The sequence below is a fragment of the Somniosus microcephalus genome, chromosome 27 (genome assembly GCF_052327205.1).
Source record: "Somniosus microcephalus isolate GS21.2 chromosome 27, FLI_Smic_1.0, whole genome shotgun sequence".
Taxonomy (NCBI): domain Eukaryota; kingdom Metazoa; phylum Chordata; class Chondrichthyes; order Squaliformes; family Somniosidae; genus Somniosus; species Somniosus microcephalus.
This window is the reverse complement of record NC_141013.1, coordinates 10,168,013-10,310,495: the sequence shown is the minus strand read 5'-3', so window position 1 is coordinate 10,310,495 and position 142,483 is coordinate 10,168,013. Positions and strand designations below refer to the sequence as shown.

Here is a 142,483-nt window from a genome sequence, read left to right as displayed (position 1 = left end):
GAACGGTCCAGTATTACAGGCACACGAAGCTATTGGGAGACTCGACAAAGCATCATTTTCATGAAGGCGCCGCTCCTTTTGTACTTTAGTGTCTGTTGTAGTTCAGCTTATTCCCTTTACTCAAGTTGAATTTGTTTTTTTTTTGCCCTGTTCAGGCCTGCGATTGATGAAACCTCCCTTTCTTCTTGGCGGGTTTTGTCTCAGTCAACCGATTCTCTAAACCACATAAAACAAGTGACGGAGTCGATGGAGTCGCTGACTGATGAAGGTAAGAGTAGTGTTTAGTGAGAGGAGGTCCACGTGGGCCTTGTACTGTTCCTTTTATTTTAAAACTTTTTAATTAAGCGCCCTCAGAACAGTCGAAATGAAGTTGAAACTGCGCTGATGAAAACCGTAAGGAGACAAAACGGAATCCCCTTTTGACAAAACACAAAGTGTTGGCAATCTTCTTCTTCTTAGGCAGTCCCTCGGAACCGAGGATGACTTGCTTCCACATTAAAAATGAGTTCACAGGTGACTGATGAGTCCAATGCGGGGCCTACAGTCTCTGTCACAGGTGTGGCAGATGGTGGTTGAAGGGGCGGGTGGGTGGGGTGCTTGGGTTGACTTGCGCTGCCTGCACTTGGCTTCCGCTTGCTCCCGGCGAAGAGACTCTAGGTGTTCGGCGCCTTCCCGGATGCTTCTCCTCCACTTTGTGCAGTCTTGGGCCAGGGATTCCCAGGTGTCGGTGGGGATGTTACACTTTTTCAAGGAGGCTTTGAGGGTGTCCTTGAAGCGTTTCCTCTGCCCACCTGGGGCTCTCTTGCCGTGCCGGAGCTCCGAGTAGAGCGCTTGTTTTGGGAGTCTCGTATCGGGCATGCGGACAATGACCCGTCCATCGGAGCTGATCGAGCATGGTCAAAGCTTCGATGCTGGGGATGTTGGCCTGAGCAAGAACACTGACGTGGTGCGCCTATCCTACCAATGGATTTGCAGGATCTTGCGGAGGCAGCATTGGTGGTACGTGTCCAGTGCTTTGAGGTGCCTGCTGTGCATGGTCCATGTCTCTGAAACATACAGCAGGGCGGGTATCACTGCTGCCCTGTAGACCATAAGCTTAGTGCCAGGTTTGAGGTCCTGGTAAGACTCGCAAGACAACGGCATCCCTCCAAAGGGAAGATGATTACTGAATCCCACTGCGTGTGAAGCCCTTGAAACTGTGCTGTGCAAATGATAGCTTGATGCCTTCAAATAATATTCCTTTGACTGCTATTTTAATGGAGACCGTTAGCCCATTTCATACTCGGTCCATATACTAATGCTCACAGAGCATCATTTCAAAGGCTGAGGACAGGGGTACCCGGAGCTGGGCCGACGATATCTGGCTGCACACAACACAAAATCTAACCATTCTGGTCAGAACCCACCCCTGAATATCTTAGTACTGAGTTATGCATAATTAGCAAAGATCATATTCTACTCCAAACCCATTTGGGTAATGGTCTCCCAAGATCCGAGTTGAAAGAAGCTCAGTCACTGCTACAGAATGTAACTTAGCAAATTTAACACCTGCACCATGCATAAAGTTAAGAGTGTAAGGCTCCATTGAATGAACTACCAGTACTGCCCATATTTAAAATGCATCTACTTTATTCTTTTTTTAAATTATTTGTTCATGGGATTGGGCGTCGCTGGCAAAGCCAGCATTTATTGTCCATCCCTAATTGCCCCTGAGAAGGTGGTGGTGAGCCGCCGCCTTGAACCGCTGCAGTCCGTGTGGTGAGGGTACTCCCACAATGCTGTTCAGGAGAGAGTTCCAGGATTTTGACCCAGTGACGATGAAGGAACGGCGATATATTTCCAAGTCAGGATGGTGTGTGACTTGGAGGGGAACTTGCAGGTGATGGTGTTCCCACACGCCTGCTGCCCTTGTCCTGCTAGATGGAAGAGGTCGCGGGTCTGGTCCTGTACAGTAGGATAATGTAACAGCAGATCAATGGTTTGAAAGTTAATTTACACTGGTCATTAAATAACATTTAATCTAAGGTACTTTTAAAGAGCAAGAATTGTGCCCCATTGATTTTGAGAGTTCAGATGTCTTCAGCTTGTGTCATAGGGCCATTGTAATTACCCCTTTGCTATTTGATATTTCATTGGTCATCAGAGTGAAATGTTGAACCTCTGAAACATTACTGCCAGTCGTGTGTGTGAATGTGGTGACGATGTAGTTACAGTACGTGCTGGATATTGGTGTTTATTGTCAGACTCTGCATTTGTACTCCACATTCCCACAGGTACAGATGTCATGGATGGACAGCTGATGGGAGAGTTCGAGTCGGATGCTAAAGAGCTGGAAGCGGACTCCTGGAGTCTGGTGGTGGACAACAGTTTTGTGTGCCAGCAGAAGAAAGAAGTAATTAAACGGCAGGATGTTATCTATGGTAAAAGTTGGCATTTATTCCTATTTTAAATGGGGCCACTTTGATGCATAAGAATTTGTAGGAGCAGATGCATGGCAGATGCAGTATAACGTGGATAAATGCAAGGTTATCCACTTTGGTGGCAAAAACAGGAAGGCAGATTATTATCTGAATGGCAATAGATTGGGAGAAGGGGAAGTGCAACGAGACCTGGGTGTCCTTGTGCACCAGTCGCTGAAGGTAAGCATGCAGGTGCAGCAGGTGGTTAAGAAGGCAAATGGTATGTTGGCCTTCATAGCGAGAGGATTCGAGTACAGGAGCAAGGATGTCTTGCTGCAGTTGTACAGGGCCTTGGTGAGACCACATCTTGAGTATTGTGTGCAGTTTTGGTCGCCTTATCTGAGGAAGGATGTTCTTGCCATGGAAGGAGTTCAGCGAAGATTCACCAGGCTGATACCTGGGATGGCAGGAATGACGTATGAGGAGAGATTGGGTCGATTGGGCTTATACTCGCTGGAGTTTAGAAGAATGAGAGGGGATCTCATTTGAAACTTATAAAATTCTGACAGGACTGGACAGACTTGATGCAGGAAGGATGTTCCCAATGGTCGGGGAGTCCAGAACCAGGGGTCACAGTCTAAGGATAAGGGGTAAGCCATTTAGGACAGAATGAGGAGGAATTTCTTCACCCAGAGAGTGGTGAACCTGTGGAATTCTGTACCACAGAAGGCAGTTGAGGCCAATTCATTAAATATATTCAAGAAGGAGTTGGATATATTTCTTAAGGCTAAAGGGATCAAGGGATATGGGGAGAAGGCAGGGACAGGGTACTGAATTTGGATGATCAGCCATGATCGCATTGAATGGCGGAGCAGGCTCGAGGGGCCGAATGGCCTACTCCTGCTCCTATCTTCTATGTTTCTAGTAAGAGGCCATTAGGCCCAATTAGTCCCGTCCCTTTTTGTAGATGAGCCCCACCTACCCACATTCTCACCATATCCCTCAATCCGTTCTCCAGAATGCATCTGATTGCCTCTTGAATCCATTTATACTGTGTGCTTCAATGTCCTTTCTACATCTCGATAACCTCTCGGATGGAAAAGTTCCCTCCTTGCGCTCATCATTTGATGAGTTGCTTTCACTTTTTATCGATGAACCTTCAGTGAAGGGCACCACTCAGGTTAAAAAGAGTGAGCGGGAAGACGAGCTAAATTGAGAGGTGGCGGTTAGGTGGGAACCAAGTTTGGGGAAAACAGAGGGAGGAATTGCTGTGTTGTCGGGTCGAGGAGGAGGGCAGTGAGTTTAAAAATAAGTCTTGGCACAGTGAGAATGGAGGGTGGAGAAAGTGTGTGTATTCGGAGCTTAGGGGGAACAAGAGGAAATTCCAGAGAAATAGAGATAGGGCGGTGGATACAGATTCAATAGTAGTCTTCAAAAGGGAGTTGGATAAATACTTGAAGGAGAAAAAAATTGCAGGGATGTGAGGAAAGAGCGGGGGAAGTGGGACTAATTGGATTGCTCTTCGAAAGAGCCGGCGCAGACTCGATGGGCCAAATGGCCTCCTTCTGTGCTGTACTATTCTATGAGAGATTAGCAGCTGGAGTAAGGGGGGAAATGGAAAATGTATGCAAAAACTCTTGATAAAATGCAAACGCCATTGTAATAATAATAATAATCAACTTTATTGTCATTGTTAGTGCACAAGTGCAGTACAACGAAATGTAGGCTTGCGGCTCCCGAGAGTGTACATTTAGATTAAGACATTCAACATTCATTTGGCTTGTAATACATAAACATAAACATAACCATAAACATAATAAAGTGCATTGGCAGATGTGCAGGCTTTAGAGTTTATTTGTAGAGTTCAGTAGGATGACAGCTATGGGAAAGAAGCTGTTCCTAAATCTGGTCGTACGGGTGCAAATGCATCTGTAGCGTCTCCCAGATGGCAGGAGGGCGAACAGACTGTGGCTGGGGTGGGTAGGGTCTTGATGATGGTCAGTGACCTCCGTAAACAGCGTTTCTGGTATATGTGCTCTATGGTCGGTAGCCGGGTGCCGGTAATGCGTTGGGCAGTTTTGACTACTCGCTGCAGGGCTTTCTAGTCATAGGAGCTACAGCTGCCATACCACACTGTGATACAGTTCGTCAGGATGCTCTCTATTGTATACGTAAGGAACAGTGTGAACACACTGGTATTCGTGCGGAACCCTCTACTCTTGGCACCTGACTGATTGTGGATTTGTTTCTGCAGAGTTGATGCAGACGGAAATGCATCATCTTCGGACCCTGAAGATCATGTCCGATGTCTACAGCAAAGGGATGACTGAGGAGCTGCAGTTCGAAACCTCAATGGTGGATCGCATCTTTCCCTGCCTGGAGGATCTGATCGACATTCACACACAGTTCTTCAGTCGGATTCTAGAGAGGAGAAAAGAATCGCTGGTAGCAAACAGTGACCGGAACTTCTTCATTAAAAAGATCAGTGATATCTTGGTGAATCAGGTAAGAAGGAATCACTGAGCTTACCATGTCATTAATTTAAAATAAACGCATGCTGGAGCTGAGGTGTCCAAATTGCAACTCGTGGGCCGCATGCAGCCCTCGGGCAACCTAGCCCTAGAAGCCCAGACATCTCCGTCCTATTTGTGCTAGTGTGTCAGCTGTGGCTCAGTGGGTAGCACCCTCGCCTCTGAGTCAGAAGGTTGTGGGTTCAAATCCCACTCCAGAGACTCGAGCACAAAAATCTAGGCTGACACTCCAGTGCAGTAGTGAGGGAGCGCTGCACTGTCAGAGGTGTCGTCTATCAGATTAGACATTAAAACTGAGGCCCCGTCTGCCCCCTCGGGTGGACGTAAAAGATCCCATGGCACTACTTCGAAGAAGAGCAGGGGAGTTATCCCTGGTGTCCTGGCCAATATTTATACCTCAGCCAACATCATTAAAACCAACAGTGATTTGGGATGTCCAGTGGTCATGACAGTCTTGTGTTCGTTCTTTTTTTTTATCCTGTTTGTATTTTTTGAGCCTGCAGATTTAGACAGGGCTGTTCTTAGTGCTGTTGTTGTCTCATTGCTGAATAAATCCTCAATCAGGACACCAAGATAGGTTACTGTCAAGACACCGGCCAGTCAATGGGAACAGGGATTTAAACTTTATACATGGCCCATCAGTATGCAGCCCACCAAGAGAAAAGCTCGGGCACCCAGGCCTAGCGATTGAAAAATGTGCTGTATCCCCCAAGTATGTTTACGGGTTCAGGCTGTTTAAGCAAACCATTTCTCCCAAGGAGTCTTTGAAGCTTTCAAGATGATGATTGATAGATTTTTATTAGGTAAGGGCATTGAGGGATATGGGTCAAAGGCGGGTAAATGGGGTTGAGGTACAGGTCAGAGATGCTCTAATTGAATGGCGGAACAGGCTCGAGGGGCTGAATGGCCTCCTCCTGTTCCGATGAGTTAAATCTTTTTCTAAAGCAATCACTTTTTTATATATTTGTTTCACCCCCCACCCCCGGCCACCCTTACAATTTTCTCCTCTCCTGAAAGTGCTGCTTGGTGGCAGGGTGCAGCCCGGTGATCACCGGTTGCCTTCCACTGGTCAGCCAAGTTGCCAATCTTTGGGTGAATCCAGATGATGGGTATCGGCAGGCTATTTAATGTGAAAGGTCACATCCGAGCCTGATCCTGACCTCACCCGACAGTAGGTGTGACTGGATAGTGATCATAGGCTCGTACAGCACAGAAGGAGGCCATTCGGCCCATCGTGCCTGTGTCTATGATTTGGGGAGAAAAGAAAAAGAAAGAACTTGTATTTCTATAGTGCCTTTCACAACCTCCGGATGTCCCAAAGCGCTCCACAGCCAATGAAGTACTTTCGAAGCGTAGTCACTAGGAAACACAGCAGCTAATTTATGAGTGGGGGTGGAAGGAAGGAAGTCATTAGTCATGGTGTGGGGCAGGCTTGATGGTCCAGCTGGTCTTTTCCTGCCTGTAAATTTCGTATATTCATGGATAATCTGTTTTAGTGATGCTGGTTGAGGGACACCGGAGAGAACTCCCCTGCTCTTCGAAATAGTGTCCTGGGATCTTTTGCAAAAGGCTCTGAGGCCAACAAAAGCATTTCCTTCATTGACCTTGGCATCTGCTTAAGTCTTTACCTGCAATGATTACTGTCTCATTGTCCTTCTGAACCAGTAAACGTAATGTTTTGTTTGGCAGTTCTCTGGACCGAGCGCCGAGCGCATGAAGAAGATCTATGGGAAATTCTGCGGCCAGCACAATGACGCGGTGAATTTTTGCAAGGAGCTGTTGGCGCGAGAGAAGAAGTTCCAGGCCTTTGTCCGGGTATGTGTTAGTTCCACTCAGCCAGACAGCTGCCTGCTGCCTGTAAAGCAGAAGAGTTTGAAATCTGCCAACTCTGAATACGTGCCCTAAAATGTTTTATCTTTTTCCAGAAAAAAATGACTAGTTCCATAGTTCGACGATTAGGAATCCAAGAATGTATATTACTGGTTACTCAAAGGATTACCAAGTATCCTGTGATTGTCCAGAGAATAATACAGCATACCAAAGGTAAACATCTGGCCTGTGGGATGGTCCTATTTCTGTCCTAACATGGGTACTGATTCAAGTGTGTTACGGTATCTGTATTTCCCAGTAGTAGGAACACTACTGACATAGGAGTAGGTGTAGGTCATTCAGCCTGTCACGCCTGCTCCGCTATCGGTCATTCTGGATTCGGGAAGGGAAAATCAGCCATTGTTCCTTCTCTTGATCACTATCCAGCAACCCCAGCTCGACAGCCTGCCAACGCTCAGCGGCTAGACGCACCCATGAAGAATGGCCCTTGGTTAAGGTACCAGAGGATGTCATGCAATTATTGAACTGCAACCCAACATACATCACTGCAGGCGGTAATTGAAAAATGAAGTCCACAATTTGTGATCGTGCTCTCATTAGGGTTGGACAATAAATAAAACTCATTATTTCAGTATCTCCTTAAAGTTGATTATTTTTAATTAATCCCATTCAGTTGGATAGGATGCCTTGTGCTAACTGTTCTACAGGAAGATGGAGCACCTGAAGGGTTGGGAATTATCAATTGAACGAGGTACCAATTTTAAAGCCCACCTCGCCTATATTCCCAGCTAAAGTTAGGATGCGTAAAGCCAGCTCCAAGGAAAAAATGGGTAAGATCGATACAGATGGGGAGGTCACTTGGTCCATTTTAACTCATCCACCCTACAGTCCTCCCAACACAGCATCTGGAATCATTCTACAGGAAACTTTCGATTAACCGGCCCCTAAATAACCGGAAATGTCGGTTAACCGGCAAAATTCAGGAGTAGGTTCGGGTAACTTTTATTACTTGCCTTCCTCCATCTGTTGCTGTGCAAGGGTGTGGCTGCAGCTGTTGCTAAGCTACAGAGACGCTTGCAACTTGTGCCGATTGTTCTGAAACAGGGTTTGTTGCTTTATACGGAGCTCTCAGCTCCGTATCTTTCACTATAGCGTTCGGTTATCCGGAATTTTTGATGAACCGGCACCACGTCGGTCCCGTCCGTGCCGGATAAAAGAAAGTTTCTTGTAGAATTTTCCATCCACTACCCTGTGGAAGTCGATTCTAGGTGTTGAACACTCTGTGAAGGAGAGTTTCCCTACATCTGCCCTGTACTTGATTTTCACAGATCAAAGAAGGGGTCCCGGGTGAAATTGCTTGTGTGTTTCTGATTAAGAATTCTAGTTCGGCCCAGGAATAGTCAGTCTGACCCCGTGTGATTGTTCTTTTACCCTTGTCTTTGCAGAAAATGATGATGATCACGCTGACCTCACAAAAGCACTGGCAATGATTAAAGAGGTGATTGCAGCAGTGGATAACAAAGTGAGTGAATGTGAAAAGAAAGCCAGACTCCTGGAGATCCACAGCAGAACGGAGACCAAAGCCATCATGAGACTGAAGAGTGGCCAGATGTTTGCAAAGGAGGACTTGACACGGAGAAAACTGGTGCACGACGGGCCTGTTACATTAAAGACCGCAGCAGGAAGACTAAAAGGTAGAGCAGTTGCACCATCCGAGTTATGAAGTGAGAGCGACCCCCAAGGGATGCTGGTTGGGTTAAGGTGGAGGCCCATTGTCTGTGGCAGTGTCTTGCTTGAGGGCCACACTCAGTAATGCTGCACCTAAGATTTCCCCTCCATAGTCCACCTAAGGGAGTGAGGCCTAGAAATTGGGTTGGGGCGCCAAAGTGGCGCAAAAGTCGCCTGAGCGCAGGATTTAGCGCAGCGTTCGAGGCTTTAGCGATCGTCAGATATTCAGTTTCATTGCCCCTCAAGGGATACGGGGCGAGGCTCGAGGCGCTCCGCGTCCCTCTTAGGGCGCTGAAACTGAATATCGCAGCGCAACGTGCCGCAGCGCCACACGCTGCGGCATGGCACGCTGCGGTACTGCAGGCCTTCCTCCCACTGTTAAGGGGGAGGTGCCTGCAACAGCGCGATCCCCGCTCGCGAGTGCCGGCAAATGAGCCCGGCACCAAGGAGAAGTGCCGGGCTCTCGGGAAACAGCCGGCAATGCCGCGGGGGGGGGGGGGGGTGGCAGGGGGGTTAGGAGGCCGGGGATGGAGGTGCTGGCAGGCAGCCGCCGAAAAAGGCGGCCGCCCCGCACCTCCACCTTAACTTGCGCCGCTGCCGGCACAGTAAGGCCCCGTGAACCGGGCGCGGGTAGCGAACGGCGCAACTGCGGCGTTCGCTACCAAATATCGCGAACGGGGCGCGAATGGGGCACTGCGCACACCGATGACGTCATCGGTGGCGGCGCAGCGCAAATGCCTAACGCCACCATTAGCGCCCCTGCTGAATATCGCGGGAGGCGCAGCCAGTGGCGCTACAGCCACTGACTGCCTCTTTAGGCGCGAACAGGTGGCGCTACTCACCCAATTTCTCCCCCTGAGTGAGGAGTGTGTTGCTCCTTGATCCTACCAACTGCTAAGAGAATACATCAGCATTACAAGCTGATGGGCTCCACAATTCTTACTCTCTCCCTTTGTAGCAATTTCCAGGCAGGAGTAGACCATTGGTCTGCCAACCCTACTGATCCAACTTTGATGTTTGGCTAAATCTAATGACCCTGAATCCTTTCTGCTGACAGGAACTCACCTAGTCCCTTTTCTGAAGCTCATCATAGTTTCTCGTTGCCCCACCCTTGCTCTTGGTCTGTCCCACCTGCGTACCACCCACCGTCTTAATGGAGAAAGAAGGCTGCCTGAATTCTCCAGTTACCGGTGCTAAGCAGCACAGTTTTGACTGATTGATTAAACTCCAGCCGTATCCTTGCGCATACTCCGGGTCCCCTTAAACCATAGTGCTTGCCAATCGCTGCCTAAAGTCCTTGCGGTTCGGTAAGTGAAGTGTGTGGCTACAGGGAGATGGTGTTCACTCCATGTCGAGCAAACGGAAACCTTGCATATGTGGGTTTCTTAGCAGTTTGATTTGGAGATGGGGGAATGGGTTTCTGTGTTTGCCAGTCCAGGAGAAAAATAATGTGCATGATGGAGCACGCTGCCCTTGTGATTCCCCTTCCCTTCGCCCCCCCCCCCCCCCCCCCTAAATTTGGTGATAAACCTGCTTTTATTCTATGTAAAAGATGAACGTTTGTCAAAGGAAGACTACCCTCTGAAGCTCACCATCCCACTCCGAGAGCTGGTGTGACATTTAAAGGCTCATTTGTGGTGGTTTATGACTGTTTGTGCTTCAACTGCCTGTGTCTTGAGATGTTATCTCTTGCTGTGTAGAAGTCCAGGCCGTGTTGCTGTCTGATTTGCTCGTCTTTCTTCAGGAGAAGGATCAGAAGTATACTTTTGCTACACTGGTGAGTTGGAATTCCCTTGAGGCTTAATCATTTTTAAATATTGCTCTGATCAGTTGCTGGCACACTTGCTCGTGGAATGTTCTGTACAACACAACAACGTTAGCTGATGATTGAGTCTCGACCACCATATTGTTTCCAATTCAGGTCAAATAAGGAAAAGGCTGTAATAATCGTCAGATGTGGGCTGCTCTAAATTTTAGCAAATTAATTGGGAATTTCATGCTGGCTATTTGAGATGGCTATGCGTTTGAATTCCGCACCCGGGCTGGGCTGGGCTGGGCTGACGCAGTCCTGAGGGCGGCTGCTGCATTATTGGCGGATGCTGCCCTTCATGGGAACGGGAGGAGGCCATTCAGCCCCTCGAGCCTGTTCCGCCATTCAATGAGGCCACGGCTGATTTCAGCTGAAGCATTTAAACCGAGGCCCCCGTCTGTCTCTGTCTGGGTGGAAGTCAGAAGCTGCAGCAGGAAGTCGGTATGGTTGGTATTGTGAAAAGATGAGATCACATTGGACTTCCTCACCCGAGTTAACTCAAAATAAGTGAAGTAGAAGAGAAGCCTGGGAGAGGAATACAACCCCACCTATAGTGTGAAAAGGACACATCTCCTGTTTCATTACACGATATCTCCATTCTGTTCAATTAGTTCCCTCCTTTGGAGACCTGCCATTTTGGGTGTTTGTTCGCAATTGAGTAACCTTGCTACATAAGAAATAGGAGCAGGAGTCGGCCATTTGGCCCCTCGAGCCTGCTCCGCCATTTAATGAGATCATGGCTGATCTGATCTTGGGCTCAGCTCCATTTCCCTGCCTGCTCCCCATAACCCTTCACTCCCTTATTGTTCAAAAATCTGTCTACCTCCACCTTAAATATATTCACTGACCCAGCCCCCACAGCTCCCTGGGGCAGAGAATTCCACAGATTCACCACTCTCTGAGAGAAGAAATTCTTCCTCATCTCAGTTTTAAATGGGCGACCCTTTATTCTGAAACTATGCCCCAAGTTCTAGATTCCCCCACGAGGGGAAACATCCTCTCTGCATCTACCTTGTGGAGCCCCCTCAGTATCTTATATGTTTCAATAAGATCACCTCGCATTCTTCTAAACTCCAATGAGTATAGGCCCAACCTGCTCAACCTTTCTTCATAAGACAACCCCTTCATCTCCGGAATCAACCTCGTGAACCTTCTCTGAACTGCCTCCAATGCAAGTATATCCCTCCTTAAATAAGGAGACCAAATCTGTACGCAGTACTCCAGGTGTGGTCTCACCAACGCCCTGGTACCCTTGTATTGGAGTTGGTTGTTTGTAGAGGTCTAGGGAAAGAAAGACTTACATTTCTGCAGCTCCTTATCACTCCCAAGCACTCTGCAGGAAGTTAATTAAGTGCAGTCACTGCTGTTAAGTGGGGAAACACGGTAGGTCATTTCTGCACAGCACAGTCCCACAAACCGTAACAAGAACTGTTTTTTTTTTGTTTTCTGTTGTAAGAGGAGAGAAAAATTAAGCTTGGTGAAACCCGGCCTAGTAACCCTTGATTTCGAGCAAACTCGGATTTGGTCATATTTTGCACTCTGGAATTTGCAATAATCCGATAATCAGACTGTGCCTGGAGACTGCGTTCCTGTTCCGGATTCGTAACGAGAACTGTGGAATCGCAGGAAATGGGCGAAATTTCTAAAGTATTTCGTGTTTTTTTTTGGAGTGGGAAATTCCCCGATCTTGGTCTCGAGCTAAGAAGCAGCAAGCGTCACAAACTAGTTCACAGTTATATTTGCGTACAAGCATTTGGACGAGCCAAGATAAGATCATTATCACCGTTGGTCAACGCACCGCTCAGTATCGCTCTCCACAGTCACTTAGCTTGCTGACATTCACCATCTAGACTCTCGCCTGAAGCGAGGTACTGGAGCAAGGAGGGGGGCAGGGTGGGGGGGGGGTGGCGGGGCGAAAAAGCAGAAGCCTGGGCAATACCCAGTATCCTGGAAGCAAAGGCATTTACCCTGACATGAATCGGTCATTCATGAAAGAAAGACTTATGAAATAACACTGAGCAGTCTGCGGGTGGCACTGTCCAGGGAGAGTATAAATACTCGGGCACGGGCCCAGCTTGCGCAGGACATTCTTAACAGGAACTAGTGAAGGACACAACTAGACCTCCATGTTGTAAAACAGTTGATTAAAGCTTTGTTTAACACTTAGACCAAGTGCCTAGTAGTTTTCTTACGTCATACCCCACAACCCTTTGGGTACAAGCAGTGACTCAAACTCTTACGCATGTGAGAGATTGAGCCTGTTTAGGTTAAGTTGCTGCAGCCAGACCTCCTGTTTAACAGCAGTTTCTATTTGTAGTTGAGAATGACACCGCTGCCTTAGAGTGACTACATAACCAGACCATTGGAAAATGCTGATCATGGGGGCTTTTTTTATCTGTAAACAGTGTGACTTCTTTAACACGTATTCAGCCACACTAGTTTTAGACTTTGAGTCATCAACAGAATAGGTCTTTGCACTTTAATAGGGTATTTCAGTTCTGAAGACCATTCGGATTAGGGCATAGGAGTTGGAACGCAATGATACTGAGCATCTCCGAGGAATGAAGCTGAAAGGAGGATTCAGTCCCACACTGCCCACTCTTTGACCCAACTGCATCGAATACCCTGTTGTGCACGGTTCATTTTGAGAAGGTGGTGGGTAAGCACCTCCACTAATTTGCTCGGAAACCACCCCTTGGCAGTGGTGGCAAGGCAGCCTGGTGTGAGCGTATCTGGTGGGTAGTCCTTCGACTACATGATAAACCCTGGTTCCTGCTGTCACGACCGATGCTGTTTCCTCAGCAACTATATTTATTGCAGCTGTTGATGGTGCTGCATTTCTCACTTGTCCACACTGTAACGTAGCCTGATTGAGCTGCCGCAAGAGCGCTCCCTCCCAAGTGTTTGTGCCAAAGCCATGCACCGTTGTGCTTCAGTAGGTCCTTAAAATGTTTCTCTTGCACACCATGGGAACACTGCAACATTTGAACTCGCTGTACAGAATGTGTTTCAGAAGTTTTGTCATTCATCCAAGCACCACGTCCCACCCAGCACAGCTGGTCCTTCATTGGCATTGTCACAAGGCAGCTTGATTTTCCAGCGCCTCTCAATCAGTATCGGGTTCCTGCCATTTAATGTGCATCCTAGCCGGGGGGGGGGGGGCCTTTGCCATTACTGGGCACAAACCTACAGCAAACCAATCCATGGCACGATGTATTTTCATGTGGGTATTTCCTCCTTTATGTTTTTGTCATGTTTTACTCCTCCTTTCCCCTAACCTGCCAACTGGAGTTAAGATTCCCAGTGTACAACCAACCACAAGACCATTGCCGATGTTTTCAGAAGTTGGTCACCAGAGAGCACCTCTATCTGACTCTCTCTTTCTCTGTTTCTCAATCTCTCTCGGCCACGCGCTCTCCCCTCTTCCTCCCTCTCCTCCACCCCCCAACTGCTGATCACCACTATCATGCTCAATGCAGCTCATATCAGGAACCCAGCAGAATGTCACTCAATCCAGTGCCCATCCTCACTCCATGACGATAAGTATTAATAACTAATACTCAGCATCATCACATTCCAACTCCCACCCCCATAGCGGTGTTTAATGGGGAGCCCTTGCCTCTACTGGCCCACAGATCCATGGTGCAGGGGACAGGATGAAGGTGAAGGCATCCCGAGTGAGTCATCATAGATATAAGATAGTCCCCAATAAATCCAATAGGGAATTCAGGAGAAACTTCTTTACCCAGATAGTGATAAGATGTGGAGCTCGCTACCACATGGAGTAGTTGAGGTGAATAGCATAGATGCGTTTCAGGGGAAGCTGGATAAACACATGAGGATGAAAGGAATAGAAGGTTATGCTGGTGGGGTGAGATGAAGAGGGGTGGGAGGAGGCTCGTGTGGAGCATAAACTCCAGGAGAGATCAGTTGATCCGAAAGGTCTGTTTCTGTGCTGTAGACTCAGTGTTGTTCTCGGTTACTGCCCCATTGGGTGGGGTGGGGGGAGGTTTTCCTCCTTTTACTTTTTTTTCTCCACCTGTTGACACCTGCCGTTTTTTCAAATGCTTGCTCTAGGACCAGAAGTCTACTGTGGTGCCGCTACAGAAGCTCCTTGTGCGTGAGGTAGCGCACGAGGAAAAGGGGTTGTTTCTCATCAGCGCAGCGGCCCAGCAACCAGAGATGTACGAGCTTCACGCCAGCTCCAAAGAGGAGAGGACTAACTGGATGCAGATCATTCAGCAGACTGCAATCACAATGTAAGTGCCCTTGTGTAAGTGTGTGAGTGGGACCCAACAGTGAGTGAACTAAATACCTGACAGCCCCCTTGCCATAGTACCTTCGCCCCAGATCAATATGTCAAACCCTTTTATTATTTTGCCAGCTGTTCAGGAAAAAAAAGAATCCTAGAGACCTCTCCTGATGCTGTGATGGGGTTCGTAGGTTTTATGTGCAAGACCCACAGTAAAGGAGAAAAATATTGTGCCAAAGTTGAGAAGGAAGCTCTTGGAATTGTGCTTGGGAGCTCAAATTTCATCCGCACCTTTTTTATGATCAACAATTGACCCTGATCACCGACTATTGCTCTCTCATTGGTCGTTGGCCTGAGGAAGGGCACCCGCAGTGCAATGTTGGGAGTTAATTTCTGGACCAACACTTGCCAAAATTGGGGAAGCAGAGAAAAAGATTGTATACGTGTAGTGTTCATTGTTGGCTTCAAAGGACTGATTTTCCAAATGCACAGCTTTGCCCACCGGAAGCACCCATCAGGAGCTCACAAAGGTGCTGCTCTCGGTTTTCTGTCTGTTATGGATGGGGGGAGCGTGCTAACGATTTCCCAGTCCGTGCACCCGGTGGGCAAGGCTCCTTGCCAGGAGCATACACTCGGTAAAGAGGCCCTACAATGTCAACGAGATAGCTGCCAATATAACCCCCGTCACCAAACAGGATTCTGCCCAGCACCCCTCGTTTCCAATGTTACTCGGCAGGCATTTACCTTTTACTTGTAAGAAATTTCCAATGGTGCCCAACCTTTAAAGACTTCCTATCTGAGATGGAAGGACCTATCGCCAAGGAAGCTTGTTCTAGACTGGGACTATACGCCAATTCTGCTCTGTTCAATCTGATCAGTGACTGTTCATTTCATCTACAGGAAAATGATGAGAACCCATTTGGTCTTTTAAGGAGTGCCCACTCTCATTACCCGCCCAACCCCTAGTTTAAGGGACATTAGCTGACTTCCTCCATCTCCCCTGAATAAAATCTGGCAGTGCTGTGAACATCTGTATCCCCCTTAATCCTCTGTTCTGGTTCCTCCCGCAGGGGACAGGATGAAGATGAAGGGATCCCGAGCGAGTCTGAGGAAGACCGGCGGCAGTTGGAGAGCAGAGCCAAGGAGTTGAAAGGTACAGCTGTTTCATTTATTGCCTCTTTAGAGACACAGATGGATAGAATTGCAGGTTTCAGACCAGATCAGTGAATAGGGGTGGGATCGTGGCTCAAGGTCTGGTGTTTGGAAATTAATTGAAGAGCTTAAATGACATTTGCACATCATGAGACACAAAAATAATTAGGGGGTGGGGAGAGTATGAACTTTTATTAAAAAGATTATTGATGTATGTTCTGCCTTTTAGAGGTTGTTGGACAGGTCATGAAGAACTGGTCAGTGATGTATGAGCATGTGATGTATTATATTACTGGAGGGAGGGAGGTTCCATTTTTTCATGAGAATTTTTTTCTCCACCCCTTCTTCATTTTTGACGCAGCATCTTTTACACTGAGGTGAGGGTCCGGGGCAGCAGGTCATGCTCCGATACCGCGCCCATGATTCGCGTGTGAACTCTGACGGTGCATTCCAACAGATTGTCCTATTGGGAGAAAGGGCCTCATCGATAACAACAACTTGTCTTTATATAGCACCCTTAACGTAGTAAAACATCGCAAGACACTTCACAGGAGCAATTAGCAAACAAAATTTGACCTAAAAATCCGTGCCAGAAAGGTTATTGGTGTATGTTCTGCCTTTAAGAATTTGCTAGACGGGTCATCCAAAACTCAACAGTCAGTGACCCTCTGAGTATGTGATGTTTTCTATTACTGGAGAGGGGGGAAGTGGGGGGACGTTGAATATCTCTTGCCAATCTTTTTCGTCACCTCTTCATTTATAAAGCAGCAACTTGCACACTGAGATTTTGATCAAAGTCAGAGCCAGACCTGACGCTGTCCATACCAGACAGAAACACGTCCACTCTCCAACAGGGGTCACTGTTTAGCGATCCAGAGCAGGAACTCGGACTGATTTTGCTCTACTTGTCCCTGGGGTGCTCCGGGGTCCCTGGCCAGTTGTTGCACATCTGCCATCAACTCGTGCTGAATTGTTCCAGGGAGTGAGCGTGACGCTTACAGGCCGTACAAGTTTTACATCTGTTTAAATATGACAAAACAAAAAATGAAAAGCTTGCTGAGGAAATTTGCTTATTTTTCATTAACATCATTATTTTAACGGAGTCATGGATTATTTAATAGAAGTTCTGTTTATGTTGCTACCTTGTGTTAAATACAATGACTCCGATTATTCACTGTAAACTGGTGTTTAATCCTGCACAGTGGGGGGATTCATCTTAATCGGCAACTGGTAACTGGCCAAGGAACCGCACTCTTCGCTTTCAGCAGTGGCAGTTTAGTGTTTGCTTTATCCCGTGAAATATTTTTCATAAATGATTTGGGTTTTTTTCCCCCTTCCCCGCCTCTCCTTGACGTCAGGGGTAAGGTTCCACGGAGGTCAGCATTTCCCCGGGTACTTGGCACAAGTGACCCTTCACCTATGAACCTGGACACTGTCCGTCGCCTGAGGGGGTCGGGAGAGGAATTTTCCAGTGGATTTCTTTCCCTTACTGGCCCTGGGTTTTTCTCTGGGGTTATTTTTTTTTGCCTCTCCCAGGAGATTATGTGGCCTCTATTTGCGCTGGGGCATCAGAGCCAAGTCCAATCCTATCCTCACCCAGAGTACACACAGGGACACTTTCCTGCAAGAGGTACTAGATAGAGAAAGAAAAGAAAGACTTGCATTTATATAGCACCTTTCACGACCACCGGATGTCTCAAAGCGCTTTACAGCCAATGAAGTACTTTTTTTGAAGTGTAGTCACTGCTGTAATGTAGGAAACGCAGCAGCCAGTTTGCACACAGCAAGCTCCCACAAACAGCAATGTGATAATGACCAGATCATCTGTTTTTGTTATGTTGGTTGAGGGATAAATATTGGCCAGAACACCGGGGACAGCTCCCCTGCTCTTCTTCAGAATAGTGGCCACGGGATCTTTTATGTCCACCTGGGAGCAGACAGGGCCTCGGTTTAACATCTCACCCGAAAGACGGCACCTCCGACAGTGCAGCGCCCCCCTCAGCACTGCACTGGGAGTGTCAGCCTAGCTTTATGTGCTCAAGTCCCTGGAGTGGGACTTGACACCCACAACCTTCTGACACAGAGGCGAGATCAGCAGTGAGAGCCCTAGCTGAATTCACCGTGCCCTCTTCCTTAGCCCCAGGGTGCTGAAGCTAATTGTAGCATCCCAATGGAATCCACTAAATCAGCACCAGGTTAAGATTGAACCTGGGCCTTCAGCTGTATTGCTGCGTACCGCACTGGGGCAGTGGACTTTGTTATTGCCCATCTCTTGTATAGTTTCCATTCTTCTGCCAAGTTGCTGATTTTCTCCTTCTGACTTTTTTAAAATACACATGGCGGCTCTTGTGTGTGCTGTAGTCACCAGCTCTGGTTTAAGACGCATTCGGCGGTGCTGAACTGTACCGTGTTATTTTAACAGCGACTTCCATGTTTTATTAATAGCAAATAAATACTTACTTGGGCGGTGTACAAGACCCGCGCACACTGTGCGAGAGTTTAATGGGTGTTTCATTTCATTCTTTGAAACACAGAGAAGCTGCAGGAAAGAGACCAACAAATCCTCTCCCTCCTGGAAGAGAAGCTGAGGCTATACAAGGAAATGGTGGAGGCCAGTGGCCACGAAGAAGCATCTCAGAGCCTGATTACTCGGCCCTTGTTCAGAGCCAATTCAGAGGATGCACCGAAGGGAGAGTCACTGCTCAAGGACGCAGTGAAAGAAGGTCAGTTCAAGAAAAAAAAAAAAAACCGGGGTCAATCTGTGGTATAACCTGGAGCTGTAAAGGCATTTCTTTTTCAGTAAAAAGATGATTCAAATTCTGGAACCGATTAACAGTGAGCGTGCTAGAGCAGAAAACCAAGAGAAGGTTTTTAAAAAGAACTTGGACGAATTCCTATTTGGAAAGTGGGTAGAGGGCTATTAGTCTGAGAATCACAGAGGAAGCTGATGGGCGGTTTGTATGGGTAGGATAAATAGAGCAATGGTCTTCTGTTCAAAACATTGCCATGTAGTTAACCCCTACTAGCCAGTCTAAAAGCAGCATTGGCACCTTGTGAGTTGGAAATGGCAGAGCACCATATAAATTTGAAATAGTCTCAATAAATCATTATTAACCCAGTCCTAGAAGCTGGCAACTCTCAGTCCCACGAGAAAAGTCTTATTTTCCTTTTGATTTTTGCACATCTGACTCATGCCAAGTCGTTCTGTTTATTGACCGACATCGAAGTGGTGTTAAACCCACAAGCAATTACAAGTTATTACTTTAAATGGCAATGTGCGGCTTGTCGAGGAACCTCACGTCCAAGTGAGAGTATTCAACTGAAAATTCCCTTTGCGCTGGGATTTTTTATTTTTTCATGTGGAGGTCGTTGGCAAGGCCAGCATTTATTGCCCATCCCTAGTTGCCCTCGAGAAAGTGGTGGTGAGCCGCCGCTTTTAACCGCTGCAGTCCGTGTGGTGAAGGTTCTCCCGCAGTGCTGTTAGGGAGGAAGTTCTAGGCTACATGAGAGAGGAACCTAGGTCAAGGGTCAAGCCCATAGTGCAAAGTTGAAGTGATGTGAGTTTGGGGGTTTTATGATGCACAGTGTTGCTGCATCACATTGCCAGGGAATGGCTTTGTTCACAGTGTAAACTCAGTGATGTTCACTCCCCCAATGGCTCAGTGGGTAAATACACTACCCCGTGTGGTACTGAGGCATGCAGATCACTGAGGTCCCAGGTTCAATCCTTGGTCTGTGCTCATTGGCTGATATAAGCTGGGGTCGAGGCTGAGCAGTCCTTTGGATCTCAGTGCCCCTGGACTTGTGGTGGGGGGGTAGCAGGGGTTGGGAAGGGACAGGGAGAGTGAAGCCAGCCTGTATTTCTTCTCCTGATTGCTATCTGGTAATGTGGAAAATACATGTGTCCATGGTTGAATAGCCTGCTAATACTTGGGGAAGATGCCTGTAGAATAGCATAGCAAGAATGGCCATTCCTTCATCGTCGCTGGGTTGCAATCCTGGAACTCCCTCCCTGTCGGCACTGTGGGAGTACCTTCACCACACGGACTGCAGTGGTTCGAGAAGGCGGCTCACCACCACCTTCTCAAGGGCAACTAGGGTGGCCAATAAATGCCGGCCTTGCCAGCGAAGCCCACATCCCATGAATGAATTAAACAAAAGCCTGTGTCTTCAGTAGAGGAAGGAAGGGCAACAGAAGGGAAAGGAAAACTGATTTCTTGTGCACTTTTTAGACATGCGCCAGCCTGTCTAGGGAGATAGGAGATCGACATCTCTCAGTTTCTGTCTTGCAGCTTTTTGATACTGTTATCAGACCAGAAACAGGGGCCGCTCTGTATACGTAAACTGCTGGCCGTATCCTGGAAATAGCAATCAGGAGATTTGCTTCAGTTAAAAGAAATCAAATCACAAAGCACAATCTGAGGGCATGGAAACAAGCCGAGAAGGTGCAGACAGTTCAGAACAGTTCCTGTCCAAACATTTTATTCATCCGTGTCTGCACAATTGATGCCCGTTTCTCTGTTTCATTGTAAATTGTTTGTGCTCATCAGAGTGAGGGAAAAGAATACTTTGTAGTTTCAGGCCCCCAGTGTCGGGACTGAACACGCCGAGATAGGAATAGGAGTAGGCCATTCAGCCCCTCGAGCCTATTCCGCCAAACACACAGTAATTACGGTTGAGGAAGGCCATCCAATCCATCTTGCTTCATCCATCCAGAAAAATCCTAACTTCACTCCACCCCCCCCCCCCCCCCCATTGCAGCATCCAATTGTTTTTTTTAATTATTCCAGAGTTTTCACCCCCGCCGCTCTATCCAGGAGTCCGTTCCAAGCATTGCTCACTCTTCATGTGAAGAACTTCCTTATATCAGTTCTACATTTGCCCTTTTTTTTTATTTGAACCGGTGTCCCCTTGTCCTACTCTTGTACCTTCGTTTGATGTTCTGCATTTACCTGTTCCATACTGTTTACTAGCTTGTATGCCTCTATAAGATGACCTCCCTCACCTCCTTTCAAGCCTAAGTTTCTCTGCTGTTTCCTCATAACTCAAATCTTTAGACACTAGGGGCTGGATTTTACTCACCGAGACAAGTTGGGGGCGGGACTGCTGCCTTCCGGGTTCTAGTCCCGCCCCCAGCAACGTCTGATGAACAGACACTATTTTGCCCTGATTGGCCTTGTTAAGCCTGCCCTGTGGGCTTTCTGGCCAATTAAAGGAAAGCCGGTGTCAGGTGACGTCAGTTGATGACGCTTCATCTGCCGGTTTTCTTATATGCACCACACTTGTTTGACCGATGATTTGACAGTGTTTGACAGCATTGAGGTGCTGTCAAACACTGACAATCACTGTCCAAAGGTGAGCCCTTGCACCAAGGCTCTCCAATTACTCTCACCTTAGGCTAAAACAGATGGCAGCTGCAGCTGAGATTGCAGAAGCCATCTGTCACTTCTCCCGATGAGATGAGGCTGCACAAACACTTCACAGCTTGTCACCTGCAGAAACATCTAACCACATTAAAAATTACTTTCACAACATTTGCTTACCTCTGATACTAACCAGTGTCCCATTGCATCCTTCACACCACTTCTGCAGCCATCATCCAAACACCAACATAACAACAGGCTCATAGCACAACTCACTTACCCTAGCGGGGTTCCCTGACATCGGGCAGCCCACAGCAACAATCAAAAAATTGGAAAAAACTTCTTAACTACTTGTTAACAGCAGTTAAGTGGCTATAATCCTCTTCTCGCCGCTAGGAGTCGGGTCCCTGCACAAATTGGGCACCCGACTCCAGAGAAGATTGGTTGGAGGCGGGTTTGGGACCCGCTCACATTTTGGGGGATTTTCCCATCAGTCCCACCTTCTCGGGGCTGGTAAAATCCAACCTTAGGATTCCGATCTAGCACAGGTTAGATGTCGAGTAAAGCAGCCTCTGTGCTGTCCCATCAAGTATTGCCAGGTCAGATCCAGTAGGGGTTAGATGCAAAGTAAAGCTCCCTCAACGCTGCCCTAGCAAAATTTGTCTCAACCTCACAAGAGCGCCCCCTTGCTGCAGCAGTGTAAAGTATTTGCATTTGCCGCACCGTGATCCTGTCGTCCCTTTCGGTGAAATTGCGAATTAAGTGGCAACCAAATGGGGGCAGTTTTCTGCTGTGGGCCCGTGTCTGCTGGGTGCTGTGTTGAGTCTGTCCAAACTCACCTTCTGCAGGGGCCCTTCACCAATCCGATTTGAACCCTGGTCGCAAGGTGAAAGGTCGTGTCTAGGCCGCGGCACTGGGAGGTGTTTGGGTCTCTGATTAGCACATCTGTGCGGTGACTACAGCCAGATGGGGGAGGGACTGCCTAAGAAGAAGGGGATGGGGAAACTGCTCTTTAGTGGGTCTGCGTTCTACCACCATATGGCACAGTAGGCTCACATACACGTGCTCCTGTGGCCACCCTATCACCTATTCCCATTTCTCATAGGGACCCCTCCACACACATCCTTCAGACGAGCCAGTGAATTGTGCTCTCACTGTTGCAGGAATCACTCAGATGCAACTTTCCCTGCTCTTTTTTTGTTCCCTTCCCCCGCGCCCCCCCCCCCCCCCACCCTCTCACCACGTGGAAATACCATAGCCCCCTCCCCTCCCCTCCCCCACCAGTCAGCACCTCCCTATTTCAGCACCAAAGCTTGGAAATGAAGTGAGTATTGATGAGTGTTTGTCCGCACTCCATACAGCTCTTCACTTTAGTGCTCATTACCGATGATGGGCATTTGGAGATATGACAAAGATCGAATAATACTGCATTATATTCGGGGGGGTTTTTCTATTGACTTGTATCCAAAGCTGAAGTCAAGTCTTTGTTGTATGGACTAGACAGTGTTAATAGACATGGTCAGTGTAATGGCAGGTGCAGGGGTGTGCAATATTTTTATACGGTGTCCATTAAAACGCCCAGCAGCACGGTTAGAGATTCTGCCCTTCCAAACGTGGGTTGTGTCTGGAGCTAGGCTGAGGTACTGGTGTTTGCAGGTCTCTCATTGATGGCACTACAAGTGGGAGCAATTTGAGGGCATGGATTGAGTGCGTTCTGTTACACAAGAAGTGCGGCGCACAACATTGAAGTGTGTTGGGTTAAATAGCAAAACACTGCGGATGTTGGAAATCCGAAATAACAACAGAAAATGCTGGAAAAACTCAGCAGGTCAGGCAACATCCGTGGACAGAAATTTGAGTTGACGTTTCGGGTCGAACCCTTCTTTTGTCCGATCGCAGCCCTGCCTCCGATCTATCTTTTCTTTCCAGTTTTGAAGAAGGGTTCGACCCGAAATGTCAACTCAAATTTCTGTCCACGGATGTTGCCTGACCTGCTGAGTTTTTCCAGCATTTTCTGCTGTTATTTGTGTTGGGTTAAATGTGGGTTTTCGTGGTCCACAAGATCCAGTAGATACGCCTGGCGACCGCACTGACTCGTTTTCGTGTACCTGTTTTCTGGGTTTGTTTTGAAACTCCTTCCGACTGTTTACTGAACTCTTTCTTTTATCCAGTCGAGAACCTGCAGAACTTGCTGTCTCTGAGCTTCGGAGGCGCTATCGGACAGCAGGGAGCCGGCATCGCAGAGCAGGAGGGGGTCATGGGGCACATCTCCTTACCCAGGAGGGCCGAGACGTTTGGAGGCTTTGACAGCCATCAGATGAGTGCCACGAAAAGTAAGTCCGTGTTGATAGAGGGTCTGTGCCTTTTTAAAAACAAGTCGTGCATCTTCCAACAAAAGTAGATCGCGCTAAAAATGGAAATCTTGCCTTCAGACCCACGCAGTGGGCTGGTCTCGGCCCAGGCAGCAGTTGGCAATGCTGCAGTGGTCCCTTGGTTAGGGATGAGAGGGGGGAAAAAACAGCTGGAGGTCCTGGTCATTATCCAGTGGCCTCTGCGAGAATACACCCGTGTTTGAATAATGGGTGAGAACGGGATCAGGCTTGGCTGTGCTGCCCTTCATAGTCGAATAGCCCGCCACTTCTCACTGCCTAGGCTCTCGCATAAAGAATGACCACTGCAGCGGGGGTGGCGTGAGGAAAGAGTATCAGAGGGGGATGCAGAACTTGTACCATGGCACAAATCAGCTTCTACACTCTGGAAAATCGATGGGAGCAAAATAGTCATAATGTGCCCTGGGGTTCACTGAACACAAAACTCCAGGCGTGGGGTGCTCCTCTCCTGGAGTTGGGTGTTCAGTGTTCCTGTCCAGGCATGAGGAGTTTGGATGTTCCTCCCTGGCTGTTGTATCACACCACTTGTTATATTCATGTTTTGGTCCTACATTTTATTAGAATGAAATACATAGAACATACATAAGACATAGGAGCAGGAGTCGGTCATTTGGCCCCTCGAGCCTGCTCCGCCATTCAATAAGATCATGGCTGATCTGATCTTGGCCTCAACTCCACTTCCCTGCCCGCTCCCCATAACCCTCGACTCCCTTATCGTTCAAAAATCTGTCTATCTCCACCTTAAATATATTCAATGACCCAGCCTCCACAGCTCTCTGGGGAAGAGAATTACAAAGATTCACAACCCTCTGAGAGAAGAAATTCCTCCTCATTTCCGTTTTAAATGGGTGCCCCCTTATTCTGAAATTATACCCCCTGGTTCTAGATTCCCCCACAAGGGGAAACATCCTCTCTGCATCTACCCTGTGAATCCCCTTCAGAATTTTATGTTTCAATAAGATCCCGTCTCATTCTTCTAAACTCCAATGAGTATAGGAAATTCGAGAAAGCCAGATACACATCCTACATGAATCCTCATTCTCATCTTCAAATCCCTCCATAGCCTTGCTCCGCCTACCTCTATAATCACAAGCCCGACACCCCACTTGCACCTGCCACTCTCCTGCCGACAGTGCACCCCATTCTCCCCACTCCACCACTGGTGGCAGAAACTTCCTGCACTCTGGAATTCTCTTCCCAAGCTCCTTCCTTTTGCTACCTCTCTTCCCCACAAGCCTTCTCCAACCTTGCCCCTTGACTGTGCCTTTCATCACTTGCTTAAAGGGAAGCTAGATAAACACGAGGGAGAAAGGAATAGACGGATGTGCTGATAGGGTGAGATGAAGAGGGGTGGGAGGAGGCTCGTGTGGAGCATGAACACCGGCATGGACTAGTTGGGCCGAATGGCCTGTTTCTGTGCTGTACATTCTATGTAATTCCTTTCCTCTTGCTCAACATCCACTGCTCCCTCTAAAGCACCTTGAGACGTTTCATTACGTGAATTTTTTTTATGGGATGTGGGTGTCGCTGGCAAGGCCAGCATTTATTGCCCATCCCTAATTGCCCTGGAGAAGGTGGTGGTGAGCCGCCTTGAACCGCTGCAGTCCGTGTGGTGAAGGTACTCCCACAGTGCTGTTAGGGAGGGAGTTCCAGGATTTTGACCCAGTGACAATGAAGGAACGGCCGATATATTTCTAAGTCAGGATGGTGTGTGACTTGGAGGGGAACTTGCAGGCGGTGGTGGTCCCACGCGCCTGCTGCCCTTGTCCTTCTAGGTGGAAGAGGTCGCGGGTTTGGGAGGTGCTGCCGAAGAAGCCTTGGTGAGTTGCTGCAGTGCATCTTGTAGATGGTCCACACTGCAGCCACGGTGCACCGGTGGTGGAGGGAGTGAATGTTTAAGGTGGTGGATGGGGTGCCAATCAAGCGGGCTGCTTTGCCCTGTGAACAAGTTCTCTGGTAAGCTAAACTGCAGCATCTTCACTCCTAGATGGGGAGAAAGATGAAGTGGAAGATGGGCAAGACCTTCGCAGAACCGAGTCAGACAGCGTTTTGAAGAAGGTAAATGATCCTCGCTGAAACGTCTTGCATGCACTTTGGCAATTTATCAGGGAGTTTTCCTGGCCTTCAGGCCAGCATTCCTTCCTCAACCAACACCACCTGACCATCGGGATACTAACCCTGGAGGTTTCAGGACATGACCTCTTGCCTCCAGCCGCCCCACCCAGTCAAAACCCCTTTCTTCGCCATGTCTAATATTTATATAACTAATAAATAAAAATGTTCTTAGAAAATGAAAAAGAACACACTGGTTTTTTTTCTCCTGGGTTGTTCATGGCAGTGTCCCTGGAGATTAATCTTCAATTCCTGGAGACTCCAGGGCAACCCTGCCTGGACAAGCCGCACTGTTGGTGGGATCGGTGTGCCCTCCTGTGTAATTCTAACTCGTGTGGTTAGTGTGTGCCCTCTGGTGGCTAGGTTCTGTAACTGTACCTTGCCATGCAATGGGGTGCAGCAGGGAGGAGTCGTTGAATTGCAAACCACAACCCTTTCTACCTTTTTTATTTAAAATGATTAACGATACAAACGATGAAAGAATAACGACTGGAACGGTTTCTTAATCGGAAATTCCGCGACGTTTCCTGAACACTTCCGTGTAGATGTTTCTCTGGGTGACCTCCTCAGCCCAGCGGCACTGTGGCTAATAGGAGTGATCCTCAAACCTGGGGCTTTCCTGGTCTGTCTCTGGGCTGAGTACCAAAGACCCAGAGGTGCATTGACACACTGAATCATTGGGGTTGGGAACGCAGGTTGTGGCGTTGAGTTCAGATCACTCTTTTATTTTGAAGTTTACCAAAGATAACCTGGCGGTTGGTCTCCAATCAGTACTTTTTCCTTTTTACTTTTAATAGGGACTGACTAGCAACTTGTTGCTGCCGACCAGAAAGAATGAGGTAAGGCTGATTTTTAAATACAAATCGGCAGGTATATTTGGACAAGCACTGAAAATGATACACTGCGCAGCCCTCAGTTAAACACGTTTAACAGTGTCGCAATATCCAAGGCAGGAAGCCAAGTAATAACTCACCGTTTCCGTAACTCAAAAAAATAAATGACCATTTAAATTTTTTTCTTGATTTCTACCCCCCCCCCCCCCCCCCCCCAAAAACCTCGGAAGCGGGTTCCACAGGCACCGACTACCCTTCAGTAACTCGCCCAAGTGGCCAGTCTCCATATGTCAACCTGGACTGTGGTTGTCATCCAGTCCCAACCCTGTCTTCACCCCCATTCACTAGATGACTAGAGATCACAAAGTGGGAACACTGTTGAGATTTTTTTTTTTCATAAACTGTGTTGATTTATGGTGCTGGCAGTGTTGGCTGCTTTTTACATTGGTGTGAGTGAGATGCTCGTTTCCCACAGAGCACAGGTCTTGGGAGCCAATGTAAACCTCCGGCCAGACCCCAGGAAGACCTGCTTTTTGCCAGGAGCTCCTGGAGGCGACCTTGGCAAATCCAGGAGGGTTAAGTCGGGGCGCCACCAGCTGTACAAGACCCAGTCTGCGGCAACTACCAGTGTAAATACCCCAATGACACCTGTGTAAAATGCAATTAATGAGTTGTGGGTTTGAGGACTTTTTTTTTTGAAGTTTTTGAGGATTTTTAATAACTTATATTAATCTGAGAAAGGGATTGGGGCAGTTTTTATTTTGGTTTGCGTGGAGGAGATAATTCAGTGTGTGGTAATTAATCTGTCACCTGACCCCAACTAGCATAAAAGGCCGTTTGGGTACCTAAAGGTGACTAACAGGCAAGGTTTATTTTTGTTTAACCGCAATGCCTAACTTTTAGAAACTAGGACGTGACTTTAAAGCAAGACTTTTTAGATGCATAAGTGTGATGGGAAGAGGGGGAGTCATATTCCTCGGTAGCATAGTGGTAATGTCACTGGGCTAGTAATCCAGAGGCCTGGACTAATGATCCAGAGATGTGAGTTTAAATCCCTCCACGGCAGTTGGGGAATTTAAATTCAGTTAATTAAATAATTCTGGAATAGCATCAGTATAACCCAAAATAACAACAGAAAATGCTGGAAAAACTCAGCAGGCCAGGCAACATCCGTGGAGAGAGAAATAGAGTCAACGTTTCAGATCAAAACCCTTTGTTAGCCTCAGTCCTGACGAAGGGTTTCGACCTGAAACGTTAACTCTGTTTCTCTCTCCACGGATGTTGCCTGGCCTGCTGAGTTTTTCCAGCATTTTCTGTTGTTATTTCGGATTTCCAGCATCCGCAGTATTTTGCTATTGTCTCAGTATAACCCACTCTGGTTCACTAATGTCCTTTAGGGAAGGAAATCTGCCATAAGGAAATCTGCCGTCCTTACCCGGTCTGGCCTATATGTGACTCCAGACCCACAGCAATGTGGTTGACTCTTAACTAGGCGATAAATGCTGGCCTTGACAGTGACGCCCACATCCAGTGAATGATTGAATAAAAAATTCCGTACTATATTTCGCTCCCAGTGATGTTTGCTTCTCTCTGGGTTTAGTGTTAACACAAGAGGTAGGAGCGTTGGCTTCACAGATTCTTACTGCCGTTCCGCCTTACACGACTTGTTTATGTTGCAGCACGTGCTCCACAGGGTGCTGAGTCTACAGCAGTTGCTGCTTGGGTTACAGGTACGTCCGTAGCACTTAGCCCATCAGTAGTGGTTACTAAAGCTGCCAGAACTGACCGAGAACCCTGGGCAGGGCCCACTCTACCTTGGGATGCACATTTACCCCTTCATTGCTTTTCTTTCTGTGAATGAAAGTCCCAAAACTTGACCACTGAAGCACCCAGATCAATTTTCTCCCATCCTTTCCAGATGGGATGCAGTTGTACTGGTGCCAGTCACCCTTGGTACGATGCCATTATGGCCAATCCTCATGTGTGAACTGAGACAGCCATTGTTGCCAGGACGGTTCCAGTCTTCATCCAGTGGTCCACCTATGCACACTATTGATCAGGTGCAGTGCCCCTCCCTAGCCCCGGGGCACTGAGGGCAACTGTAGTGCCCCATCTGCAGACTGGAATTGAACCGGGGACCTTGTTGAAAAGAATGAGGAGTGAGTTAATCATAGAAACATAGAAAAATAGGAGCAGGAGTAGGCCATTCGGCCCTTCGAGCCTGATCCACCATTCAATATGATCGTGGCTGATCCTCTATCTCAATACCATATTCCCACTCTCTCCCCATACCCCTTGATCATTCCCCAGCAGTCAATTGAAGAGTTTCTTCAGAGGCAGCAAGTGGTAATCGGAGGAAGATGAGGTCGCGCTTTACTCAGTCAAGAAATCTGTTTTGTGTTCCAACAGCGCCCTCGACTGTTCAGCAGCAATAAGCTCAATTCTTGTAGTTAATCTATCTTGGGGTTGGGGGTCGTACTTTATAATACACCTGCCAGAAAGGCAAAATCTATTCAAGATCAATTTTTTTTTGAGAAACCCAGAAGAGGAACCAAGATCACCAAGGTTTAGAAGAGTAGGTGAGAATTTGAGCTAAATCAAGAAGTAGCCACTAGAACAGTTTATCAGCTTCTTGTATGAGTTGCTGATAAACTGAATCTGCCAGGCTGTACCTCATCACTGTTGTATTGTTTTACAACACAACTAGCAAGAAAGACTGAATGGGCTCATGGGCTGAGGGGGTGACCTGACAGAGGTCCTTAAGATTATGAAGGGGGTTTGATGAGGTAGACATAGAGAAGATGTTTCCACTTGTGGGGGAGACCAGAACTAGGGGCCGTAAATATAAGAGAGTCACTAATAAATCCAGTAGGGAATTCAGGAGAAACATCCTTACCCAGAGAGTGGTGAGAATGTGGAACTCGCTACCACAGGGAGTGGTTGAGGCGAATAGTATAGATACATTTACGGGGAAGCTGGATAAACACATGAGGGAGAAAGGAACAGAAGGATATGTTGATAGGGTGACATGAAGTAGGGTGGGAGGAGGCTCGTGTTGAGCATAAACACCAGTATAGACCAGTTGGGCCGAATGGCCTGTTTCTGTGCTGTAACTTCTATGTAAGTAGCAATTAGGTGACCCCAAGCTTGAGTATAAAAACCTGCAGATCTTGGGAGAAAGGAGGTAAGATGCTGCTCAGAGTTGAGGCCCTGTGACCTCCACCACTCCATCCTGTTCCACACTAAACCCTACTCACCCATCTCCCCCATCCTTGCTGATCTACATTAGCTCCCCATACCCCCCAAGAGTTTGAAGTTCTCATCTAAAAATCCTGCATAGCCTTCCTCTCGCCCAACCTTGCCCTGCCATGTCCTCCAGTCCTCTGATTCTGGCCGGCTGTACATCTCCATCCCCACTGCTCTGCTTTCAGTCGCTGAACCTTCAGCCACTTCAACCCTACTGTTCAGAGCTCTCTCCCCAACCCTTCCACCTTCTCACCCAAACATTCAATCATCTATCCTAACCCTTGCATCCAATCCTTTTCTCCTCTCTGAATTGTATTGGGATATGTTTCTACGTTAAAGGTGCAATATAAATGCAGGTTGTTGGGAAAGAATGAGTTAGAGTCAGAGAAGATGAGTATTAATTGCAACATGATATTAATTTTTTTTGAAGAATATTCTTCTCATTATAAATTAACATTTTAAGAGAAAGTCAGGAACATAGGAACAGGCGGAGGCCATTCAGCCCCTCAAGCCTGTTCTGCCAGTCAGTTAATTGTGGCTGATCTGTATCTTAACTCCATCTACTCACCTTGGTTCCATAACCCTTTATACTCTTTCCTAACAAAAATCTATCAATCTCAGTTTTGAACTTTCTAATTAAGCCCCAGCCTTCACAGCTTTTTGGGGGAGAGGATTCCAGATTTCCACTACCCTTTGTGTGAAGAACTGCTTTCTGACATCACTCCTAAATGGCCCAGCTCTAATTTTAAGATTATGCCCCCCCCCCCCCCACTTGTTCTGGACTCACCCACCAGAGGAAATAGTTTCTATCTACCCTATCAACTCCTTTTAATAATCATAAACATCTTAATTAGGTCACCCCTTAATCTTCTATACTCAGGGGAATTCATGCCAACAGTGCATAACAGGATAATGTGGAATAAGACTATTTAATGGATGAATTTGAACAGACCATCATCGTACAACACAAGTGTCCACGGATCAAGCTTAGTCCCAACTCTGCCATATTTGCTACAAAATTCACCAAAAATGGGTGAACATTGTTGTATTTTTCTCTTGTCAATTCCCCCTTCCCCCTTCCTGAAGATACTTACTGCCTGCTGTGATACAGTTCTATGTCCCGAAACCCCTTCAAACTATTTCTGATGCTTGTTGCACTTAATAATCGCTTTCCTTGTGTCCCCGGCAGGCTGTTGTGGTGCAGCAAGATTCATTCATTGAGGACCAGAAGCAAGCGTTGAGCGAGCGGAGCGAGCGATTGACACGGTCGTCCTTGCGGCCCAACTCCCTGATTGAGCAGGAGAAGCAGCGGAGTTTGGAGAAGCACCGGCAAGAACTGGCCAACCTGAAGCGGCAGCAGGCGCAGCACCTGGAGGAGAAGAAGAAATGGGAGAAGGAATGGGAGGGCAAGGAGAAGGACCTGAGCGAGCAGGAGGCCAGGGTGGCCCAGCACGAGGACGAGACGGCGAGGTTGCGGAAGGAGGTGGAGAAGCAGAGAGAGGAGCTTCAGTTGAGGAAAGAGGAGTACCAGCAGGACCTGGAGAGGCTGAGGGCCGCGCAGAAGCAGTTGGAGAAGGAGAAGGAGCAGCTAAAGAGGAAGGAAGAGCAGCTAACTCACCAAAGACAGGACAGTCTCTCGCACTCGGACTCCCTCAGTTCACAGGTACAGGCTTCCTCGTGCGGTAAATAGCACAGTACCAGAAATATTTTGTCTTCCTTTTTGTTAGTCGGCTGTTTAAGACCTGTAGAAATCCATCACCATCTTAAAAGACTCCAAACCAACCTCCTGAAATCCACACCACTGGATGCAACGCACACAATCTCCCCCTATGGGGGGACACACCCGACTTAGCTGAGTCCATTGAATTTGGGCAAGGGTTGGCAAAAAGCCATGGTTTAAGTAACCCCCAAGTGTAGGAGATTGTACCTGCTGGAGTTTAACAAGCTAAAACCACACAGCACGGGGTAAGCTTTCCAGCAAAGACCACCCTACATGTTTTTGCCTTCAGTTGCAGGACTGTGCTCCTTGTTGGCATTCTCACCCTGAGACCTTACCCCGTCGTGGGGCCAGTTTCCATACGTATACTGATGACATCCAGCTCACACTCTCCAACACCACCGTCAATTCCAAAACCACCTCTCTGTTTTCAGATTGTTATCTGACCTCAAGTCCTGGATAAATTTCTACAATCGAATATTGGAAAACCTGAAGCCAGTTTATTCAGATCCCACCAAGAACTCTGCATACTTAGGGCCAGATTTTCAGTGGGCCGTGAGGCGGGCTTTTAGGCGTGCGGGGGGCAAAAATCCCGAATTCGGGGGTCCCGACACCATCCCGCCCAAAACCCGCCTCCACATAAGTTTCAGAGGAGGCGGGTACCCGTCCCACACTGGGACCCACCGACCCGAGGCGGGAAGGGATTGGTGCCAATTAACTGCCTGTTAACAGGCAGTTTTTAGCCTAATCCTATTTTGAGGGGTGTCGTGTGGGATTCCCGACGGCTCCAAACCACGCCAGGTTAGAGCAGGCGGGCCGGCGGGTTGAAGGACTTGGAGGGGTCGAGATGTCGGTGTTCAGGTGAGTGATGGGTGCATGAGTGCAAAGGTAAGTGTGTTTGGTGTGTCTAAAGTGTGTAAAGAAGTTTAAATTACCTGTACTTACCTTTACAGCCTTTCTTCCTCTAGGCTTCGGGAGTCCATCATTCAGCCGGCACTGAAAGCAAAATGGCTGCAAACTGTCAAAAAGTGACAGCCTTCAGCTTTCATTGCCGGTGAGATTTCTAACTGAGTCTGCGTAGAAGGACTCAGGTTAGAAGTCAGATTGTCAGTGTTTGACAGCTTCAAACAGCTGTGAAACACTGATATTACATCTGTCAAAACGTCTTGACAGATGAAATTTCAGTCTGTGACGTCACCTGTTGCCGGGTGGCCCTTAATTGGCCTGCTGAGCCCGCTGGGCGGGCTTAACAAGGTCAATCAAGTTAAAATCGCGTGGATTGGCCGAACGTCGATGGAGGCGGGACTAAAACCCGAAAGTTGTAGTCCCACCTCCTTCCCGACTGCCGAATGAAAATCCAGCCCTTAGTATTTACAGCACAGAAACAGGCCATATTGCTCAACAGGCCTGTGCCGGTGTTTATGCTCCACATGAGCCTCCTCCCACTCTTCTTCATCTAACTCCATCAACATATCCTTCCATTCCTTTCTTCCTCGTGTTTATCCAGATTCCCCTTAAATGCATCTCTGCTATTCGCCTCAACTACTCCTTGTGGTAGCGAGTTCCACATTCGCACCACTTGGTTCCAACTACCTTTATGGTTGCCCCCAACTCCATCCCACCCTGTCCCAGTGCTTGCTTAGGTTGAACCAGGTGGCACATGATCTCTGTCCCCTATTTGACCCTGAGCTCAGCTTCACATCAAACCCATTACAGGAAACTTTGTGTTATCCGGAGGCTAAATGTCCAGCAAGCTCGAGCCACCGGCAAAAATCAGGAGCCGTTTCGTTAGGTTTTTTTTCTTTTCATTGCTTTTTTCTCAACAGTCAGGCTCTGCAAGGTCTCGCTGAAGCTGTTGCTAAGCTACAGAGACGCTACAGAGACGCTTGCAAGGTACGGCCGACTGTTTAGAAGCTAAGCAACAGGGTTTGTTGCCAGATACGGAGCTCAAAATCTCCGTATGTTTCAACATTAGCGCTGGTTTGTCCGGCAGTTTTGATGGGACAGCAACAGCTCGGTCCCGTCGGTGCCGGATATCACAAAGTTTCCTGAACTAAGACCGCTTACTTCCACATCTTGTAACAGTGTCCATTTTGACCCTTATTCACTCCCATTAAAACTATTATCTAGGCTTTCATTAACTCCAAACTGGATTTCTCCAATACAAAAAGAAAATACTGCAGATGCTGGAAATCTGAAATAAAAACAGAAAATGCTGGAGATAGTCAGCAGGTCAGGCAGGATGTGTGAAGAGAGAAACAGAGTTAACGTATCAGGTCTCCACCCTGCCCAAACTCCCAACTGGTCTAAAACCCCACTTCCTGTCCCACACAATGTCCTGCTCACTGACTGCACCAGCTATCTAACCACCAAGGCACCGGTTCACACAACCTCCCATGGTCTGACTCCTTGATACTTCTTCCAGCCCTACATCCCGGCCCATGCCAATGGTTCTCTGACTCTGGTCTTCTGCGATTTAGGGCTCAGTACAGCAGTGGTTCACACACTAACACATCCATTGCATGGTTGTCACTGGGGTTATTTAGAGCGTTGGTGCCTATATGCTGTAGGAAAGCTCGCACTTTAGCCAGTCCACTTTAATGCTGTGCCACACATTTGTGTGAAAATCTAAATTAATCTTTTCAAACAAATTACTCCCACTGTTGCCACCAATACTTCACCTTGTTGTTACACAGCCCGAAACAGCACGCCAGACGCAATCCCGGTTTGGAAGGGCAGAATCTACAACTGTCCTGCTGGGTGTTTTACCACAGATCATTTAGACACAAGTGTGAAAACTTTACACACCTACCATTATACTTTAGTGAAATCCTAGTAACACTGAAGTCTTTCAGGGGCAAACCTGAAACATGAAACCTTGAAAGAAAATATTTTCATCCTTCGCTGTGTATGCTGTCCAAAGTGATGTTGCAGTCCATTAAAACAGGCCATTTCTTCCAGTGTTTACATTAATGTTGCCTTTAAGCAGTCGGAAAGAAAGACTTGCATTTATACAGCGCCTTTCACGACCACCGGACGTCTCAAAGCGCTTTACAGCCAATATTTTTGAAGTTAGTCACTGTTGTAATGTGGGAAAAGCGGCAGCCAATTTGCGCACAGCAAGCTCCCTCAAAACAGCCATGTGATGATGACCAGATAAACTGTTTTTGTTATGTTGATCAAGGGATAAATATTTAATCACACCTGCCTTCCACCCTGTCACAGACCGTCCATTTTGTTGTTTCCTCCGCTCCCCCCCCCCCCCCCCCCCCCGCTTTCCCGGCCTCTGCACATGCTTAAAATCTGTTATATTTTTCCAGCTCTGACGCAAGGTCACAGACCCAAATCGTTAACTCTCTTTCTCTCTCCACGGATGCTGCCTGACCTGCTGAGTGTTTCCAGCATTTTATGTTATTTTTAGCTCACTTGATGGCTCAGTGTGGATCAAGGCACTTGGCTGGTGTAGCTAAGCCATACAGGCCAGAAAGTCCCAGGTTCAATTCCCGATCCATGCTGAGGCAGCTCGTTTCAGGTGGGACAGGGGGCTGTAGTTGGAGTCGGCATTTCTGAAGTAGGGAGGTGGAAATTTAGCTAATGTTCCTGAGTCACCCAGTATCCAGTGAGGTGTTCAAGATGATTAAAGGAGTTGATAGGATAGATAGAGAGAAACTATTTCCTCTGGTCAGGGGAGTCCAGAACAAGGGGACATATCTTTATAATTAGAGCCAGGCTGTTCAGGGGTGATCTCCGGAAGCACTTCACACAAAATGTAGTGGAAATCTGGAACTCTTTCCCCCCCCCCCCCCCCCCCCAAAAAGCTTTTGAGGCTGGGAATCAATTGAAAATGTCAAAACTGAGTTAGATCGATTTTTGTTAGGTGTGGGTATTAATGGGTTACGGAACCTAAGGAACCAAATGGAGTTAAGATACAGATCGGCCATGATCTAATTGAATGGTGGAACAGGCTCGAGGGGCTGAATGGCCTCCCCCTGTTCCTTTATTCCCACTGCAAGGCTAGTGTCTGAGGATGTTGGTTGAGAACAAAACCGGACAATTCCACAGCCAGCAGTCACTTGCCGTGTAAACTCGTATATGAAGAAAAGACACTTGGGTGAGGAGGGCACCCCGCGGAGGGGCCAGCGCCCAGTGACCCCCCCCCCCCGCGGAGGGGCCCGCGCCTTCAGGGCAGGAAGAGCATAAACTGAGGCAGGGTAAGAGAGATTTGTGTTCAATTCAAGCTTTGTATTTTCCAACTTTTCCTTTCCACGTTCACAGGCCTCTGATCGAGAGATTACGACAACAACGGGCGCTTCGACCGAGGGATCCCCGAGCTCAACAAAACACCTCAGTTGTAATTCATTAAACCAGGAACGTTTGGACACGCACCTTACAAAGCGGGAAATGGAGAATTCCCCCAGCCCCCCTTGGACAGACTCCACACAAAGCAAAGCCAAGAACCTCACGAGTCAACCGCGGAGCACCACAAACCAGACAAACAACCCCATCCCACCGCGGTTACTCAAGCTCGCAAAACCAAAGGAGAAGAAGTCCAAACACCGCAAGGGCAAAGGTCACCGGTCTGGAAACCTGCCGCCCGAGTGCAATCCAGGTGTGTAATGGCCGACATTTCGGAGTTAAAAGAGCGTTGAAATAACTCCTGTTGAGTTGGCTGTTGAACGGCATTTTTGACGGGTTGTAATGTTCTGGCCATTTTTGTTTCAAGCCCTGTTCATTACTGAGATAGCCGGTCTCCGCTAGAGCGGTGGTCGGAACTTAGGCCTCACGTCTCTGGCCTTGGGGGGGTGGGTGGGGGAGGTTGCCAACAACGTTCCCGCTAAGCCACACAGCTGTCTGGAGGTCCTGCGCAGGCCCATCACCGGCTTTTTAATGGGACATTTCACCCGTGCGCGAAATTTTGAACGGTCCGTTTAAAAGGACCGCGCACCCAAAAAAAAAAAAAATTCAGAATCACAGAATCTACAGTGCAGATAGAGGCCATTTCGGCCCATCGAGCCTGCACCGACACACATCCCACCCTACCCCCGTAACCCCACGTATTTAATCCCCTAACACTAAGGGTCAATTTATCATAGCCAAATCAACCTAACCCGCACATCTTTGGACTGGGGAAACATTAGTTGCCAACCTTCAAGGATTACCCTGGCGTCTCCAGGAATGGAACATTAATCTCCAGGACTGCGAGCAACACCCGGGAGAAAAGTCAGTGGCTTTCAGAAAAACTGTGCATTTTTCATTTTCGTTTTATTAGTTAATAAAAATATTGGAGAATGAATGATTTTTTTTTTTTAAAAGCTATTTAACTGGGGGTTGGGGGGGAAGGCATTGCAAGTCTATCTTTCTAAAGTTTCTAAAAGTAAAGTGTAAATTTCTTTTTTGTTCTGTTTTTTCCTCAGATGTCCTACCCGCAGCAGGCGGCTCAGCGCTCAATCAGACAACACCAGATACAAAGCACCCTGCAACTGAACTACTGGGCAATGAAGAGGTTTTCTACTGCTGAGCTTTCCTGCATTAGAGACTCATGTGGAGATGGGGGGAGAGAGCGGACTTGGGGACTCCCTTGAAACCCTCCTGTAGATTGTGTGTGGGGCCAGATTTGTCTCACCCGCACTGCCTTCTCCCACTGCTCTGTGGTGATGGTATTGATGAAAATGCATGCCGAAATAATAAATATATATATTTAGTTGGTATATTGATCTCTCGCTCTCTCTCTCTGCATAATGAAAGAATTGATTGATTAAATGCTAGCCAAAAGGACAAGAAAAAAAATCCGGTTGAATTGAAGTCTATCTTTGCCAGGAATTTCTTAACCAAAACCGTAGGCAAAGCTGTAATATTCCATCTGCTATTGGAAACTGATGCAGATTGAATCAGCGTGGAGAAACAAATTGTTCAGTATTTCTTGCTGTCTTCTAAGGCACGGTGTTGTCACTAGGTTTGTTGTATGCATTGGCGGCGATATACTTCAGGAGATATCGCACTCGAGTCGAGCGTACTCTTGTGCAACGCTCCCAGTTCAGCCCCTCAAATTTGCCCCAGAGCTGCCAGCACCAGTGACAGCTGTGTACCTCGAACCTAAGATGCTCTCTCCCGACACAACCTGTTTGGAACGGCAGCACCTGGAATTGTAGCATTGGGGGCTTTTTCACACTTCCAAGACAGTGTGAGCATTTGACCGATGCACTTTTCTGAAAAGCTAGTGACAACACTTTTCCCCCCCCACCCCTCGCTCCTTGCATTCTCTCCGGCCTTGGCTATTGACTTTGGGCGGGGAGGGAGGGAGGGGAGTCCTGGCATTTTCAAATCTACCCGACCAAAAATGATCCAGCCATTCTTCCAGTGACCGGACAAACCACAGACTCAAATAGCAAAGGGGGATGCTAGTAATGCAGGGCTAGAGAGATTGATTTACCAGCTAGGTTGGTCACTTAGAATTTCTGGTGTCAGTGTGTGGGATGAACTCTCCCCTCCGCACCAGCAGACTAAAATGTAAATAGAATTGCAGTGAGTGCAATGGTTTTTAAAACATGTGCATTTCTCCCATTTGGGGAGAGAAAAGTCTGAGGTTTTTTCTTCTTCCTTCAAACATGTTAATATTTAAATCTTGAGGGGAAGAAATGATGTCAAATGATGTAAAATTAAATTCTGAATGTATAATGTTTTTAAAAAGCAGAAACCGTGTATAGCTGCAAGGGTGGAATCCGTGCACAATGGCTTATACTTGATTATTTTTTTCCTTTGCTTTGATTTCCATTCTACTAGAATGTTAATTGGGATATTTTAATTATCTTTGTTTAGATCATCTCATAATTTTTTTTAATGGATAGTATCTTCTTTTGGCTGGCCTGCTTATGATTTGATGGGGGGCAACAGGATAGTGCAGTGTATAAAGCACTGGCCTTTCACCTCTGGAACCTGGGTTCAAAGCCAGCTTAGACTGGAGGGATCAAAGTCTCTTTGGCCTGCATTAGGGGGGTCCTATGTGGATTGAGTTCAGGCAGTCTCAATCCAGTCCACAGCACAAAAACTGCCTATAATCTGGCACTAAATAGGGAATCTCGCTCACAGAGGCCATGGGTAGCTGGGGTGGGGAAACGGAGCAATGTCACGCTGGGGCTGCAGGGGAAGCTTAGAACGTAAAGCAAAAGAAGCCTTGCTCTTGGCTTAGCCGTGACCTGCGAGTCCTTGATGCTAGCACCGGGTGCCCGCAGTAGGAAAGTGTTCCATTCCCCGTACCAACGGCCCTCACCTTGATCCGCATAAAAGACACAAATTCACATGTTACCACTGAACACCGACCACTTTCCAAACACACCTCGTTAAGGGACAGTTTCTTAAACACTCTGGTTTGTTGGTGTTAATGCTTTGGGGGGAGTGCCTGTTTGGGGGCACAGTAGGAAGGGAGAGTTTGCACTGTTCAACTGTAGAGGGACCATGACTGCCCAATTTACCTTTTACCCCTGATGCCTCTGTCTCACTACGAGGTACTATTTCAATGATTAAGGGAAGCGCCCAGCTTAAAACAGAGACAGTGAGGTGAAGCATAGCCACATGGAGGAGACCGACTGACCGGTCAGTTCCTGTTGTGCCCCAGATAACTTTTGACTTCTGGATTGTTTAAGAATTGGTGGTCCCTTTTGGGTTAGGACCAGGAGTTGGCCCCTCAAGCCAGTTCCACCATTCAATTAGATCATGGCCGATCTGTAGCTTAACTCCATCTTACCTGCCTTGGTTCCACAACCCTTAATACCCTTACCCAACAAAAATTAAAGGGTTACGGTTAATCCCATGGCCCACTCCAGACCACACAAGGCCAGCTTGAAGGGGTATCATCTCCTTAGCATGGTTTGAAGCCACGAAGCACTTTAAAGGAACAAATTTTCTTTTAACCTGTACACTGTTACAAGCTTTCTTCTTGCTTTAATCAGGGGACAATCACAATTCCGTGATGTGTGCTGTTCGTCATGGATTCCAAACGCAAATGTCGGGGAATTACTTCAAATGGGAGTTTTACTGTAAGATGCCGTCTCAGTTTTGTTCTGGACTTCCTCCTGCCCAAGGGGAAGGGGATGCATTTTACCAAACACAGAATCCGTATACAAGAGAGAATACAACCACTGTGCGTGAGTTGCAAGCTTCTACCAGATCCTGTGGTCTAGTTTCAATTTAATAATCTTAAGAGCTGCTGCTATTGATTTTATATAAGTATTATTTTTTTAATATAGGGGGTTTTTCCCCCCCCCCCCTAAGTTTTTGGTGCCTGCTTTGATTTCATTTACTTGCAGCGATTGCAATAGCCATGGTCATTGGCCTTTGTTTTGGGAGGGCGATGGGTACGGTTCGGATTGGAGTGTGGTGGAGTCTGCCCGTATGTTACCGGGGGCAGCACGGGTCCCATGTGTGAGCCCCCCTCCCCAAACTACTCCAGAAATGTCAATAAGGGATGTGACGAGGTTTCTCAGGAAACCCCTTCATGGCAAATCCCTGTAGGCTCCACCCCCCCCAAAAAAAGTGGTATTTCTTAATTACATTTTGACTCCTCTTCTCTCCTGAAGGGAATGACTTGTGCTGAGGCACTGGTTCCACGGGCACTAGGTGTCTCCTCACCCAAGTGGTCGTTTCGTTCTTGTCCGAGCCTCGGTTGGTGAGGGTGTATTCAGCCATGAAAGGGCATCACATCCAAGCCCGATGTCTGATGTCTGTGTACACACTCTCACACTGAACCGTGATGAGCAGCAGGAGCCCTCTTCCCTCCCCACCCCCTCCTTCACCAGCCCCGGGCTGCTGCGACACTACCTGTGTCCCAGCTCTGATCATTCAATGCAGACAGAATCATTTGTTTCTTTTTTTTTAAACAAGAGTGATTTAACTACGATTATTTAATAAATTGCAGCACACTAGGATGAGACATTCAAGTGACACAACGCTGCATAATCCTGGTGCCTGTCCTGCTTAATTATCCAGACCATAAATCTTTGTACAAATATCTTGCCCCAGTGAAGGGTTGTTGGGGGGAGAGGAGAGGAATGCCAGAACTGCAGGAGATGTCGTGATGTCGAGGTATTGCTGTTTATCCAGCGGAGTGGTGCTAGATGTAGCAAAGTGACTTCACGTGCTTCTGGAATAGAGGCACCTTCGGCGAGACCAGGGTTAACAATCGGGAGGTGCTGCTCGCACAATATGAGAAGTAGTAAAACCACTCGGGCCCGCGGTGAATCTCCTGGCGGTGATGAGCCTGCACCCAGGAGCCGGTCCTGGTCAATCCCACCGGGTTATTGTTTAAACGCATTGGAGGGTGCTGCAAGGGCAAGAGCAGTCACCTGTTGCAGGGTCTCGGTTACTGTGTCAAAAGCAAAATACTGTGGATGCTGGAAATCTGAACTAAAAACAGATAAAATGCTGGAAATACTCAGCAGGTCAGGCAGCGTCTGTGGAGAGAGAAACAGAGTTAACTGACCCTTCATCAGAACTGTTTTTATTTTGGTTACTGTGTGTTGGGTGGGGTGGGGATAGTGTTGACCATTGTACCAGATACTTGCTAATATTTAAAACTAGAACTGCAAATGCGTGACCGGTCCGTGAGTATCTGTAAAGAGAAAATACAGATTAACATTTCGACTGTGGCTCTGAATTGCCAGTTCCGCTGACGAGTCTTCGTGTTTCAGATACTGAAGGCCGTGCCTCCTCCAGCACACTCAGATTTTCAGCATTCCCGGTCTTTCATTTTTTAAACCTATGCTTGAAGTGCCCAATAAAGGGGGTAGGTAGCTCACCCTCTGCAGGATTGGCAGATTTAGTTAAAGGGTAATATTTTTATTTGTAAACAGGTACCGAGGGATGCAGTTACGTCTGTCTGTCTTTAAGACGGGGCCTTTTCAAATTTCCCCCTCTCCACTTGTACAGCAAACCACAAAAGGGGGTTTCTTTGCCTCTGTATGCTGTCATTTTATGGAGCAGTGTTCTGTAGGAGTGAGCACTCCTGCTTATTTTGGAACTCCGCACTGTCAGAGGCAGGAGCCCAGCTATTGACTACTCTGACTTTGAAAATCTTAGCATCATTATTGTACACTGGTTAACCCATTCACATTAAATTCCTGCCTGTGTTAATTTAACACGGTTAATCCACTTAGGAGTTTGTGACTGTTACAATAGCACAGACAGGAATTTAACAGTGACACATTAACCCGTGCATTAGAGATAGCACACAGGATATTAAGCCCCAAAGTGCTTATTTTAAAAAATCTGTTTTAAGACTGATTTTTTTCATGTACAGGATAACAGGAGTGATTTTTATTCTAATTTTGCAAAGCTTAAATTTTTTCCCCCAGTACTTCTGCCTTTCAGTGGAGTCCCAACAAAAGGGATTTTACTTGGTATCTTGCCGAGTGAATTTTTAATGAGTGTTTAATGCCTCTCTCTCTCTCTCTCTCGGTGTGCTGTGAGTTTGATAAATGCTTCCCCTCCCCCTCCTCCTCGCCACCTCGTGTATAATCTTTGGCCATCAGCCAATTCCTAAAGGGCAACTCGACATTGAGACGATGTCGTGTCTCTTGAAAAGGGGCCAAACCATTCCACGTGGAAGCTGTCTGCCGGTCGGGTTCGAACCCTCCCAAGTCCTTTCCTGAAGCAGTCTGCGCCGACCTGCCCAACAGAGCTGGCAATGCAGATCGTTCACCAGTAATCGGTCTCCGCACTTTCAACATTCCCCTCCTCCCTCCCCTGTCCGGGTTCTCGACACCGTTTAAACCGCTTGATTCAGACGCGCCTGCCTTGTACTGAAAACATTTATGCACTAACTGAAATTGTGGATGTGCTCAGGATATCTCTCAAGCATTTTATATACCTCTCTGCTTTCAAAAAAAAAATTCCTGAGGATAAACGAAAAATCTACTTGTACCTTGGTACACCTTGTATTTTTCTCGATTCTGTGTAAAAATAATTATAAGGGTAAAAACCTAATTATTTTATCTCTGATGTAATTAATGTAAAAAAAAAAGTGGAAACTGTAAACAAATAGTTACATTTCTGTAATGTTTCCTGTGATCGCTGGTAGCCTTTTTTTGTGTAATTAAACTTTTATTTATCACCTGTTTTCCTGTTAGATTATAAACCAATGTACATTTCATTTTCCCCACAATAAACATTTACACAATAGATTTACCTGAAGGAGTTTGTGCTTTCCTCCTCCGACTTAAATAGAAGCATAGAGTACAAAAGCAAGGAAGTTATGATGAACCTTTATAAAACACTGGTCCAGCCTCAACTGGAGTATTGTGTCCAATTCTGGGCACCGCACTTTAGGAAGGATGTGAAGGCCTTAGAGAGGGTGCAGAAAAGATTTACAAGAATGGTTCCAGGGATGAGGGTCTTCAGTTACGTGGATAGACTGGAGAAGCTGGGGTTGTTTTCCTTAGATCAGAGAAGGTTGAGTGGAGATTTGATCGAGGTGTTCAAAATCATGAGGGGTCTGGACAGAGTAGATAGAGAGAAACTGTTCCCATTGGCGGAAGGGTTGAGAACCAGAGGACACAGATTTAAAGTGATTGGCAAAAGAACCAAAGGCGACATGAGGAAAAACTTTTTTACGCAGCGAGTGGTTAGGATCTGGGATGCACTGACTGAAAGGGTGGTGGAGGCAAATTCAATCGCGGCTTTCAAAAGGGAGTTGGATAAGTACCTAAAGGAGAAAAATTTGCAGGGCTACGGGGAAAGGGCGGGGGAGTGGGACTAGCTGAAGTGCTCTTGCAGAGAGCCGGCACGGGCCGAATGGCCTCCTTCTGTGCTGTAACCATTCTGTGACTTATTCCTCTTCACCCTCTCCCTGAGCTGCAAGGACCAACATTTGCCTCCAGATGTCAGCGATGAGCTGCATGTATCTGCTGGGGAGGGACAGATTCTGCTGCTGTTAGTCTTCACACTGCTTCCCTCCCATGTTGGGCCAGCGAGAGGCATTGATTTCTTGCGCTCATTTATCAATGCCTCCATGGTCTCGCCCTACCTCCTCCTTCTTTCGTATGGTAGTAGCAAAACAAATCAAATGTCAATATCCCAAGTCAGATATCCAGGCCAAAGCTTCCGGTGTAACAGTGTGGATATCTTGTCGGCTGCCTGCGAGTTTCCTCTGAGGGCAGTGCTCAATGATGTGCTTCAGGGTGTGCTTAGGAGCTCCACAGTCGCTTGATGGGGATGCTTTAACCTTCCATCTATGGAGAAGGGTGGCAGCATCGACCATGACCGGTTCTGAGGCGGTTGATGGTCGTCCACTGTTTGCGAGGAAGGTTTGATCCTGCAGGTTGTACTGTGGGGTCCTCAATCCATTCCAAGCATTTCGTCATCAAGGCTGAGGAGAGATCGCTGAAGGGCTTCGGTGACGGTCCAAAATGGCCTCCTAGATTCTACCTGACCACTGGACTCACCTTAGCCCTGTTTCCCAGTTCGCACCCACTTTTTCTGATCTGTGTGTCCTGTTCTCTTCCCCCCCACCCCACTCTGGCTCTAGCATTGCTGACTAAGCCTTCAGCCGACAGGGTTGTGCACTTCGGAATTAAGTTCCTAAATCATTCTGCCTTACTATCTCTCTCTTCCTCTTCAAAAGCCCTCTCAAAAGGAAGCCACATGTTAACGGCATCTCTTCAATTTAATTATTTGGATGTGAAATACTTTGAGATGTTTGAGAGATAAAGAAAGACCTTGCATTTCACTCAAGAAATTCACTACCTTTCTGACAGGTTGCTCGTCTGCTTTTCCCCAATCGATATGAAAGTTAAAATCCCCCATTAAAACCACTGCCTCGGCTACACGCCACCCTAGCTGAGATCCGTGAACTCAGCAGAGAGCGGGGATCGAACTTTCTGAGCTGTATGGCTCAGTACCACACTGGGTGTGCTCTCACTCATTAAGTAATTGTAGGAGAGTGTGTCTTTACTGAGGGTTTGGCTGCAAATCTCTAGATGTAGACAGGTAAAGCTATATTTAGCAGTACGTGTCATTCATTTGAGACATTAGTGTCGTACCACAGACACAGGGTTATCATAATGCTGGGCCAGCTCCAGTTAAAACAAGGCCCTGGGCTTTTCAACTATGCAGTCATTTCTTAAATTTTTTTTATCTCTTTCTTTCCCAGCCTTAAGATATATTACATCATCGAGCAGCCCTTTTAACACCGAGAAAAAGCACCTGGAGCTGTTGGCAACAGCAGGGTTCTTAACAGTACAGCTCAGGTAGTTACTAAGACAAGACGACTAGCAAATGTTTCCTTTTCTTTCATCTTTTCGATCGTGCTTATCAAGGTGAGGGGTGGTAGCGGCTCAGAAATGGAATGTTTTCCATTTCGGGCTCCCATTTTCAGCATCGAGCCCTCCCAGGTCGGGTACAGCACAGGTTATGTGCAGAGTAAAGCTTCCCCTGCTCTGTCCCGATAGCGAGGACTCTGCTCCGAACTTGAAAAGTGTGCCTTCTGCTGCAATTTCTCACAACAGTGGCCTTTCTAAATAAGACTGCCATTCTAGTGACCAATTAGGGGGAGCTTCCTGTTGAATGCCCAAAAATAACTTTGAAAAACTTAATGTAGCCTTTTAATACCAGCCATTCGGAGATTGACAATTTGCTGGCAGTTTTGTGCTGAGGGACCCATGCCCACTAGGACCTGGATTGAGATTGCCCAAACTCGCTTTGTGCAGAATCCCTTCAAGCAGCCATTACCCAACACCTGACTACCACTCAAGTCCGTTCAACTTCTCCTTAGTTCTCATGCGCTTATATCAACACTATATTGTTCAATCACTCTATACTGGTAGCCTATGTCGATCGATATTTTCTAAAATCTCTCTTCGTCCTGGTAGGCCTTGTAGGAAAAAGAAAAAAGACTAGCATTTATCTAGCACCTTTCATGACCACCGGACGTCCCAAAGTGCTTCACAGCCAATGAAGTGTAGTCACTGTTGCAATGTAGGCAACGTGGCAGCCAATTTGTGCACAGCAAGCTCCCACAAACAGCAATGTGATAATGACCAGATCATCTGTTTTTGTTATGTTGATTGAGGGATAAATATTGGCCAGGACACCGGGGAGAACTCCCCTGCTCTTCTTTGAAATAATGCAATGGGATTTTTTACATCCACCTGAGAGAGCAGACGGGGCCTCGGTTTAATGTCTCATCTGAAAGACTGCACCTCTGACAGTGCAGCACTCCCTCAGCACTGCAGCCTAACTTTATGTACTCAAGTCCCTGGAGTGGGACTTGAACCCACAACCTTCTGACTCAAGTGAGTGTGCTACCCACTGAGCCACAGCTGACACTGCCAAGATTGAAGTCAAAGGTCTTGCAAACCACAGGTACTGCCATCCCATCACTGGTGTATCAAAGTGCTTTGACTTGCACTGTTTATTTCTAGTCTTTCTCATTCCTTTTTAAGTGCACTTTATTGGCACAAATTCTGTTGGCAACGGTCCCACACTGAACAGTGCTAGCTTTTCATTTTTGTTTCTGAAGATCGATGGTCTGCCAAGATTAGTAGCCTTTCAAATATCTTGCAAAAGGATGTGGCCAAGGTGCTATTAGCCTCTTCAAAGCTTACTGTTCAGGGAAAAGTGACACAGCAAAGCTTTAGTTATCACTTTGATCAAATGGTGACTTAATGGAGATCGGCTACAGAGATCAGAGCTCAAGGTAGCAGAGCCAGGGTAATTTTAAATCCGGGTTTAGAGGATTCAATATCAGAGCTCGAGGGCCCTTAGATCAAAGTTGGAGGAATTAAATCACAGCTAGTGTGGCGAGATCTAGACCTCATCCAACAGCAAGACAATATCAGAGCCCAAAGGCGGTGATTTTCTCAATGGGAAGCTTTTGGAGGCGGGGCTCCCACTTGTCGGGTTTTCAGTCCCGCCTCCATCAGCTTGTGGCCAACCAGCGGGATTTCCCCCTGATTGACCTTGTTAAGCCCACCCGGCGAGCTTAGCAGGCCAATTAGGGCAAAGCCGGTTGCAGAGCATCTGTCAAGAATTTTTGAAAGAAGAAATGTCATCGTTTGACAGCTCTGTGAAGCTGTCGAACACCAACACTCTGTGTAGTTTGATGAGTCCTTGTGTTGAGGACTCATCAAACCTTTCTACTTTGCAGAAATCAGATGACTGTAGGATCGGAGGATGCAGCAGCCAGTCAGTGATCTCTACAATGGAAATGTCGGGGACTTCGGCTCCATAGTGGCTGAAGGCTGCAGGAAGAAACAAAGATAAGTGAACATTTTCTAATACTTTACACTCACCTCACATACTTACCACTCAACACTTGCACCCACCACTCAACACTTGCACCCATCACTCACCTCTACAGCGTACTTTCAGACCCCTCCGACCTCCACAGACCCACTGCTCGCCTCCTACACCCTGGCGGGGTTCCCCCAGGTTGGGAAACCCGCACTTCAGGGCACAAAATGGGGATAATCCTATTTTCTGCATGTTAACTACCTGTTAACAGGCCTTAATCCCTTCCCGCCTCCAAGGAGACGGGACCCGGCGCGGGACGGCTACCCACTTCCTGGAAAGAGGGCACGGAGGCGGGTTGGGGGCAGGTTGGGCACCTGCCCCCAAATTCTGCTATTTTCCCGGCAGACCCGCCTCCTCGGGGCTGAGAAAATCGCCCCCAAAGAATCAAAGATCATTAATAGAGGGACATGAGATTAAAGCAGGGAACATAAGATTAAGTCAGAGAGATTTGAGATAAGCAGGTCCCAAGACCAAGGTGAAAGGACTTAAGAACAATGCCAGCAAACCCACAAACAAGGCAAATACATAAGTTTGTTTGTGGCCGTGCCTTCTGTTGCCTAGGCCCTAAGCTCTGGAATTCCCTGCCTAAACCTCTCTACCTCTCTTTCCTCCTTTAAGATGCTCCTTAAAACCTACCTCTTTGACCAAGCTTTTGGTCACCTGCCCTAATTTCTCCTTCTGTGGATCGGTGTCAAATTTTTTTGTCTTAAAATACTCCTGTGCAGCACCTTGGGACATTTTACTATGTTAAAGGCGCTATATAAATACAAGTTGTTGTTTAATTTATTTTACGTGTAGCAGAGGGAAACTTTACAGAATCTTTGCTGAGGACATTAACTGGATCAGTGTCCGTTCATGGATTGTGAGCAATCTTTGGGAGAAAGCAGCTTAAAGGGTCAAAGGACTTTATTCATTCTACACATTCTTATGTTTCGTCAGCAAAGCAATTAGATTTTATTGCGTAAAATCAACAACAAAATGTCTGCCCGGTGGCACCGAGCACCAATCTCTGGTGTCTCAGATTGGTATTGCACGGATTTTGTTCCTCTGGTCTCCTGAAGGCACCGACTCCTGTTGGCATATACTTCTACGGGCACTCGGTTTCCCCCAGTACCGCAATCAAGCGGCCATTCTCCATGTTTCTACGGGTCATTGGGTTGGAGAGCGTGCTCTTAATCCTCATTCAGCAGCGACACAGGACTCGCTAGGTATAAATCAAAGAGTAAGGTTGGCAATTCTGGTCGGACGTATTCATGGAGGTTCGTCAGCTGGCCTCCAACCGCCCAGCCCGGTCAAACAGCCTTTTCCCCCCCCCCCCCCCATTTCCAATATTTTAATAGAGAATGAACAAAAGTGTTCAAAGAAAATGGGGAGAAAAAAAATGTTTTTCAATGCCCCAATGATTTTTCTCCTGGATTGCTCACAGCAGTGTCCAGGAAATTAATCTTTCATTCCTCAGGTCAATCCTGGAGGAGTAGGCAATCCTAAATGGGAATGGAGGCTAACAGGTGGTTAAAAAGGCATATGGGATACTTGCCTTCATTAGCCAAGACATAGAATATAAGAGCAGGGAGGTTATGATGGAGCTGTACAAAACGCTAGTTAGGCCACAGCTGGAATACTGTGTGCAGTTCTGGTCGCCACACTATAGGAAGGATGTGATTGCATTGGAGAGGGTGCAGAGGAGATTCACCAGGATGTTACCTGGGCTGGAGCGCTTCAGCTATGAGGAGAGACTGGACAGGCTGGGGTTGTTTTCCTTAGAGCAGAGAAGGCTGAGGAGGGGACCTGATTGAGGTGTACAAAATTATGAGGGGCATAGATAGGGTAGATAGAAAGGAACTTTTCCCCTTAGTAGAGGGGTCAATAACCAGGGGGCATAGTTTCAAGGTAAGCGACAGGAGGTTTAGAGGGGATTTGAGGAAAAACTTTTTCACCCAGAGGGTGGTTGGAATCTGGAACTCACTGCCTGAAAGGGTGGTAGAGGCAGGAACCCTCACAACATTCAAGAAGCATTTAGATGAGCAATTGAAATGTCATAGCATAGAAGGCTACGGACCAAGTGCTGGAAAATGGGATTAGAATAGACGGGGCTTGATGGCCGGCGCGGACACGATGGGCCGAAGGGCCTCTTTCTGTGTTGTATAACTATGACTGAATTTTATTCCCTGTCTCGTCTAGGGGTGATGAGGTCAATTGCCATCCCAGAGAAGATCAGCTCAGCCGCCACAGACCGAGTTTGATCTTGGGATGTTTGAGTCTGTAGGCCCAGTACCACACCAGGCAGTGATTTTTGAATTAACATTGGGGGTTAATTCAGGGATTGGCAGAAACAGTCTCTTCACACGAGTTTCCTAATTACAAATAAGGCATCAGAGGGAGACACCAGGTTACATCCAGGCATTTCAACACAAGGAGCGAGAAACAGTCAGACAGACAGTCACTCACTCGTGCATAGGTGGCCGGTTAAGGGAAGGCACCCAAAGAGATTGGCCTCTGATCCTCTTTCTACAGGTGCGTTGAGACCAGAAGCATGAGGAGGGAAAAAAATGTTTGCGGGAACAAAGTAGGTGAGTAATTAAAATATAAATTATCCTAAGCTAATAGCGTTACTTGGGTCAGGACAGACTTAAGGAAAAGATGACGCCACAACACACCCAGCGACGATGAAGGAACGGCGAAATATGTCCAAGTCGGGGATGGTTACATGACTTGGAGGGAAACCTGATGGTGTTCCCACGCACCTGATGCCCTTGTTCTTCTCGATTAATGGAGGTCGCGGGTTTGGGTGGTGGTGTCGAAGAAGCCTTGGCGACTTGCTGCAGTGGATCCTGTCGATAGTGCACCGGTAGTGGAGGGAGTGGATGTTTAAGCTGGTGGAGGGGGTTCAGATATTCGGCACGGTCTAAAGCAAATATCCATGTCACATTTAAAAAATATATATCTAGAAACAAAGGCAGTCATTCGTAAACTCTCAAGGAACAGAAATATTAGTACAAAAGTCTGTAGGCCCATAATTGACCTTTCCACAAGCAAAGTCAAGGTGCTGATGTCCAGCCTGAATAAGAATTAACCTGGTCTAGCGTTTACTTATCAATTAGATTTTGAGGGCTAAGGGACAGTCACCTACTCTTTAGGATTGTGTTTTACATGGTATAATGTTCCTGTCCTGTCCTCTGACATACTGGGAGCAGTGCTGTAGGAGATTCCTGGTCTATATAATAGAAGTTTTGCATCTACTACACCTCATACTTTAAAGGTGTCCACGGTGTAACACTTGCATATTGATTTATCATTGGCCCGCAGGCATCTGTAAGGAATACCTATTATATTCACGTGATCACATGCTGAGTTGTCATTGGCCTGCAGGCATCTGTAAGGACTGCTATTGTTTAGAAGACATAGGGGTCCGGACTCCATCTTGTCCACACGGTGCTGTATTGATTGAGAAAGCTTACAGACCTGATGCTTCATTAAAAGAGTTTAAACTGTAATGCTCCGTTGTCCTGCAATTTATTATTTTTGTACAAAGTGTGCAAAACAAGACACACGGCACCAACAAATCTGTTGTGAGTTGCCAATGGGCTCCGCAATCTCGCAAGAAATTCTTTCCCAGTCCCAGGCCTGCTTGCTACATCTGATCTCTCTCCATTTTTGTGTAAAAAAAAAAATATTGAACCTACACCATGTCTCGCAACTCACTGTGAGCAACACAATGGAAGGTCCACCAGTAGATAAAAATGTATTGTGTGTTACATGCTATAATGATAGTCAATTTCAATTTCAATTTTATTGGTCACATAACTAAATACAAGAAGTGTAATCTAGTCAGTGAAATGCTTTTTCCTTGACGAGCCGAGAGTACCAAGCAGCAAGAACACTGAGCTGCCTGGTACGCACGGAGCTCGCAAGGACGGCAGCCATCTTCATCGGCGCCATCACAAAAAAACACATACCGACATATACACGCATACATACTTTAAATATAAATAAAGCAGACATAAAATAAATAAAAGACATAAAAAGACAGCACACAAAATGAACAAGCAATAATGTAAAAAAAAGTAATTTGTACAGTAATTACATTGATATTTCTACCCAGGCTTCTAGAATAATCTCTGGTTACAGGGTGGCCGCACTGGGAAAGCATCGTGAGGAACTCGCAACTTATAATTAAATAAATTTAATTAATCAAATCTGTCCTTTGATCAAAATTTTTTACACAATTAAAAATAACTTGCATTTATAAAGCACCTTTAATAGTAAAACGTCCCAAGATGCTTCACAGGAGCGATTATCAAACAAAATTTGGCACCGAGCCATTTAAGGAGATATTGGGACAGGTGACCTTGGTCAAAGAGGTAGAGTTTAAGGAAAGAAGGACTTGCAGTTTTCCCAGTGTACTGGCTCACATTTCTTTCTCAAACAACATCACCAAAAGCAACCTAGCCAGTCATGAATTTGCTGTTGGTGGGATCTTGCTGTGTTTGTTTACATAACAACAGTCACACCGCAGTTCAAAGTAATTCACCGCATTTGAAGCACTTTGAGATATTTCTGGGAATTAGCTACATAAATACTAATTCATCTTTTCAATCAGTGCCTGAGGCAAAGGAGGCTCCTCCCATCTGGTTTATTGAACGTGTGATGTGAGTTCTGACAGATGGGCTTGCCTTCATCGCTGGCCAATCAAAGTGCAATGGTGGAATTGTTGTCCCAGTGGTAATATATATATTCAGTGTGCAGCACCCAGCACACGCATCAACAGACTGTTGCACTGAACAAACAGCATAATCCAGACTTAATTTCTGCTCTGCAACACTGAGATTAAATCAGAGTTGAGCTTCTAAGCCCTTACATTAATTAGTGTCGATGGAGCATAGCCATGCAACATGGAGCGGTTCCTGCTCCTGACCTCATCGGAGTAGCACCGTAAGTATCGCAGGGGAAAGGCTCATCAGATCACGGGGTTGTCAGCCAGTGTGAGGGGGTGGGGGGGAGGCAACTTTATCCTTTCATCCTCTTTTTGAAGTCATCGATTCCCATGGGCACCAGGCCCAGTACCTCAGCCAAGTGCCAATTCTTCATGTGAGAGTGTCTGCAGGCTATTTGCCAGTAGGTGGCATCACACCTCTCCCCGATCCTGTACTCACCACATATACGCGCACACTTTCCAATTGTGGCTGGCGGTGAGAGTGGAGATATAGTCGTTCGCAAAGACTGATGATGCAGCAGCTTGTGGAGTTTAGGCTTCATTCACCATACGGTAGGCTTAACAGCGCTCTCATTTGTTTTCTTGGTAAGATATGATACCTTCCATGCCGATTAAATAAAACTCATTTATTATGGTAAAAAGATCAAAGGCGAGTGTAGATGATTTTCTCTGGTCTCCGTGTAGGGTAACCGCGTGAACAAACGCGGAAAGATTTCCTCTGCTCCTTCTTTTGGTGAAACCATAACTGTGTTCAAAAATATTGCGCAGACGAATCTTCCTGCATTGGTTTAAGATACCGTTACACAGCGACCAGAGGAACCCATTCACACTGAGAGACAAATTTAAAAATTAGGAAGTTAGGAGAAAGAAGTGAAGTCCGAGGGAAGCATTTTGTCCAAAGGATAATATAGTGGTATCAGTTACCAAGGAAGGACATTGAAGTGGGCGGTATAGAGTCAAGAGACAATCAGACACATTTCTGGGGAAGGGTTTGAGGGAATTGGTGAGAAGGTCAGGAGGTGGAGTTGATCGAAGAATGGAGAAGGGCTTACTGGGCCTAAAGGCCCTTTCACATGCCTTGTCCCGTTCTTACAAAAAGATGGTCAGAATGCAGGTGGCATCCTTGCTGGGGTACAGTCCCAGCGGCTCTGGGTTCCCTTCAGTAACTCAGTCCAAGTGGCCATTGTGAGCCTGGACAGTGAGTGTTGGATGGCTATTTGTTCATGGAGAAGATCACAGTATAAGAACATAAGAAATAGGAGCAGGAGTAGGCCAATCGGCCCCTCGAGCCTGCTCCGCCATTCAATAAGATCATGGCTGATCTGATCCTAACCGCCAATCTACTATCACAGAACCATCTCCTGAATCTAACAGAATTAGACACACGAAATAGGAGCAGGATCAGGCTACACGGCCCCTGGGCCCGCTCCGCTACCCACAGGGCCATGACCGATCCGAACCTAGACTCATGTCCAAATTCCTGCCCGCTCCCCGTAACCCTTAATTCCCTTCTAGGAAACTGTCTATTTCTGTTTTAAATTTATGTAATGATGTAGCTTCTACAGCTTTTTGGGGCAGCATATTCCATGGACCTACCACCCTCTGAGTGAAGTAGTTCCTCCTCATCTCAGTTTTGAAAGAGCAGCCCCTTATTCTAAGACTATGCCCCCTAGTTCTAGTTTCACCCATCATCGGGAACATTCTCCCCGCATCCACCCGATCCAACCCCTTCACAATCTTATATGTTTCAATAAGATCGCCTCTACTCATTGGAGTTCAGAAGAATGAGAGTCCCAATCTATTCAACCTCTCCTCATATGTCCATCCCCTCATCCCCGGGATTAACCGAGTGAACCTTCTTTGTACTGACTCGAGAGCAAGTATGTCTTTTCTTAAGTATGGACACCAAAACTGTATGCAGTATTCTAGGTGCGGCCTCACCAATACCTTGTACAACTGAAGCAATACCTCCCTATTTTTATATTCTATCCCCCTAGCAATGAAAGCCAACATTCCATTGGCCTTCTTATGTTCCGGCACCAATAATGGATCTGGCCGGATGTGGGCTTTTGACCTGTGATGTCAGACGCATATTTCTTACGGGAAGTCTGTGATTGCACTAGAGAGGGTACAGAGGAGATTTACGAGGATGCTGCCAGGACCAGCGTCCCTTATCGGTGCACCTCTCTACCGGTCCCATGCAGCCAAGGACCGGCTTTTTCAATGTAAAGCTTTGCGCATGCACGAAACTGTGAATGGGCCTCGTAGCCTCTTTGGGGCCGTGCACCTAAAAAAAGAGGGAACATTGGCCTGGGCTGGGGAATTTTAGCTATGAGGAAAGACTGGATAGGCTGGGGTTGTTTTCTTTGGAACAGAGGAGGCTGAGGGGAGATTTAATTGAGGTGTATAAAATTATGAGGGGCCTAGATAGAGTGGATAGGAAGGACCTATTTCCCTCAGCAGAAGGGTCAATAACCAGGGGGCACAGATTTAAAGTAATTGGTAGAAGGATTAGAGGGGAGTTGAGGAGAACTTTTTTCACCCAGAGGGTGGTGGGGGTCTGGAACTCACTGCCTGAAAGGGTGGTAGAGGCAGAAACACTCATCACATTTAAAAAGTACTTGGATGTGCTCTTGAACTGCAGTAAGCTACAGGGCTATAGATCAAGAGCTGGAAAGTGGGATTAGGCCGGATAGCTCTGTCGGTCAGCGTGGACAAGATGGGCCAAATGGCCGCCTCCTGTGCCGTAAATTTCTATGATTCTATTCTCAACTTTAGCCACCAGAATACCACACGGACTGCAGCGGTTCAAGAAGGCGGCTCACCACCACCTGACTTGGAAGTATATCGCCGATCACCACCACCTTCTCGAGGGCAACTAGGGATGGGCAATAAATGCTGGCCTTGCCAGCGACACCCATATTCCAAGATGAACAGTTAACATTTCGGGTCGATGACCTTCATCATCGGCCTGAAACGTTAGCTCCGTCTCTCTCGCCACAGATGCTGCCTGACCTGCTGAGTGCTTCCAGCACTTTCTCTTTTTATTTCAGATTTCCAGCATCTGCAGTATTTTGCTTTAGTTTAGATAGAAGACGTTGATTAAAACTGAACTTTGTGCAGTTTACTCCATCTGGTAGTGCACTAGTTGATACGTTTGAATAAAATTCCTCTGTGGGTTATTTTAACTCTTGTCAATAAACCATTAAGATGTTAACGGCTGTGTTAAATAAAGTGACGTTAGAAAACTACTAAGCACTTGGTCTAAACGTTAAACAAAGCTTTAATCAACTGTTTTTCAACATGGAGTCTAGTTGTGTCCTTCACTAGTTCCTGTTAAGAATGTCCTGCGCAAGCTGGGCCCGTGCCCGAGTATTTATACTCTCCCTGGACAGCGCCACCCATAGGTCGCTCAGTATTATTTCATAAGTTTTTCTTTCATGAATGACTGATTCATGTCATAAAGCACATAAGAATTTTACGTGACCAAGTTAACTAATGCACTACAAGAGGAAATTAAACCCCATCCATTCCTGCTGTCATGCTTTAGAAATTTCTGGATAGCCTCAAAACTGGAAAGTGACGACTATACTTCAGAACCACAATAAGTTATTAGAATCGAGTAATTAAAACAGCAGGGCCCTAATGGGAGTTAAAGGCTTCAGGAACAGAAGTGGAGGCGATCGTGTGTGTAAGCCATCCTGTGCTAGCGTTCCTGCCTCTGGGTCAGAGGGTGCTGTGTCCGAGCCCAGCACCAGGATTTGAGCCTTTGCACCTGGAAGTTCATGAAAACCTGCGGCGGAAACAACGGTGTAACTTTGCCGCAAAGCTGATTTTCGGCGCAAAAGCTCGCGAGAATTCAGGCAGAAGAGACGTGCGTCCGTTCCTAAACTACGCCCGAATTCCCACAACCTTTTGCACTGATTCAGCAAAACCTCCGCCGCTCATTAAAGTAGCCCCACCCACCCCCCGTACAAAAATCCGGGGAACATGCGTTTCCTGCATTTACGCCCATTCTGTACAGTGTGGAATTCTCTACCCCAGAGAGCTGTGGATGCGGAGTCGTTGAGTACATTCAAGGCTGAGATCGATAGATTTTTGGACTCTAAGGAAATAAAGGGTTCTGACGAAGGGTTATCGACCTGAAACGTTAACTCTGTTTCTCTCTCCACAGATGCTGCCTGACCTGCTGAGCATTGCCAGCATTTTCTGTTTTTATTAACGGGATATGGAGATGGGGCGGGGAAGTGGAGTTGAGGTCGAAGATCAGCCATGATCTTATTGAATGGCGGAGCAGGCTCGAGGGGCCGTAAGGCCGACTCCTGCTCCTATTTCTTATGTTCTTAGGAGCAGCGGGGCCCAAAGTTATATTTCTGGCATTTGTTTTAAGCAACTGTTTTTATTTCTCCCGAACTGAGACCTGCACTGTATTTTCTTGATCATTAAATGCATTTTTATGGCGTCAGAATGAATTACATTAAAAATTTTAAAGCTTCTACAATAGCATTATCTTAAACGCACTGTGCCTAATGTACATAAAGAGTGGTTTGGTATCTTCAAACTTTTAATTTCCATACATAAAGGAAGGAATATGGCGTAAGTTCCTTTGCTTTCCTTGTATATGTCAGCAACTACACTGGGAGTGCATGAATCCACTGAACCCCTCTCCTACACACAGAAGTGTACTTTTAAATATTTGAGAGTCACTGCAATTTACTTTGTCGTATAGCAAACAACAGTAATTAGACGGTATTTCAACACAGTTGAAAGCAGTCTACAATTAGAACCTTGGTGATATTTGAATACAAAGGGCACCTCGCCCTATGACTCACAAGATGGGAGAAAGCCGTTATAGGTCTTAAAGGGAGTTGCTTGCTTTAGCGAATATCTCACAGTACAAAAGGTTAAATTAAGAAGTCAAGGTCCAGGCAAATTATAACAGCAATGGTTACAGAGATCAGCGAGTCGCACCATTCGGGTAGGGTGTGCACCAAGATATACTTTTAACTGCACAGATGAATGGGATACCTCCGGTGCTGGAATTCTGCGGGAACAAACCACGCTCGGGTTACTGAAGGCAGCGAGTAACTGGGCCATGTGGACCAGAAAGGTCTTGGGTTCCATGCCCCGATCTGTGCTGAGTTAGCTGGTCTCAGCCAGCATCTCCGCCTCATGCCCTTGGATTAGGGAGTGGAAAGTCAGCCGGGGGTCTCCAGCCCCTAACCCCAGTAAAAAAAAAGGAAAGACTTGCATTTATATAGCGCCTTTCACGACCTCAGGACGTCCCGAAACGCTTTACAGCCAATTAACTACTTTTGGAGTGTAGTCGCTGTTGTAATGTGGGAAACGCAGCAGCCAATTTGCGCACAGCAAGCTCCCACAAACAGCAATGTGATAATGACCAGATAATCTGTCTTAGTGATGTTGATTGAGGGATAAATATTGGCCCAGGACACCAGGGAGAACTCCCCTGCTCTTCTTCGAAATAGTGCCGTGGGATCTTTTACGTCCACCTGAGAGAGCAGACGGGGCCTTGGTTTAACGTTTCATCCGAAAGACGGCATCTCTGACAGTGCAGCACTCCCCCAGTACTGCACTGGAGTGTCAGCCTAGATTTTTGTGCTCAAGTCCCTGGAGTGGGACTTGAACCCACAACCTTTTGACTCAGAGGCGAGGGTGCTACCCACTGAGCCATGGCTGACACTGTACTTCTGGAACAGGCACACGTGTGTGGATGTGAAGTGAGAACAGGACAATACAATGTTTTCATTTTTGTTCATTAAGGGTATCGAGGGATATGGAGCCAAGGTGGGAAAATGGAGTTGCGATGCAGATCGGCCATGATCTAATTGAATGGCGGAGCAGGCACGAGGGGCTGAAGGGCCTACTCCTGCTCCTAGGATTGTGATCAGCTGTGATGCCAAGCTCGCCCAGTTGACTAGAGCGATGCTTCCTGTCTCGCTTCACCCGTGAAGAACAGCCAGTTGGATGAGTTGTATGAACGTTCTCAATGCCCATGGAACCCTTGCCCAGTGAAAGATGGCATCTTCAGGGAGGAGAGCAGGAGAGAAACATAGAAGATAGGAGCAGGAGTAGGCCATTCGGCCCTTCGAGCCTGCTCCGCCATTCAATGAGATCATGGCTGATCATCCAAATTCAGTACCCTGTCCCTGCCTTCTCCCCATATCCCTTGATCCCTTTAGCCTTAAGAAATATATCCAACTCTTTCTTGAATATATTTAATGAACTGGCCTCCACCGCCCTCTGTGGCAGAAAATTCCACAGGTTCACCACTCTCTGGGTGAAGAAATTCCTCCTCATTTCAGTCCTAAATGGCTTACCCCTTATCCTTAGACTATGACCCCTGGTTCTGGACTCCCCGGCCATCAGAAACATCCTTCCTGCATCTAGTCTGTCCAGGCCTGACAGAATTTTATAGGTTTTGATGAGATCCCCTCTCAATCTTCTAAACTCCAGTGAGTATAAGCCCAATCGACACAATCTCTCCTCATATGTCATTCCTGCCATCCCAGGTATCAGCCTGGTGAATCTTCGCTGCACTCCTTCCATGGCAAGAACGTCCTTCCTCAGGTAAGGTGACCAAAACTGCACACAATACTCAAGGTGCGGTCTCACCAAGGCCCTGTACAACTGTAGCAAGACATCCTTGTTCCTGTACTCGAATCATCTCGCTATGAAGGCCAACATACCATTTGCCTTCTTAACCGCCTGCTGCACCTGCATGCTTACCTTCAGCGACTGGTGCAGAAAGAAGAGCGGAAAATGCAAAGGTGAAATCTCACAATTAAATATTAACTTATCCCGTTCTCTCGGATAGCTCATGAGCTGCTGTGCTGTTTCCTACCACTTTTTTTTCTGGTTTAATTCCTCTGCTTTCCCAGTTGAGCTTAGGTAACAGCACGAACCAAAGATCGAAACTAGTCGCTGGTCTCTATGACTCAGTTACACACTGGGCTGTGCATTTACCAGATCATTGGGGTTGACTCATAAAACTCCGTCAAGTCAAACAGTGACAGTGGAAACTCTGGCTGATTTCTTTCCTTTCCTCTCTAGCACAGAGACGCTGAGACTGAGACTGATTCAAGTGCCCGAACTGCTGTCCCAAATGAGATCAACTCACGCAGACTGGAGATCAAACTTGAGACCTTTGTTGTCTGTATGGCTAATATAAACTCTTAACAATTCATTTCAGCTGACTTTTCGGGCAGCAAAACATATTACCACATCAGCTTGTTATAATCTGTCCTTAAATGCTCTACTGGCCAGCTTCCCACCTTACTGGGCTGGAACACAAAAATACTGTGGCAACAAGAGCAGGTCAGGGGCTGGGTATTCTGTGGCAAGTGTCTCACCTCCTGACTCCCCAAAGTCTTTCCACCATCTACAAGGCACAAGTAAGGAGTGTGATGGAATACTCTTCACTTGCCTGGATGAGTGCAGCTCCAACAACACTCAAGAAGCTCGACACCATCCAAGATAAAGCAGCCCACTTGATTGGCACCCCATCCACCACCTTAAACATTCACTCCCTCCACCACCGGCGCACTGTGGCTGCAGTGTGTACCATCTACAAGATGCACTGCAACAGCTCACCAAGGCTTCTTCGGCAGCACCTCCCAAACCCGCGACCTCTACCACCTAGAAGGACAAGGGCAGCAGACGCATGGGAACACCACCACCTGCAAGTTCCCCTCCAAGTTATACACCATCCTGACTTAGAAATATATCGCTGTTCCTTCATCATCGCTGGGTCAAAATCCTAAAACTCCCTTCCTAACAGCACTGTGGGAGCACCTTCACCACATGGACTGCAGCGGTTCAAGAAGGCAGTTCACCACCACCTTCTCGAGGGCCATTAGTGATGGGGAATAAATGCTGACCTTGCCAGCGACGCCCACATCCCAGGAACAAATTTTAAAAAACCTCAGTAAACTTGAGTGTAGTGATCAATAGCATATCATTCTATAGTAGACACTAGGTGGAGCCGTAGAGCTGTATATAGCTGTATGTATATAAGACTACACTACCCAGCTGTATAGATATTAAGACTACATTACCCATGAGGCACTAGGCTACCCACAAGGCAACAGTCAAGATGGCAGCCTGCACACAGGAGCACACATGCAGCATCTCTACAGATACTGTACCTAGAGAACGTGTACTGAATAAATGACTAGCTAGAAGCTAGCTGTGTTCATAATAAGAATGTCTAGTTATTAATGAACATAAGAACCATCCTGACTTGGAAATATATCACTGTTCCTTCATCATCGCTGGGTCAAAATCCTAAAACTCCCTTCCTAACAGCACTGTGGGAGCACCTTCACCACACGGACTGCAGTGGTTCAAGAAGGCGGCTCACCATCACCTTCTCCAGGGCAATTAGGGATGGGCAATAAATGCTGGCCTTGCCAGCGACACCCACATCCCAGGAACAAATTTTAAAAAACCTCAGTAAACTTGAGCTCATCCAAAACTCAGCTGCTTGTAGCCTAAGACACACCAAGTCCCGTTCACCCATCACCCCTGTGCTCGCTGCCCCGTGTCCTAACTCGCACCAAGTCCCGTTCACCCATCACCCCCTGTGCTCACTGCCCCGTGTCCTAACTCGCACCAAGTCCCATTCACCCATCACCCCTGTGCTCACTGCCCCGTGTCCTAACTCGCACCAGGTCCCATTCACCCATCACCCCTGTGCTCACTGCCCCGTGTCCTAACTCACACCCAGTCCCATTCACCCATCACCCCCTGTGCTCACTGCCCCGTGTCCTAACTCGCACCAAGTCCCATTCACCCATCACCCCCTGTGCTCACTGCCCCGTGTCCTAACTCGCACCAAGTCCCATTCACCCATCACCCCCTGTGCTCACTGCCCCGTGTCCTAAGACACACCAAGTCCCGTTCACCCATCACCCCTGTGCTCGCTGCCCCGTGTCCTAACTCGCACCAAGTCCCGTTCACCCATCACCCCCTGTGCTCACTGCCCCGTGTCCTAACTCGCACCAAGTCCCATTCACCCATCACCCCTGTGCTCACTGCCCCGTGTCCTAACTCGCACCAAGTCCCATTCACCCATCACCCCCTGTGCTCACTGCCCCGTGTCCTAACTCGCACCAAGTCCCATTCACCCATCACCCCCTGTGCTCACTGCCCCGTGTCCTAAGACACACCAAGTCCCATTCACCCATCACCCCTGTGCTCACTGCCCTGTGTCCTAACTCGCACCAAGTCCCATTCACCCATCACCCCCTGTGCTCACTGCCCCGTGTCCTAAGACACACCAAGTCCCATTCACCCATCACCCCTGTGCTCACTGCCCTGTGTCCTAACTCGCACCAAGTCCCATTCACCCATCACCCCCTGTGCTCACTGCCCCGTGTCCTAAGACACACCAAGTCCCATTCACCCATCACCCCTGTGCTCGCTGCCCCGTGTCCTAACTCACACCCAGTCCCATTCACCCATCACCCCTGTGCTCGCTGACCTACATTGGCTCCCGGTCTGTCAATGCCTCGATTAAAAAATTCTCATCCTTGTTTTCAAATCCCTCCATGGCCTCGACCCTCCCTATCTCTGTGACCTCCTCCAGCCCTACATCCTCCAAGGTATCTGCGCTCCTCCAATTCTGGCCTCTTGCGTATCCCTGATTTTCTTTGCCCCACCATTGACGGCTGTGCCTTCAGCTGCCTGACATGTGCTCCCATCACACTGAATTCTGTGTCGGGAGCGCCAATTCATAACTGTCTGATAAAGTATGCTGCTGCACCTTATTTAGTTAATGTTAAGGATATAGAGGCATTGAAGAAGGTGCAAAAAAGATTCACAAGGATGATACCAGAACTGAGTGGATATACTTAGTAGGAATAGCTGAACAGGGTGGGGCTCCTTTCTCAAGAAAAGAGAAGGCTGAGTGGTGGCCTGTTAGAGGGCTTTAAGATAATGAAAAGTTTTGGTAGGAGAGATGTAGAGAAAATGTTTCCACTTATGGAGGAGTCCAAAACTAGAGGTCATAAATATAAGACAGTCACTAATAAATCCAATAAGGAATTCAAGAAAAACTTCTTTACTCAAATTGATGAGAATGTGGAACTCGCTACCACATAAGAACATAAGATGTAGGAGCAGGAGTAGGCCATTTGGCCCCTCGAGCCTGCTCTGCCACTCAATAAGATCATGGCTGATCTGATCTTGGCCTCAACTCCGCTTCCCTGCCCGCTCCCCACAAGGACTAGTTGAGGTGAATAGCATAGATACATTTAAGAGGAAGCTAGATAAACACATGAGGGAGAAAGGAATAGAAGAATATGCTGATAGGGTTCGATGAAGTAGGGTGGGAGGAGGCCCATGTGGAGCATAAACGGCAGCATTGACCAATTGGGCTGAATGGCCTGTTTCTGTGCTGTACACTTGATGTGACTCATATACTCCTGTTCCTATGTTTCTGAGCAGATTTGAGCAGTAAGATTTCACTTTCTTGACTCCTTATCTAGAGATAAAGAATTTTCATCATCAACAACAACTTGCTTTTATACGGCGCCTTTAACGTAGTAAAGTGTCCCAAGGCGCTTCACAGGAGCGATTATCAAACAAAATTTGACACCGAGCCACATAAAGAGATATTTGGACAGGTGACCAAAAGCTTGGCCAAAGAGGCAGGTTTTAAGGAGCATCTTAAAGGAGGAGAGAGAGGCGGAGAGGTTCAGGGAGTGAATTCCAGAGACTAGGACCGAGGCAGCTGAAGGCACGGCTGCCAGTGACGGAGCGATGAAAATCAGGGCTGCACAAGAGGCCAAAATTGGAAGAGCACAGAGATCTCAGAGGGTTGTAAGGCTGGAGAAGACCATCTCATAAACTAAAAAATGTCACCCTCTGTCCAGTGTTATTTTAGCACAACTTGCCAGCCCTGCCCTCAAGGTACTGTAGAGCTCTTTCTGACCTCCGGCCGCTTGGTGGCGCTGTGGCGGGCCCCGCGGCTGCAGATCGTGCGCGGCTCCCTCTTGCCGCTTTTTAAACGCCGCCACTTCTGACGTAGGTCCCTTTATGACGACAGCCAATCCAACGCAAGTGTGATCAAAGTGGCCAATCAGAGGGGCGAGGCGTGTCAGCCAATGGGAGGGGGCGGGCGAATGGGCCAATCGGCACGGCGGGCAAGAAGGAGCGCCACGTGTTGCCGGGCAGCAGGAGCCGGACCTGGGGCGGCCTTAAAGCCCACAGAGCCTTCACCAACCGGCCCGGGGACACGCACTGTCCGGGTCAGTGCTGAGGGAGCGCTGCACTGAGGGAGGGGTCAGTGCTGAGGGAGCGCCGCAGTGAGGGAGGGGCAGTACTGAGGGAGCGCAGCACTGAGGGAGGGGCAGTACTGAGGGAGCGCCGTACTGTCGGAGGGGCAGTACTGAGGGAGCGCCGCACTGTCGGAGGGTCAGTGCTGAGGGAGCGCCGCACTGTCGGAGGGGCAGTACTGAGGGAGCGGCGCACTGTCGGAGGGGCGGTACTGAGGGAGCGACGCACTGTCGGAGGGACGGTACTGAGGGAGCAAGGCACTGTCGGAGGGGCAGTACTGAGGGTGGCTCAGTGGGTAGCACTCTCGTCTGAGTCAGAAGGTTGTAGGTTCAAGTCCCACTCCAGAGACTTCAGTACATAAATCTAGGCTGACACTCCCAGTGCAGTGTTGAGGGAGTGCTGCAATGTCGGAGCTGCTGTCTTTTGAATGAGACATTAAACAGAGGCCCCGTCGGCTCTCTTAGGTGGATGTAAAATATCCCATGGCACTATTTCGAGTCCTCCTGGGGGCCAATATATATCCCTCAACCAACATCACTGAAACAGATTATTTGGTCATTATCCTATTGCTGTTTGTGGGAGCTTGCTGTGCGCAAATTGGCTGCCATGTTTCCCACATTACAACAGTGACTACACTTCAAAAAGTACTTCATTGGCTGTAAAGCGCTTTGGGACGTGTGGTGGTCGTGAAAGGCGTTATAGAAATGTAAGTCTTTCTTTACTGAGGAGCGCTGCACTGTTTGAGGGGCAGTGCTGAGGGAGCGCCGCACTGAGGGAGGGGTCAGTGCTGAGGGAGGGGCAGTACTGAGGAGCGCTGCACTGTTTGAGGGGCAGTGCTGAGGGAGCGCAGCACTGAGGGAGGGGTCAGTGCTGAGGGAGCGCCGCACTGAGGGAGGGGTCAGTGCTGAGGGAGGGGCAGTGCTGAGGGAGCGCAGCACTGAGGGAGGGGTCAGTGCTGAGGGAGCGCAGCACTGAGGGAGGGGTCAGTGCTGAGGGAGCGCCGCACTGAGGGAGGGGTCAGTGCTGAGGAGCGCTGCACTGTTTGAGGTGCTGTCTTTCAGATGTGAAAGATCCCGTGGCACTATTCGAAGCAGGGCTGTTCTCCCTGGTCTCCTGGCCAACATTTAACCTTCAACTGACGTCTGATTATTTTGCCGTTATCTCATTGTTGTTTGTGGAAACTTGTGTGGAAATTGGCTGCCGTGTTTCCGACATTACAACTTCAAAAGTAAGTTTGGGACGTCCCGAGATTGTATATACATGCCAGCCAATTATTTATTTTTGAGGTTTAATCGTGTTATGCGGGCAAATGGGCAGCCAGTCTGCAGATAAAATCCCACAAACACCAGTGAGATAAATGAAAAGTTTTTGGTGGTCTTGGTTGAGGGGTAATTGTTGGCCAGGACATTTCTCTGCTCTTCAAATAGTGTCACTGGATCTTTTCATCTGCCTGAACAGGCAGGTGGAGCCTTGGTTTAACATAACATTTGAAAGACGGCATCTCCAACGATGTATAGCTCCCCCAGTACTGCACTGGTGTGTCAGCGTGGGACTATGCACTCAAATCCTGAAGTGGGGCTTGAACTTGCAACCTTCTGACTCTGGTGAGGGTGCTGCCAACTGAGCCAAGGCTGACATTCTTGTTGCACCCTGGACAGGCATCATAGTTGAGCGTGATTCTGGGAAATATTCCATTTACAAGTGTTGAGCATCTTTAATGTGTACCGGGCATTTTCCATCCCAAATCGAGGAGAGCTGAGGAATTGAGGGTCCCAATTGTGGATAGAACTATCGGTCCCTTTTTTTCTTTCTATGTCCCCACCTCCCCATGAGTGGCACACCAAGTCAGGATTTCACTGGGTGATGAACTACAGGCTCAATGCCACGCGTCAACATTCTGTGGTGCGATGTGTTAAATTATTGCTCCTGGATTAAAAGGACCTTCTGGTTTTTTTCCCAGGTTCTGAGACTGCGATTAAAGGATGCCAAGTGTGGCCGACACGGGAGCAGACCTTGCTTCCCCTGCCTCCGAAGGCTCGGCCTCCACGCGACTGTTCCATGGGTTCTCCAGCTCGGCCCAGTTCCTCTGCTGCACGCCCGGCGTGACCCTGAGCCCTGACTGCCGGGCCGCGAAGCGCAAGAAGAAGCCGAGCCGGCGGCACGAGCGCTTTCTGGAGAGGAAGGCGTTTCTGCAGAGAGAAGGGATCCTGAAGCAGAGGCGGCTCCAAGCGAAGGAGGGGCCTCCAGACCAAGCACTGTGCCCAAATGCCAGTGAACCAACCCGTACGGTTCAGTCTGGAGACGCCCAGAGGCCGAGTAGCTCTGATGTGAATGGGAATCGCTCCATCTTGCGTGATACCTCGCACCCTCAGCCCGCAGCTGAAAGCGGCCACCTTACTTCACTTGCAAAGTCCACAGACTCGAGCAAGAGGGACCCCCCGGCCCAAAGGGCAAACCCGCTGACTCGCGAGGACCCCGTTGGAGTGTTGCGCGTCGCGGCCCTTCGCCGAGCCAGCCCTCCGCACTCCTGCTGTCGTGCCGCCAAGTGCGTGGCGATCGACTGTGAGATGGTGGGCACAGGCCCCTGTGGGCGGCTGGGCGAGATGGCCAGGTGCAGCATAGTCAGCTATCAGGGCGACGTCATCTATGACAAGTATGTAAAGCCACGACTTCCCATCACCGACTACCGGACCCGGTGGAGCGGCATCCGAAAGCAGCACATGACGAGCGCAATCGAGTTTAATGTTGCACAGAGGGAGGTGAGTGACCCGAGTGTGTAATAATCCATAATAATGTGTTCAACGTCTTGTGCACAGCTCGCACTTCCTGCAAGTGCAGTTAGTAGCACACTTGCCTCTAAGGCAGAAGGTCGTGGGTTCAAGTCCCCACTCCAGAGTCCTGAGCACAAAATCTAGGCTGACACTCCCAGTGCAGTGCTGAGGGAGTGCGGCACTGTCGGAGGTGCCGTCTTTCAGGTGAGACATTAAACTGAGGCCCCGTCTGCTCTCTCAGGTGGATTTAAAAGATCCCACGGTACTATTTCGAAAAAGAGCAGGGGGAGTTCTCCCCGGTGTCCTGGCCAATATTTATCCCACAATCAACACCACTAAACAGATTATCTGGCCATTATCACGTCGCTGTTTGAGGGAGCTTGCTGTGCGCAAATTGGCTGCCGTGTTTCCTACATTACAACAGTGACTACACGTGAAGTACTATTTTGGTTGTAAACCGTTTTGAGACATCCTGAGGTCGTCAAATGTGCTATATAACCGCAAGTCTTAAGTGTCACATTTACTTCTTTTAATACTTCCCCGTCATGCGTTGTAGACTGCTATTATAAAACAGCGAATACTCCAGTTCTCGATGAGCAATGCCACAGGAGGTTTGCCAGTACCATTCTGACCGACAAGTCAAAATAGAGTCAATAAAGATTGGGATGGCGAGAGTATCTGGAGCGATCTGCTGGTTTTTTGAACCCAGATCGACAGTTGGAATAAAGGAGCCAAACACAAGTGTGTCAGTATCTTGAAAAGCAGTTAATGGTGCTAGTGGGATTTTTTTAAATAAATAACACGTACCGTTCCACATCAATTATCTGCCTTTACAGCCACAATTGCTTTTTTTTTAAACTGAAAATCCACTTGAAGGACTGGCCCAGAGCACCAAGGTTGCAAAAGCTTAGCAGAGATGATGTGACCAATGGAGAGGCAGCTGACACTCGGGTTTAAAATGTAGGAGGATGCGAGGGCCTGGCAAAGTGCGAGTTCGATGAGGAGATGGTGCGATTGAGTCACATTCTTGCCACTGAGTGATGCAGGAGGAGGAAGATTATATAGGATGGAGCACTTCAGGCTTGGGAGACACAAGAGGAAAGTTCAGAGTAAAAGTGATCAAAATGGAGTCTAGAACGATTGGGATGGAGTGAATATCTGGAGAAGATCTGGTTTTTTGAACCCAGATCCCTAGAAGATGAGTGCACATTTTCCCCACTGAGTTCCTAATTAAGTTTGAGCTAACAAACACTGTCCTTTTTGAGGTTTAATCTTGTCTGAGGATGTCATTCACCTTGTTTGTGGAATAAATGCTGGAAATACTCTGGAGGACAGGCAGAGCGAAACTGAGTTCATGTTTCAGGCCGGTGACCGTTCCTCAGAAATGTGGAGTTTTACCGAGGAGGAGCAGCTGCGGTTTCCTATCTTAAATAAACCAATAGAGGCGATGCTGGGGTCGCCTCCAGTGTCACTCGCCGGCAACTGCGCAAGTTCCCTCAAACTGAGGAGGCGCCACTAATAGAATTAAACCTCAAATCTAGTTAAGCTAAAATAAATCGTAATATTATCGGTATCGGAGACACTCTTAACACGGTACACAAGTTTACAGGAGGAGTTTGACAATTGAGGTATTTATTAGCGACCTCTCACGTGGGTAGGCTGGGGAGTGGAGCAGTCAGGCAGGTATTGGAGTACAGCTCCAGTGAAGGGTGAGGACATGATTGGGGCAGGGCCTGTGAGTGGAGGGGTTTGTCTGGGTTTGAAGGCTGTGGTTCAGGTCAGGACAGAGGCTGGGAGCAGAGGGGGGGGGGTGGGGGTGCTCTTGTCACCATGTTTTGTATTGAAGAAACAAATCCCAGCCTCGCCCAGTGGTCAGTAGTGCTGTCACTGAAATATAACCTTTTTTGTTGCAGGATGTGACTATTAGCAGTCTAGAACAAACCACCATACGGACCCATCAGCTTGGAAATAATATTTTTTAAATTCATTCTCTGGGATATGGGATGTCGCTCACAAGGCCGGCATTTATTGCCCATCCCTAATTGCCCTTGAGAAGGAGGTGGTGGTGAGCCGCCGCCTTGAACCGCAGCAGTCCGTGTGGTGAAGGCGCTCCCACAGCGCTATTAGGGAGGGAGTTCAGGGATTTTGACCCAGCAACGATGCAGGAATGGCGATATATTTCCAAGTGTGGATAGTTGCGTGACGTGGGGGTGGGGGGAAATAAATCCGACAGATTCATCATTTACATTTTTAACTTGTGCTTCAATTCAGATCTTGAAGATCCTGAAGGGTAAAATTGTGGTGGGCCACGCGCTGCACAACGACTTTAAAGCGCTGAAGTATTTTCATCCGAGATCTCTGACAAGAGACACGAGCAAGATCCCGATGTTGAAGCGGAAGGCCGGGTTTCCTGAAAGAGAGTCCGTGTCCCTGAAGAACCTGGCGAAGTTGCTTCTGCGCAAAAATATCCAGGTGAGCACGTGAACCGACTTAATTACAAGGGGACTTGAGTATAAGAGTAAAGACGTCTTGCTGCAATTATATTCTTAGGCAGTCCCTCGGAACCGAGGATGACTTTCTTCCACACTAGAAATGAGTTCTCAGGTGACTGATGAGTCCAATGCGGGACCTTACAGTCTCTGTCACAGGTGGGGCAGACGGTGGTTGAAGGGGCGGGTGGGTGGGGTGCTTGGGTTGACGTGCGCTCCTTGCGCTGTTTGCGTTTGGCTTCCGGCGAAGAGACTCGAGGTGTTCGGCGCCTTCCCGGATGCTTCTCCTCCACTTTGTGCGGTCTTGGGCCCAGGGATTCCCAGGTGTCGGTGGGGATGTTGCACTTTTTCAAGGAGGCTTTGAGGGTGTCCTTGCAATTATATCGGGCCCTGGTGAGACCACACCTGGAGTATTGTGTACAGTTTTGGTCTCCTTACGTAAGGAAGGATATAATTGCCATAGAGGGAGTGCAACGAAGGTTCACCAGACTGGTTTCTGGGATGGGATTGTCCTGTGAGGAGAGATTGAGTAGACTAGGCCTGTATTCTCTAGAGTTTAGAAGAATGAGAGGTGAGCTCATTGAAACATACAAAATTCTTACAGGGCTTGACCGTTGCAGCGAGGATGTTTCCCCTGGCTGGGGAGTCTAGGACCAGGGGTCACCAGTCTCAGGATAAGGGGTTGACCATTTAGGACGGAGTTGAGGAGAAATCTCTTCACTCGGAGGGTGGTGAACCTGTGGAATTCTCTACCACAGAAGGCTGTGGAGGCCAAGTCACTGAATATATTTAAGAAGGAGCTAGATAGATTTCTGGACGCAAAAGGCATCAAGGGGTATGGGGAGAGAGCGGGAATATGGTATTGAGATAGAGGATCGGCCATGATCATATTGAATGGTGGAGCAGGCTCGAAGGGCCACATGGCCGACTCCTGCTCCTATTTCTTATGTTCTTAAATCTTTTGCTCAGGGAGTTGAGTTGCAGTCTGTTGAGACTGAGGGTGCTTTCCCCCCACTGGCCTGCTGGGGGCAGCAGAGCTGGTGCACTCAACCCATCCGGGCTGGCCATAAGTTTCAGTTTCCTACTTGGCCGCCTTCCACAGCCAGCTGAGAAAGTCCCTCGATTAGAATCCTCTGCAGTGTCCACGTGCCTGCAGTATAAAGGAGGCACGTCACCCGAGCTGCACAAAAAACAAAGAAATAATTTGCATTAATACCGTGCTTTTAATCTCCTGAGTATGCTCACTTCACAGCATGTGGGCTACTGTTAAAAGTGCAGTCAACATCCTGGGGGGGTCACCATTGACCAGAAACTTACCTGGACCAGCCACATAAATACTGTGGCTACAAGAGAACAACAAGAGGCTGGGTATTCTGCGGCGAGTGTCTCACCTGCTGACTCCCCAAAACATAAGAATTAGGAGCAGGAGTAGGCCATTCGGCCCCTCGAGCCTGCTCCGCCATTCAATAAGATCATGGCTGATCTTCTACCTCAACTCCACTTTCCTGCACTATCCCCATATCCCTTGATTCCCTTAATATCCAAAAATCTAGCGATCTCTGTCTTGAATATACTCAACGACTGAGCCTCCACAGCCCTCTGGGGTAGAGAATTCCAAAGATTCACAACCCTCTGAGTTGCAGAGTACACTACATCCCTGGTCTCACCAAGGAGAATGCTGAACTCTACTGGGAGTATGTCTCAATGTTTGAATCTGACCCCTTCTCAGAGGAAACAATATCTACCGGTGAGAGGGTGATGTTTAGTATCTCTCAAGAACGTCAAAACACCTGGAACACCTTGATAGAGACAACAGATCTTACAAAAACCAGCAAGAAGGCATGGTCTCTCATACGCAAACTTGGAGGTGATCCCAAGAAAGCTGCCCAACATCCAAATGTGTCTGCTAACCAAGTTGCACACCAGTTGCTCCTAAATGGAAAAATCAACAAGAAACAACCAAGAGCACAACTAGATAGGAAGAAGTACAGCGACGATCCTGGCTTCGCTAGATCATTCACCATGGAAGAGCTGGAAACTGGTATATCTAGTCTAAAATACAGGCAAGCAATTGGTCTTGACAACATAGCAACGGAGCAGATAAAGCATTTTGGACAGAAAGCAAAGAAATGGCTCCTACAATTGGTCAACCACTGTCTGGCAACACACAAGCTACCTAATATCTGGCAGAAGACACATGTAATAGCACTATTAAAGCCTGGAAAAGATCCCTCAGATCCTAAGAGTTTTCAGCCAATTTCACTGCTTTGCCACACCTATAAGCTGTTTGAACGCCTGATATTCAATAGGATAGCACCAACTGTAGATGAGAAGATCATTCCAGAGCAAGCCGGTTTCCGCCCCGGCAAATCAACAAGAAGCCAACTGCTCAACCTCACACAACACATTGAAGATGGTTTTGAGCAAGGGATGGTACCAGGTGCTGTTTTTGTAGACCTGTCAGCAGCAGACGATACAGTGAACCACAGACGTCTCCTCTGCAAGATTCTAGAGATGACAAAAGAGATTCACTTAACAGAGCTGTTAGAAAGCATGCTTCAGAATCGCCGGTTCTATGTTGAACTAGGTGGGAAGCGCAGCAGGTGGTGTATTCAGAAGAATGGTCTTCCTCAGGGAAGTGTGCTTGCACCGCTGCTGTACAACATCTACACGAATGACCAACCTATAGACGGTGTCACACGCCGTTTTATATATGCTGATGACTTATGTGTCACTGCCCAAAGCACTGATTTTAACACCGTGGAGAAAACGCTTTCTGAGGCCTTGGAGGGACTAAAATCCTACTATGAAGAAAACCACCTTCGCGCAAACCCATCAAAAACGCAAGTTTGTGCATTCCACCTCAGAAACCGTGAAGCCAAACGCCAGTTGAAAGTAACCTGGTGTGGAGCAACACTGACGCATTGCGAGCACCCTATCTACTTAGGAGTCACCCTTGACCGATGCCTCACCTTCAAGAACCACATCGAGAAGACAAAGGCAAAAGTGAGCGTACGAAACAACATCCTGAATAAGCTCACTAACACAAGATGGGGAACCAGCCCGAAAACATTGCGAACCAGTGCACTTGCTCTTTGCTATTCCACTGCCGAATACGCCTGCCCTGCATGGGAAAGGTCTACTCATGCCAAGAAGATGGATGCCGTTCTGAATGCAAGCTGCTGATTTATCACAGGTTGCTTAAAACCAACAAACACCAACAGCCTATATATCCTGGCGGGTATCGCGCCCCCGATATAAGAACGGTAGCCAGCACGAAAGAGCGACTCTGTCAAACATCAGATGAGAGACACCCTCTGCATTGTCATACGCCTACACCCAGCCGCCTAAAGTCAAGAAAGAGCTTCATGAACAGTGTTGTTCCATTACAATCAACCTCATCTGAAGCCCGCATCGCCTTGTGGAAAGACAGGCTCACCAGTCTTGAACAACCCCCAGAGATGGAAATTTTACTTGATGAAAGCCTTCCCCAGGAGCTAATTGCAACTGGGCAACCTGGAAGTGCCTTAACAGACATGGGACCGGTGTAGGTTGCTCAAAGGTGTCACTAAGCAAATGGGGATATTCAACCAGCCCGACAACTTGTGAATGTGGAACTGAGGCACAGACTATGCAACATCTCCTGCAATGCCCATCGTTAGAGGAACCCTGCACTGTTGCAGATCTTGCCGAATTCAACAACAAGGCGCAAAAATGTGTCCAGTTCTGACTGGGCTATGTACAGACTGTCCGTGGACACGATAAGAAGACGACCACCCTCTGAGTGAAGAAATTTCTCCTCATCTCCGTCCTAAATGGCCAACCCCTTATTCTGAGACTGTGACCCCTGGTTCTAGACTCCCCAGCCAGGGGAAACATCCTCCCTGCATCTACCCAGTCGAGCCCTGTAAGAATTTTGTATGTTTCAATGAGATCACCTCTCGTTCTCACCTCCAGAGAATATAGGCCCAGTCTACTCAATCTCTCCTCATAGGACAATCCCCCCCCATCCCAGGAATCAGTCTGGTGAACCTTTGTTGCACTCCCTCTATGGTAAGTATATCCTTCCTTCGGTAAGAAGACCAAAACAGTACCCAATACTCCAGGTGTGGTCTCACCAGGGCCCTATATAATTGCAGTAAGACGTCTTTACTCTTATACTCAAATCCTCTTGTAATAAAGGCCAACATACCACTTGCTTTCCTAATTGCTTGCTGTACCTGCATGTTAATTTTCAGTGATTTGTGTAGAAGGACACCCAGGTACCTCTGAACACTGTTTCCCAATCTCTCACCATTTAAAAAAAATACTCTGCTTTTCTATTTTTCCTACCAAAGTGGATAACTTCACATTTCTCCACATTATATTCCATTTGCCATGTTCTTGCCCACTCACTTAGCCTGTCTATATCCCCCTGAAGCCTCCTTGCATCCTCCTCACAACTTACATTCCCACCCAGCTTTGTATCATCAGCAAACTTGGATATATTACATTTGGTCCCCTCATCCAAATCATTGATGTAGATTGTGAATAGCTGAGGCCCAATCACTGATCCTTGCGGTACCCCACTAGTTACAGCCTGCCAACCTGAAAATGACCCGTTTATTCCTACTGTGTTTTCTGCCCGTTAACCAATCCTCAATCCATGCTAGTATATTACCCTCAATCCCATGAGCTCTAATTTTGTTTAACAACCTCTTGTGCGGCACCTTGTCGAATGCCTTCTGAAAATCCAAATAAACCACATCCACCGGTCCCTCCTTATCTATTCTGCTAGTTACAACCTCAAAAAATGCCTACAGATTCATCAAACACGATTTCCCTTTCATAAATCCATGTTGACTCTGCCCAATCCTATTATTTTCTAAGTGCCCTGTTACCACATCCTTAATAATAGATTCTAGCATCTTCCCTACTACTGATGTCAGGCTAACTGGTCTGTAGTTCCCTGTTTTCTCTCTCCTTCCTTTCTTAAATAGTGGGGTTACATTTGCTGCCTTCCAATACACTGGAACTGTTCTAGAATCTATGGAATTTTGGAAGATAACAACCAATGCATCCACGATCTCTACAGCCATCTCTTTCAAAACCCTAGGATGTAGACCATCAGGTCCAGGGGATTTATCAACTTTCAGTCCCATTAATTTCTCCAGTATTATTTTTTTTTTTTTTACTAATACTAATTTCTTTCAGTTCCCCATTCTTGCTAGACCCTTGGTTCTCCACTATTTCCGGGAGGTTTTTGCGTCATCTTCCATGAAGACAGACACAAAGTATTTGTTTAATTTCTCCTGTCTCAGCCTTTCTACCATCTACAAAGCACAAGTAAGGGGTGTGATGGAATACTCTCCACTTGCCTGGGTGAGTGCAGCTCCAACAACACTCAAGAAGCTTGACACCATCCAAGACAAAGCAGCCCGCTTGATTGGCACCCCATCCACCACCTTAAACATTCACTCCCTCCACCACCGGCGCACCGTGGCTGCAGTGTGTACCATCTACAAGATGCACTGCAGCAACTCGCCAAGGCTTCTTCAGCAGCACCTCCCAAACCCGCGACCTCTTCCACCTAGAAGGACAAGGGCAGCAGACATATGGGAACACCACCACCTCCAGGTTCCCCTCCGAGTCACACACCATCCTGATTTGGAAGTATATCGCCGTTCCTTCATCGTCGCTGGGTCAAAATCCTGGAACTCCCTCCCTAACAGCACTCTGGGAGCGCCTTCACCACACAGACTGCAGCGGTTCAAGGCGGCGGCTCACCACCACCACCTCGAGGGCAATTAGAGATGGGCAATAAATGCTGGCCTTGCCAGTGACGCCCAGATCCCATAAAAACAAATTTTTAAAAAGCCTGTAAGGGACCCACATTTACTTTAGCTAATCTTTTTCTTTTTACATACCTAATAGAAGCTTTTACAATCTGTTTTATGTCTCCCGCTAGTTTACTCTCATTCTATTTTAACTTTCTTTATCAATTTCTTGGCCCTCCTTTGCTGAATTCTAAAATTGTCCCAATCCTCGGGCTTACTGCTCTTTTTGGCAACATTGAGCCTCTTCCTTTGATCTAATATCTTTAACTTCTCTCGTTAGCCACAATTGGACCACTTTTCCTGTGGGGTTTTTGTGCCTTAAAGGAATGTATATTTGTTGCAAATGATGTATTAATTTTTTTAATGCTAGCCATTGCTTGTCTACCATCATACCTTTTAATGTAGTTTCCCAATCTACCTTAGCCAACTCGCCCCCTCATACCTACCTAGTTTACTTTGTTTAGATTTAAGACCCTGGTTTCAGATTTAACTAAATCACTTTTGAACTTAATATAAAATTTTATGGTCACTCTTCCCTAAAGGCCCCTTTACTGCAAGGTTATTTAAATTAATTTTCATTGCACAATACTAGATCTAAAATAGTCTGTTCCCTCGTCGGTTCCTCAACATACTGACCTAGAAAATGATCTTGCATACATTCCATGAATTCATCCTCAACACTATTACTGCAAATTTGGTTTGCCCAGTCTCTATGTAGATTAAAGTCCTCCATGATCACTGTATTACCCTTGTTACATACACCTCTAATTTCCTGATTTATACTCTGCCCTACATTACAACTACTCTTTGGGGGCCTATAAACAACTCCCACCAATGCTTTCTGCCCCTTGGTGTTTCTTAGCTCCACCCAAACTGATTCTACTTCTTGATTTTCGAAGCCAAGATCCTTTCTCTCTCCTGTCTTTATCCCATCCTTTATTATCAGGGCTACCCTTCATCTTTTCCATTTTGCCTGTCTCTTCTAAAACTTAAGTATCCTGGAATGTTTAGTTCCCAAACTTGGTCACTCTGCAACCACGTCTCCATAATGGCTATTAGATCAAACCTATTCATTTCTATCTGTGCTATTAATTCATCGATTTTGTTGCAAATGCTTCGCGCATTCAGATATAGTGACTTTTTTTTTCCCCTGATGTCACCTTAGTCACTGATGCCCTATGTTACTTTGTTTCTCTCTCTCCCTTCCTGACCCACTCAGCTTATTTTTACCAAAAACTCTGCTCTGCTCTAGAGCCTTGACATTTCTCTTGCTGCTTTTTAAATTTACTCTTTCCTGAATCCTCCCCCCATTAGTTTAAAGCCCTGTCTACTGTCCTAGTTATTCGATTCGCCAGGACACTGGTTCCAGCCGCATTAAGTGGAGCCCGTCCCAACGGAACAGCTCCCTCTTTCCCCAGTACTGGTGCCAGTGCCCCACGAAGCAAAACCCCTGCCTCCCACACCACTCTTTGAGCCATGCATTTAACCTTCTAATCTGCTTATCCCTATGCCAATTGGCGTGTGGCTCAGGTAACAATCCAGAGAAAACTTTTCCACCATCTACAAGGCACAAGTCAGGAGTGTGATGGAATACTCTCCACTTGCCTGGATGAGTGCAGCTCCAACAACACTCAAGAAGCTCGACACCATCCAGGACAAAGCAGCCAGCTTGATTGGCACCCCATCCACCACCTTAAACTTTCACTCCCTCCACCACCGGCGCACCGTGGCTGCAGTGTGTACCATCTACAAGATGCATTGCAGCAACTCGCCAAGGTTTCTTCGGCAGCACCTCCCAAACCCGCGACCTCTTCCACCTAGAAGGACAAGGGCAGCAGACGCATGGGAACACCACCACCTCAAAGTTCCCTTCCAAGTCACACACCATCCTGACTTGGAAATATATCGCCGATCCTTCATCGTCGCTGGGTCAAAATCCTGGAACTCCCTCCCTAACAGCACTGTGGGAGTACCTTCACCACACGGACTGCAGCGGTTCAAGAAGGCAGCTCACCACCACCTTCTCGAGGGCAATTAGGGATGGGCAATAAATGCTGGCCTTACCAATGACGCCCACATCCCATGAATGAATATAAAAATGTTATGTAGGTAAATGCACTAGCCAATTTCCAAAAATAATCAAAAGAAGCGGCCACTTAATTTGTTATTGGTTGAGGGATAAATGTTGGTCAAGAGCATGAGAGAACTCCCTGATCTTCCAATGTGTCCACCTCAACAGGTTGACAGGGTCTCGGTTTAACTTCTCATCCTTTCCGCCCCCCCCCCCCCCCGCCTCCAAAAAAACAGCACCTCTAACATGCATCACCCCTCTGCTACTGCACTGGAGTGTCAGCCCAGATTATGTGCTCAGGTCCTGGAGTGGGGCTTGATCCCAAGACCTTCAGTCTCAGGCGTGCGAGTGCTACCGATGGGGCCCAGGCAGACTTGCCAGTAGCACCACCAGAAGCAGCTCCATATAACGTATCCATGCAGTGTTGCCCAACCTTTTTCAGGGGATCCGATCCGTTCAGCCACGAGGCCTTGGGCCTTCTCTTTCCTCGGCTGTCTAGTTTTCGACAGCACCCTGTTGGCAAGCAGCCGACACCAGTAAACAAATCTGCTTCTGCATCACGGGTTCCTGCAGGATGTTTGTCCGACATCAGTCGATTGTGTATCGACGCGAGTTTTGCCCCCTGGATCAGATTAAAACGAGGGTGTGTCGGGCAATAAGGAACCGGTTTTATCTGTGCTACACCCTCTATTGGAACTCTAATTACAGGCTCCGACAGTTACAGGTACAACACCAGTTGGTCTATAAATGAATATGAGCCAGTCTCGAGCCACTTTGTTTTTTTTTATTCATTCACGGGATGTGGGCGTCGCTGACAAGGCCAGCATTTAATGCCCATCCCTAATTGCCCTTGAGAAGGTGTTGAACCGCCTTCTTGAAACGCTGCAGTCCATGTGGTGAAGGTCTTAGTTTCTTGTAGTGCTTTTGATACAACTGAGTGGCTTGCTGGGCCATTTCAGAGGGCAGTTAAAAGTCAACCACATTGCTGTGGGACTGGAGTCACAAATAGGCCAGACTGGGTAAGGGTGGCGGATTTCCTTCCCTAAAGGACATTAGTGAACCAGATGGGGTTTTTACGGCAATCCGGCAGTTACATGGTCACCATTATTGATACAAGCTTTTTATTCCGGATTTATTGACTGAATTTAGTCCAGGCCTCTGAATTACTATGTTGTACGAGAACCACCGGTTCCCTCGCGTACGGGGTGCGGGTCTCGTGCCAGCCAGCAGCACCGCCAGAGATAAACCGAGCGGTTTGCCACCGAGCTACACAGACCACACTGGGTGCCAGGTTTGATCCCAGTCTGTGCTTGGTTAGTTGGTCTCTGCCAAGGCAGAGGTTGGGCTGGCACAGTTATGGCATTGATTAGGGGAAAGCTTCTGGCTTGGTTCCTGCTCCTGATGGTGACTGCTGCTGGCATTCGTACAGATGTGGGTGAGAACAGGATAAGGCTCAGCTATGATGCCCCTCACGGTTGAAGTGCCACACACCAATTGCTGTCCAGCCTCGTGTATGCAAAATGGGCACTTGGACAAGGTGGTGGTGGGTGGCTCTAATTTCTAGACTATGCCCCCCCCCCTAGCCTTAGATTCCCCAACCAGAGTAAATAGTTTCTGTCTACCAGTTCCTCTTACTATCTTAAACTTTGATCGAATCACCTCTTAACCGTCTAAATTCCAGGGAACACAATCCTAGTTTGTGTAATCTCTCCTCGTAATTTAACCCTTGGAGCCAGGTATCATTCTGGTAAATCTATTCTGCACTCCCTCCAAGGCCAATCTATCCTTTTGATTATAAATCGGAGCGGTTGGGTGAATAATTTGGTGGGGGGTCAGGGAAATGTTTCCCTCCCTGATTTGCTATCATTCCCTCTTGTGGCAGGTTGGCAGAGATGGGCACTGTTCTGTTGAGGATGCCTGCGCCTCGATGGAGTTGTACCGACTAGTGGAGATTCAGTGGGAGCAGAAACTGTGCAATCGGTTGTCGGCGGGACATGAAAATGCAACTTCGGAAACAAACTCTGAAATCGATCGCTACATGGGCGACCAGTACTGGCCTGCTGATTTGCAAGAAGACAGTAAACGTTCGGAGAAAGTACTCTTCAGCATCAAGAATCATCAGCAGAGATGAAAGCTATTGCTGCAAATGAACTGTAGCAGTCTAAACGCCGAAGTGTGCGTGTCTGTCGGAAGGGGGGTGATTCTTTCTTTCTCCCTGGTTCCATTGTTCTCCGGTCTTCCCGTTGCCCTGTGCCTCTCCTGACTGACCAACAAACTGGACGATTAATCCCTCTCTGGCTTTCACCAATGGAATCGGTCTGTCGGGAAGCATGCGGCAGTGGCTCGACGTCCTGGCCTGAGATCCGCTAAACACACACACACACACACACACACACACACACACAGGACTGTATCCTGGACTGTGCGGCTACTGGGTTCTATCCTGATCTTTCATCCCCGGGGCAGTCCCAATCCTGATCTCAGTGGGCAAGGTCCTAACGTATACAACTGTGCTCCGAGAGAGCGCAGGATAGCTGTTGTGGACAAATGTGCAATAGTAGGGGCTGAGGCAATTAGTCGGGACAAAGTAGAGGAAGAGCTGCGGTCTGTATCCGACCTGACCTGGCAGTGCTTGGTGCTGACTCTGTTCTACTTGCCTTGACATTTCAGATTGCAGATGATTCTTCCATTGCCAACAGTTGAAACCTTATCATGTTTCATTGTTGAGGGATCGCTGTACTGCCACTCCTCACTTTTTCTTATTTAATATTTATTTTCTAAATTTCTCCTTTCCTCCTTCACCTGAATATGCCGACTCTCCCTGTGGGTACCAATGTTCCCTTTTAATATTTTTTGGGTGCACGGCCCATTCGCAATACCGTGCATGCCGCGGTGTTTCCCATTTTAAAAGCTGGCTGCACAGGGGCTCCAGAGCGCTGCGTGGACATGCAGCTTAAAGGCAACATTGGTGGATACAGTTCCACTGATGCCAACTGCTGTCTGGTTCCTGGATCAATTGCCCCTTTTTCATGTGAGCCTAGTGTTTGGGGTTGGGGGGGAACTGATCCTGTGCTCATTTCTTGGTTTCTTTCTTTCTTTCTTCCCCACCCACCCCAGAGCAGGAACCCAGTCTCTCACTCGCCCTCCAGGAGCAGGAACCCTGGCTCTTGCTCTCTCCCGCTCCGAGGTGCTGAGGCCAACTTCAACATCCATCTGGCAGCCCACCTGAGATCTGCACTGACTGGGGGTGGGACTTGTGACTTTCCTGGTCTGTGTGACTCCCTAACTGAACGGCACTGGTTGGTTATTCTCTACTCGGCCTGCGGCGGAACTACAGGTTAAACCGAGGCAGAGCGTTTGTGCACCATTTTTCTCCCTCCCCCCTGTGACATCATCAGTGGGGCAGTGGTTTGTGGGTATCATTCCCCATTGATGATGTCATACGAGGGAGGAGTTCTATACAAAATGTCTGCTTCAAGGCTGTCTCTAACCATCATAACCAAGACTAAAAGAGCATGATGGAGAAAGCAGTAAGTGGACATGTCCAATTCACTTCAGTAAATCTTAATTTAACATATTAGAATAGTTTAGGAACAGCTTTCTGTTTGTTCTGGCTTTGGGGAGGGAGGAAAAGTGCTTTGCTTGGATACTATTTTTTGACTTTAATTTAAAGCCACCTTCTTGTAGATTGATAATTTGAGCCCACAAGAGCCTACTTGGCCCATTGTTAACTCCCTGCTGGAGCTCTCTAATCCCACTTCCCTGCTCTTTCAAAATTTTCACTCAAGTTGTTTATCTAATTTTTCTCTCTAACTGACTTGTCTTCACGGTAATGCATTCCATGTTCTTGCCTCCCTTTGTCTAACTTGTACATCTGCATCGTACCAAAGGGCTGCAAGCTGAAGAGTCGAAACTGGAGAGGAAACAATTGCACTGCAACTGTAATTATACAACAAAAATGACTTTTGTTTGGGTCTTGGGAGCTTGCTGTGTGCAGGTGTTGGGGTGGAGCATTGTAGGTGGGGATGCTCCCTTTTCACTTGGGAGGGGGGGAGAAATGCAGCTGTGCACCAGCTGTATAAAGGCCTGCTCCCTCACTGATTGCTTAAATGGCTCATTGAGTTTGACCAGTCTCAATCTAGGTCCCAAATGGGCCTCAGCACATCCAGCTTCCAACTAGCAAGAAGCGAACTCTCTCTTATCTTCCCCCGCCCCAATTTTCTCCCCTCCTTTCCTGAAGGCACGGATTCTTGCTAGGATTTGGTCCCACAGGAACATAAATAGGAGTAGGTCATTCGGCCTCTCAAGCCTGTTCTGCCATTCGATCTGATCTGATCTGATCTTGACCTCGACCTCAACTCCACTTTCCTGCCTGCTGCCCATAACCCTTGATTCCCCTGTTTTTCAAAAATCTATCTATGCCTTGAATATATTCACTGACTCCGCCTCCACAGCTCCCTGGGGTAGGAATGGGCGGCCATCTTGTACCTCACTTGGTGTCCATTTAGTTCCTTGGGCGAGCCCTTTTTATTGTGACACCCTGTACTAAGGAAGTGGTGCACGCTTAGAGGCTGCTCTTCAGATGAGGCCTGACGGTCCCCACGTGCCTCAGGTGATTGTTAAAGATCCCACGGCAGTATTCGAAGAATGGGGGAGTTCATCCAGTGTCCTGGCCAATGTTTGTCTCTCAGCCAACGTGGCGGCGGCGGGGGGGGGGGGCTGATTGATTGATTGATCAATCAATTTATTTATTAAATTAATTAATTGTCCGTTTGTCTTATTGCTGCTTGCTGTGCACAAAATGGCTGCCACGCCAGCCTACATAACAGCTGTTGACCATCAAAGTTTTCATGTGAAGAGCTTTTTGAGGTGTTAGTGAGGGGCGTGATAATGTGCTACATTAATGCAAAGCTTCCTTGGGTGTCAGCTGTGGCTCCGTGGGTAGCACTCTCGCTTCCGAGTCAAGAGGTTGCGTGTTCAAGTCCCACTCCAGATACTCGAGCACACAATCCGGGCTGACACTCCCAGTGCAGTACTGAGGGAGTGCTGCACTGTCGGAGGTGCCGTCTTTCAGATGAGATGCTAAACTCTCGGGTTGATGTAAAAGATCCCATGGCACTATTCAAAGAAGAGCAGGGGCGTTCTCCCTGGTGTCCCTAGCCAATATTTATCCCTGAAACAACACCTATAACCAGATGATCTGGTCATTATCACATTGCTGTTTGTGGGAGCTTGCTGTGTGCAAATTGGCTGCCACATTTCCTACATTACGACAGTGATCACACTACAAAAGTACTTCATTGGCTGTAAAGCGCTTTGGAAAGTCCTGAGGGTGCAAAATCCGCTATAGAAATGCAAGTTAATTCTTTACCATCCCAACCCACCGCCCTGTGCCTTTTGTTTTGATAGTTCCGTGTGCTTTCATGTTTTTGGACCTTTTTAATTTAATTGCTGTGCAGTCTTTTTTTTCCCCCCCCTCTGTTCTAAAAGTTAATTGAAGGCTTACAAAACTGGTAGTATCGGTTTCGAACCGAGTGCTGTAATTATTGATTTCAAACAAGTGGGTGAGTCATCAGCAGGCCCAGCCACATTTTGGTAATTGGTTTCTAAGAATTACTAATACTCCTGAGCTGTGGTTTTGCATGTTTTTAGTTACGGACCTGCCCTGACAGGTACACAGACGCTGCTGTCTGTGTCGAATGCGCCGAGGCACAGGGTTTCTTGCTGTGTTCTGTTGGTTGCATTGCTGTCTCTTTGCAGCAATTTTTAAATCGTTAGTAAAAAAAAAAAATCCACAAGTGTCAATAGTTCAGTTTGAGCCAGGAAGGACCCCAGTTTCATCCCAGGTCTGTACCGAGTTGGCTGGTCCCAGCTGGGGGTGATACCATGTCTCTAGAACCAAAAAATCATCAGCCAGCATTCCTGCTCCTGATTACTACCCCTCTGACCCCCTCCAGCCAGATGCGTGTGGGTGGACGTCGGCTGAAGACCGGTTTGCAGTGGGCGGTGATGCTCCCCACTGTTCAATAGCCTGATGACAATGTGCGTGCGGTTAATTAGGGGCTCCAGCAACCATACACTGGAGTGAAAATGGTGCCTTCAGGGGAATGAACTCCATTGGAAATGTTTACAACTGCTTTCCGCAAATAATTGAACATGAAGATTAGAAGATGGATACAGATGGGGAAGGCCACTGGGCCATCGTAGCTTGTCCATCCAGAAAGGACCGTACCGTCTCCATCAGTGCATTCAATGGGTTTTTTTCATACACTACGCAGCAGTCCATTCCACGTGTTGATCACTCTCTGTGAAGTGAGTGTACCTGACCTCGGTCCTAACTTTGCCATTCACTACTTTCAATCTGTGTCCTCCCAGTCACACTCTCCCAGTGACAGATTTGCTATTGAGTATTTTGGATGAATTTGCCAATTGGTTTGCTGAACAATAAATTATTTTCAAACGATTTGTTTTCTTCTGTGTTATCTATGTTGATTTTTAGCATATGCCGTCTTTGTTATACCAGCTGGAAAGGGGCGCCTCAGACCGCGCTCACGGGTGCAAAGAGCTGCCACTGAAGACGGTGTGAAACCTGGGCCGTGAGCCCTACTGCTGTCACCGTGCCAGCCTACATCAGGCTTGGCAGCACATTGTATGGTAACCCAAGGAAAGTGGAGCTTGTGGCTCTTAGTTTGAGGCTACAGGTAGCACAAAGCAACCCTCACCCAGTAAAATAGCCGATTCCTATGTAGCACCTCCTCGTATCTCAAAGTACTTCACAATGAATGACTTTGATGTGCAGTGACTGTTGTGCTACTGAACTGAGATGTTGGTGTGTTCCACTGTTGCTGGCTCGCCGACCGTTTCGTTTTCTGCTACGGGCTCCTGGTTTGAGGCTGCCTTAGGTTGGGACCAATTGGGTATTCCAGGGAGCGGAGACTTGAGGGATTTGCGGTCATTGTCCAGAATTGTTTGGCGCTCCAAGCTGTTGGTGTTTTGAGTAATTTAAATGTTTTCACCATCCCTAATGATTTCACCATGTATGAAAATCTAGGCTGATACTCCACTGCAGTACTGAGGGAGTGCTGCACTGTCGGAGGTGCCATCTTTCAGAAGAGATGTTAAAACCGAGGCCCCGTCTGCTCTTTCAGGTGGCCGTAAAACATCCCATGGCCACTATTTCGAAGAAGAGCAGAGGAGTTTTCCCCGGTGTCCTGGCCAATATTTATCCCTCAATCAAATCACAAACAGATTATCTGGTCATTATCACATTGCTGTTTGTGGGAGCTTGCTGTGTGCAATGTGCCTGCTGCGTTTCCTACATTACGACAGTGACTACACTTCAAAGGTACATCATTGGATGTAAAGTGCTTTGGGACGTCCTGTGGTCGTGAAAAGGCGCTGTAGAAATGAAATTCTTCTTTCTCCCAGGACAGGCATATCACTCTGCCCAACAACGTCCTTCAGTAAAGCGTCCCCCCAACTACAGTACCCAGTGTGACAGTTTTTCCATTTCCCAAGTCTGCCACTTTGTGATGCCTCTGTGTGATCGCCAATTTACAAGCATAAATCCGGAGGCTGGGGGGCAACCGGCTGGTGGGACGAGTTAGACACTGGGTCTTCACCTCTAGGACATCAAATCAAATCCAGCCAATGTCATGGGAGTCTTTTCTCTCTCCACTGGCTGTACGTGCCCATTGTGAAATGTGTTATGCTGGTAGGCCCTCGCCAGTTAGTAACTGGATTAAAGCTGCCCCAAATTCATTTCACAATGGACACGTTCAGCCCGTGGAAAGGAGACTTTTTAGCCGAGTGAGTTTGGGTTGGACTTGATTTTAGATCCCAAAGGTGAAAATCCAGTTTAGGAACGGGAGTAGGCCATTCAGCCCCTCCAGCCTGTTCTGCTAGTTAATAAGATCATGGCTGATCTGTACCTCAACCTCATTTACCCATCTTTGCTCTGTATCCCTTGATACCCTTATCTAATAAAAATCTATCGATCTCAGTCTTGAAAGTCAATTGACTCAGTACCCTCAGTCTTTTGGGGAGAGTTCAAGATTTCCGCTACCCTTTGTGTGGGGAAAAGTGCTTTCTGTTTTCACTCCTGAATGGCCTAGATCTAATTTTAAATTGTGCCCCCTTGTTCCGGATTCCCCCATCAGAGAAAATAGTTTACCCCATCGAATCCTTTCAATCATTTTAAATATCTCAATGGGGTCATGCCCTCAACCTTTAACCCATTGAACAGTCCAAGCATCCCCACGCCCAATTTCTGATGGTTTTTTTTGGTCATTGGAAAGGGCATGTGAGCCTGGTGGCTATGGTAGTGAGCCAGCAACCCAGAGGTCGAGAGTTCACATCCCAGTGTGGCAAATTATGAAGTTGGAATTTAGTAAATTGGCTAGTTTGTGGGATTGAACTGAAAGAACGACCATGGAGGTGACTGGATTATTTGTGGTAAGCGGGTGATAATTCGTGTTAAATAAGAGCTCAAATGTTGGCACTTTCATGCTGGAGCATGTCAGATCACATTAGACATTGACTGGCCCAGCATGATATGTGGTATTAAATGGTTAAACTTGGCACATTGCAGTTGGAAACCCATCAACAGCTGGTTCTAGTCCAATAAACGTCAGTGACCTTGTCATTTTATTCTATTGAGGACAACTTGTACAGAAAGTAAAGGAAGATAAGTTGTATCAACTTTATATTTGCTTAGCCCAGAAATGAAAATCCTCAGCTTTTGGCTGCAGTCTGAGCTCTGCTGTCATCTCATCCATCATCACCTCCACCTCTCCTCCTCGGCCACCAAAACCATAATCCATAAAGGCTTTTATCGCCTTGTGGTTTTATCGGCTGCCCGTGTCCTGACTCGCACCAAATCCCGTTCACCCATCACCCCTGTGCTCGTTGACCTACACTGGCTCCTGGTCCAGCAATGCCTCGATTTCAAAATTCTCAGCCTTGTTTACAAATCCCTCCATGGCCCTCGCCCCTCCTTATCTCCTCCAGCCCCACAACCCCCCGAGATATCTGCGCTCCTCTAATTCTGCCCACTTGAGCATCCCTGATTATAATCGCTCAACCATTGGGGGCCGTGCCTTCTGTTGCCTCGGCCCTAAGCTCTGGAATTCCCTTCTTCAACCTCTCCGCCTCTCTACCTCTCTTTCCTCCTTTAAGACGCTCCTTAAAACCTGCCTCTTTGACCAAGCTTTTGGTCACCTGCCCTAATTTCTCCTTATGTAGCTCGGTGTCAAATTTTATGTCTTATAACTCTCCTGTGAAGCGCCTTGGGACGTTTTACTACGTTAAAGGCGCTATATAAATACAAGTTGTTGTTGTGGTTGGATTTCTCCATCACCCTCTTTGCTCCCTGACTCTACCATTCATCAAGGACAAATCATCCAGAATGTCACAGCCATGTCCATCCGCATTACCCCAGTCCTCACCAAGATCCACTGACTTCCTGTACTCCAGAGAAGATTGCCAATCTCACCATAACCTCAACCTCCCTCTCCTCTCTTAATTCTTTCCAACCCTATCTCCTTGTGCATGCACACCCAGTACTCAACACTGGCCCACTTCTTCATCTCTACTGAATCATAAGCAAACCATAATAAACCTTATAGAAATGTAAGCCATGCAAAAATGAATATTTGCAGAACAGAGAATCACAGATACCCAGGGGTGAGCTATGGGCTGGAATCTACTCAAGGACTTTAGATAGTTTACATAGAGTACAACAGATAGCCAGGAGTGAATTAGCGGCTGGCATTTAATGGATGGGTTATACATAGAATAACGAGTGTGAAAAAAAAATAAGTATATTTTCTCCACACAATTTACTCTTAATTCAAAGTTGCTTGTTCAAATGATCTGATTCAATTTTTAAACGACAAAATTCCCACTTTGCTATGTTATTTGCATTGCTTAATTCAAATGCTTGGATAATTCAATTGGTTTAGTGCAAAAAATGAGTTCCAATTATCAGGAGTAGTGCGAGGAAACTTTCTCCAAAGTACTATGTTTCCTAGATTAGATAAGATTTCTTTAGCGAAAAGTACAACTTTAAACTGGCTTCTCCAACTACATGTGGGGAACTGGCTACTATTCTTGTGGCTGTACAGGAAACTTTGGTTTATCCGGAGGTTAAAAGTCCGGAAAGCTATCTACCGGCAAAATTCAGGAGCCATTTCCTATAAGTTTTTTTACTTCTCGTTGGTTTTTTTTTCCTAGTCAGGCTGTGCAAGGTCTGTAGCTAAGCAACAGCTTCAGCTAGAGACGCTTTTAAGCTGCAGCCGACTGTTTTGAAGCTGTTGCTAAGCAACAGAGTTTGTTGATTCACACGGAGCTGAAAATCTCCGAATGTTTCAACATTAGCGCTGGTTTTGTTGTGTATGTACCTTTAAGAGAATAACTGGTCTCAGACTTGTGGTAAACCACTTTTATCGTTCACTATCGTTACACTATAGTTACCACTGTTGTATTGTTCTCACTGTTCTCACTGTTGTATCACTATACGAGGTCGCCTCTTGTCGCGCTGTTATACCTGGGCTGACCACCTCCGACTCCGCCCATGGCTCCACCTACCTGCCCAGGTATAAAGGTAGTTGACTGGCTGGTATTCCTCCTTGTTGGACCCGATCACCCACGAGGGTGGGCTCTGTTATTTAGTCAATAAAAACCTTTAGTTACGTTCCTAACTCGTCGCTTTTTATTGGACGAATTGATAGGTATATCAATTTTATTGACTAAATTTTAAAGATGTCTACTACTGGCCAGCCAGGAGCCCTCCCAGAAGCACAGCCACAGCAGCTTTCAGACACCGGGCTACACCAGCCACACCAGCCGGCTTGGCTGCAAGCCCTCAAACCACCGTACCTGGATCTAAACCCACAGGCAGCAAACTCAGCCCTCGACTTCAAACACTGGCTGGGCTGCTTCGAATCCTACCTGGAAGAATCCGGCGTCCCTCAGAGATCCAAACTAAGAGTTCTGAACGCCCAAGCGAGCCCGAGAGTATACGCACTCATCCAGGACACGACTACATACGAGGCCGCTATCAACCTACTGAAACAGCAGTACCGGAGCCCGGTAAATTACATGTACACCAGGCACCTCCTAAGATCCCGCCCGCAACAGCCAGGAGAGTCTGTAGCTGAATTTTTACGGGCGCTAAGAGCACTCGGCAGGAACTGTGACTTTAAAGCGGTGACGGCTGTTGAAAATACGGAAGATAATATCCGCGATGCCTTTGTGAAAGGCCTACGGTCCGACTACTCACGGCAAAGACTGTTTGAAGCTAAAGACCTCGACCTGGACAAAGCTGAAGCCCTCGCTCTCTCCCTAGAGGTGGCCCATCAGGACCAGGAGGCGTTTTCCAGGTACTGCTCGCGACCCTGGGACTTGGGCCCGACCCCTACCGCAATACCCTTCGCAGCGCCGCCCCCGGGACCTACCTCAGCGTCGGCGTCCCGGACCCGACCGGGACCGCCACCCCCGGTACCGGCTCCGACATCGGGCACCCGCGATCGGGCCGCCGGCTGCTTCTTTTGCGGCCAGGAGAAGCACCCGAGGTCGCGCTGCCCAGCCAGGAACTCTACCTGCTCAACCTGCAGGAAGAAAGGCCACTTCTCTAAGGCCTGCAGGAGCGGATCTTCAGAGGCCAGCAGTGCCTCATGCGAACTGTGGGGGCGGCCATCTTCTTTCAAGACAACTGAGGCCAGCATCCCCACACGTGAGTCATGGGGGTGGCCATCTTTGATCAAGGCAACCGACCCCAATAGTGCCTCATGTGAGTTATGGGAGCAGCCATCTTCTCCGCCATTTTGTCCTACCTCGTGGGAGACGCCATTTTACCCACCACGCCCGACTGCCACCGGGCCTCCGGACCCGACGACCGCCTCGCCCACAGACGACAACGACTCGCTTACCTACACACTAGCCTCCGTCACTCTGGATCAAGCCCGCCCACACCACCTGTCCAAGTTGATGATGGACATCAAAGTAAACGGCCACGCCATGACCTGCCTGTTCGACAGCGGAAGCACGGAGAGCTTCATCCACCCAGACACGGTGAGCCACTACTCCCGCCCTGTCCTGCCAACGCGCAACCGAATCTCGATGGCATCGAGGTCCCACGCCACGGACATTAGCGGCTACTGTGTTGTGACCTTGTCGGTTAAGGGTACGGAGTATAAAAATTTTAAACTCCTCGTCCTCCCCCAGCTCTGCGCTGCCGTCCTACTAGGGCTGGACTTCCAATCCCACCTCCAAAGTGTAACCCTAGCATACGGTGGACCCCTCCCCCCACTCACAGTCGACAACCAGCGAATGTTAAACCGCCCACCGCGTAACACCTGCAGCCTATCCACCCTCAAGGTGCCGCCACCTTCCCTGTTCGCTAACCTCACCCCCGACTGCAAACCCGTCGCTACCAAGAGCAGGCGGTACAGCGCTGGGGACAGAGCCTTCATTAGCTCTGAGGTGCGGCGCCTCCTGAAAGAGGGCATTATCGAGGGGAGCAACAGCCCCTGGCGTGCCCAGGTCGTGGTCGTTAAGACCGGCGATAAAAATCGCCTGGTCATCGATTACAGCCAGACCATAAACAGATACACCCAGCTGGATGCATACCCCCTTCCCCGCATATCTGACATGGTCAATCAGATTGCACAATACCGCGTATTCTCGACCATCGACCTTAAGTCGGCCTACCACCAACTCCCTATCCACCCCGAGGACCGCCAGTACACCGCCTTCGAGGCGAATGGGCGCCTATACCACTTCCTTAGGGTCCCCTTCGGTGTCACCAACGGGGTCTCGGTCTTCCAAAGGGAGATGGACCGGATGGTTGACCAGAACGGACTGCAGGCCACATTCCCCTATCTAGATAACGTCACCATCTGCGGCCGCGACCGGCAGGACCATGACGTGAATCTGGAGAAATTCCTCCGTACGGCCCAACGGCTGAACCTCACCTACAATAAGGAGAAATGTGTGTTTAACACCTCGCGCCTTGCCATCCTTGGCTGTGTAGTAGAGAACGGACTCATCGGCCCTGACCCCGAAAGAATGCGCCCCCTCATGGAGCTACCCCTCCCCCACTGCCCTAAGGCACTTAAGAGAACCCTGGGGCTCTTCGCCTACTATGCCCAATGGGTGCCCAATTATGCGGACAAAGCCAGACCCCTCATGAAGTCCACATCCTTCCCCCTCACGGAGGAAGCGTGCGCGGCCTTCTCCCTCATCAAGGGAGACATAGCCAAGGCCACAATGCACGCAGTGGATGAGTCCATCCCCTTCCAAGTGGAGAGCGATGCATCCGACTTCGCCCTAGCCGCTACCCTTAACCAGGAGGGGAGGCCGGTGGCCTTCTTCTCAAGGACCCTACAGGGCCCCGAGATCCGACACTCGTCGGTCGAGAAGGAAGCCCAGGCAATTGTGGAGGCGGTACGGCGCTGGAGGCATTACCTGGCAGGCAAACGATTTACCCTCCTCACCGACCAACGTTCGGTTGCTTTCATGTTTAATAACAAGCTGAGGGGCAAAATCAAGAATGACAAGATCTTGAGGTGGAGAATCGAGCTATCCACCTACGATTATGATATCTTGTACCGGCCAGGTAAGCTGAACGAACCCCCTGATGCTCTTTCACGAATTACATGCGCCAGCGCGCATATTGATAGACTTCAGACCCTCCACAACGACCTCTGCCACCCCGGGGTCACCAGACTTTACCATTTCATTAAGGCCCGCAACCTGACCTACTCCATCGAGGAGGTCAGGACCATGACCAGGAACTGCCAGACCTGCGCCGAGTGCAAACCGCACTTCTATAGGCCGGACAGAGCAAGCCTGATCAAGGCCACCCGCCCCTTCGAGCGCCTGAGCATCGACTTTAAGGGGCCTCTACCGTCATCTGACCGCAATGTGTACTTCCTCAACATCGTTGATGAGTACTCCCATTTCCCTTTTGCCTTCCCCTGCCCAGACATGACCAGTACCACGGTCATCAAGTGCCTGAACGACCTCTTCGCCTTGTTCGGGTTCCCGAACTATATACATAGTGACCGGGGCTCCTCCTTCATGAGCGAGGAACTCCGTCAGTTCCTACTAGCGAGAGGTATTGCAGCAAGTAGGACCACCAGCTACAACCCCCGAGGGAACGGCCAGGTGGAAAGAGAGAACGCGACGGTATGGAAGGCCGTCCTCTTAGCCTTAAAGTCTAAGGGCCTCCCAACCTCCCGCTGGCAGGAAGTCCTCCCGACAGCGCTGCACTCCATCCGGTCACTACTTTGCACTGCCGTTAACGCCACCCCCCATGAACGAATGTTTGTTTTCCCCAGGAAGTCGACTACGGGAACCACTCTACCAACCTGGCTGACCTCTCCGGGGCCCGTCTTGCTGCGAAAGCACGTGAGGGCCCATAAAACAGACCCCCTGGTCGAGAGGGTGAACCTCCTGCACGCCAACCCCCAGTACGCCTACGTGGCTTACCCAGATGGGCGGGAGGACACTGTCTCCTTACGAGACCTCGCACCCTCGGGCACTCCGGAGACACCACCTTTACCACCCCCCCAATTCCAGCCCAGGTAGACGGCATGCCGGAACCCCACGAGCCTTCGCCGACCACGCAGACACCAGCATTAACACCGGATAATGCAGCACCGCCGCTGCGACGATCGGAGAGGCTTACGAGGCCTCCGGACAGACTGACTTACCAGAACTGGTAGTACACTTCACCCCGCCGGACTCAAATCTAAACAAGGGGTGAATGTGGTAAACCACTTTTATCGTTCACTATCGTTACACTATAGTTACCACTATTGGATTGTTATCACTGTTCTCACTGTTGTATCACTATACGAGGTCGCCTCTTGTCGCGCTGTTATACCTGGGCTGACCACCTCCGACTCCGCCCATGGCTCCACCTACCTGCCCAGGTATAAAGGTAGTCGACTGGCTGGTATTCCTCCTTGTTGGACCCGATCACCCACGAGGGTGGGCTCTGTTATTTAGTCAATAAAAACCTTTAGTTACGTTCCTAACTCGTCGCTTTTTATTGGACGAATTGATAGGTATATCAAGACTGCAGTACCGGCAGTGACCACCCCTGTATAAAAGGCGCTAGTGAGCCTCTGTTGTTTTAGTTTCACTATTGACTTCCACCAGTAAAGACGTGTTTTGTTTAACTCTGCTGTCCGTGTCTCAATCATTCGCGGACATAATACTGGCAACGAGCAGATACGAACCTACCTACAGTCTGCACCACCTCCTGGGATCCATTCCTACAGCGAAGTGAGCAGAGGTCGAGACCAGAAAGAAAAGAAAGTAAGAGGCAGTAGAAACGGGCGTCGACCGTGGGCATCCGCCCTGTGTTGCAGAGTTGAAGATTGCTGGGGAAGCTGTCGGATGCGGGGCCTGGTTCCTGTCGACGGTGCTTCAGCTAATCGGGCTGGTGGCAGGTAGTGCACTGATCCTTCCTGGGCTGCGGCGGTCGCGAACTCGAGCGGGTGGTTTGCAACGGGGCCGAGCAGCGTGGTCGGGAAGAGAGAGAGAGGGTGGAGCACACAGGGCGCGGCCGGTGCTACGAAGCCGGGCTGCGTATAGACCCGCGAAGAGGGAGGCAAGAGTCCCACAGGGTTGTTCCACGACGGGAAAATAATAAAAAATATATATACAGGTAAACTATCCTTTATCCGAAAACCTCGGGACCAGCCGTGTTTCGGTTTTTGGAAAATTTCGGAAGGTGGGTCGGCAGGGGTCGGGGGGGGGGTCCGCGGGGGGGCCTGGGTCGGCGGGGGGGTCGGGGTCCGCGGGGGTCCGCGGGGGAGTCCGCGGGGGTCGGAGTCGGGGGGGGTCGGCGTCGGCGGGGGTCCGCGGGGGGGTCCGCGGGGGTCAGGGTCCGCGGGGGTCGGGGTCGGCGGGGGTCGGCGTCGGCGGGGGTCCACGGGGGGGTCCGCAGTCGTGGCTTGTCCGTCGCTGCTAGCCTGGAATGCAATGAAGTTCCGCATTTGCACCAACAGGTCGTCGTGCTCGGTCGGAACAGGGGCCGGCACCGCCGCGGGCTCAGAGCTCTCGTTGCTTTCAAGCCTTTGGAAGAGAGTCAGGTGGTTCCGCGGGGGGGTCGGCGGGGGGTCGTGCGCACGACTTACGCTGACCCTCTGCTCAGCGTAAGTCGGCGGGGGTCGGGGCCGGCGGGGGGGTCCGCGGGGGGTCATGCGCACGACTTATGCTGACCCTCTGCTCAGCGTAAGTCGTGCGCCACTCTGGTCATGTCGTGCGCACGACTTACGCTGACCGAAAAAACCTTCGGTTTTTAGAGGGTTTCGGTTTTCGGAAGTTCGGATAAAGGGTAGTCTACCTGTATATATTAAACGCGCAAGAAACCGTGGAAAGCAGCGCTAACAATAGCGGGGAAGAAGGCAAAGCGCGGGAGGCGCCATTTTGTTAAATCGGGGAAGAAGGCAAAGCGCAGGAGGCGCCATTTTAGATTTGCAAGATGCCGAAGACTGGCTGTATCACTGCTTTTGATAATACAATAGAGGACTGGACTACGTATGTGGAAAGAGTCGAGGTATATTTCGAGGCAAACGAAATAGCTGATGAGAAAAAGGCATCAGTATTGCTAAACTTAATGGGCGCTAGAACGTACGGCCTATTGCGGGACCTGATTACTCCAGCCAAACCGAAGGCGAAGAGTTTTAACGAAATTGTTGCTGTCCTACAGGAACACCTAAACCCTGCACCGCTGTTGATAGCAGAAAGATTTAAATTCCACAGGAGAACTCAGCATAAAGATGAGAACAATGCTGAGTACCTTACGGAACTACGCAAGCTATCAAAGCACTGCCAGTTCGGAGAAGGACTGGCAGATACCCTACGGGACAAATTTGTCTGTGGACTCCTGAGTGAAGGAACACAGAAGAAGTTACTATCAGAGAAAGAGCTGACGTTAGATAAGGCTTTCAGCGTGGCAGTATCGTATGAAGCAGCAGCCAGGGGAGCTGCAGAAATTCAACAAAAGCCACAGGAATACGGCACCCACGAAATGACACGGGGATTTGCAAAATGTTATCGCTGCGGCAGAACTAACCATGACCAGAAGGACTGCTGGTCCAAAGACAAAATATGCAGGCAATGCGGAAAGATGGGACACATTGCACGAGTTTGCAGGTCTGGGAAGAAGACCAGCGACAACAAAAAGGCTACTAAGGGACCGTACAAGAAAGTACAAAAGATGACGGACAGTAGTTCCAAAGACCAGATGAGCGATAGTGAATCCGGGAACAGGAGACTAAGCTGTCTCAAACTTCACAATGTAATCGCAAAAGAGGATCACCGAACCATTTGGGTCACCCTCACGATAGCAGGGTCCCAAGTTAAAATGGAATTGGATACAGGATCAGCGCTAACCGTCATGAATCGACGAGACTACGAGCGGCTATTCTCACACATACCCTTGAGAGAGACATCCATCGTCTTGACGACGTATACGGGGCAAAAAGTATACCCCAGAGGAAAACTAAGGGTGCCTGTCGAATACAATGGCAAGAAAATATGGAAATTGTATCTCTACATACTGCCAAATGGTGGACCACCATTATTGGGATGGGAATGGATCAGGAAGATAAACTTAGATTGGCACTTCATTCATGCAATGACGGTGGACGGTAAAAAAGATGAAGACGTCACTCCTGGACGATTGTCAACAATCTTAACTAACGCCAAAGAGGTATTTCAACAAGAACTGGGCACGCTTAAAGGCGTAACCGCCTCGATAAAAATAGAAGAGAATGCAGTTCCCAAGTTTTTCAAAGCAAGACCGGTACCATATGCAATTCGCCCAGCCGTCGAGGCAGAGCTGGAGAATCTGGAGAAGGCGGGCGTGTTGTCTAAGGTCGACTGGAGCGAGTGGGCGACACCCATCGTTCCTGTCATGAAGAAAACGTTAAGCAATAAGTCCGGGGAGCCAAGGAAGATTCGCATCTGTGGGGATTTCAAGGTGACGGTGAACCCAGTCCTTCACACAGTACAATATCCTCTTCCAAGGATAGAAGACATCTTCGCCTCACTGTCTGGAGGGAAGCGTTTTACAAAAATTGACCTAGCACAAGCATACTTGCAGATGGAGGTTGAAGAGTCCTCTAGGAAGTATCTCACGATAAACACTCACAAAGGTCTTTACCAGTATCATCGATTGGTATTCGGAGTAGCATCGGCTCCGGCGATATGGCAAAGAGCGATGGAACAAGTCCTGCAAGGGATTCCGGGGACTCAGTGTTACTTGGACAACATCCTTGTAACAGGTGAAGATGACAGTGAACACCTTAACAACCTAGAACAGGTGCTCACTAGACTACGGGAACATGGGCTGCGAGCCAACCGCCCCAAGTGCGAATTTTTTAAGAAACAGATATCGTATTGTGGCCACGTGATTGATGAAGAGGGGTTACATAAGTCCCCTGACAAAATTGAAGCGATTGTTAAGGCCCCAGCGCCTGAAAATGTGTCGCAACTGAGGTCATTCCTCGGATTGGTGAATTACTATCATAAGTTTTTGCCGAATTTGTCGACAATTCTGCACCCACTGAACGCCCTGCTACGAACGGGGGTAGCATGGAAATGGAGCGATGATTGTAAGCGTGCTTTTCAGAAGAGTAAGGACTTAATCACTTCAAGGGAAGTATTGGCTCACTACAACCCAGCACTGCCGATCAGACTGGCGTGTGATGCGTTTCCCTACGGCATTGGGGCGGTACTGTCACATAAATTCCTTGATGGTTTAGAGAGGCCGATAGCTTTTGCGTCACGCTCGTTAACTTCTGCCGAGCGTAACTACGCCCAGATTGACAGAGAGGCCCTCAGCCTAGTGTGGGGGGGTGAAGAAGTTCAATCACTACCTGCACGGTCAAAAATTTACTCTACTAACCGATCATCAACCTCTTGTCTCCATTTTCAACCCTCAGAAGGGCGTACCGATAATGACAGCACAACGGCTGCAGAGATGGTCCCTTTTCCTAGGAGCACACCAATATGACATCGAGTACAAAGGAACTAAACAGCATGGAAATGCTGATGGATTGTCACGCCTACCGTTGCCGACGGTGGAAGAAGAAGACCTTGCAGTGGATCCAATGGAGTTATTCCACTCGACCATAGTCGAATATCTCCCTGTGACGAATGCAAACATAGAAAAGGAAACACGGAATGACCCGACACTATCACGGGTCTATGATTTAACGGTGAAGGGATGGCCAGCACATGGCGAACCACTGCTGCCAGCATTCTCGCCGAGAAGAGAACAGCTGTCAGTGTGCAGAGGAACCTTGATGTGTGGATCCAGAGTAGTAATTCCACCTAAGTTGACGGATAGAGTGCTCAATGAGCTTCATGAGGGTCATCTGGGTGGGGTAAAAATGAAGAACTTAGCCAGAGCGTTTGTGTGGTGGCCGGGAATCGATAGAGAAATCGAAGAGATGACCAAGAACTGTGCAGGATGCCAGAAGGTCCAAAACGCCCCACCACAAGCTCCTCTGCATCCATGGGAGTGGCCCTCATCTCCATGGCAAAGGGTGCACATTGATTTTGCTGGTCCCTTCATGGACTCGATGTTTTTAATTGCGGTGGATGCACATTCAAAGTGGCCAGAGGTAATAAAAATGTCCTCAACCACCACGGAAAAAACTATCACAGTTTTACGAACCATATTCGCCAGAAATGGGCTGCCTGAACAGATTTGCTCTGACAATGGACCACAGTTTGTGTCTGAAGAGTTCCGGAGGTTCTTAAAGAACAATGGTGTTAAGCATTACACATCTGCCCCATATCATCCAGCCACTAATGGATTGGCCGAGAGGTTTGTCCAAACATTCAAGAAGGCTATCAAGGCAATGTGTAATGAAGATATACCCCTACAACACAAGGTGGACAACTTCTTGTTTGCCTACTGGAATGCGACACATGCGGTTACCAACCAAACTCCAGCCATGATGTTCTTCAATCGAAGACCACGATGCCGCTTGGATTTGGTTTAGCCAAACGTCCGAAGAGATGTGGAGAACAGGCAGTTTCAGAATATGAATGAAAGGCCGACCAGGAGTTTTAAGATAGGTCAACCAGTTTTGGCCCGGGACTACCGGACTGAGAAATGGCAGCCAGGAACGATTTGTACACGACAAGGACCTCTCATGTATAACGTGGACATTGGGGAGAGCATTGTAAGATGCCATGCTGACCAGATTCTAGAGTCACTGGAAAACGTCAACTCCACACCACGATCTGATACACCTGGTAATGAAATCGACGTTCCAATTGCAACTACCGCAGAACCGGTAATATTGGAAGCAGATAAACCAAACAACGACATTGATCCCGACTCAACATTGCCAGAAGAACCTGATACCCCAAAGAGGCGTTATCCAGACAGAATCAGGAAGCCTCCTCAAAGACTGAACTTATAATTGCTTAAACTTAACCAATGTATCTTGCAACAGTAATTGTGATTGTAATTAGTTATCATTTAGTTGTTAAATGAATGTTATGTACTGTTTATCTAAAAGGGGAGGAATTGTTGTGTATGTACCTTTAAGAGAATAACTGGTCTCAGACTGCAGTACCGGCAGTGACCACCCCTGTATAAAAGGCGCTAGTGAGCCTCTGTTGTTTTAGTTTCACTATTGACTTCCACCAGTAAAGACGTGTTTTGTTTAACTCTGCTGTCCGTGTCTCAATCATTTACGGACATAATAGGTTTGTCCGGCAGTTTTGATGGGACAGCAACAGCTCGGTCCCGTCGGTGCCGGATATCAGAAAGTTTCCTGTACGTGAAGTGGATGAGAAGACGACGGTTAAGACAATGCTGTTGATTACTACTGGACGCATGCATCTGTAACAGTTAGGTCAAAGCTATAAATAACTGGTATCTCAAAAGTGCCCAATCTTTCTACACCTCCAACCCAGTGAAATACAGTCTCTGAGAGTACCAGGACTGAGGCGCTTTCTTGGACAAGTGCTAGAAACAGTTACCGTATAGGAATGGGCTGTTAAAACATGATATGATCAGGGTAGCTTAATGTAGGCAGCTCTTGCCCAATACCATAGAAAGAAAAAGAAAGACTTGCATTTATATAGCACCTTTCACAACCTCAGGACGTCCCAAAGCGCTTTACAGCCAATGAAGTACTTTTAAAGTGTAGTCACTGTTGTAATACAGGAAACGCGGCAGCCAATTTTTGTACAGCAAGCTCCCACAAACAACAAAGTGATAATGACCAGATCATCATCTGTTTTAGTGATGCTGATTGAGGGATAAATATTGGTCAGGACACCTCCACTGCTCATCTATGAAATGGTGCCATGGGATCTTTTACGCCCACCTGAGAGGGCAGACAGGGCCTCGGGGTAACGTCTCATCCGAAAGAGGTGGCCATTGGCATGGTTTGTGTATTGTTCAGCTGGCTGTTTCTTGTCCAAGTAACTCATAGTTCTCAAAGGAGCTACTGTATTTCAAAAGGTAGAAGGATTGGACAATGTTGATAAGCCAGTTAGTTATAGTTTTGACCAAGGAGGCACATAATTCTGTGCAAGATTCTAATCTAAGCATCGGGCTGCTGCTTCTGAGAACTGAAGAACATTTATTTGAAAGACCTGAACGGAAGCCCTTCAAAGGTTTGTTTGTGTAACCCTTTCATGATCCGGTCCAAAGCTGCCGTGGTATTTGGATTGACTCTTAACAATGTGCTGTTATTACTTGCTACTGTAAATGACTATTGGTGAATAAACCTATATAGTGGTTTTCATTTACTACGAAAGTGTCTGGCCTGACTAATCATCCTCTGAAGCGATGGGAGGTGTGCAGTGGCAATTCTGCTTGTAATCCAGAGGGAATAAGTGGATCTCTTGGCCCAGGACTTGCTGTCCCAGATGATGTTGCGCCCACAATGTTGTGTTTCAATTCAGAGGAAGCGTGGGCTGGCTGGCCTATGGCAACTCTCTTGTGTGTTGGGCATGAAGGGACATGACTTGGAGAAACCCTAAATCGTAATCCAGGAGTGAGTGACAGACTGGAACCGAATCAAGGGGTTGGGATGATTTATATGTAGAATAATGAGTGTCTGAGAGCCAGTTAAAGATTGGAATTGAATTGATGGGCTCAGATTATGTCACTCTCTTGTCCACTTTTTATCGTTACTGATGAATCTTCGATGGCATTGCTGATGGTAAGTTGAGGAATGCACTCTTTTATAAAGTGCAATAAATCGTTTCACCTATTAATCTGCTGCTACGGTCCAGTTTAGTGTAATCTGAGGTACCCCTTTAAAACCACAAGATCTAATTGGCAATGTCTTTCTGAGGTCAGTTAGAGGCCAGTTGCTCTTTGGCAGACAATGAGGTCAACTCAAGATCAGAGGTAGAGAGGGACAAGGGAGCAGAGGGATTTGAAGCCAAGGCTGAGAATCTTACTGTCCATTCTCTAGCACCCAGAAAGCTCTGCAAGGGACAGGGGTCTCGGCGGGACAGGGGTCTCGGCGGGACAGGGTGCAGCATTTTGGATGACTCATTGCTTACGAATGGTAGAAGGAAGCAAAGAAAGCGTTGGGGAAAATCTGGCCACGAGCTGATCAACGTGCAGATGAGGGACTTGGCGGTGGAGGCCAAGATGTAGGAGGCGAGACAGCTGATGTTGCAGACGGTTTTATTCACCAATCAGATGTGAGGGAGGAATCTGAGCACAAGGCTGAGCAAAATGGGGACTTTCCGCATCTCTGGGCTGAGTCTTTGATGGCAGCTGGGGAGGGAGGGAGGTAGAGACGAGGCCAGAGGAGCCGAGGTGTTTCTGGGAGCCCAAGAGGGCTGCTTCAGTTAAGTTGGAGGAAATCTTGGCTCATCCAGGTCTTGGGTCAGACAGGCAGCTGGGAGATGGTGGCAACAGCTGAGGAGTCGATGAAGGAGATGGTGAAGTAGAGCTCGGTGTCACCAGCTTACGTGTGAAAGCTGGCCCCATGCTTCCATTAACGTGGCCGAGGGGGCGGATGAAGAGGGAGGGACTGAGGAGGGAACCCCGGGGTACACCAGAGGTGGCTGTGGCGGTATGGGAGGAGAAAGGAACAATTTGAGGCTGTGTACCGTCTATAGTGTGACGAGTAAGAGTGGAACAGATTGAGAGCAGGGCCACTCGGGTGGGTTGTGGAGAAAAGCCCATTTGAGGATGATGGAGCCTTCAACAGACTCAAAGGCAACAGAGAGGTGGAGGGAGCAGAGATTGGACAGGAAGCTTGGCTGATTAGTCCTGCTCGCCCCCTTCACCAAACAATAGACTGGGGACATTAAGCCCAATTGTGATGTCCCCACCATTACCCCAGCTGAGATGAGTTACATAGAAACATAGAAGATAGGAGCAGGAGTAGGCCATTCGGCCCCTCAAGCCTGTTCCACCATTTAATGAGATCATGGCTGATCATCCAAATTCAGTACCCTGTCCCTGCTTTCTCCCCATATCCCTTGATCCCTTTCGCCTTAAGAAATATATCTAACTCCTTCTTGAATATATTTAATAAGTTGGCCTCAACTGCCTTCTGCGGTAGAGAATTCCACAGGTTCACCACTCTCTGGGTGAAGAAATTCCTCCTCATCTCAGTCCTAAATGGCTTACCCCTTATCCTTAGACTGTGACCCCTGGTTCTGGACTCCCCCGCCATCGGGAACATCCTTCCTGCATCTAGTCTGTCTAGTCGTGTTATACCTCATAGGAACATAGGAAGGAAGGAACATCGGAACAGAAGTAAACCATTCAGCCTCTCAAGCCTGTTCTGCCAATCAATTAGATCATGGATGATCTGTAACTTGACTCAATTGCTTCTGTAACACTTGCCTAACAAAAATCTATCAATCTCAGTTTTGACATTTTCAACTGACCCCCAGTCTCAACAGCTTTTTGGGGGAGAGAGTTCCCGATTTCCACCACCCTTTCTGTGAAGAAGTGCTTCTTGACATCACCTCTGAATGGCCTGGCTCTAATTTTAAGGTTATGCCCCCCCACCCCCCACCCCCGCCGCCCTTGTCCTGGACTCTCCCACCAGAGCTCAGCACAGACCAGTGATAGAACTTGGGACCATCCCAGGGTCTGAAATTCTTCACTATTTTTACTGCGCTGGTGTTAAATTCCTGTGTGTGAATCAACTGGTAAAAATTGTGCCCGAGGGGTAATTTTGACTTGAGGTGGTGTTAATCAGTGAACAAGTAATAGCACACAAAGTGACGTTAGCCCTCTGGCCTGCGTGACTCAGTCGTAGTACTAAGTGGTGCATTTAACAAATGAGACGTCAAGCGAGCCGGATGTCGAGCGTACTTAATCATCAAAAGCAAACAGGCTATTAATGTAACAGGAAGAAAATGGGTTTGAAATGTTTTTGAGGTAAAGTGGAAGGATTAAAAAAAAACACACAGACTGAAATAAAAACAGAAAGTGCTGCAAGTACATAGCAGGCCGGCTGGTACTTGGAATTGCAAAGATAAGGTTTTCTTTTTCGGGCAGGGGCCCTTCTTCAGAACCCCAATGTTCTAAGCAAGAATACGCCCAAGCTTATCTTCCTTTTTTCAGCGTTTCTGGCACTCACTGTATGACCTAAATGGGTGTGCGAGCGTGCTTGTGCGCGTGTGTGTGCACATGTGTCACTAATCGCTGTCCACAGGGAGAAAGCTAATGAGCTCGAGGAGGAAGGGGAGGCTAATTAGACTCGGGAGCAAGAAGAAGGCGACCGAGGTGGGTGTTTGTGAGCTGGATTTGGGTGCCAACCTTTCAGGGAGTGACTCAGCAGAAAGGATCTGGTGCTGTGCAACAAAAAAACATTTTTGTGGTAGAATTTTCTGCACGTGATCATGCCATGGCAAGCCAACATAACAATAAGCAAACAAGACAACAGCGTAACCATGGGCACTGTTAAGGTGTGGGTGTACGTAGGCTCTGTTACTGATTCGCCGTAACTTTGTCCTGGCCCAGAGCAGGAAATGGCGACATAAGGCTCAAAGCTGCTCTGTTGAAATTGCATTTTGTTTTTTTTGCCTGCAGGCAAGTATTCAGTACAAAGGTGACGCCCTCGTACGAAACTAGCTGGGTGAGGAAAGAGAAGTGTATAAAAAAGAAAGGGAGACTTGCTGTTTCGGTTTGAGTTGGCTGCCGTTTGCAGGGGAAACTGGTCGTCTTACGGACTGAAAGATGGTGGATCCTTCAAGGTATGTTGCCATTGATTGCGAGATGGTGGGACTTGGCCCCAACGGCTTTGAGAGTGGTCTGGCGCGGTGCAGCATTGTGGACTACAGCGGAACAGTGATCTATGACAAATTTATTAAACCAGATGGGACGATAACTGATTTCAGGACCTCAGTGAGTGGGATTCGTCCGTTAGATATGGTTACTGCTTTGCCTTATCCTATCGCCAGGGAGGAGGTAAGCGTCACCTTTCTACGTATTTCAACAGTCTACTTGTTACGATGTTGTGATTCTATAGCACAGCCTTTCCTACTGCTTACAGCTTCTTTTCTTAAAGGGAAATCACTCTAAACAAATCCGTAACTCGGATCCACTTTATTGAAAGAAAGACTTGCATTTCTATAGCACCTTTCACAACCTCAGGATGTCCCCAAGCGCTTTACAGCCAATGAAGGACTTTTGAAGTGTAGTCGCTGTTGTAATGTAGGAAACCCGGCAGACAATTGCACACAGCAAGCTCCCACCAACAGCAATGAGATAATGACCAGATAATCTGTTTTTGTTATGTTGATTTGAGGAATAAATATTGGGCAGATCACCAGGGAGAACTCCCCTGCTGTTTTTCGAAATAGTGCCATGGGACCTTTTACATCCACCTGAGAGCGCAAACAGGGCCTCGGTTTAACATCTCATCCTAAAGATGGAAACTCCAGCGGTGCAGCGCTGTAGTGTCGCTCAAGTGTCTGGAGTGGGACTTGAACCCACAACCTTCTGACTCGGAGGCAACAGTGCTACTAACTGAGCCGTGGCTGACACTCTATTGAGAGACCCAGTGAAGGCCCTATTGTGGAGGGTCACCGACACTGTAGGAGAGAAGATGGGGCGAATCACCTGGTGGGTGGCGCCAAGTTCGGATTTTAAAAGCCTACGGGTTCGAAGATGAAGGGAACTGATTTGGAAATAGAAACAGAAACAAAGTTATTTGAAGTTTGTTGATGATACGAAACTGGGGAGGGGGAGGAAGCGGGGAGGAGGCCTCCCAAATAATGGGGAACAAGAGGAACGAGTACAGAGGGACCAGGATAGGCCGGAGGATTGGGCTGGTAAGGCACACATTGTTTAGTGTGAACAAACACAGGTCGATGAGAGAGGGACAGGGAAATAAGTAATGGGAATATAAGACAAATGGCCGCAACGCACAGGACACAGCAAGAGGAGAGGGACCAGGGGTCAGTTCAGGATCGCTTTCCCTACATTACAACAGTGACTACACTTCATTGGCTGTAAAGCACTTTGGGACGTCCTGAGGCCGTGAAAGGCGCTATAGAAATGCAAGCTTTTTTTTTTCTTTCCTGGAAGAAAATGGGTTCGAAATGTTTCTGAGATAAAGAGAAAGTGATAAAAACACACAGGCTGAAATAAAAACAGAAAATGCTGCGAGCGCACAGCTCGCACTTAGAACTGGAAAGATAGGCTTTCCTTTTGGGGGCGTGGGGCCCTTCTTCAGAACCCCGGTGTGCGAAGGAAGATTAGGCCCTAACTTATAAGAACATAAGAAGTAGGAGCAGGAGTAGGCCGCACGGCCCCTCGGGCCTGCTCCGCCATTCAATAGGATCATGGCTGATCCGAATCTAGACTCACGTCCACTTCCCTGCCCGCTCCCCGTAACCACTAATTCCCTTATCTGCTAGGAAACTGTCTATCTCCGTTTTAAATTTATTTAATGTTGCAGCTTCCACAGCTCTCTGGGGTAGCAAATTCCATAGATTTACTACCCTCTGAGTGAAGAAGTTTCTCCTCATCTCAGTTTTGAAAGGGCAGCCCCTTATTCTAAGATTATGCCCCCTAGTTCTAGTCTCACCCATCAGTGGAAACATCCTCACCGCATCCACCCGATCAAGCCCCCTCACAATCTTATATGTTTCGATAAGATTGCCTCTCATTCTTCTGAACTCCAATGAGCAGAGGCCCAACCTACTCAACCTTTCCTCATACGTCAAACCCCTCATCTCCGGAATCAACCGAGTGAACCTTCTCTGAACCGCCTCGAGAGCAAGTATATCTTTTCTTAAATATGGAAACCAAAACTGCACGCAGTATTCCAGGTGTGGCCTCACCAATACCCTGTATAACTGCAGCAAGACTTCCCTGTTTTTATACTCCATCCCCCTTCCTGCTTGTTGAAACCATCAGAGCAATGTGAACGATGAGTAAACAAAACAAAGGCGCATAAAATTTTGAGCTTGTAGACAGCCCTGCCCAGAACACGCTCAATGTTTCTATTTATTATCCCACAGTGAGGACATCCTGGCTTTAGAGCAGGGAGGGGGAGGTGTCTAAACTGATCCAGGGGAGTAGGCACCTGAGCTACAAGGAGAGACTTAGAATAGAATCATAGAATAGTACAGCGCAGAAGGAGGCCATTCAGCCCATCGAGTCTGTGCCGGCTCTTTCGAAGAGCAACCCAGCTAGCCCCACTTCTTCCTGCTCTTTCCCCCGCATCCCTGCAATTCTTTTCTCCTTAAGAAATCTGATCATGGTTTACGGGGGAGAAAGGAGAAAGCTCAGCAGGAGACCTTGCTAAAGATTTCAGGATTTATCAATAAACTGAGCCCGAATAATTTGTCTGACGAACGCTGTAAGCAGGGACACAGACGGGAGCTCGGAGGAGGGAAGGTGAACAGTCAGTTTGGGTGGATTTTCCTCTTCAAGGCCTGGCCTTCTCGCTAAAGTGCTTGAACAGTTACTTAATTTAATTAAGTTTCTTGCCGGGGGCGTAGGAACTTATTGAAAGTTTGGCCTGCTCAAAATCTCCTCTCCTTAACGTTATCAGTTGAGCCATTAGGAGAAGCTCCTTCAATGCATGCTTGGCTCAGTTGGTCGGACTCTCACCTCAGAGTCAGAAGATTGTGGGTTCAAGCTCCATTCCAGGACTTGAACACATAATCTCGGCTGGCAATCCAGTACAGCACTGAGAGGGAGTTGCTTTGTTGGAGCGGTGCTTCTATTAATTCTTGGGATGTGGGCATCTCCGGCAAAGTTGGCACTTCTGGCCCATCCCTAGTTGCCCTGAGCAGGTGGGAGGTGAGCCGCCTTCTTAAACCTGCCGGTAGCGGTTTGCTACAACTGAGTGGCTTGCTGGGCCACTTCCGAGGGGCAGTTAAGAGTCAACCAGGTCGGTGTGGGTCTTGGAGTTATTTGTAGGCCAGAGCGGGTAAGGACGGCAGCTTTCCTTCCCTGAAGGACTTAATGAACCATTTGGATTTTTATGACAAGTCGACAGCTTCACGCTCACTTTTATTGATACCAAGTTGAGATGTTAAACTGAGCCCCCACTCCCCACCCCCACAATCTGTTCAGGTGGACAGAAAAGATTCCACTGCAATATTTAAGGAGGAGCAATGAACCTCCCATAATACAAACAGGTAAAACTGGAAAATGAATTGATCTAATTGAGGTGTTTAAGATGATTAAAGGAGTTGAGAGGGTAGAGAGAGGCATAACCTTAAAATCAGAGCCAGGCCGTTCCGGGGTGATGTCAGGGAGCACTTCTTCACACAAAGGGCTAGTGGAAATCTGGAACTCTCTTCCGCAAACGGCAATTGATGCTCGATCAATCGTTAATTTTAAAAACTGAGATTGATTGATTTTTGTAGTGGTTCAAAAAACCAAACGAAAGGGAAGAGAGTCGAGCAACAGTCAGAAAGTGTGTTTCAGGCACTACAGCTAAAGGGAAAACTAAAAGATGTAAAGTGATTAAACCAGGAGCGAGAAGTAAGAAACAAGTGAGTAAAACATTAGAGCTGAAGGACGGGCTAGGGTGTGTGGCCCAAATAAACGTTCTTTATACAAACTAAAGTGGGGGAATCTAGAACCAGGGGCACAGTTTCAGGATAACAGGTCGCCCATTTAAGACGGAGATGAGGAGGAATTTCTTCTCAGAGGGTCGTGAATCTTTGGAATTCTCTGCCCCAGAGAGCCGTGGAGGCGGAGTCAGTGAATATATTCAAGGCGGAGATTGACTGACATTTGAACTTCGAAAGAGCCGGCACAGACTCGATGGGCCGAATGGCCTCCTTCTGTGCTGTACTATTCTATGATTCTATTCTAAGTCTCTCCTTGTAGCTCAGGTGCCTACTCCCCTGGATCAGTTTAGACACCTCCCCCTCCCCCTGCCCCCTCCCCGCTCTAAAGCCAGGAGGGAGTCGAGGGGTATGGGGAGAGAGCGGGCAAGTGGTGTTGAGGCCAAGATTGCATCGGCCATGATCTTATTGAAAGACGGAGCAGGCTCGAGGGGCTGATTGGCCTCCTCCTGCTCCTGTTTCTTATGTTCTAAACGCACAGAGTATAAGGAATAAATTGAATGAACTGCAGGCGCGAATTCAGATTGGAGGGTATGACACGTAGCCATGTCTCAGTAATGGCTACCAAGACGGTCGGGACTGGGAACTAAATATATCAGGTTATAAGGTCTACAGGAAGGATAGGGAAAATGGCAGAGGGGGAGGAGTAGCCTTAGTGATTAAGCATGAAATCACTTCAATGGTCAGCACTGTTGCCTCACAGCGCCAGGGACCCGGGTTCGAATCCGGCCTCGGGTGACTGTCTGTGTGGAGTTTGCACATTCTCCCCGTGTTTGCGTGGGTTTCCTCCGGGTGCTCCGGTTTCCTCCCACAGTCCAAAGATGTGCGGGTTAGGTTGATTGGCTATGATAAATTGACCCTTAGTGTTAGTGGGGTTACGGGGATAGGGGTGGGATATGTGTTGATGTAGGGGTTACGGGGATCGGGTGGGATATGTGTCGGTGCAGGCTCGATGGGCCGAAATGGCCTCTCTCTGCACTGTGGGGTTTCTGTGATTTCTGTGATTTCTGTGATAAGAGAGGGTATAACGAGAGGTAAGCAGGCAGTGGAGACTTTATGGGTAGAATTAATAGGAAAGGATTTAAGACTGCAGTGGGAATTGTGTATAGGCCCCTGTGACGTGCTAGATTGTATAAATGCAGAGATTAGACAAGCATGTAGAAAAGGCAGAGTGGTTTTAATGGGGGATTTTAACTTTGATATAGATTGGGATAAGTAGACTAGCACCTGTCACAAAGGTAGTGAATTTCTTGAGCGTGTCAGGTATAGTTTTCGACAACAATGTCCTAGGGGCAACAAGGGCAAGCCATATTAGATTTAGTAATGAGTAATGGGCCAGATTTAGTTAACAGCCTAACTGTGCGCGAACATTTATCCAACAGCGATCATAACATGATCGAGCTCAACGTAGCGTTTGAAAAGGAGAAACGCAAAACAGCTACTAAGATTCTAGATTTAGGCAAGGCCGACTTCAATGGGATGAGGCAGTGACTGTCCACAGTAAACTGGGCAAATCTGTTAGTGGGTAAAACAACAGAAGATCAGTGGGAGATGTTTAAAGAAGAATCTAATGTGATACAGAACCAGTTTATACCCGAGGGGCAAGAGCCCTACTTGCCAATAAACCCAGCCATGGACGAGTAAAGCGGTGAAGGAAAACATAAAACTAAAGGAAAAACATACAGAAATGCCAAATATAGCACAGATCCTGGCGAATGGGAAAGATACAAAGAACAGCAAAGGGTCACAAAACAGACAGTAAGAGCTACAAAAGGGGAGAATGAAAAAAACTGGCAAGGGATATCAAAATCAACACAAAGAATTTTTACAATTACATGAGGAAAAAGAGGGCGGTCAGGGGCAATGTTGGTCCCTTAAAAACTGAACGCAGTGATATTGTCAATGATAATAAGGAAATGGCGGACATGTTGAATAATTACTTTGCGTCAGTATTTACAGTAGAGGAAGAGGATAGCATGCCAGAAATCCCAAGGAAACTAATATTGAATCGGGGACAGGGACTCAATAAAATTAACGTAAGTAAAATAACAGTAATGAAGAAAATAATGGCACTAAAGAGTGACAAATCCCCAGGACCAGATGGTTTCCATCCCAGGGTTTTAAAGGAAGTAGGTGAGCACATTGCAGATGCCCGAACTATAATCTTCCAAAGTTTTCTCGATTCAGGAACCGTTCCTTTAGATTCGAAAATTGCGCATGTCACTCCGCTATTTAAGAATGGCGAGAGAGGAAAACCAGGGAATTATAGACCAGTTAGCCTAACATCTGTTGTTGGGAAATTGCTAGAGTCTATCATTAAGGATAGGGTGACTGAACACCTCAAAAATGTTCAGTTGATCAGAGAGAGAGCCAGCATGGATTTGTGAAAGGTAGGTCATGCCTGACAAACCTGAGTACATTTTTTGAGGAGGTGACTAAAGTAGTGGACAGGGGAATGTCTATGGATGTTATTTATATGGACTTCCAGAAGGCATTTGATAAAGTCCCACATAAGAGACTGTTAACTAAGGTAGAAGCCCACGGAATTGAGGGCAAATTATTGACCTGGTTAGGAAATTGGCTGGAGACAAAGAGTAGGGATAATGGGTAGGTACTCAAATTGGCAGGAGGTGACTAGTGGTGTCGGCCCGCAGGGATCTGTGCTGGGACCTCAACTATTCACAGTATTTATTAATGACTTAGATGATGCCATAGAAAGTCATATATCCAAATTTGCCGAAGACACAAAGATAGGCGGCATTGTAGGCAGTGTAGGTGGAAGCATGAAACTACAAAGGGATATCGACAGATTAAGTGAATGATCAAAACTGTGGCAAATGGATTTCAATGTAAGCAAATGTGAGGTCATCCACTTTAGAGCTAAAAATGATAGAACAGGGTACATTCTAAATGGTGAAAGGCTAAAAACAGTGGAGGTCCAAAGAGACTTGGGGGTCAGGTACGTAGATCATTAAAATGTCATGAACAGGTACAGAAAATAATCAAAAAGGCTAATGGAATGCTGGCCTTTATATCAAGAGGACTAGAATACAAGGGGGCAGAAGTTATGCTGCATTATACAAAACCCTGGTTAGACCACACCTGGAGCACTGGGAGCAGTTCTGGGCACCACACCTTAGGAAAGATATACTGGCCTTGGAGGGAGTGCAGCGTAGGTTTACCAGAATGAGACCCGGACTTCAAGGGTTAAGTTACGAGGCGAGATTACACAAATTAGGGTTGTATTCCCTAGAATTTAGAAGGTTAAGGGGTGATCTGATTGAAGTTTTAAAGATATTAAGGGGAACAGATAGGGTCGATAGAGAGAAACTATTTCCGCTGGTTGGGGATTCTAGGACTAGGGAGCACATTCTAAAAATTAGAGCCAGACCTTTCAGGAGTGAAATTAGGAAACACTTCTACACACAAAGGGTGGTAGAAGTTTGGGACTCTCTTCCACAAAAGGCAATTGATGCTGGATCAATTATTAATTTTTAATCTGAGATTGATAGATTTTTGTTAACTAAAGGTATTAAGGGACATGGGCCAAAGGCGGGTATATGGAGTTAGGTCGCAGATCAGCCATGATTTCATTGAATGGCGGAACAGGCTCGAGGAGCTGAATGGCCTCCTCCTGTTCCTATGTTCTTATAAGACACTAAACAGGTCAGGCAGCATCTGTGGAGAGATAAACAGGGTAAAGTTTCAGGTCGATGACCTTTCATCAGAACAGGGAATCTCCTGGTGCCCTGGCCAACGTTCATCCCTCATCCAACACCAGCAAAAGCATTAGCCAGTCATTTACTATCTGAGGGATCTTGCTGTGTGCAAGTTGGCACCCACGTCTGTCTACATCGACAATGACTAGACTTCAAAAGTACTTCATTGGTTGTGAAGCGTTTTGGGAGGTCCAGAGGACATGAAAGGGGCTGTAGAAATGCAAGTTCTTTCTTCTAATGAAGCGTTTGCCAATTTCATTCAGATTTTGAAGATTATAGAAGGGAAAATTATAGTGGGCCATGATCCTAGATCGGACTTCCGGGTCCTGAAAACAGACATCTCAGACTATGCCATACGGGACACCTCATCGTGCAAGTTACTGATCACGAAGGCAAGATTGAAAACCGACAGACGCGCCTCATTAAAAATGTTGTGCCAGAACCTGCTGGGCAAAAGGATACAGGTAAATAGGCGGGGTGTAATGGGCACTCAAATACTCATCAACTTTTCCTCCAATCTTTCCTCTGTTAAGCTCCAAATGCTCGTCTCTCCATGCTCTTCCTTCTCACTACAACTCCGCCGTGTTGAACTCGAGAGTCACTACACTGTCCTCTACCCTAGCTCACTGGTTCCTAGAATCGTAAAACTATGTGACCTCTCTCGTCCTCCCCCACCACCCCACTTCCTCCTACCCAAACCTGGTGTCACCTAACCAAGACTTGATGTCAACAAATCACCAACTTTCAATTTACTTCTTACACTTTTTTCCTGTAGGAGGGAGCCTTGGTCGTTGCCCTGGGTTCCTCAATAATAAACAGGGGGTCAATTTGTTCTTTTTCCGTTTCCCTGGGGAAAGCTCTGAGCCTTGTCTCGGAGGGTAAATTCTACACTTTACATTCTACCACCAGCCTGATATTCTTGTTCTCTCTCTCTCTCCTTCTCTCTCTTGTTCTCATAGAGTTTTACAGCACAGAAAGAGGCCCTTCGGCCCATCGTGTCTGCGCCGTCCATCAATCCTGTCCAGTCTAATGCCATTTTCCAGCATTTGGTCCATAGCCTTGTATGCAATGGCATTTCAAGTGCTCATCCAAATGCTTCTTGAATGTTGTGAGGGTTCCTGCCTCTACCACCCTTTCAGGCAGAGAGTTCCAGATTCCAACCACCCTCTGGGTGAAAAAGTTCCTCCTCAAATCCCCTCTAAATCTCCTGCCCCTCTCTTTCTCTCTCTCTCTCTCTCTCTCTCTCTCCGCTCTCCTCACTCTCTCATTCTCTCTCTCTCTCTCAAGTTTTCGTTCTCTCTGTCTATATATCTGTGTGTGTGTATATGGAAATATAATATGCCCTGCAGCTTAAATGGGCTCTGTGCGAGTTAGGAGTGTCTGTTCGCTCAGTATATTTATGCAGGAATTGCTCTGGTGATTGAGTGGATGGCATGGAGTCTTTAGTATGGTAGATTGTAGAAAAGAGAAGGAAATACTTGATATTTTGAAATAGAAACAGAAAATGGTGGAGATGCACAATGGGTCAGTCAGCATCTGAAAGGCTAACCTGCCTTTTTCTTTCTGGTGGATCCTTTACCAGAAGTGGAAGGAGATCGTCCACTTATCGTATCGACTTGTTGGGCAAATGCAGCTTTTCGTTCTGTTTCAACTTTCTGGTGTGGGATTTTTTGCTCATCAAGGTGAGGGAGGTTAAGGTTCAAGAATGGAATATCTCATTTTGGATACCCAGTATCAGTGCCAAGCACATCCAGGTCAGGTATTGCACGGGTTAGATACAGAGTAAAGCTCCCTTGAGAAAGCCCCAGCAAGCATTCCCATGTAAGGCAAAGGTTGAGTCCGGTGCAGAGTAAAGCTCCCTCTATACTGCCCCCTCAAGCATTGTCAGGTTGGTACAGCACAGGTCAGATGCAGAGTAAAACTCCCTCTATACTGCTCCCTCAAGCATTGTCAGGTTGGTACAGCACAGGTCAGATGCAGAGTAAAGCTCCCTCAGCCATTGTCGGGTTGGTACAGCACAGGTCAGATGCAGAGTAAAACTCCCTCTATACTGCCCCCTCAAGCATTGTCAGGTTGGTACAGCACAGGTCAGATGCAGAGTAAAGCTCCCTCAGCCATTGTCGGGTTGGTACAGCACAGGTCAGATGCAGAGTACAACTCCCTCTATGCTGCCCCCTCAAGCATTGTCGGGTTGGTACAGCACAGGTCAGATGCAGAGTATAACTCCCTCTACGTTGCCCCAACAACGTGCTTGAACCCCAGCATCAGCCGAGGGCCCCCTGACAGCACCAGAGAGACCTTGTCCACCCTGTGGCCTCCCCTGACTGGTTCACCTTTTTCTTTCGCAGGACAGCTACAGAGGACACTCATCCGTTGAAGATGCGAGTGCGGCGATGGAACTTTTTAAACTTGTAGACAAAATGTGGGAACTTCATCTCATTGAGGGACGCAGAGTGGAGATAGTAAACCGATTTGAGAATTGCAACAGATATCAGTGAATAAAACAGATTAGGAACGGGAACTCTGATTTTCGTATCTCACACGAACAAGGATTGATATCTGCGGTTTACCCAGGATCACAAAACTGCACAGCATCATTTTATTTCCCCGCCCCACCCCCGCCTCCATTTTCTCTCGTTCTTCCCTGAATTGCATCTCCACGGGTGTTAGTCCTTGAAACCAATTGGCCATTTGCCACGTGTGACCCTTAGACTGTGAGCATGCCAACAGTGGAGGATGTCTCAGTACGTCCCCAACCTCGCCTCACCTCTACACTCCCTTCTACCAGGAGCTACTGGGTGGCGATCAGGAGTGGGGACCCTGCCTGGTTATTTATTCCACCCGTTCTTAGCTCGGGGATCTGGGACAATTGTAGTGACCCTGCCACTGGCCTGGGCAAGATCGGCTAACTAAACACGGGGGCTGGGGGGGGGGTGCGGGGGCGGGGCCACCAGTGATCAGTGTTCCCTTTAAGCTGCGTGGCCGCGCGGTTATGGGAGGGGTCCGGCTTCTCCACTGTAAATAAATTTAAAGGGACCGCGCACTAAAAGAAACAGGCCACGCAGAACAAAGCGCGCCTTACGGGGAACATTGCCTGTGATCCCCTGGTTTGTCCAACGCAATATAACACCCGACAGCTTTAATGCACCTGCTTCTGAACAGATTACAAGAGCTGTTATTAGATTTTTTTTTAAGACTTTTTGTGTGTGTGTGTGAATGTTGTGCTTCTCACGATGGTGGGGGTGGGGGTGGGTGGTCAATGCTGGCAAATGACACATTTAACCATCTCGGGCACCTACTGTCAGCATCAAGCACTCCCAGGCCAAGGTTAACTTCCTTCAAACTGCCTCAATCCCCTCTATTTGAAGCATTTTACACTCTCCCACGCTGGATTCTCTCCGCGCTCATTGTGGGACACTGGGTTTGCCAATTCCACCAGAAATCAATGCCCATTTTAATAACTAAATGGTGCAAACTCTAGTACGATAGCAAAATACTGCAGATGCTGGAAATCCGAAATAACAACAGAAGACGCTGGAAAAACTCAGCAGGCCAGGCAACATCCATGGAGAGAAATTAGAGTTGACGTTTCGGGTCGAAACCCTTTTTCAAAACTGGAAAGGAAATAAAATGGCAGGGCTGCGATAGAACAAAAGAAGTAAAAGAGACATTAAGAGGTATTCAAAACCAGACGAGATGGTAATAGGACAGTGGAGACAAAAGACGGCTGAGATTAGGTGTGAAGTGTACTGGCAGAAAGAGAGACAGCTGCCATGTGGGGGAGAGAGAAAAAGGAAAGGGGGGGGGAGGGAAAACCCAAAACAAAGGGGTGGAAAAAATATAAGTAAAAATGTAATAGGGGCCGAGGTTATGATCTGAAATTGTTGAACTCGATATTGAGTCCGGAAGGCTGCAAAGTGCCTAATCGGAAGATGAGATGCTGTTCCTCGAGTTTACGTTGAGCTTCCGTGGAACAATGCAAGAGGCCAAGGACGGTGACCAATATCGAGTTCAACAATTTCAGATCATAACCTCGGCCCCTATTACATTTTTACTTATATTTTTTCCACCCCTTTGTTTTGGGTCTTCCCTTCCCCCCCTTTCCTTTTTTTCTCTCTCCCACACGGCAGCTGTCTCTCATTCTGCCAGTACACGTCACACCTAATCTCAGCCGTCTTTTGTCTCCACTGTCCTATTACCATCTCGTCTGGTTTTGAATACCTCTTAATGTCTCTTTTACTTCTATTGTTCTATCGCAGCCCTGCCTTCGATCTATTTTATTTCCTTTCCAGTTTTGAAAAAGGGTTTCGACCCGAAACGTCAACTCTAATTTCTCTCCACGGATGTTACCTGGCCTGCTGAGTTTTTCCAGCATTTTCTGGTTATTTTGGTGCAAACTCTACCTGTCCCACCAGAGGGAGCATCCAGCCTGGTAATTGGTTGTTGAAATACACACAAAGCTCCATCTGCTGGCAGATGCCAGTATTGCACCTATACACCACCGCACCTTCAAAGGGTCTGGGTTGGGCAGGCGTTACCCCTTTGAACTTTGCCCCGTCAATGGAGAAGGAACTGCAAAAAACGGCAGCTTAGAGCTTATTAAATGGTACAGACAAGAATATCACTGCAAGGTAAAAGAAAAAGCAGGCAAGTGCGATCAGACAACGTCAATTTGAAATGAGTGAAAAGTGAATTTAAAATGGGTATCAGAAAAAAAAACTTCTCTAATTAAAAAGATGAAGTGTTTTGGAATACTTCAGGGGGGGGGAAGTAGCAAAGGCAAAAGTTATTGGGGATGCTCAAAGTGGAGTCGGAGGCTGTGATGGGAGTTAGGGTACTGGAGGGATGGGCTTCCAAAGGCTAAATGGTCATTTCTCACCCTTGACTTAAAAAAAACCCAAGGAGAGACTCTGGCTGGAGCGTCTCTCCTGCAATCGTGTGTTCACCCAGAGACCGCAGTACATTACTGTTCTTGTCTGGACCGTGACTGCAGCCCCGGATTAAACAGAGCTCGAATAGTGTCAGTGCCCACCCGCCACCCCAACCCCGGGGCTCCTCAACTTCACCTTCAAATAAGACGGGATAGGCTGGCTGGTTATCCCACCGCTGCTTGTGGGTGACCTGGCTGCGTGCAAATTGGCTGCTGCATCTGCCCACAGAGTAACAGTGACCGCTTCGGGACATGAGAGGCACAAAAAATAAACGCAAGTCATTCCTTTCCTTTTCGAAGGAGTGAATGGAATCTGAACAAGTGGGCCTGAAATTGTGCGTGTCCCCATCGGCCAAGGTGCTGTGACTGCCATTCTCCATTATTGACTGCTCACACGACCCATCTTTCAGATAGGAGCGCTCAGATTCCACCCTGAACCAACACCACCAAAACAAACCGCTCATTTAGCATTTCACACTTCATCTAGAGCCATTGTTTGTTTCTTTACCTGTCCTATTACCATCTCATCTCACCTTGAATATCTCTTAATGTCTCTTCTTTCAGCCCCTCCCCCATTTCCCAGCCCCCAAACTGCCTTTTAATCTGTTTCATTTCCTGCCTTTTCTCTCAGTTCTGACGAAGGGTTTCGACCCGAAACATTGACTCTATTTCTCTCTCCACGGATGTTGCCTGGCCTGCTGAGTTTTTCCAGCGTCTTCTGTTGTTATTTTGCTCATTTATCTTAATTACGGTGTGCGAAAATAGCTGCCGCGTCCACCTACATAACAACAGTGACTGCACTTCAACAAAAAAAATGAATTGCTTGGTAGTAAAGATGCTTTGGGGTGTCCTGAGGATGCTAAGGCTCTACATAAATGCAAGATCTCTCTTTAAGATGGTGTTGTTGGCAAGATTTTTTTGACTTGGGGTGGAGGGTTAGGAGGGGAGGCACATCAGAATCGAGTCAGAATATGCTGGTTTCCCAGCGTGAACCCAACTAGCAGCACAGGCTGGGGGGGGCGGGGGGGTCGAAGCCAGGTCCCGGCTTTGTGATCCCACCTGAACCACTCACCAGCCGAACCATCAGGGAGGCCGCGTGTGCGACGCGTTCGGTCCATTCATACATACTTTCTTTCAGAGGAGCGCTGCCTCTTGCCTCGGTTTTCTTTTCCTTTACTAGGTGGCGCAGTGGGTCGATCCCGGCGCTCAATCCCGGAGCATTCCCCATTTGTATCAAAGTGAAAATTAAACTTGAACCGGAATCAATCAATCAATTTTATTTTTATTCCGTGTGGTGGATCAACATAAATAAGAATCAATTAAAGTGTAGTGATTTGACAGAATCAAATTCCCTGTTGTAATCAAACAACACACTCTGACTGCACAGCCCTTGAATAAAGTTATATACTTTACAAGAAGTAGAAAATGTTTTCACGGGTCCTTTCCTTACAGAAGGATTTTGCCCCTGATGTCCCCTACCCACCCACCCCGCCCCCCAACTCCTGAAGGTGCCAACTCCTGCTGGGGTACAGTTTCAGGGACACATCCCCCCCCCCCCCACACCCCTCGGTACCTCAATCACTTATTGTCGGTGAAGAATTTAACCACGTACAAAACTGGAGCGGAGCCTGGGTCCCGTCCTTGCCCGATGCCCACACACTCGGGTTCTTCCCAGCAGGGGTTTCCCATCCCCTAGCCCAGAGGCACTGGGGCGGGGGTCTAATGTAGGACCACAGCTACTATCTCAGCACAGATTAGGGAGTGGTATGGTGGTTGAACCAGAGAAGGACTGTTGCTGGTCTATATGGCTCCGATACACTGGACAGTGCACTTACCCTCTAACCCATTGAAGGGGAGGGGGGAGAAGCGGTGCTGGTTTAGCTTTTATTTTGTTTTGAGGGTGGGCGTTTTTAAGCAGAGAGGTTCTGCGGAGTTCCTAGCGATGTATCAACGCTCCGCAAACGTCGTCTTGAAAATCCCCTTCGCCATTGAGAGATTCTGTTTGCAGGTAATGCACTCGCCACGCTGAGCCTGCAGACCCTAGCTGTGCCTACTGGGGCAGCAGTCTCACTTTATACCGCACATGTTTGAATACTATCCGTGGTTTGGGTTGACTTGTGCTTGGCTTCCGCTTGCTCCCGGCGAAGAGACTCGAGGTGTTCGGCGCCTTCCCGGATGCTTCTCCTCCACTTTGTGCGGTCTTGGGCCAGGGATTCCCAGGTGTCGGTGGGGATGTTACACTTTTTCAAGGAGGCTTTGAGGGTATCCTTGAAGCGTTTCCTCTGCCCACCTCGAGCTCTCTTGACAGCACCCCGCCCACCCACCCGTCCCGTCAACCACCGTCTGCCCCACCTGTGACAGAGACTGTAGGTCCCGCATTGGACTCATCAGTCACCTGAGAACTCATTTTTAATGTGGAAGCAAGTCATCCTCGGCTCCGAGAGACCGCCTAAGAAGACGACTATCCGTGGCGTGATAGTTACACGTAGAATGAACTCTCCCAGTACTCTTCTGCTGAGACAGCAGGTGGTTGAGAACCAGGAACCAGCCAGTGCTGTCTGCCAACTGGAGGGGGGGGGGGGGCGGTGGCCAAGGGAAATCTGTGGGCAAAATAACTTGGGCTACTTTGCCACAAATTCCAGCAGCCAGTTGGCAGCCAGCACTGGCTGGTTCCTGGTTCTCGGCCACCTGCTGTCTCAGCAGAAGATTACTGGGAGAGTTGATTCTATCTGTAACTATTCATGCCACGGATAGTATTCAAACGTGCGCGGTATAAAGTGAGACTCTGCTTCGGCTGAATAATCGTGGGGTCCCTTTTCTAGGGAACCCACCGTCTTGGGTCAGTGCCAGGAGAGACCAGTCACTGCCCCCTTAGCCACCTCGCCCAGCTGGCCTGAGCCCAGCTCCTCAGCGCTAGAACAAAATGTGCTGATATCTGGACGAGCCTTGCTGTTCTGTGTCTGCAAGTCCCATGTGTTGTCTCCTGTTTTAAAGTACCATTACCCGAGAGAACAGGTCAGCCTGCCTGAAATTAGTGTTTTAATTTTTTTTTTAAAACCTTTTAAAATGGAAGAGGTCTGATTTCTGCACCCGAGCTCCGTCTTCCCGTTGGGAGCTGAGCAACGATCCCCTCGGTCACCCCGCCTGTAGAATGTGCCGGTGACAACATTACAGCTCAGCTGCCCAAATCGCTGTGGTCCAGAGTGTTTGTTGGCCCGTGGCTCGTGGTCTCCTCCCCCCCCCCGGCTCTTGGAGCAGTCAGAGCTGGGCTGGGAGGAGTGAAGCCATTACTTGGCTTCCACCACAACAACTAGGCATGGCTTGGAGTGTGATGCTTGCCACTGTGCGGCTATGTTAGCTTTTAGCCTCTTCCAACTTTCTCCCTCACCAGAAGGCGCGAACTAATAGTTTTGCTGGGACTCATGCTGTGTTCTCATTCCACTTCCTTCCTCATCCAATGCACATTCAAACGCAAGCTTTCCAGGATAAGCGGGGGAGTGGGTGGGGAGTACAATTAGGAGCAGCAACCTTGGTTGATGTTTTTCCCCCTTCCTTAGCCCATTGGTGCGAAGACCAGTTATAGCGCCCCCCCAGCGTCATTTCAGTTGAGGTCCGGTAACAGACCAGAGAACCAACCCGGAGCCTTCCTGCTCTGTTAGTGAGGAATACAGTACTGAGGGAGTGCCGCACTGTCGGAGGTGCCGTCTTTCTAGTAAGATGTTAAACCGAGGTCCAGTCTGCTCTCTCAGGTGTGCGTAAATGATCCCATAATTCGAAGAAGAGCAAGGGGAGTTCTCCCCGGTGTCCTGGCCAATATTTACCCCCTCAGCAAACACCTAAAAACAGATGATCTGGTCATTGTCACATTGCTGTTTGTGGGACCTTGCAAATTGGCTGCTGCGTTTCTATACTACAACAGTAACTGCATGCGCGTCATTGACTGTGAAGCTTTGGGGCGTCCTGAGATCACCAAAGGCATTAAATAAATGCGTGTCTTTTGTTTTTCTTTTATGGGTGAGTCAGATACTGCAGCTTAACGGCAGTGCTATGGTAGACACAATCTACACCTGGAGTACGAGGGAAAATATTCAGTTGCAAAGAGGAACACAAACTCATTGGGGGCACACCGGACTTGTTATATCAGCAGCAGACCCCAATTAGTGGAGCCTGAGCCTCCAGTCAGCAGTATTCTTTGAAAGGGGAAATACATTGTCCCAACGGCTAGCGGGGGAGATGCCTGTACTCTTGCCTGTCGGCACCAGTCATCCATTTTTAATTAACTTTATGTTCAATACTGCTGGCTATAGAGGTAAGCTTGGAGCAGAATATTTTGCGTGGAACGTGCCACAACCCCCACAATGCAATATCACAAATGGAGGACATGTTGGCCGAGTCCTCACCTTCAGTCCCTTTCGTGAGGTCACTTGCACAGAGTTTCGTGAGGTCACTCGCACAGAGTTCCATGAGGTCACTCGCACAGAGTTTCGTAAGGTCACTAGCATAGAGTTTCGTGAGGTCACTCGCACAGAGTTTCGTGACGTCACTCGCACAGAGTTTCGGGAGGTCGCTAGCACAGAGTTTCGTGAGGTCACTAGCACAGAGTTTCGTGAGGTTACTAGCAGAGTTTCGTGAGGTCACTAGCACAGAGTTTCGTGAGGTCACTAGCAGAGTTTCGTGAGGTCACTCGCACAGAGTTTCGTGAGGTCACTAGCACAGTTTCGTGAGGTCACTCGCACAGAGTTCCGTGAGGTCACTCGCACAGAGTTCCGTGAGGTCACTCGCACAGAGTTTCGTGATGTTGCATCAGGAGGTTCTGCACAAAATGGGGAGGGGTGGTCTAACCTGGCATAGCTCCTCTCTCTTTGGAGAATGAGTGGGTTGGGATGAGTGCCCATGAATTTGCCAGGTCGAATGGAACCCTTTCTTAAGGATTTTTAAAAACGAGGATCAGCCCTGATGTAATTGAATGGCAAACAGGCTCGAGGGGCTGAATGGCCTCCTCTTGTTCCTAACCCACGTGAAGAGCTGAGGCCCAAAGTACCGGACACCTCTGAACTTGAAAGGAATAGGGCAGAAGGGAACGTAAAATAGGAAGTAAGGATTAGAAACTTGGGGTTTGTCGACTGTATGGGGAAGGGCAGTCTCAGTGAGGCTGGGAGTGCCACAGTTCTGAGGTCCTTGTGAGTAGGAGAAAGTGTGAGAAGTCTTGATCTCAACAGGATGAGGATAAAGTGAGGAAGAACTGTGTAGGACAGTGCATTCGAAGCTTAGAAGGAACAAGAAAGGAGATTGTAAAGGAAACCTGATGCTAATTATTTTGATTATATCAAGAGGCAAATGAAGATGCAATGGAGAGATAGAGGTTGGTGGAATCTCGAGGTGGCAGTTGGAATTGCCTATCAGAGGATAAGCTTTTCCTTGTTTCCTATCCAGGAGTGCAAGAGGTGCCGGATATGAGAGCACCATTCAAGTGTGGGATGTACTTGGATTTAATTAACAGACTAGAACTGTTGAGGGGAAAAGAGGAAACAAAACTTCTTGGAGGAAGCTTTCATGATTGAGGAGATGTGGGAGTTCCACTTGAGGCCAGAGGAGATAGTGAGGCCAAGAATTTCAGTGTGTGAAGATGGACTAAAGGGTGGAACCATCAGAGGTCAGAGTTGTCTCTAATTGGTTGTTCAAAGTATTGTGTGTCCTGGACACCTAACGTCGAAGTTTTGGTCTGCGGTTCCCTGGGCAACGGCCAACCTCCAGCGTGAGACATGATTTCCTCCCTTAACCAACACCACCAAACACAGATTACCTGGTCATTCATCTCATCTGCCATTTTGTGGAAACTTGCTGTGCACAAATTGGGTGCCGTTTTTTTGGGACGCCCGGAGGTCGTGCAAGGCGCTATATAAATGCAAGTTCTTTCATTCTTTTATTGGTTGTGAGGATGCCTTGAGGTGCCCCCAGGATGTGAAAGGCTTTACCCATCGTAAGAAGTGGTGACTGCGAGACACGGGTACAGGCATCTCTCCCTCTGCAACATAGTTAACTGGAGGCCAACTTCACCGACTATATCTCCCCTTTGATCACTGCACGTTGATTGTCACGTAATACCTACACAGCGGTCACACGGCGCACACGGGTGATTGCGAGTGGCTAGGTTGCGGCGGCCGACGGGCATTAGGTGCTGACCGCACTCACGTTGGCCTTTTTTTCAGTAAAGAATCTCTTCAGGATGATCACCTGGCCAACAGTAACCAGGAAAAGCATGATGCTCTCGCTCGCCGCCCAGTAGATAACGTGGGTGCTGACGGTTTCTGCGTGCAGACGGTCAATCATCGCCCGTACACGTTGGCGTGACTGCAAGTTGACCACGGTCTTCATTGCATAGTGGACGGAGGCACAGGAGGATTCCAGCTGAAGAGGGAAGCAAGAAGGATCCCGATGAATTCCAACCGCCAAGACCATCAATGGCTACATAAATGGAGAAGGTTCCTACACTTACACAAGCAGTTATGATGGATCTTCAAACATCAGCACTCTTACTCTCCATTCTGCCAGAGATAATCTTGCAGGGCTCAGCATGGTTGCTGTAATTGTTACCCGCAAGTCCGGCACCTGGTAGAATTTACTCACCCTGCATCTCGGCAGAAACCGGCTGAGTGGGTGGACAGGCAGTTAAACTGCCCCGTGTGACTTATGCACAAAAGGACCGGGGGGGGGGGGGGGGGGGGGAGAATGAGGAGAATTTTGTTTTACACAGCGAGTTGTCGTGATCAGCAATGCGCTGCCTGAAAGGGACGGAGGAAGCAGATTCAATAGTAACTTTCAAAAGGGAAATGGGATATACATACTTGAAAAGGAAAAATTTTGCGAGTCTGTGTGGAAAGAGCAGGGGTGTGGGACTAATTGGAGAGCGCTTTCAAAGAGGCACAATGGGCCAAATGGCCTCCTTCTGTAATGTTAAGATTCTATGATACTAGGAATCTCATCCGATTACGGGTATGATAGCATAGCGGTGTTGCTGGACTAATAAATGTTACTGGACTAATAATCTAGCGGCCTGTACTAATGATCCGGAGACATGAGTTTAAATCCCACCACGGCTAGCTGGGAATTTAAATTCAGTTAATTAAATAAATCTGGAATAAAAAGCTAGTCTCAATAATGGTGACCATGAAACTACCGGATTGTTGTAGTGAACCCATCTGGTTCACTAATGTCCTTTAGGTAATTAAACCTACTGTACTTACCCAGTCTGGCCTATATGTGACTCCCGACCCACGCCAATGTGGTTGACTCTTAACTGCCCTCTGAAATGGCCGAGCCAGCCACTCAGAAGTACCAAAGGGCATTAAATGCTGGCATTGCCAGCGATGCCCACATCCTGTGAATGAATAAAAAAGAAATGGCCAATGCAAGAGACGTGCCATTGCTCAGCCAAACACACAGAACTCTCGGCCTCCTTTTGTCCTCCTAGAACCTAAGCCTGGCGTCACCCAATCGCTCCTCGTGTCTTTTCAACCTCGGCAGTGTGCTGCACTTGGGCCTTCAACTAGGGTTCTCCATTAACAGAAATACATGGAGCACTGCTTCAAAGCCGTACCCTTCCATAGGCCCTGTTAGGGCAAGCAGCCAAATTTCCACAGGCCTGTCGAGACCAACTAACCTGCGTGAGAGCAGAAGCCTTGTCCCCGACATTGGGGAGAATTGGGAGCTCTTCGCCAGCCTGGAGGTGGAAGTAAATCTTCTTGTGAGTGAAAGTGGAGAACTGGTTGCCGAAGCAGAACTTGTAGACACCGGGGAACTCCGCCTTCCCTACAAAGGTGTCGTAGCGGATCTTGTGCTTTCTGTAGACCATTCGTCTTATGGGATCTTCGATGAAACAATCCACATCGTAGTGACCGCCTGCAACCACCTGTTGAGAACAAGAATATTCAACTTTTATCAACTTGATTAAATGCTGATCCGACACCAAGCCACATCCTAAGGGAATCCAGAATAAAGGGGGGTACAGCCTGCCCTTGTATTTATGTTGGGTGGGGGGCGGGACAAGTCTACACATAATCAGGCACCAACACTCCCGAGGGATGAGTAGCATTGGTGACCTGCTCAAACTCTGCTCCTACTCTCAGTTTGCAATGTCTGCCCAACTGTGGGTCTGCCCAAACTACTAATTGAGGTGTTTAAGATAAGTAAAGGATTTGATAGGGTAGATAGAAAGAAACTATTTCCCCTGGTGGTGCGGTGGTGGGGGAGGGAGTCCGGAACAAGGAGGCATAACCTTAAAATTAGAGCCAGGCCGTTCAGGAGTGATGTCAGGAAACACCCCTTTACACAAAGGGTATCGGAAATCTGGAACTCTCTCCCCCAAAAAGCCGTTGAGGCTGGGGGTCAATTGAAAATATCAAAACGGAGATTGATAAAATCTGTTAGGGAAGGGTATTAAGGGATTTGGAGCCTAGCTGGGTAAAGGGAGTTAAGATACAGGTCGCCATGATCTAATTAAATGGTGGAACATGCTCAAGGGGGCTGAATGGCCTACTCCTGTTCGTATGTTCCTACAGGTTACGGTCTGGAGTTTAGGGCATGCATTTCCTCACTCCCCCTATTCTTTTCTTTCCTTTTCTGAAGCCAGAGACTCATCTTGGGGTACGGTTGAAGAGGAACTGGTCATCCTTCCCGTGCAAGTTGTGCCAGCATGGTGCCACCAACCTTGACCACATCTTCTTTCTTTTCTTTATTACTCTCTTCAACTTTGGTAACGGTCTGTTCCGAGGTTGTGGTTGAGGCACATTGTTGGGTCAAAGTAGAGGAAGTTCTAACAGGACTGTATCTGGCCTGGGGGGGGTGCTTGATGGGGGCAGGCTAGAGGGAGAATTACACAGTATATCAACCGTGCGGTCTCTGATCCAGAACTGCTTGATGCTGACCCTTCTCCAACACTTTAAAGTTTTGCATTTGATCATGAAAAAAAACTTACGAAAAGAAAATTTGTAACTTTTGAAACTTGTCAGGAATACCACCTATTGGTTAATTATTTGAATCGACATAGAAACATAGAAGATAGGAGCAGGAGTAGGCCATTCGGCCCTGCTCCGCCATTCAATGTGATCATGGCTGATCATCCAAATTCAGTACCCTGTCCCTGCCTTTTCCCCATATCCCTTGATCCCTTTAGCCTCAAGAAATATATCCAACTCCTTCTTGAATATATTTAATGAATTGGCCTCCACCGCCCTCTGTGGCAGAGAATTCCACAGGTTCACCACTCTCTGGGTGAAGAAATTCCTCCTCATTTCAGTCCTAAATGGCTTACCCCTTATCCTTAGACTATGACCCCTGGTTCTGGACTCCCCGGCCATCAGGAACATCCTTCCTGCATCTAATCTGTCCAGACCTGACAGAATTTATAGGTTTCGATGAGATCCCCTCTCAATCTTCTAAACTCCAGTGAGTATAAGCCCAATCGACACAATCTCTCCTCATACGTCATTCCTGCCATCAGCCTGGTGATGGCAGACAGACACTTGGAATGGTGTGCTAGACCAATGGAGAATTCGCACTTCCTTCTTGCTGGCCCACGGCATTCCTCTTGAACCAAGGGTTTCTCTGGAGTGGTTTTTATAAAGTATATTTTGGAATCAGTTCCTCGAACCCGCCAATGGCGTTGAATGGAAATATTTGTTTCTTTTACACCACCAACAAAAACAACCACCATCTGACCCTTCTGATCAGACTTGGCCCTGGCATAGCAACAGATCTGCTGTGTGCATCTCCTGATCTCTCTCAATCATCTATCCTCTCATTCTCCGCAGTTCCCTTCCAGCTCAAGTGATGTGCAAACTGTCGTGTTTCATTTATTATTTTTAATTACTGTTTTTGTGCAAATTTTGTGCTCATCAAGCATTTGTAGGCGAGATGGAGCAGATGGAGAATAAACCTCCCTCTACACTGCCCCCTCATATACTCCCACGTGCAGCACAGGTTAAGTGCAGACTTAAAACTCGCCACGCTTTCCCAACAATGAAGTATTCCCCATTGCACAGATGTTGACATTTTCCAATGTCCCACACCAACCATCTTGGAGTCTCCCTACATAAGATTGCCAATTAATGCTGATCTAGGAACGGTTTTGTGCTCTAGCTCCAAGCCCCATATAATTTGGATTGGGACTGGCCAAGTTTATTTCACATAGAACCATTGCAGCCATGCGATGAAAGGCCAGAGTCTAATCCATTACACCAGCCAGTTCCCCCACATTTCACGAACTTACAGAAAAGTATTAATGGCACACATGCCAATTGGAGTGACTGAAGTTTGAACTCTGGAAAAACTGCAGTGAGTCCTGGCCTAGACAAGATTCCTCCCACAATAGCACACACCTAACCAGGGGCAATGAGAAGGCAAATGGGAATGAAACCCCAGCCCCAAGTACCACAACACAGCTTAGCTCTCACCTAACAGCAATATATTCCAGCAGGAGTCACTGGAGGTTCATCAGGAATCTAAATCATAGAATCATACAATCTTACAGCACAGAAGGAGGCCATTCAGCCCATCATGCCTGTGCCGGCTCTCTGCAAGAACTATCCAATTTGCTGTGATGCCCCCATGGAGGAATAGCCTAACACATGAAGACTGGCCATTAGATTAGCTATCGAAGGACAGCCAGCACCTGTGGAACCTTACCTCAATATGAGTCAGTGCCTTCACGAGAGGCCGGGGGGGGGGGGTGGATTTTTAAAAAAAATGATTAATGCAAGGGCCTAGTTCTGAAATTGGGATGAATCTAGTTTAGGAACAGACCTGTAATACAGCTTGGCCGGGGAACTGGCCAACTCAGCAGGCAGTGCAGGCATTGTACATTACGCCCCCTAAACATCAGTCCTTCCTCTTCCCAATAGAGGCTGTGCACTGAATCCTGGAAAAGCTTCACTGCGTTGGGTAGAATTCCCAGGGAGCAGGTACTGATTGGCACCGACAAATCATTGCTATATTGCTGGTGTGATGCCAGAACCATTGTGTGGAGCTGCCAGTGCAGGCTTACACTGGCCCAGTGTTGACACTAGGATTTCAGTGAGGTGTGATGGCGTGCGTGTGAGATTTTCACACTGCGTCCTTGAGCAGTGAAAAGCATCCCAGTGGTACAAGTCTAGATGTTGTCCTTTGTGTGTGTGTGTGTGTGTGTGAATTTTCAGCTGAGGCTGGCTGGTGGCGATAGGTCTGTCACTGGGAGCAACTGGACAAATTTGAGCGGGTGAATTAATAGCATCACACAAGTGTATCCCACTGCATCAGAATATATTGACTCAATGTGATCCATCCTACAGTGCATTGACCCAGGGACAACAGAACTGGCCATTTGGACCACCCTTTCAATAGGCAAAGCAGAGCTCTGTGCCGGGCTCTCCGTACCGACATCAGGCCGTCAGGTTCAAAGTTCACCATCCAGTCAGTGCTTCTCCGCTGTTATACTGCATCCCCCTAGTCTTCCCCTCCCCTCCACCTCTCTCAAAGGCCAATTATCTCTGGGGCACCGCGCTAATGGAAGCCAGACACTCTCCAGAACCTCCCCCGAGTGGTTCAACAGAATGGCAGACATGTTTCAAAATACCATTTGTAGTTATACTGCAAACAGAGCAACAACAACAACAACCACCTGCATTTATACAGCACCTTTAACATAGTAAAACGTCCCAAGGTGCTTCACAGGAGCGATTATCAAACTAAATTTGACACCGAGACACATCAGGAGATATTAGGACAGGAAAGGGGTAGGTTTTAAGGAGAGTCTTAAAAAGGAGAGAGAGAGGTAGAGAGGTTTAAGGAGGGAATTCCAGAGCTCGGGGCCCAGGCATCTGACGGCACGGCCACCAATGGTGGAGCGGTGAAGATCGGGGATGCGCAAGAGGCCAGAATTGGAGGAGCACAGAGATCTCGGAGGGTTGTAGGCAATGTTCCCCCTAATTTTTTGGGGAGTGCGCGGCCCAAAGTTTCACGCAGGCGTAAAGTTTCACATTGGAAAAGCCAGTCCTGGGCTGCGCGGGGCATAGGGAACGCTGGTTGTAGGGCTGGAGGAGGTTACAGCGATAGGGAGCGGCAAGGCTATGGAGGGATTGAAAGAAAGACAGACTTGCATTTCTATAGCGCCTTTCACGACCACCGGACGTCCCAAAGCGCTTTACAGCCAATGAAGTACTTTTGAAGTGTAGTCACTGTTGTATTGTGGGAAACGCGGCAGCCAATTTGCGCATAGCAAGCTCCCACAAACAGAAATATGATAATGACCAGATAATCTGTTTTAGTGATGTTGATTGAGGGATAAATATTGGCCCCAGGACACCGGGGAGAACTCCCCTGCTCTTCTTCAAAATAGTGCCACAAGATCTTTTACGTCCACCTGAGAGAGCAGACGGGGTCTCGGTTTAACATCTCATCTAAAAGATGGCAGCTCCGACAGTGCAGCACTCCCTCAGCACTGCACTGAGTGTGTCAGCCTGGATTTTCGTGCTCAAGTCCCTGGAGTGGGGACTTGAACCCACGACCTTCTGATTCACTGAGCCACAGCTGAAAACAAGAATGAGAATTTTAAAATCGAGGCATCGCCTAACCGGGAGCCAAGGTAGGTCAGCGAGCACAGGGATGATCAACGAGCACAGGGATGATGGGTGAGTGAGCAAGATGAAAGAGGGTTGATACCACCCCCACTTCACAGTGTGCTCAAGAAAAGAAAATGCAGAATACATGTTGGCTGTTAAAAAAAGGCCTACATTAACCCAAAACACTTCACATACAATACATTACCCTGAAATGCATTGACTGTTGTTTTGTAGGCAAACAAGGCAACCATTATGCACATAGCAAGATCCCACAAACAGCGATGTTTGGCCAGTGCACCAGGATCATGTCCATTGTGCCCCTTAGTGGACGGAATCTGCATTGATACTCTGGGAGGAGCTCTTCAGCCACTGAGAGAAGGCGATTGAGGAGGATTCTTGCGATGACTTTCCCTGTGGCAGACAGCAGGGAGACTCATCTGTAATTACCGCAATCGGACTTGTTGCCTTTCTTGAAGATGGTCACAATTACGGCGTCTCTGAGATCCCTGGCATGCTTTCCTCCTTCCAGATAAGAGAAATGAGTTCATGTATTCACGCCAATAATGCTTCTCCGCCATGTTTTAGCGCCTCGGCGGGGATTCCATCTGCTCCTGAGGCCTTGTTGTTCTTCAGTTGTCAGATGGCCTTTTCAACCTCATGCCGGGCTGGGGTTGCGCTGAGACGGTGGCGGGGTAGCATGCTGCGGGATGGAGTTGAGGACACTCGCGCCAAAGACAGAGCCTCGGTTAAGGAGATCTTTGAAGTGCTCCTACCAGCGGGCACTGACTGCCTCTCTGGCCTTGATGAGTGCCTCTCCGTTCTTGGCCCGCAGTGGGGTAGGACCTTGGGTCGTAGGTGGTCTTGACTGCGCTAAAGAATCCACGCATATCATGGTTGTCGGCTAGCTGCTGGATCTCCTGCGCGTTCTCCACCCACCATCTGTTCTTTAGATCGCGAATTTTTTGCTGAACACGTCAATGTTATTGCTCAGGCCAACATCCCCAGCATCGAAGCTTTGACCACGCTCGTTCAGCTCTGATGGACGGGCCACATCGTCCGCATACCCGATACGAGACTCCCAAAACAAGCGCTCTACTCGGAGCTCCGGCACGGCAAGAGAGCCCCAGGTGGCCAGAGGAAATGCTTCAAGGACACCCTCAAAGCCTCCTTGAAAAAGTGCAACATTCCCTCCAACACCTGGGAATCCCTGGCCCAAGACCGCTCAAAGTGGAGGAGAAGCATCTGGGAAGGCGCCGAACACCTCGAGTCTCTTCGCTAGGAGCAAGCGGAAGCCAAGCGCAAGGAGTGCATGTCAACCCAAGCACCCCACCCATCCGCCCCTTCAACCACCATCTGCCCCACCTGTGACAGAGACTGTAGGTCCCGCATTGGACTCATCCGTCACCCGAGAACTCATTTTTAGTGTGGAAGCAAGTCATCCTCGGTTGCGAAGGACTGCCTAAGAAGAGAAAAAGAGTGCACCAGGAGAACCCCTTTGCTCTTTAAATAGCCCCTCCTGATCTTTAACAATCCAGCTACATCAGTAGACATCTCAGTCTTAACATCTCATCGGAGGGACACTACCCTCCGATACCAGGTTACCCTACAGTGGGGCTTAAACCCACCACCTTCCATCTCGCAGGAGAGAGCGCGACCAACTGCGCCCAGTCCGACTGCAGTTATACCGCCCACCTTGCGCTGTTGTTGGTGCAAAATCGCCCCCCCCCCAAAAAAAAGCTTTGCAGTAAAAATAAGTTATGAAAGAGTAACTTGCTGTCTAGCCCAGCCTGCACCTGTCCATTGGGATTGCTGCCATATGGATGCAGCAATCAGCCAGCAGGTACATCTAATCCAATTTCTTTTCTACAAGAGACCAGCCTGGTTTGCACCTTACCTGGAAAACCAGCGTGTACTGAACGTCCTTCTCGATCTCCTCGAAGAAACACTGAACCTCTTTATCCGGCAGTTCGAATGTGAGTTCACTTAAAGTGGCGTATGCCAAAGGCAGGAGCATCAGAAACGCGAAGAACATGATCATGGTTGCAGCGAAATGTGATGCAGAGCCGGGGGTATTGATGCAAGAGCAGGCTTAAAAACCAGACGAGCAACAATATGCAGATTGCACTGCCTGCCTGTCTGAGCCGGTGCAGAGAAGCCGCTTCCTCCTTGCATGCAGCTTGTTTTTAGAAAAATAATCGTCTCGCATTCACATGTCTGTTTCAGCCCCGCCTCCCAACCTCGGTGTCTGGGGTCGGGCTAAACCTGACGTGGCAGCAAGGATTGCTCCTTCCGGGAACTGTGCGTTTAAGGAAAAAAGGGGGAGAGAGTTGCAAGAATTTTTTAAAAATTGCAATACTATCAGGATTTCTACAGCACAAAATTCAATTAAACAAGTTAGTATCCTGTTTTTTAAAAATCCAATTAAATAAGTTAGTATCCTGTTTTTTTCCCCAGGATACAATTCCCTCTTAGCTTTTCCCTCCAGCATGGGAAACAAGAACATAGACTCCTAGCACCTTAGCCATTCGGCCCATCCAGCCGGTGCTAGCTCATTATAAGGGCCATCCACTTCGGCCCATTCTCCGTTCGAAGGGTCATCGACCTGAAACGTTAACTCCGTTTCTGTCTCCGCAAAAGCATGCCTGACCCGCTGAGTAATTCCAGCATTTTCTGTTTTTATTTCAGATTTCCAGCATCCGCAGTATTTTGCTTTTGTATAAGCATCTGAGGGAGAAGGGAATCGAGGATTATGCTGCTAGAGTTAGATGAGGAAAGACGGGAGGAGGCTCGAGTGGAGCATAAACACCGGCATGGACTGGTTGGGCCGAATGGCCTGTTTCTGTGCTGTATATTCTATGTAATCCTATGTACATAACAATAGTTGCTGCGCTTCAGAAAGTAATTGATGGTGTGAAGTGATCTGAGAAGATTTGTTGTGCTAAGATTAAATTCAAATGTGGTATATTCGTTCCAGTAGAGGCCAGGTGTGTAATGGAGAGCCTGAGAACCATTAGTTCCTTTTGCAGCCACAACTTCTTTTCCTCTTGCCTAATCATTCTGTCCTGTGCAACCCCTTGCTTCTGGACATTCTGTTTGAAGTGATCTCATTATTGCCCCATTAGCTCAGAATGAGCCTGTAAAACCACAGTGGCGGGCGGGGGGGTGCAATTCAGCGGATTTTCTGGGTGGAAATTCTGGAGGGCGGCTTCATGTGTGAACGGCAGATGCACAGACTGAGGGTCAGTCTGGGGGGCGGCGGTGGTGATTTAATTAGAATTCCTTGTTTTTGTTGCCAATATTCCCTCATCCTCCCCTCAAGGTGCTGACTCTTGTTGCTGGGCTCGTAAGATCCCAAATAAATACAGGCCAGGAAAGGCAAACTGGCCAGAACGCAAAATCATATCGGGTAGAAAGATAGAAACTATATCCGCTGGTTGGGGCGTCTGGGACTAGGCGACATTGCCTTAAAATTAGAGCCAGACCTTTCAGGAATAAAGTTAGGAAACACAACAACAACAATTTGTATTTATATAGCGCATTTAACATCATAAAATGTCCCAAGGCGCTGCACAGAAGTGTTATAAAACAAAATTTGACACGGGCCACATAAGGGGATATTAGGGCAGGGTAGGTTTTAAGGGGTGTCTTAAAGGAGGAGAGAGAGGGAGCGAGACGGAGAAGTTCAAGCAGGGAATTCCAGAGCTTAGGGCCCAGGCAGCTGAAGGCGTGGCCACCAATGGTTGAGCGATTATAATCAGGGATCCTCAAGAGGGCAGAATTGGAGGAACGCAGATATCTCGGGGGGGGGGGGGGGGTTGTGGGGCTGGAAGAGATTACAGAGACAGGGAGGGGCGAGGCCATGGAGGGATTTGAAAACAAGGATGAGAATTTTGAAATCGAGGTGTTGCTTAACCAGGAGCCAATGTAGGTCAGTGAGCACAGGGGACATGGGTGAACGGGACTTGGTGCGAGTTAGGACACGGGCAGCCGAGTTTTGGATGACCTCAAGTTTGCGTAGGGTAGAACGTGGGAGGCCAGCCAGGAGTGCGTTGGAATAGTCAAGTCTAGAGGCATGTGGGTGTCACTGGTAAGGTCAGTATTTACAGCACCGAATACAAGTCCAGTTTGTCCACTCACTCCTGTGTTTTGTGATACGGAGTCGTTAATCATACGAGGTTTTTAATGGATTTTTCTTTTAATCAACAATAAGGAAAGCCTCAGAACTTAAGCCATAATCATATCAGCAGCCCAGCTCAGATCCTGCCTCTTATCCGGGTTTGCATTTGACAGAAGATGAGAGGCAAATTAGCACTGCATTCCCAATAACTGTTACTATCTGTGTCAGCTGTGGCTCAGTGGGTAGCACTACTCGCCTCTGAGTCTGAAGGCTGTGGGTTCAAGTCCCACTCCAGAGACTTGAGTACATAAATCTAGGGCTGACACTCCAGTGCAGTGCTGAGGTCCTGTCTTTCGGATGAGATATTAAACCGAGGCCCTGTCTGCTCTCTCAAGTGGATGTAAAAGATCCCATGGCATTATTTCAAAGTAAGAGCAGGGGAGTTCTCGCTGGTCAACCAACATAACAAAAAAAACAGATTATCTGGTCATTATCACATTGCTGTTTGTGGGGGCTTGCTGTGTGTAAATTGGCTGCTGCGTTTCCCACATTACAACAGTGACTATGCTCCAAAAGTATTTCATTGACTGTAAAGTGCTTTGAGATGTCTGGTGGTCGTGAAAGGTGCCATAGAAATGCAAGTCTTTCTCTTTATTAACTCTCGAGCACTGAAGAAGGTTTAGCATGCCCAGGGGGACACTGGAGTGAGGGACTGAGGAGTATACCCCCCCCCCACCCCTTTCTGCTGCAGCCATGTCACAGTGATCGAGGCTGCTGTTGTCCGCCTCCTACGGAGATAGTCAGCCTGGTGTTTCAGCGAGTGGCTGGCACTAGAGAGGGACTTAACGTAAAGTTGCAAGAAGCTCAAATGGTCGGCCAACAGCCCAGCTTGAATACAGTCAGTGTCTGAGTTGCATCGAGTCTACAGCACAGAAACAAGCCATTCGGCCTAACTGTTCTATGCCGGAGTTTATGCTCCACACGAGCCTCCTCCCACCCTTCATCTCATCCAATCGGCATATCCTTCTATTCCTTCCTCCCCTCATGTGCTTATCTAGCTTTCCCTTAAATACATCTAAGCTTTTTGCCTCAACTATTCCTTGTGATAGCGAGTTCCACATTCTAATCACTCTCTGGGTAAAGAAGTTTCTCCTGAATTTCCTATTGGATTTATTAGTGACTATCTTATATTTATGGCCCCTAATTTTTGAATCCTCCTTAAGCGGAAACATCTTCTCTACATCTACCCTATTGAACCTTTCATCATTTTAAAGACCTCTATCAGGTCACCCCTCAGTCTTCTCTTTTCTAGAGAAAAGAGCCCCAGCCTGTTCAGTCTTTCCTGATAGTTATGTCCTCTCAGTTCTGGTATCATCCTTGTAAATCTTTTTTGCACATTATTCAATGCCTCTATATCCTTTTTTATAGTATGGAGACCAGAACTATACACAGTACTCCAAGTGTGGTCCAACCAAGGTTCTATGTGATGAAGGGATGGAGCACTGTGCTCGCTGACCAACATTGGCTCCCAGTCCGGCAATGCCTCGATTTTAAAATTCTCATCCTTGTTTTCAAATCCCCCCATGGCCTGGCCTCGCCCTCCCTATCTCTGTAATCACCTCCATCCCTACAACCCTCCGAGAGCTCTGCGCTCCTCCAATTCTGGCCTCTTGCGCATCTCCGATTTTCATCGCTCCACCATTGGCGGCCGTGCCTTCAGCTGCCTCAACCCATGTCCTCCTCCGAATTCCCCGCTCCCGCACTTCCCAGCGGGGACCACTGGATACTGGTCAGGAGAAAGAGCTGTGGTTGGTTGTTCCCAGGGGTTCAGAGGTCAATTGTGAGTCACCCAATGGCTAACCTGACAACTAGCCGGGTTGAACATTATTGGTTGATACCGCTCCACATCGCATTACCCATCTGAAGTCATTATTTGGGGTTTGTGGGAGGATCGGTTTGATTTTTATAATAAGATTGTTCATTTTTATTGTTCTAGCTGAAAACCTGTCAGTTTTAAAGGAAGTAAGACAGATAAACCCCATCCCCGGGCAGTGATGCCCACGGTTCAAGCCTAGAATTGGTCCTGTGTGATACTAGTTTTGAAAAGACTTGACATAAAATTCCTTTATCCAATGTTTTAATGAGGGTGTTGACTCATTTATTTTACAGAGACTTGAGCACAAAAATCCAGGCTGACTCTCCCAGTGCTGCACTGTCAGAGGTGCCGTCTTTCGGATGAGACGTTAAACCGAGGCCCCGTCTGCTCTCTTGGGTCCCATGCACTATTTCGAAGAAGTGATAGGGAGTTCCCCCCGGTGTCCTGGCCAATATTTATCCCTCAATCAACATCATTAAACAGATTACCTGCTCATTGTCACATTGCTGTTTGTGGGAGCTTGCTGTGCTCAAATTGGCTGCCGTGTTTCCTACATCACAACAGTGACTACACTCCAAAAAACGTACTTCATTGGCTGTAAAGCACTTTGGGACGTCCTGAGGTCGTGAAAGGCGCTGTAGAAATGCAAGTCTTTCTTTCTTTAAATAGATTTACGAGAATGATTCCAGGAATGAGGGACTTCAGTTACGTGGATAGACTGGAGAAGCTGGGGTTCTTTTCCTTAGAGCAGAGAAGATTGAGAGGAGATTTGATAGAGATGTTCAAAATCATGAGGGGTCTGGACAGAGTAGATAGAGAGACACTGTTCCTATTGGCCGAAGGGTCGAGAACCAGAGGACACAGATTTAAGGTGATTGGCAAAAGAACGAAAGGCGACGTAAGAAAAAACATTTTTACGCAGCGAGTGGTTAGGATCTGGAATGCACTGCCTGAAAGGGCGGTGGAGGCCGAATCAATCTTATCTTTCAAAAGGGAATTGGATAAGTATCTGAAGGAAAAAAAATTGCAAGCGTACGGGGGAAGGGCAGGGGAGTGGGACTGGCTGAGAGTCGGCACGGGCTCGACGGGCCGAATGGCCTTCTTCCATGTTGTAACCTTTCTATGTTTCCATGATTCTAGGTTGGTGCTTCGCTTAAAATGCTGGATACAGTAATTCCATCTGAAAAATGCTGAGGGTGCATATGCTTACTGGTCAGACTGTGGTATGTCTACGGTTTAGTCTTTCGCTGGTTTAAGGAATCTTTTCAAAAATGTATTGGCCCAGCTGCTGACCCAATCCGTGACTGAAAGGGACACATGCACAAAATCTGAATCCCCGGAACTTTAACTAACTCAGGAAACAAAGGGTAATGGTCGAAGGGTGTTTTTGTGACTGGAAGGCTGTTTCCAGTGGGGTTCCGCAGGGCTCAGTACTGGGTCCTTTGCTATTTGTGGTATATATCAATGATTTGGACTTGAATGTAGGGGGTATGATTAAGAAGTTTGCAGATGATACAAAAATTGGCCATGTGGTTGATAATGAAGAAGAAAGCTGCAGACTGCAGGAAGATATCAATGGACTGGTCGGGTGGGCAGAACAGTGGCAAATGGAATTCAATCCGGAGAAGTGTGAGGTAATGCATTTGGGGAGAGCTAACAAAGCAAGGGAATACACTATAAATGGTAGGACACTGGGAAGTGCAGAAGATCAGAGGGACCTTGGAGTGCATGTCCACAGATCCCTGAAGGTAGCAGGACAGGTAGATAAGGTGGTTAAGAAGGCATACGGAATACTTGCTTTATTAGCCGAGACACAGAATATAAGAGCAGTGAGGTTATGCTTGAACTGTATAAAACACTAGTTAGGCCGCAGCTAGAGTACTGCGTGCAGTTCTGGTCACCACATTACAGGAAGGATGTGATTGCACTAGAGAGGGTGCAGAGGAGATTTACAAGGATGTTGCCTGGGCTGGGGAATTTTAGCTATGAGGAAAGATTGGATAGGCTGGGGTTGTTTTCTTTGGAACCGAGGAGGCTGAGGGGAGACCTAATTAAGGTGTATAAAATTATGAGGGGTCTAGATAGAGTGGATAGGAAGGACCTATTTCCCTTAGCAGAGGGGTCGATAACCAGGGGGCATAGATTTAAAGTAATTGGTAGGAGGCTTAGAGGGGATTTGAGGAGAAACTTTTTCACCCAGAGGATGGTGAGGGGTCTGGAACTTTCTGCCTGAAAGGGTGGTAGAGGCAGAAACCCTCATCACATTTAAAAAGTACTTGGATGTACACTTGAAATGCCGTAACCTACAAGGCTACGGACCAAGAGCTAGAAAGTGGGATTAGGGTGGAGAGCTCTTTCTTGGCCGTCACGGACACGATGGGCTGAATGGCCTCCTTCTGTGCTGTAAATCTCTATGATTCTATGATTTGAATTAAATCTCTTCTACACGAAAAACTGAACCTGGCCTGTTCATACTTGCCTGGGTTTGATCCAGTTCACCTTCAGATACCACACATGGACGACTGCCTTAAAGCTGCTGGTTAGACCCACACCTTTGAAGTGAGATCTTCTTCTGCTCCAACATTGTGAACCGGGAGCAGGGTCCGCCACTCAGCTTCCCGTGTACAGTTACACAGAAGTTACAATGTGCGCACAGCAAGGTCCCACAAACAGCAATGAGATACTGACCAGATAACCTGCTTTATGGCTGAGGGTTTCCATAGCAGATGGGCTGAGGTCAAGGTGGAGGTGGGCAATATTATGGTGATGGAATTTTGATGTACGCCATTTTGATGTAATGTGTCCCCACTGCTCAGCAGATGGATGAGCAGTCCACACATCAAGAAGACTTACGTTTCTATGGCCCCCTTCACAACATCAGGACGTCTCAAAGCGCTTTACAGCCAATGAAGTACTTCGAAGTGTTGTAATGTAGGAAAAAAGGCACAAACATAGAAAGTTGGCGGGCAGGAAAAGACCAGCTGGTCCATCAAGCCTGGCCCACACCAATGATGGCCGGAGTGACTAGACACGACTTCCCTCCCCCCTCCCCCCCACATCTCCCCCATCGCCATGTCATCTCCTGGGAGAGGCCGGAAAAAAACCAAGGGCCAATAAGGGATAAAATACTCTGGAAAATTCCTCTCCGACCACCTCAGGCGGTCGAAACCGGTCCAGGAGCTCACACAGACCGAGTGTTCTCAATAAAGACGCTGACCTTCTCTATGATGCGATCTCGGCCCCAGTCAGGAACCGGTCCAGCTCCCTCTTGAAGGTATAGAGAGAGTCAGCATCCACCGCACCAGCCCGCAACACGTTCCAGAGGCCCAACATCCAGTCTACTCCCACTCTTACACAGTTTAAACTGCTGTCCCCTGGTCCTCCCCAATCTGTTAAACTGGAATAATCTCGCAATAGGGACGCTATCTAGCCCGTTATATATTTTATAGATCTCTATCAGGTCACCTCTAAGTCTACGCAGCTGTAAAATAAATAGACCAATGTCCTTGAGCCTATCTGAGTAGCTGAGGTTCTTTAAGCTAGGAATCATTCTCATAGCTCTCCTCTCGACCTTCTCCAAGGCCACTATATCACTCACCATGTATGTGGGATATGGCTCTGTACATGCAATTCCCCCACACGGTGATGGGACGCGGGTCTGTGCCTGTGTCTGTGATTCCTCCACACGGTGATGGGACATGGGTCTGTGCCTGTGACTCTCCCACACGGTGATGGGACGGGGGTCTGTGCCTGTGATACCCCTACACGGTGATGGGACGCGGGTCTGTGCCTGTGATTCCCCCACACGGTGATGGGACGTGGGTCTGTGCCTGTGATTCCCCCACACGGTGATGGGACGCGGGTCTGTGTCTGTGATACCCTCACACGGTGATGGGACGCGGGTCTGTGCCTGTGATACCCCCACACGGTGATGGGACGCGGGTCTGTGTCTGTGATACCCCTACACGGTGATGGGACGCGGGTCTGTGTCTGTGATACCCCTACACGGTGATGGGACGCGGGTCTGTGCCTGTGATTCCCCCACATGGTGGTGGGACGCGGGTCTGTGCCTGTGATACCCTCACACGGTGATGGGACGCGGGTCTGTGTCTGTGATACCCCTACGCGGTGATGGGACGCGGGTCTGTGTCTGTGATACCCCTACGCGGTGATGGGACGCGGGTCTGTGTCTGTGATACCCCTACACGGTGATGGGATGCGGGTCTGTGTCTGTGATACCCCTACACGGTGATGGGATGCGGGTCTGTGTCTGTGATTCCTCCACGCGGTGATGGGACGCGGGTCTGTGCCTGTGATTCCCCCACATGGTGGTGGGACGCGGGTCTGTGCCTGTGATACCCTCACACGGTGATGGGACGTGGGTCTGTGCCTGTGATTCCCCCACATGGTGGTGGGACGCGGGTCTGTGCCTGTGATACCCTCACACGGTGATGGGACGCGGGTCTGTGTCTGTGATACCCCTACGCGGTGATGGGATGCGGGTCTGTGTCTGTGATACCCCTACGCGGTGATGGGACGCGGGTCTGTGCCTGTGATACCCCCACACGGTGATGGGACGCGGGTCTGTGTCTGTGATACCCCTACGCGGTGATGGGACGTGGGTCTGTGTCTGTGATACCCCTACACGGTGATGGGATGCGGGTCTGTGCCTGTGATTCCTCCACGCGGTGATGGGACGCGGGTCTGTGTCTGTGCTACCCCCACACGGTGATGGGACGCGGGTCTGTGCCTGTGATACCCCCACACGGTGATGGGACGCGGGTCTGTGCCTGTGATACCCCCACACGGTGATGGGACGCGGGTCTGTGTCTGTGATACCCTCACGCGGTGATGGGACGCGGGTCTGTGCCTGTGATACCCCCACACGGTGATGGGACGTGGGTCTGTGTCTGTGATACCCTCACACGGTGATGGGACGCGGGTCTGTGCCTGTGATACCCCCACATGGTGATGGGACGTGGGTCTGTGTCTGTGATACCCCTACACGGTGATGGGACGCGGGTCTGTGCCTGTGATACCCCCACACGGTGATGGGACGCGGGTCTGTGCCTGTGATACCCCCACACGGTGATGGGACGTGGGTCTGTGTCTGTGATACCCCTACACGGTGATGGGATGCGGGTCTGTGCCTGTGATACCCCCACACGGTGATGGGACGCGGGTCTGTGCCTGTGATACCCCTACACGGTGATGGGACGCGGGTCTGTGCCTGTGATACCCTCACACGGTGATGGGACGTGGGTCTGTGCCTGTGATTCCCCCACATGGTGGTGGGACGTGGGTCTGTGCCTGTGATACCCTCACATGGTGGTGGGACGCGGGTCTGTGCCTGTGATACCCTCACACGGTGATGGGACGTGGGTCTGTGCCTGTGATTCCCCCACATGGTGGTGGGACGTGGGTCTGTGCCTGTGATACCCTCACACGGTGATGGGACGTGGGTCTGTGCCTGTGATTCCCCCACATGGTGGTGGGACGTGGGTCTGTGCCTGTGATACCCCCACACGGTGATGGGACGCGGGTCTGTGCCTGTGATACCCTCACACGGTGATGGGACGTGGGTCTGTGCCTGTGATTCCCCCACATGGTGGTGGGACGTGGGTCTGTGCCTGTGATACCCTCACATGGTGGTGGGACGCGGGTTCGAAGTCACATTCCAATCCTTTCCCAATTCACACAATTGCAAAGTTTCAAAACACAGCAGAGGCTCCCCTGATGGTCGAGTGGGGAATTGTGTTGCTTGTTGTGGTGCTGAGCCATACCGAACTCAAGCTTGAAGGTTAGACTCCCAGTGTGTGCTGATCTTGTTGATCTCTGCCTAGGCAGCAGTGCGAGGATTCTGTGTTCTGATAATAGGGTTCTTGCTATAAAGTTTGTCCTTCTTGGAAAGTACAGTAGATGGACATTGGATGAGGACATCCCAGACTTAGCTGTGGTTGCAACACCAAGTAAGTCTGTCAATGTTGACTGGTTAAGCTCGCATAGGAAGGATGGGCCTCTTGGTGAGAGGCCAGCGACATTCAATCCCTTCAGGAGAGAAGGGGAAAATCGGAAAGAAATGTTAAACATGAAACGAATTGAAATATATGGTCGGAACCAACACCAGAGCTCCACATGATGGCAGTACAGGGCTAGAAGTGTGATTGTGGAGTCAATGTAAAATATTTACTGTGGGTGGGATCAACAGAGCAGATTAGATGAAAGGATTGTAGCTGCAAAGCCATAAAAATAAATAAGAATATTTGATCCAAAAGAGTGCCGTAATTATATTAAACGACAAATCTAAATATCTTTTTATTTTTAATGTGTGGTTTAGTGTAATCCAGATAATGAAATTTTAATCCAGATTTATTATTAAAATGTATGCATTGCTAAATCAGGGAGAGAGGTCCACCAGCCCCGATTTTAACCCCAGGTGGATTCCCCGCTCAGGTCTGAGTTAAAATCACAGTCGGGTCTCGATGATGTCATCGGGCCGCAACATGTCTTGGTAAAGAAGGACCCTGTTGGCTCCGGGTGCCTGCCCTTGCCGCCTGCTCAGGAGAGCAGGTTAAAATTGCAGATGTTGCGATCATGGCGGCTTTCAGACAGGTAAGAGCCGGGGCCGATTTTAACTGTCCACCCGCCAGGTTTCTGCAGAGCGAGAAGGGTTCAAATCGCCCCCAATAGCGAGAGCTATTGAAGCAGCAATGAATCGCTTCCAAGTTGGTGAACACTTTTCCTCTCTGCTTCTTATCCAATCCTTTGCTTGCCTGTGATGAGTGTGCGATATTGTACATCAGGGAACCTTGGAACAGGTACAAGGGAACGGTAGCATAGTGTTAATGTTACTGGACTAGTAATGCAGAGGCCTGGTCCAATGATCTGGAGACATGAGTTCGAATCTCGTGTTTAAATTCAGTTAATTAAATAATTCTGGAATAAAAAGCACGAAACTACCGGATTGCTGTAAAAATCCAACTGGTTCACTAATGTCCTTTCGGGAAGGAAACCTTACCTGGTCTGGCTTATATATGACTCCAGACCTACAGCAATGTGGTTGACTCATAACAGCCCTCTGAAATGGCCTAGCAAGCCACTCAGTTAAGGGCACTAAATGTTGACACCCGCATCCTGTGAATGGAAAAAAAAGACAGAACAGAAGACCCTGGGTTTGAGCCCACTATGTTCTGAATGAACTGTTCTCAGCCAATGGACCATTTGGAGTGATGCAGTTGACCTCAGCCAGAGCGAGGCAAAAGTTGCTGAGGTTCCTGTTCCTAATCAGTAGTTATCCAACGACTTGTACTGGAGAGTGCACACAAATGGATGTCAGGCGAGAATAGTGTTGTAAATCACCCCTCCCCTTCCCTATGGCAGACTCCCCTCACAACGCTTACTGTCTAGGCTCATTCAAGAAGAAAGCACCACTTAAGTCAGCACCTTAAGGAGAGGAGGGGGCAACATTTAAAACAATGGCCGCAGAGTATCGTGGAGGAGACACTTCACAATGAGGAGTTTTCATGAGTGTGAAAAGACCCAAATCACAAATGCTTTAAGGTGTGTGAGACTTACGACAGTCTTTCACACTCGTACGTGTACCAACAGCGGTGCAGTGTCTTGCTTATTAGCCGGGCATGGTTTTAAGTAGATTCTGATGGTCATTAAGTCATAATTAAATTGGCTTCAATTTGTTTGAATTTTTATGTGCCCATCTGGTGAGGGATATTAGACCTGGGCAAGTGGAGCGCCCAGTATTGAGCATTCCTGGGTCAGACGCAGAGTAATTCTCCCTCTCAGCCCCTGGTCTGATTTTTCTTCCATTTCCTGCACCGGCCATTTTGTGGCTTTTTTGTCAATTGAGGAGCAATTTTAAAAAATCGGATTCTCTTGATTCCTTTGTCGTAAAGCTCTTGACTCCCTCTCTGCGATATCGTTCCATGGGTGGCGGTTGTCCAGAGATACCTTGCCCAAGTGGCCATCATTCGTGTGTGAGCCTTGACTGGGGGGCAATTTTAACCTAATCCGCCCGTCCGGAGACTGATGAGATCGGGTGCAACGCTGGTTCTAATCTCTGTTGAAGTCAACAGAGAGGAATGTTGGACGGGGTGTAAAAGCGGACGAAGTAGGTTAAAATTACCACCACTGAGTTTCGGTAGCCTAGCCACAACTCCTCAGATAATGCAGCAGTCCATGCCCGCATGCAACAAGACCTGGACGACGTTCAGCCTTGGGCTGATAAGTGGCAGGTAACATTCGTGCCACAGAAGTGCCAGGCAATGACTATCTCCAACAAGAGAGTGTCTAACCACCTCCCCTTGACATTCAACGTCATTACCATCGCCGAATCCCCCACCATCAACATCCTGGGGGTCACTATTGACCAGAAACTTAACTGGACCAGCCACATAAATACTGTGGCACCAAGAGCAGGTCAGAGGCTGGGTATTCTGTGGCGAGTGTCTCGCCTCCTGACTTCCCAAAGCCTTTCCACCATATACAATGCACAAGTAAGGAGTGTGATAGAATACTCTCCACTTGCCTGGATGAGTGCAGCTCCAACAACACTCAAGAAGCTCGACACCATCCAGGACAAAGCAGCCCGTTTGATTTGCACCCCATCCACCACCTTAAACATTCACTCCCTCCACCACCGACGCACCGTGGCTGCAGTGTGTACCATCTACAAGATGCACTGCAGCAACTTGCCAAGGCTTCTTCGGCAGCACCTCCCAAACCCACGACCTCTTCCACCTAGAAGGACAAGGGCAGCAGGCACATGGGAACACCACTAACTCCAAGTTCCCCTCCAAGTCACACACCATCCTGACTTAGAAATATATCGCCGTTCCTTCATCATTGTTGGGTCAAAATCCTGGAACTCCCTCCCTAACAGCACTGTGGGAGCACCTTCACCACACGGACTGCAGCGGTTCAAGAAGGCGGCTCACCGCCACATTCTCAAGGGCAATTAGGGATTGCAATAAATGCTGGCCTTGCCAGCGACGCCCACATCCCATAAAGGAATTTTTAAAAAGCTAGCTGTGGAGAACATTGCATGTGAGCCCGATCCTGTCTTTGCCCGTCATCCACACCAATGTTCTCTCTATGTCTGCCTGGACCGACTTTTCAAATGTGAAATTTCGCGCACGAACTTTGAATGGGCCGCGCAGCCCGTTAAAGGGACCGCGCACCCCCCAAAAAAAACTAGGGGGAACATTGATCCACACGCATGCATTCCCCGCAGGGATGGCAGTAGAGTTACCATGAGTGCAGACACTGGCTCTTCCCTTCCTTACAGTGGCCACAGGAAGGACATCTTCATCTTAACACTCTATCTGGATTTAAACCCAGGCCTTAACCATATTAAAATGTTGCTGTCGTATGAAAGCTTAACCTGCTTGTCTCTAAAGCTCTTTGTTCTTTAACGTTCATTAACATATTTGGTAGACATAGGTACTTGATGGCGAATACAGTAAGCACGTCTGATAATGTTGCATGGCTTCATTTTACATAGAATTACATAGAATATACAGCACAGAAACAGGCCATTCGGCCCCACAGGTCCATGCCAGTGTATATGCTCCACATGAGCCTCCTCCCACCCCTCTTTATCTAACCTTATCAGCGCGAGTGGTGAGGACATGGAACTCGCTGCCGACGGAAGTGGTGGAAGCAGAGACACTCAATGTTTTCAAGGGGAGACTGGATAGGCACTTGAGGGAAATAAACTTGCGGGGCTACGGGGATAGAGCGGGGGAATGGGACTGACTGGATTGCTCTACAGAGAGCCGGCGCGGGCTCGATGGGCTGAATGGCCTCCTTCTGTGCCGTTATGACTCTATATCCTCCTATTCCTTTTTCCCCTTATGTGTTTATCGAGCTTCCTCTTAAATGCACCCACGCGATTCGCCTCAACCACTCCCTGTGGTAGCGAGTTCCACATTCTCAGCACTCTGAGTGAAGAAGTTTCTCCTGAATTCCCAATAAGTGACTATCTTATATTTATGGCCCCTTGTTTTGGTCTCCCTCACAAGTGGAAACATCTTCTCTCTGTTTACCCTATCGAACCCCTTCATAATCTTAAAGACCTCTATCAGGCCACCCCTCGGCCTTCTCTTCTCTAGGGAAAGCTCGGAGCCCCAGCCTGTTCAATCTTTCCAAATCAGTATAACCTCAGTTCCAATATCATCCTTGTAAATTTTCCAGCTACAACTGTTTGCAACTGAAATAACAACAGAAAATGCTGGAAATACTCAGCAGGCCAGGCAGCATCCGTGGAGAGAGAAACAGTTAACGTTTCAGGTCTGGGACCCTTCATCAGAACTGGAAAAAGCTGGAAATGTAACAGATATTAAGCAGGTGCAGAGA

The 142,483-nt window shown here is 48.1% G+C and overlaps 4 protein-coding genes across 13 annotated transcripts in view; 3 read left to right on the top strand and 1 right to left on the bottom strand.

The window, feature by feature from the left end:
- The window catches only part of LOC147099964 (A-kinase anchor protein 13-like), a 482,784-nt gene extending 440,247 nt beyond the window's left edge, over window positions 1-42,537 (top strand). For 3 of the 5 annotated variants that reach the window (XM_085968506.1, XM_085968507.1, XM_085968504.1), the window contains 17 exons: window positions 156-268; window positions 2,244-2,420; window positions 4,654-4,904; window positions 6,620-6,745; window positions 6,856-6,973; window positions 8,206-8,454; window positions 10,189-10,265; window positions 14,376-14,557; window positions 15,621-15,703; window positions 18,237-18,425; window positions 23,237-23,398; window positions 25,443-25,513; window positions 26,365-26,406; window positions 28,080-28,130; window positions 30,836-31,309; window positions 35,639-35,972; window positions 36,778-42,537. In XM_085968506.1, the coding sequence (XP_085824632.1) occupies window positions 156-268; window positions 2,244-2,420; window positions 4,654-4,904; window positions 6,620-6,745; window positions 6,856-6,973; window positions 8,206-8,454; window positions 10,189-10,265; window positions 14,376-14,557; window positions 15,621-15,703; window positions 18,237-18,425; window positions 23,237-23,398; window positions 25,443-25,513; window positions 26,365-26,406; window positions 28,080-28,130; window positions 30,836-31,309; window positions 35,639-35,972; window positions 36,778-36,881 (2,803 nt within the window). In that variant the 3' untranslated portion in view covers window positions 36,882-42,537. The remainder of the gene's footprint in view (window positions 1-155; window positions 269-2,243; window positions 2,421-4,653; window positions 4,905-6,619; window positions 6,746-6,855; window positions 6,974-8,205; window positions 8,455-10,188; window positions 10,266-14,375; window positions 14,558-15,620; window positions 15,704-18,236; window positions 18,426-23,236; window positions 23,399-25,442; window positions 25,514-26,364; window positions 26,407-28,079; window positions 28,131-30,835; window positions 31,310-35,638; window positions 35,973-36,777) is intronic. The other 2 variants (XM_085968508.1, XM_085968505.1) reach the window with 1 other exon arrangement.
- A 19,965-nt stretch (window positions 42,538-62,502) lies between these two features.
- Window positions 62,503-100,961, top strand: LOC147099963 (apoptosis-enhancing nuclease-like). 5 transcript variants are annotated; one of them, XR_015073783.1, is made up of 5 exons: window positions 62,723-63,366; window positions 64,621-65,419; window positions 67,703-67,903; window positions 77,690-79,337; window positions 100,874-100,961. XR_015073783.1 is itself a non-coding variant. In XM_085968498.1 (4 exons), the coding sequence occupies exons 2-4, from the start codon at window positions 64,643-64,645 to the stop codon at window positions 77,936-77,938; spliced, it is 1,227 nt and encodes a 408-aa protein (XP_085824624.1). In that variant the 5' UTR covers window positions 62,503-62,632; window positions 64,621-64,642; the 3' UTR covers window positions 77,939-86,503. The 5 variants fall into 5 exon arrangements, 4 of the variants coding, with proteins under 4 accessions (XP_085824624.1, XP_085824626.1, XP_085824623.1 ...); XM_085968498.1 differs by lacking the exons at window positions 62,723-63,366; window positions 100,874-100,961 and adding an exon at window positions 62,503-62,632 and having other exon boundaries at window positions 77,690-86,503; XM_085968500.1 differs by lacking the exons at window positions 62,723-63,366; window positions 100,874-100,961 and adding an exon at window positions 62,503-62,666 and having other exon boundaries at window positions 77,690-86,503.
- On the top strand, window positions 100,921-112,099 carry LOC147099962 (interferon-stimulated gene 20 kDa protein-like). Of its 2 annotated transcripts, XM_085968503.1 has the most exons (4): window positions 100,921-101,037; window positions 101,160-101,251; window positions 108,860-109,060; window positions 110,945-112,099. In XM_085968503.1, the coding sequence occupies exons 2-4, from the start codon at window positions 101,213-101,215 to the stop codon at window positions 111,092-111,094; spliced, it is 390 nt and encodes a 129-aa protein (XP_085824629.1). In that variant the 5' UTR covers window positions 100,921-101,037; window positions 101,160-101,212; the 3' UTR covers window positions 111,095-112,099. The 2 variants fall into 2 exon arrangements, with proteins under 2 accessions (XP_085824629.1, XP_085824628.1); XM_085968502.1 differs by having other exon boundaries at window positions 101,021-101,251.
- Window positions 112,100-117,496: 5,397 nt separating this feature from the next.
- LOC147099961 (transmembrane emp24 domain-containing protein 3-like) lies at window positions 117,497-128,918 on the bottom strand. Its single transcript, XM_085968496.1, has 3 exons — window positions 128,014-128,918; window positions 121,187-121,435; window positions 117,497-119,934 (listed from the first exon to the last, which is right to left on the bottom strand). Exons 1-3 carry the CDS (start codon window positions 128,155-128,157, stop codon window positions 119,698-119,700), a joined length of 630 nt encoding a protein of 209 aa, XP_085824622.1. The 5' UTR covers window positions 128,158-128,918; the 3' UTR covers window positions 117,497-119,697.
- Between the last annotated feature and the right edge of the window lie 13,565 nt (window positions 128,919-142,483).

Excerpts from the sequence above, each read along its gene's own strand:
- LOC147099963 (XM_085968498.1), top strand. The coding sequence starts at position 64,643 with ATGCCAAGTGTGGCCGACACGGGAGCAGACCTTGCTTCCCCTGCCTCC. Across the intron at positions 65,420-67,702 it reads TTAATGTTGCACAGAGGGAG|ATCTTGAAGATCCTGAAGGG; the intron begins GTGAGTGACCCG and ends GCTTCAATTCAG. Across the intron at positions 67,904-77,689 it reads TTCTGCGCAAAAATATCCAG|GTTGGCAGAGATGGGCACTG; the intron begins GTGAGCACGTGA and ends CTCTTGTGGCAG.
- LOC147099961 (XM_085968496.1), bottom strand. The coding sequence starts at position 128,157 with ATGATCATGTTCTTCGCGTTTCTGATGCTCCTGCCTTTGGCATACGCC. Across the intron at positions 121,436-128,013 it reads AGTACACGCTGGTTTTCCAG|GTGGTTGCAGGCGGTCACTA; the intron begins GTAAGGTGCAAA and ends TGTTCTCAACAG. Across the intron at positions 119,935-121,186 it reads AGGCTTCTGCTCTCACGCAG|CTGGAATCCTCCTGTGCCTC; the intron begins GTTAGTTGGTCT and ends TTCCCTCTTCAG.
- LOC147099962 (XM_085968502.1), top strand. The coding sequence starts at position 101,021 with ATGGTGGATCCTTCAAGGTATGTTGCCATTGATTGCGAGATGGTGGGA. Across the intron at positions 101,252-108,859 it reads ATCCTATCGCCAGGGAGGAG|ATTTTGAAGATTATAGAAGG; the intron begins GTAAGCGTCACC and ends AATTTCATTCAG. Across the intron at positions 109,061-110,944 it reads TGCTGGGCAAAAGGATACAG|GACAGCTACAGAGGACACTC; the intron begins GTAAATAGGCGG and ends TTTCTTTCGCAG.